This window comes from Mustela lutreola, chromosome 12 (genome assembly GCF_030435805.1).
Source record: "Mustela lutreola isolate mMusLut2 chromosome 12, mMusLut2.pri, whole genome shotgun sequence".
Classification (NCBI taxonomy): Eukaryota; Metazoa; Chordata; class Mammalia; order Carnivora; family Mustelidae; genus Mustela; species Mustela lutreola.
Genome location: NC_081301.1, coordinates 47,737,487 through 47,872,573, shown reverse-complemented (window position 1 = coordinate 47,872,573; position 135,087 = coordinate 47,737,487). Strand labels below are relative to the sequence as shown.

Here is a 135,087-nt window from a genome sequence, read left to right as displayed (position 1 = left end):
TGTATCTATTTGCGTCCTCTCTATGTATCTGTACTTTATACATAGAAAGAAAATAGTGCCAAACTTGACTCTCTCATCCAATGCAGGATTAAGATTGACAAAAATTTTAAGCTATAAGTAAATTTAAAAGTTATTAACATTTTATTTATCTTTATAACTAAGTTTTCAGAGCAAATTTTATTATACTTACATAAATAGTAATGTATTAAAATCCTATTCAAATTTAAAATTGTACCAATACAATACATAATAATGATGACTGCAATGATATACTTAAACATTTATTAGAAGTACTCAAAACAATTGAAAATTCACAGTATTTTCCTGACATGTATTTTTAGGTCTTAACTTCTAATTTTGCTTCATATCAGAAAATAATAATTTTTAATTTCACTGACTGCTTGATATTCATAAACAGACAATAATGGCAGCTACTAAGTAAGGGAAGGCCACCTCTCACCTCTCACAATACAGCTTTGAAATCAAGCAAATGATGGAGGAAGAGTCCTCTGGTGAGCCATCTATTTGATGTAAATTTTATTGCTCTAAACTTGCATTTTCTGTAGCTTTCATGAACTCAGTGTCAATACTTCACATAAGATACTCAAGAAAAACCAACAAGTTAAGAGATAGTGAGAAAATAAATAATAAGGAATAGAATTTTGTTGAACAGGTTTGATTTAAAGAGCAGCAATCATTGTAATACCTAAGATATGTTCACTCTCCAACAACTCATTTTTGCACCATTGGTAGTAAAAATCAGCAAGTAAAAGAACATAATCAATGTGAATCCTTTTTTAAAAGATTTTTAAAAAAGATTTGAAATTTTATTTATTTGACAAAGAGAGATCACAAGTAGGCAGAGAGGCAGGCAGAGGGGGAGGGGGAAGCAGGCTCCCTGCTGAGCAAAGAGCCTGATGTGGGGTTCAATCCCAGGACCCTGAGATCATGTCCTGAGCTGAAGGCAGAAGCTTTAACCCACTGAGCCACCCAGGCGCCCCTTCTTTTTAAAAAGATTTATTTAGTTATTTGAGAGAGAGAGAGCAGGAGGAGGGCAGAGAGAGAGAGGGACAGAATCTCAAGCAGACCCCCCCTTGGAGAATGTTGTCCAATGCAGAGCTCTATCTCACCACCCTGAGATCATGAGCTGAAACCAAAAGTGGGACATTTAATTGACTGAGCCACCCAGGCACCCCTGAATCTTTGTTTAGATTTTTGCATATAATTTCAAATTTCCCAAAGGACTTTTAGAGGAATAGATCAGTTGCAAACTGATCTATTAAAAAAAAAAAAAAGGAAAGTTTTTTGTCCTAAATTCAAAACCGTGTAAATATTGATTATTATCATGTGACAAACTTACTCTCACCTTCTATTCTGAACTCTTTTCATTTTGCATAGGAAGTTACCTTGCCTTACCCCTCTACATTCCTACTCTTTACCTAGAAGGTACCTAGCCATCTTTGACATACCAGCTCTTAGTCATGGACTCACTTGGCCCTCCTTGGCATGGGGCAAGTGCCCTGGCTCAATATGTCATGATAACTGCAGCATGCTCTCTGATCTCCTCATCCTACCAGGAGGCATTCATGAGTGACCAAACTGCTTTGCTTCATCATGGCCATGTTTGCTAGAACTATATGAGACCATGCCTGAAATATCCACTCTACTCTTCCTGGTGTCAACAACGTCTACTGGGATTATTGCTGAAACCACTGTGATTCTAGTTGCTTTCAGGTGCACAGGGCCCTGGGGTTTGGGTTGCAAGAGCACAATTTTCAGCTTTTGCCCAGCACTAGAGGAAGCCCCAAGGATGGTCTCATCTCAAATTTGCCTTAACTTGGTCATCACAGAAAAATAACTAGCCTGGTGTCCTACAGAGTGCCATACATCTAAACTCAAATTCTCCCCCATTCACACGGCCTACAGCAACCAGGCTATTTAACTATGAGTTGTGGTAGATCTTTCCTGAAGCATCACTGAATGACCTTTATTCTGAGGTGCTCTGGAGATAACTCAGAGACAATAATGAACAATCAATTGGATGCTCTTTTCTCCATCCATTTGAGAGGGAGACTAGGTAGGCTCCACTTCAGTTCGATTTCCACAGTTTGGCAGGTAAAAAGCAGAGTGTGACTTCAGGTCAAAAATGAAGATGTGGATTCTCAGTTCTTGGCCCCACTTGCTCTTTCTTGCTAATATACCTACTCACTCTTCTTTGGTACTAAGGATGGTTATATTGTCTCTTTTAGATGGCAGTCATGGAGCTTTTAATGAACTGCTAATGAATGTTCGGAAATTGTTGAAATCTTAACCCTGAAATGATGCTATCTGGTGGGGGCCCTTTGGAGGTGATGAGAGTACAAGGCCATATCCCTGATGAAATTGGGGCCCTTATAAGAGACACCCTGATATTGGATTTCCAACTTCTAGAACTGTGACTAATGAATTTCTGTTCTTTACAAGTTAACTAGGATATACTATTTTTTTTTTTTTTAAAGCACCCAAAGGGTCTGAGCCCTGCCCTGCCCTATTTTCTCCTTGGAATATCTCCCTCCAGGGGTCTGTAAAATACCTAAGGGGAGAGACTTCCTCTTACCCAACTTGTTTTTCTAGGCATCCAGTACCAGTCTCCATTGTTTCCAGTGCACCGTCAATATTCACGAGGAAAACAAGTATGGCAATTATAGGAGAAAGAATAATACGAGCAAATACTACAGAAGTATGCTTTATGTAATGTGGGAGTTCAACAGATCTGAAGATCCTTTATAAATTCCTCTTGGTTCTATAAGGAAAATTATAATGGAATAGCCAGTGGGCAATTTAAAAACAAAAGAAAACAAGACCAAAAAAAAATGTCTATGGGCAAGAAAATTTCCTTCAAGTTTGTATTTTCAGTATTTAGGGTAGCAGGATGAGAATCACAAGGTTGGTTATCAGTAAAAGACTCACTCTCCTCTTTTATTTCAGTGAGCCCCAAGGACCTGCAAGGAACCACCTCCTCTTGCCTTGCTCACCTACCTCACCTAATGAGGATATAACTTTGAATTTTACAGAGTGTTCTGAGATCTCATCTCTACCCTTCTGGTGTCAGGCTGTGCCTTAGGGAATCAACTTGAATCCTTCTTACAAAGGGTCAGTGATGCTATCAACTCTAAAGAGTGATAGCCATTAATCTTGCCCTGGTTTAAATTGTGTCTCAGACTTTAGGTCAGCTGTTTGGACTTTTCAAAGTGTGTGCTGCCAACTTATTGGTTATTTTTCCCCTTAAAAAAGCATTAGTACGAATAATTTAACAATGAAGCCTGCTCTTTTTCATTGAACTTGTTTCCTCTTTATGAGTCACCCCAGAAGTCTGCTTCTCAGTGGAAACTTCTTTACACTGAGACGACCCATGAGAATAAATTCGGGCCACACAAATGTTGATGAAGTGATATTGCCCTGCACTGGTACAGTCTGGGCCCCTGAAATCATCCTCTGTGATCCACCCCACGTTTCCCCTTTGCAAATGGTTGGAATAGACTCAAGTACTACAGACATATTTGGAGTCCTATGAGGAATATGGCAAAGTCATAGAAGAGAAGGTTGCAGTGTCCCTGAATCACTGTGGAGTCATCTGAGCAGAAACTCCTTTTATAGTTATATAATATATAACATATTACATAAGATATTATATAATATATATAATCTATATTATATTATATATAAAGGTATACAGTTATATAATTTCTGTTATAGTTTCCCATAGATCAGTTATAGTGGCTGGCATTCATTTAACTGACACATGTGTTCAATAAAATACTATCCTCAAGTACTTTTTCATAAAGGATTGGACTTTATATTTTGGAAATGCAAAATATACCCCCAAAATTAAACAGACTTAAAAAAATTACATCATAAAGTCACTTATTTAAGAAAGTAGATCATGTTCTCTCTGAAGATGTTTTCTGTAAATCCACTCTAGACAATACATTTTTTTTTTTAAGTTCATGATTTTGGTTCAGCTATTTCTCATCTGATGCTCAGGCACAGCGGCTGTGTTTCTTCTCCTTCAGATAGAGATGGATGTTTTGGAAGTCCTTTTGGACCACGATCCCCAGACACAGACAGGCAGGGTTGTCTTCTTCCCTAGGCTTCTGGTGTCCCAGGCAGCAATGAAGGCTAGAGAGGAGGTCATGGAGGGCGGTGTGGCTCCAGGTAGCCTGGCTGTGGTCTGTGCTAAAGGGGTTGAAGACTTGCAGGAGCATCTGGTGGTGGAAACAGGTGCTTTGTGTCTTCTGGATTTGGGTGACGGTCCATCTTTCCCAAGGAACTCTGAGGTAGGTTCTGTCCTTCAGGCATGTGTGAAAGGGGACACTTTTCAGCTGTCTAATAGTATGAGGATGTTGTGCACTCTGGGCTATGGTTCCAGGCAGGTGTTCAGTGAGGGAACAGGCAGGCAGGCAGGGGTGCAGTGGATCGGGGCTCTCGATACAAACTCTCCCCATTACTATAGCTTTGAAACAAATTATTCTAAAATGCATGATCCTAACTTGGAACACACCCCCCTGGATGGCTGGTGATGACTTGATGGTTGGTAGACATTTTCACTGCTATATCTGAGGCTTACAGGTTTCAGCTGGGATCTCAGCTGGCCCTGGGTGCAGGAGCACCTCACTCTAACTTCTCCTTGACGTCTGTTTTTTCTGACAGACTGGTGGACCCAGTACTGTTGCACTGTTTACATGGGGCCTGAGGGCTCAAAAAAATGAGGGGCCCAGTGACCAAGCTCTATCGTCTTTCATGATCTAACCCAGTGGTTCCCAGTGAGAATGATTTTGTCCCCCAGGGGGCTTTGGGCAATGTCCAGAGACATTTTTGGTTGTCGCAACTGATGAGGGCTGTTACTGGCATCTCGTGGATGTCAGCCACGCATACTGCTGAATGCCCCCCGTGCACGGGACAGGGCCCCACCACAGAGAACTGTCTGGCCTCACGTATCGGTAGTGTCAAGGATGATAAACTCTAACATAAACTTGGAAGTCATGCATCATTATTTCTAACAAATTCTTTTATAAGCAATTACCAAGCCCTCCCGTATTTAACGGGAGGTGAAGTAGATTCAATGTTTTGAGAAATGGCAAAGTTCTCAGGACACATGTAGGATGGAAGATACTGTCATAGCTATCTTTGGAGGGCAGTCTGTCATGGTGTCTCCCTGTGATTTCTTTTGCTCTTCAGTGATTTTGTCATTCTCACCCTGTTGGTTGTGTGTTTTATGCTCTTAGGAGCCAAGCCTATGAAACCTGCTTATCATCTTCCAGGTCTTCAGAATCAATGTTTCCAAGAGGGCACTTCTCGTTTCAAGGGACTTGGGTGCAGATACGATCACATTGCTGATTTTTTAACATTCAAATTACCTGCAAGATAGCTATGAGAAAGTAACAGACAAGATTTCTTGGTTATCGATTTCCCCCATCCTCATTTTTTTTTCCTTTTCACATTAGTCAAAGAAAGAGATTTGTTTTTCCTAAAATCTCTCAGATATTTAAAGAACAGTTTAAAACATTATTTCTGTGTATAAAATAAAAGGGGGCATCTGCCAGCCTCCCACTCCCTTTCCCCCCAAATTTAGCACCAAATGATCCTCTCTCTGACCACCGACAGTACAGATGGGGCTGAAGATTGTGCTTACTCTTTGGTTACTCTCACGCTCCTTCCTTTCCTGGAATGTAATGAAGCCCCACAGGTGTAGACTGACAGCAACAGATCTATAGTCAGACCAAGCCTTAACTTGCGCTTTCACCACATTCACCAGCATTCACCACAAAGAATCATGATAAAATTCAGTAGGAAGGGATAGAAAGGGGATTCTTCTAGGATTTGAATTTGGACTAATGATTCTAAGGAAATCAGGGAAAAGAATATCAGGCTCTGGACGAGAAAGCTTGAGCTGGTATGAGCTAGTATTTCTCCTGGAGGCCCCAGGAACACAGTGGAGCTGGGGTAGTCATTGGTAAGAAAGCAATCATCACTCAGAAGCTGAGAGGATTGTTCCGTGGGCCACGGGACTGCGGAGAATCCTGTTCCTGTTTCCCTGGAAACTATAATGGTAGAGGATGAAAACCTGTTACATGAAGATTTGTGTTTGGGTTGGAAATTGGATTTCTATTCTTTTGTGTCCAAGTGGCCACCTGGCTCAGAGTCTTCAAAATGAGGGTACACAGAAATGTGCAATCAGACAAACACACAAATCTATAATATGAGACAACAATGTTTCTCAGGACTATATCCTTGATATTAATAAAAGAAGGTTTTATAGATCAAATGCCCAATTTGGGTAAGGAGAATAGAATTATTGGGGCTGTGGAAGAGGTTAGGTCTGGGGCGTGAAGGCATTTCTAAGAGCTGGACAAGACTGTTAAGGAGTTAGACTATTGCCGAGCTTTTTTTTTTTTTTTTTCCTGTGCCCCTAGTCTCCTGAAAGCCAGCAGTGGGGGGGGGGGCGTCAAAAATAAGGTGGACTAGAGGAAAAACCCATCACTCTTTCTGTGCAGGCCTGGAGCTTAGGGGTTGCTTAGGTCCTGCACGTTTCTTGCGCCTGATACCACCATCTTTACTCATCTCCCTAACTGCATCCTGAACACATGTGCGATTAAGTATTCAAAAACAGCCGATTTCTTCATTTCTTTGACTAGAACAACTGGGTCCTGTGACGTCACTAAGGTTTAGTAACAACCCCAGGTAAATGCAATGGACCAGAATGATCAGTTGTTTTCATGATTTTTAAAGATAAAGCGTCCAGCTCGTGACTTGTTTATAGTTCAGGTCTGGTTCATGGCTGTGATAAGATGGCTAATTCTGTCATTCTCCTGAATAAAGCCCCCTCCCCACTCCTGACTCTGCGTAAGATCAAGGCTTCATCAGACTTTATTCTCAAAGTTACAACCCTGATTGCTACTGAGAACTTAATGGGGTTTCTCTTTTCTGCAACAGTAGATACTTCACGTCAGCAGGGTGTTGTACACTGGGAATGTGAACTAACTGGAAGTGTCCAGCAGGTGACTCCTCATCCATTTCTAGACATTGGGTCTGGGAGCTAAGTGGAGAGGGATCTTCTTGAGTTTGGTCTACACATAGAGGTTCCCTGAATGAGAGCCATGAACCTGTTGTGCATGGCTGAATTAGCTCCCAGATCAGTGATGAGGATGAATATAGAATATATTGAAACCCAAGAAGTGAATGAAGTGGACAGTGTCAATGGAATCCACAACCTACTCCTCTTGCAGAATAAAGTCAACATTTCAGGGCCTGGGTGAGCTCAGGAAGGGAGAGCAATCTTGAAGGTTAGAAAACTCTTTCCCCAGTCTTTGAGCTTAAGTGACATCTTCATGTGTGTCTGTATACATGATATACGGAAGGTTTTATGAAATCTGTGATTTTCTCATCTAGAGAAGGTTGAAGACATTAATAAAAAACTGTAGTAAAAATTTTTGCCTAGTATGAAGAAATAAATGTTATTACTGACTCTAGGATTCTATATTGAGTATGTTTTGGTTAATGATTACCATGAATTAGTTTTTTTTTTTTAAGATTTTTTTTTATTTGTTTGACACAGAGAGTGAGAGATCACAAGTAGACAGAGAGGCAGACAGAGGGGGAGGGGGAAACAGGTTCCCTGCTGAGCAGAGATCCCGATGTGGGGCTTGATCCCAGGACCCTGAGATCATGACCTGAGTTGAAGGCAGAGGCTTAACCCATTGAGCCACCCAGGCACTCCTAGAGTTTTTATGAATCACAAATTCCTGGATGGAAGAATATTTCCTTCACTTGCAAGTGATAAACTTTGTTTCCCAATTAGGAAAAAGTTGTTTGAGTCAGTAAAAATTAGACCTGCCCTTTGACTCATATCTAAACAGATGGTGCTGACAGGCAAAGGACGATAAGCCTCTACCTGTATAGTAACAGCTTTATGGAAGATGGACCAGTAAAGAACCGGAACACTCTGTGGACTTAGAATGGCGGTTGGGGCTCTACACAATGAAATACCTGACCTTGGCTGCTGTCATCAGCTTTATACTCCTCTTGTTCTAAGATTGCAGGAAATATAACCTTGCTCTTTCAGCTCTATCTAGAAAAGAAATATGGGACTATGTGTACTCTTGATAGCCTTCAGGAGGCATCAGGAAGAAGTCACCTGTTTTCAGTCATATCCATCCTGAGGAAAAGAATGCTTTATGTATGAGAATATTTTACTCTGAGACAGTATTTTGGAGAATTAGAAGTGGGTAGTTATGCCACTCTTACTGTTCCCATAGCTGAGAAATAGGCTTTCTTTGAGGCCATGGATGGTACTCTAAAGAATTTGCATCAGCTGGTTCAGAAGTTACTGTGTGGTTCTGTAAATATGTTGCTGTTGGGGCTGAGTGAAAGCCATGTGGCTGGAGCAGTGATCCAATCCTAGCATCCATATGGGCAAGCCAATATAAAAAGCCCTTTGAATATTTTAAGTTTGTCAGATTTATTTATACCTGGATATATTGCATATTATAGTCTTTGTTATTGCAAAATATTTACTCTGTAAGTGTCTTCATAATGAGGCTTTTTGCTAAAAACCATTTAAAAGAGATGGGGAATGTCTTCCCTGCCCACTGTCCCCCAAAGGAAGGCATGCAGTACTGGGTGTGGATGCTTAGATAAAATGTTGCAGACTTTTGGGGGTACCTGCCTGGCTCAGTGGGTTAAGCCTCCAGCTCTTGGTTTGGCTGAGGTCATGATCTCAGGGTCATGAGATCAAGCTCTTTGTGGGGCTCCAAGTCCAGAGTGGGAGTCTGCTTAGGATTCTCTCCCTCTCCCTTTCCCTTCCCCCTCTACTCCTCCTCCCATGTGCAATGCCTTGGCCCACGCTCTCTAAAATAAATAAATAAATAACATCCTTTAAAAATGTTATAGACTTTAGATAGTTGGTAATTTATATGGATTAATCAATTAAATAAAGGTCAAAGCAATTTAAAATGTATATTTTTATTTGATGCCAAAAAATATTTTCTTTGATTATCTGACCCACTATATCCACCAAGAGTTATCATAGGTTTTACATATTTATTAGGTAATTGGGTGTGTAAAGACTTGATGCTACAAAAATTTCTCATAGTTTTTGTCATTACTGGGGTTTCTGGGTTTTTTTTGCTGTTGTTTTTAAGGAGATACATTTTCTGGAATCCGTCTAAAATGAGGACTTTTAATTCCAACCAGTAGATGGCAGAATAATATCAGTCCCTAGAAAGTGGTTGTTCACAGACGGATACAAAGTAAATAGAGGAATAAATTTATTATTCATGCCTTTTGTTAAGAAACACTTTACCAGTTCTGCACTGTGAACAATCACCTTTGATGAACAAAAGCAAGAACATCTCTCTTTAACAAATAAATTAGAAAACTACAATCACCCCTATTGGGGTACCAGGTGGTGGGTATTATAGAGGGCATGGATTGCATGGAGCACTGGGTGTGGTGAAAAAATAATGAATACTGTTTTTCTGAAAATAAATAAATTGAAAAAAAAAGAAAAAAAAATTACCTACAAGACATGATGATATGTATCACTACTATAATTTTCCTGGAAGTATTAACCAATCTTTCAAATTATGATACAAATAATATAGAACAAGGTTTTTATACTATGCAAATAATATAATATGATTCTCTAAGGTGAAAACACAAGAGAATCCACCCAAAAATCTGTTACAAATCAATGAGACTAATGTTTCATCCAAAAACTTAAGAATCAATGACAGTAATGATGTCAAAAAAGCAACAAGCTAAAACCATGCATTTCCTATACTGCTGCAATAAAGTTTGGAATACAATGTGAAAACAAAATCATTCAAAACAGCAATCTATATACCAAAGACAACGTGAAGAAAAGATCATCGGAACTGAAGAAAGACCCTAAATGGCCCATATAAGATTTTATTATAATGATTTTAAAAAGCATAAAAATTCAGGGAGAAAGTAAAAATTATCCAGAAAGGGGTGATGGGAACAAATGGATAATAATTTGAAAACATACATTAGATTTTATGCTAGAAGTATAGTAAAAAGTGATATTCATACCAATAATATAAAATACTGGGATAATTATACCATATCACAGTGGGAAAAATATACACAAATAAATATTTTAAAATGACAAAGGAAAAAGTAATTTCACTACATTGCCAAAAATAACTTTGCATATTAAGACACATACTTAAGGAAATAAGATGGGAAAATGCTTACTGTAAATAGACTAATATATATTTTTTAAGATTTTTTATTTATTTCTTTGACAGAGAGCGAGCGAGCGAGAGCGAGCACAGGCAGACAGAGTGGAAGGCAGAGTCAGAGGGAGAAGCAGGCTCCCCACGGAGCAAGGAGCCCAATGTGGGACTCGATCCCAGGATGCTAAAATCATGACCGGAACCAAAGGGAGCTGCTTAACCAACTGAGCCACCCAGGTGTCCCTGTAAATAGACTAATAGTAATGTAAAAGGAATTTTTGAAAATTTATTTTAAAAATTCATGTTCATTTCAATAAGAAAGAAAAGCAATTTGAACAAGAGATAAGCAGTAAATGCTCCCTTAGCAAGTTAAGAATTAGAGCTGATAAAGCAATTGATAAGGATGAAAAATGTGACATCAGTACTATGGAAAAAACAGCAAAATTACCACCACAAGTTCAAAATGCAAAAAAGATGGACGTATTTGACTGCATTATATGGAATGGTGAAGGTGGTCAAAAGGTACAAACTTCCAGTTATAAGATAAATTAGGAAGTAAGGTACAGCATGCGACTACAGTTAATAATATTGCTGTATATCTGAAAGTTGCCGAGAGTAAATCTTATTTTTTTTTTTAAGATTTTATTTATTTATTTGACAGAGATCACAAGTAGGCAGAGAGGCAGGCAGAGAGAGAGAAAAAGGGAGGCAGGCTCCCTGCTAAGGTGAGAGCCCAATCCCAGTACCCTGAAACCATGAGCTCAAGGCAGAAGCTTGAACCCATGAGCCACCCAGGTACTACAACTGAGAGTAAATCTTAAAATGTTCTCATTCCAAGAAAAAAATTTGTACCTATGTGTGGTGATGAATATTAATTACACTGACTGTGGTGATTATCTATCTATCTATCTATCTATCTATCTATATCTATATCTCTCAAATCATTATATTGTGGACCTCAACCAATACATGTCCATAATATCTCAACTAAAAAGTTGAGTAGCCTTGCACCCATAAAAATGCCATAAATGGAAAAAAAAAAAAGTCTTTGCAGCAAATAAGAGGTTTAAAGTAAAAGACAGGAAAAATGATTCACAAGTGAAGAATACACATACTCAATAAACAAAAATTTCAATGTTGTAATAAAAAAAGAAGAAAAAACCCAAACAAGAAAGCTAGAACTGTAAAGATTTCCTTCCAAATAATCACTAAACACATTCTGCTGGAAATGGATATTGGTATACTCTTGGAATGTATTTTAAGAGCCTACACTATTTGACTCAGATTTTACTTCTTTAGAATTTATTACAGGGTCAGACATGGTCAAAATTTTATGTAGGAAATTTCAAATGAGGGTATATATTTAATAGATTAATTAATCTATTAATTTAATAGATACATTTAGGGTAGATATTTAAATATACTCATAGGGAAATGGAAAAAATATGAAGGTACATTCATGAGTGCAAAATTGTACAGATATTTAATACTTTCTAAGAAAAATAACCTATGAAAATCATTAAGATAAAACTAAAGTCAAACCACATAAATCAATGGAACAGAATACAGAGCCCAGAAATGGACCCTCAACTCTATGGTCAACTAATCTTCAACAAAGAGGAAAGAAGATCCAAAGGAGAAAAGATAGTCTCTTCCACAAATGGTGCTGGGAAAACTGGACAGCCACATGCAGAAGAATGAAACTGGACCATTTCCTTACACCACACACATAAAAATAGACTCAAAATGGATGAAAGACCTCAATGTGAGGCAGGAATCCAGCAAAATCCTTGAGAACACAGGCAGCGACCTCTTCAACCTCAGCCACAGCAACTTCTTCCTAGAAATGTGCCAAAGGGAAGGGAAGAAATGGCAACAATGAGCTACAGGGACTTCACCAAGATCAAAAGCTTTTGCACAGCAAAGTAAACAGTCAACAAAACCAAAAGACAATGAAAAGACAGAATGAAAGAAGATATTTGCGAAGGACAAATCAGATGACAAATCAGATAACCAGCTAGTGTCTAAAATCTATTTAAAAAAACTTACCAACTGGGACGCCTGGGTGGCTCAGTTGGTTAAGCAGCTGCCTTCGGCTCAGGTCATGATCCCGGCGTCCTGGGATCGAGTCCCACATCGGGCTCCTTGCTCCGCGGGGAGCCTGCTTCTCCCTCTGACTCTGCCTTCCATTCTGTCTGCCTGTGCTCGCTCTCACTCTCTCTCTCTCTTACAAATAAATAAATAAAATCTTAAAAAAAATAAAAAAAGTAAAAAAACTTACCAACTCAACACTCAAAGAACAAATAATCCAATCAAGAAATGGGTAGAAGACAACAACAGACATTTCTGCAAAGAAGACCTCCAATGCGGGTGCCTGGGTGGCTCAGTCATTAAGCCTCTGCCTTCAGCTCAGGTCATAATCCCAGGAGATGGAGCCCCGCATCAGGCTCCCTGCTTGGCAGGAAATCTGCTTCTCCCTCTCCCACTCTTCCTACTTGTATTCCCTCTCTCGCTGTGTCTCTCTGCCAAAGAAATTTAAAAAGAAGACGACGACGACAACATCCAAATGGTCAACAGACACATGAAAATGTGTTCAACATCACTCACCATCAGGGAAATACAAGTCAAAACCACAGTGGGATACCACCTCACACCAGTCAGAATGGCTAAAATTAACAAGACAGGAAATGACAGATGTTGGTGAAGATGTAGAGAAAGGGGAACCCTCCTACATTGCTGGTGGAAATGTAAGCTGGTGTAGTCACTCTGGAAAACAGTATGGAGGAGCCTCAAAAAGTTGAAAATAGGGCTACCACCCCAGCAATTGCACTACTGGGTATTTACCCTAAAGATACAAATGTAGTGATCTAAAGCGGCACATGCACCCAAATGTTTATAGCAACAACGTCCACAATAGCCAAACTATGGAATGAACCTGGATGTGCATCAACAGATGAATGGATAAAGATGTGGTATATATACACAATGGAATACTATGCAGCCATCAAAAAACCCCCTGAAATTTTGTCATTGCATCAACATGGATGGAACTAGATGGTATCATGCTAAGTGAAAAAAGTCAATCAGAGAAAGACAATTATCATATGATCTCTCTGGTAAGAGGAATTTGAGAGGTGGGGGTGGGGGGTCATGGGGGAAGGGAAGGAAAAAATGAAACAAGATGGGACTGTGGGGGCGCCTGGGTGGCTCAGTGGGTTAAAGCCTCTGCCTTCGGCTCAGGTCATGATCCCAGGGTCCTGGGATCGAGCCCCACATCAGGCTCTCTGCTCAGCAGGGAGCCTGCTTCCTCCTCTCTCTCTGCCTGCCTCTCTGCCTACTTGTGATCTCTGTCAAATAAATAAATAAAATCTTAAAAAAAAAAAAAAAAAGATGGGACTGCGGAGGGAGACAAACCATAAGAGACTCTTAATCTCAGGAAATAAACTGTGGGTTGCTGGAGGGTCAGGGGAGGAAGGGATGAGGTGGCTGGATGATGGACACTGGGGAGGGTATGTGCTATGGTGAGTGCTATGTACTGTACCTGTACCCCTAGGGCAAATAATACATTATATGTTTATTAAAAAAAAGTCAAAAATTATGATGTAAAGTGCCAACTTTATTAGTACCAACTATCCTTCACTAAATGCTTCCCAGTGCATGTCTTATGCCAATCACTTTGTAACATTCTCAACTTGTAATTCTGGTAAGATACCACAATTATTAATACCCACCATAATGCCATTGACAAAAGGGTAAACATTAGTTTTGAGAGCTTAGGGTCTTTCAGTTAATAACTGGTTGAGCTGTGGATAGGACTTTGGTTTTATTTCTCTTGATGGTGTGTTTTTGTAGTTTTGAATGAAATGTTCTGTAGGAGCATACTTTGTAATCAAAACCAGGTAATTTCAATTATGAACCAGAAAAATATGAACATGAATGAATGTGTTTGCTTTATGGGTAAACTACAGGAATTCTGCTGGCAAGGAGGGAAAAAAAGAAGTATGGATTTGAGTAAAAACAATGCATATTAATTTTTAATATATATTTTATAAAACCTGAAGAAAAAGTCATAATGATAGCAGTGTGTTTCAAAGTTGGATTTATTTCCTTTTATCATCAGATTTTAGGTTAGGGTCTGGCATATTTGAAAAATATTTGACTAATGTCTGTACCTATGTACATGTATAATATATAAATGTTAACAGAAGTTACCCTTGGCATGTGGAAATCATTGATCATTTACAGTTTCACTTTTATTTTCCTGTACTTTCTATAATACACATAAATTACTTCTATAATCAGAAAAATTAATGAACATTAATTTTGAAACTTAGAAAAGTAAGAAACATTAAAAATATCTAATGTGTTTACAGTTTTTCCTTTTTTTCAGTCTTAATTTCCCATAAAAAATTATTAGCTTATGAAAGTAAAATCTCTTTCTAATCATTTATTTTATTTTATTTTTTTTAAGATTTTATTTATTATTTATTTGACAGAGAGAGAGATCACAAGTAGATGGAGAGGCAGGCAGAGAGAGCGAGAGAGAGAGGGAAGCAGGCTCCCTGCTGAGCAGAGAGCCCGATGCGGGACTCGATCCCAGGACCCTGAGATCATGACCCGAGCCGAAGGCAGTGGCCCAACCCACTGAGCCACCCAGGCGCCCTCTTTCTAATCATTTTAAAGTCACTGAAAATTTCTTTATCTATAAGCAAAGAATTCCAGGTGTAATTAGTAGCATTAGCATACCATCAGTCACCTACTCTAGGACTGCCAAGACAGCTGTCCACTGCAGAAAATTCTAAAAGGGTGAGAGGTGGAGTGTGTGAGGCTGGAGGTAGGGGATATAGGTGGAATAGTTAGCTTATCTAGTTAAGCAATTCTTAGCTAGTTACAAAGCAACAGTTAACTGTAATAGAAGGCAAAAACCTTTTTTCAACAAGGTGGAAGAGAAAAGCTTGTGCAGAACAGAAGGCAAGCAGGGCAATACCACCTCAGCAGGTGAGAATTAGCACCAAGAGTAATACATCATTACTAACAAAACATAAAAAACAAAAAACAAAAAAACCAATAGCAGAATTATCCGTAAAGGTCAAAATGCAAAAAGATGGACAAATTTTATCTCTAAAATTAACTGAATGGCCCTGCCTTTGTAAAACTAATAGATTAAGAAAAAGAAATCAATGCAAACAAATGCCAGTTAAATTATATTTATTATATAAAGAGATCCTATAACTTGGTATGAAAAAAAAAAAGCAAGTCCAATAGGTATCACAAGAGGAAAGGACATGAACATTCAGAGGAAACAGAGCTACTCAAAAAACACAAATATTTAACTTCATTAATAAAGAAATGATTGGGATGCCATTTCTTGCTTATTTAATGCACAAAGTTAACATCAATTTCTACTTTTTCTATTTTCTACATGTACTCAACTGTGCTATTTTTAGTAATAAAAAATCAATCATTTAAAAAAACATAGAAAGTATGAAATTTTCTGCCAAGGCAGAAATCATAAAAAGCACTAAAATCAATCAACACTTGTATGGGCAGTAAGGTTCAGATCCCTGGAAGCCAATTCCTCTTGTCTGGGTTCCTGAGTTTTATTATGGGATTGTCAATGAAGAGATCATTCCTGATTTATACTGTGACAACTTCCTAAGTGTAAGGATATATTTATATGTATGTAAATGTGCCTATGTAAATTTTTCTTCAGGTAGGCAATTATTCCAGGAAAGTACCTCTCCAGAATCACTCACTACATACAAAAGTCTCCTATGACTCCCATTCGCTGAAAAGGTCTCATTAAGATCTCCCCATATGATTCTCAACCAGTAGGGATGCCCCTGGTATTTCAGAGGCTGAACATCTATTTTAGCACCTGTCTGAAAATCAGCAGACAGGCCTAGGCTTTCTGTAACTGGCTTCTTAGGGAATCTGAAGTTGGTCCTGTTCTTTAGACACAGACAAAGGGACATTTTTCTGATCTGAAACAGAACTGAGTCTATCTCCTGCTTGCTCAGATCACAGCCTTGAGGCAGACCCCACAAAGCTCAGGACATACACTGCCTAGAGCAACCACCACAAATCAAACGATCATGTTAGAATGACTAAGTTGGGAGACCGAACTTAAAATCCGACAGCTTTGTTCAGCATATTTCATTCTTAGCTTTCCTCATGTAAGTTTTACTGAACAAAAGGGCAGAATAGCAGAGCTCACTTAAACTTACTCAGCAAAACCAATTCTCAGAAGCCTGAACTCTGCTAAATAGCCTGTATAAAAGCAACTCTATAGAAAACAATACACAGCAGAAAAAGTAATATGATTTATCTGAAATAACAATTTAGCCAAATGACAGATTTGGTAGTCAACCTAATATGTTGTAGCCCTTATCTGTCTCAATTTAGTATGACTCTGTACTTATTTTCTGGTACTGAATTCCCACTTGAATAGAAACAGCTGCTAGGTAGAAGAAAAAAAAATTAATTTAAAAACAATTTCCCTATAGCTGAAATACCAATCAATTTAAAAATTAAATGTGTATGTGTATGGGTGTATGGATGTATATACACATGTATGTAATGTATGTACATACATACTTATATTCTCTCTCTCCCCTTCCCTCTCTCCAGAGAGAGATACAAAACCCTGACTTAGGGCTACACTGTTTACTTCTCCTATCTAAGAAACTTCACATATTCTCAATGCACTCAATCAGGTGAATTGGCAACGATGCCAAAAACTATACGAAAAAAGGGAGGTAGGTGATAATATTGGTGACCTTTTGTTTATTTTAGGTCAGGGCAGGCAGCCTCCCTTTGATGTTTTGAAGTCAAAGATGAAAACTTGCAGCTCTGAAGCATAATGAACATAATTATACATTTACTACAATCACCTACAATTTGACTTAACACAACAGCACAAACACATCTCAAACATTTTTCTACATATCTTTTTACATTTGTTAAAACAGCTGGCTATGTTGAATACATTTTCAGAATGCATTTGTTAACCATATGATAAACACAGAACCAAACAAGACAAATAACATCAATTACCATTTTATCTAATAACTGTACCAATCACTGTAAGATACAACTGAAGGGGAAGTGTGAGATCATCCATGATGTACTGCAAAGGTACTACATTTTAGTCCTAAGAATGATCCGAAGGTGCTGAAAGAGGTGATTCTCTAGAAGGTGATCCAGGGTTTTCCTCAGGTGGAAAAACTGTGAGAGTACAAGCCCGAATGCCACCAAGTGATTCTGGAAGGTCAAAAACTTTATGCCACTCATCCTTTTCTGGGTCATATTTCTGGACAATTTCTACCATACAACGATTATTCCAAGAATATCCACCTACAACATAGATTTTATTTTCAAAGACGGCAACTCCAACATCACTTTGACCTCTTAACATAGCAGCAATTGGTGTCCACTGGTCAAGGGTTGGCGAATAGTATTCACAGCTTAGAACATCATCATAATCACTTGTTCCTCTGAAGTGATTGCCACCAATGACATAGAGCTTGTCTCCAACTGTACACATGCAGTGCAGACCTCTGACTGTCGTCATTGGAGCCTTCTGTGTCCATTTGTCTGTATCTGGGTCAAAACACATGAGCTCATTCTGGAAGGTGTCATGAGTAATTCCTCCTGAAATATACATTAGGCCCCCATACACTGTTCCAGCATGGCCATAGTGGGGTTCACTCATTTTTGCAACATAGCTCCACTCATTCATCCTTGGGTTGTAACATTCTACTGTGGCCAGTTCACCAGCTGCACTTCGCCCACCAACAGCATATAAATGTCCTTTGAGGGCACTCAGGTGAAAGAATGTGCGCTTTTCATTTAGTGATGCAACCTGCATCCACCTATTATACCGAGGATCAAACCTGAAAACTGTATCAACAGCAGTTTTTCCTTTCGTATCATAATTGCTTTGACCACCAACTACATAAAGAAAGTTTCCAATGACAGCAATACCATGCTGGTATCGAGGAGCATCCATGGGGGCTAGAGATCTCCATTCTTGTGCCCTTTCATCATACATCCGCAATTCTTTACTGACAACCAGCTGCTGTCTCAAAACTCCTCCTAAGGTGACCAGGTGTGTTGAGTCAGATCGAATGGCAGTTCTATCTGACTGCATCACTGGCTGCATATACGGCATCATTTGGTAATTGCTAGCTTCTAAAAGCAAATTCACACAGGTATTGTCTGTTCTCATGAAATCTACTGTCTGCACGTAATTGATGAGATCCTGGGGTGTCATCAATGGAAATCGAATGTTCTTCATTAATTTTGCAGCATAATCCATCCGAGGGTCTTCCAATCTTAGCCAGCGACAGGCAGCCTTGAAGAGCTCAAGTTCAGAACAGTGCTTAAGACTATTACTAGAAAGCACGAAGGCAAGCCGTTCAAAGGGGAGCTTCAGAAACTCCCCAGTACTCAGTAAAGCAGGAAAATTCTTCAGGATGAAATTATTGACATATTTATCCACTTCGATAAGATTGTAGGTGTTAGCAATTCGTCCAACTTCAACACAGTTATCTAAAGAGACTCCTGAAATAAGAAATACTTTACAGAAGTCCAAGACAGGTAAAATTTGTAAAAAGCTGGCAGCTTCAAGTGTGTCCTGGAGATTGTCCATATTAAGGGAAAGTTTTGCAGTATAAATAAAATCAATTATTTTCTTCAGGCCAACCTTGTTCACTCCATGAAGCTTAATGCACATTAAATCCTGTTCTTTCATTCCACCTGTGAACATCGCCTTGAAATAATCACTGGCAGACGCCATCATAGCTCTGTGGACGGGGAAGATTTCATCTCCGTCACCGGGTACCAGGGTCACATCACAAAGCAAGCCTTCTATTCTAAGCTGATCGAAGCCTTGCAATACCACCGAGCTGTGAGTATTGCTGGTAAAAAACCGTGTGGTTCCTGCCTTGCAAGGCTGCAGATGGGCGGAGACGCCCATTTCACCGTTACCAAGAGACACTTTCATGGGAAAGCCTTCCTCCGGCACACAGATCGGTGCCCGAGCCCGCAGTGAGAACCCGAAAGCTTTCAAGGAAACGAGGCAGCCCGGGGAGCGGGAGAGCGCGCTTTCCTTTTCAGGGGCAAGCAGTCCCCGTGGCACCCCTCACAACACACCGGTCAGTCATCCACCGAAAACGGGTCCACAACAGGACCACAGAGGGCTGCGGACCTCAAATCTGATTATTATGCAGATGATTCACCAGAAGGCGGTTAAGGACCCGGTTCACCTGGTCAGGCCTGCGCTGCCGCTCCTCCAGCAGTTCCGCTCCGGGCCGAGGGCGAGGCGCCGCCACGGACTGCGACTCGCGAGGCGGCGAGGCCGGCCACCTCAGCGAGCGGCCCGCTGCGCCCTCCGAGGTCACCAGAGCGCCGCCTCGGCGACTGTATTGGGACGAGGGCCTGGAACACGGGCCTGGCTTGGGTCAGGGCCTGGAACACCAACCTAGCCGCGGACGCCGAGCCTGTCCTTCCGGAAAAGCCTCGTCCCAGGATCCCCCGGGCTAGGGGGCGGCCGAGGCGGCTACTGCGGCTGCGCAGCCGCCTGCTCGCGTCAGTGGGCGGGCGTATGGGGGATGGGGAGGAAGGGAGCGGGCGGCGCCGAGGGAGCTGTTGGTGAGCTGCGGCGCGGGATGCCCGCGAGCTGGCTGGCCACTCCGGGTTACTCCGTTTGGGGGATTGTGTCGGCCCCAACGGGTGCGCGTTTGTGATGCTGCCAGTTTGGTATAAACTTTGCACGGCAACGGAGCTCTCCGGCTAAATTCATACTTTCTCTTTAAGATTTACACTTCCTGGCTTCTGCCTTTTCAATGAATTGCGGCTTTTGTATAAATTGAAAAGAAACAGGGCAGAAGAGGGCCTACGGGCATGATGCTGAAAACTGTTCCTCAATAAAGCGCTTGAGTTAGGATTTTTATCCTGCACAATTTTAGTAACACCTCAATTATAATTTTGATTCATATTTTCATATTACTAATCAATTAAAATGCATATTATGTGTCTCTAAATACCAAGTTGTGACCATAGTATGTAAATAATATAGCTTGAATTTTTGCTGTGCAATACAATTCTAAATTGTTTTCCACTCATACATTTTTTTTTTTTAAAGATTTTTATTTATTTATTTGATAGAGATCACAAGTAGGCAGAGAGGCAGGCAGAGAGAGAGGGGGAAGCAGGCTCCCCGCTGAGCAGACAGCCTGATGTGGGGCTCGATCCCAGGACCCTGAGATCATAACCTGAGCTAAAGGCAGAGGCTTAAACCACTGAGCCACCCAGGTGCCCCGCCACTCATACATTTTTAAATGGCTACACAACTTCCCGGTGACTCTACAAAGTCTACAAAGGTGGTCTCCTTTGGCCATTATTTGTTCCTGAATATATACCTTCTTGTACTTCATTTTTTATAGTTTCTTAATAAACTAAAATCTAGGCACAAAGGTTTCCCGTGTACTTAGATAAACACTAAGGATTCAAGACATATAAAAATTTCTTTCTGAAATGTTGTCACCAGCAATGTTTGTGCATTTCCCCCATATTTATTTTTGCTTTATGGATATTTTGTTTAACTTGCATTTCTTCAGTAGTAAATGTCAATTTTGCCATATGAATAAATACATTTTGACACAATTTCTTCCAAGATTTCCCATGGTTTGAAGAGTTTAATGTCTTTTAAATCTAACTAGTTTATTTTGCATATGCAAACCAGTAAGGATATAACTGTATTTTAAAAGATAACAGCCCAAGGAAGAAGAGGGTAGTGGCAGGCAGAGGCAGAAGCAGGGAGCCCCACGTGGGACTGGATTCCAGGACCTTGGGTTCATGACCTGAGCCAAAGGCAAATGCCTAATGGACTGAGCCACCAAGGCATTCCTATATTTTTATTCTCTTTATTTAAAGTTTTACTGTCAAACCTTTTTGCATTTGTTCATTTTTAATAAACACAAAGACTTATTTTGTAGCTCAGCTGAAGGTACAGTTCATTCATCCATTAGATTCAATTTAAATACTTAAGTTGCTAAATCACAGGCACTTTCCTTGCCTTCAAGATAAAAAGCTGAATAAAGAAAACGAAGTGCCAGGGGCATGGGTGGCTCAGTTGATTAAGTAGCGGCTTTCCACCTCGGTCAAGATCCAGCAGTGTCCTGGGATTGGCTTCCAGGAATTGAGGCCTGCATCAGGCTTCCTGCTCCAGGGAGTCTACTTCTCCCTCCCCCTATTCTTGTGCTCTGCTTGCTCTCTCTCCCTCTCAAATAAATAAATAAAATCTTCAAAAAAAAAAAAAAAGTGTCAGCCCTCTTGGAACTTTTCCTTTTTGTTGGAAGGAAACATAAAAGCATTAGGCAATCAATTAATTAATTTCAACTGCACCATATACTACCATGGTCAGCAAAAGAAAACAAAATTATCATCTATTCCCAGGAACTGGAGGATGCAGAAACACTGAGCCTTGATACTTGATGCACATTTCTAGAATTTGCAGTGCTGTGGCAAAAATGTAAGCTTGGGAGCTGAAGTATACCTGCTCCCAAAAGGCCAAGGAATAAATGAGGTCTTGTAGAAATACAAAATAGGAAAACTACCAAAAACTGAACCGCAGAGATCTTCACAACTTCATGTAGGGAAAAGAAGAAGGAGCATGAAAAAGCATGCTGGAATAGAGGCAGCACAATAGGACAACCAGGAGACTGGTGATGAGAGAATGTTTAAGGGAAGAAATGTGTTTAAAAGGCGGTGTCGTGGGGCACCTCAGTGGTTCAGTCAGTTAAGCTTCTGACTCTTGATTTTGGCGCAGGTCCTGATCTCAGAGTCAAGAGATGAAGCCCTGTGTGGGAACTCTACCCTCAGCACACAGTTTCCTTGAGAGTCTCTCTCTCTCTCTCTCTCTCAAATAAATGAATAAATCTTAAAAAAAAAAAAAAAAGAAAAGAGAGAATAAAAAATGGTGATGTCTTGGGACACATGGGTGGACCAGTCAGTTAAGAGTCTGGCTTTGGCTTAGGTCATGATCCCAGGGTCCCGGGGGGGAGTTTTGCCTCAGGTTCCCTGCTTAGTGGGGAGTCTACTTCTCCCTCTGCCTACTGCTCCCCCTGTTTGTGCTCTCTTGATCTCTCTCTCTCTCTCTCTGACAAATAAATAAAATCTTTAAAAAAATAAATAAAAGGCTAGGATGTCAAGCATCATTGTTCAACCATGTTTAAGTACTAGTGGACTAGAACATTTTTTCATTTGTCTGCTAGTTTTAGTTCTCTTTATTTGGGTTTTATTTTATAACATTAACTAGTTTTGTATTGTCCTTATGCATTATATTTTTATATATTCTTAATTCTTAAAAGTAGGTATAAACCTCTCATGTAGACGGTGGCTACAGTCCTATGACGTACCTCTTTCTCCCATTTTCTTTGAGTTCCAGTATGTTGAACATGTAGAACCAATACTGTTCCATTCTCATTCTGCTATAGAGCTTATGAACTGTCAGTTCCTGTTTATGTTTTAAATCTTTCACATGTTTTTCTATATCTCATTAGGATTTTATTTTCATCTATGACTTGAGATGAGAATCTAAATTGATTTGAGTCTGGATCGCCAGGCATTTATTCCGTTACCACTTACTGAAAGTTCTTTCCTTCTGCATTAACATCTAAGATACCTTTAATTCCAAACTTAATTACTACGATAATACAACAATTTCTGGCATTATTTTCTTAATTATTCTGGCCACCTATGTTTCCTTACTGGCCCCATATTTATGCTGTTGCTGCATTACAATCCAGTTCATTTTCTGGTAAAGCTAGATCTGTAAAAAAATTTTCCTGTTCTATTCTTGGATATTTTTGCTTAGTGATCTTTCCTGATTAACTTTTAAACTGTCCTACAGAGTTTAGCATTGGCTTTATAAAAATCATGAGAATTTGTGGGCTCATATATAACCATACTGCAATGAATATTAAATTCTGAGAAACTTCTTCATCAGATAGAAAAAGTTGTATCAGAGAATTTCTCTTTCGCAAAAATCTAAGGTAAGGAACAAAAAATAGATGAAAATAATCAGAAAGTACAAATGTAGCTGCCAAAAGTTGAAGCCCAGGGTAAAGAAAGGAAGAAGTTAAAATAAAAAATTAAAAAACTAGAAATCCAGAGCACCTGGTGGCCAAGTCGGTTAAGCGACTGCCTTCGGCTCAGGTCATGATCCCAGGATCCTGAGATCAAGTTCTATGCTGGGCTCCCTGCTCAGCAGGAAGTCTGCTTCCTTCCCTCTCCCTCTACTGCTCCTCCTGCTTGTGCTCTCTCGAGCTCTCTCTCAAATAAATAAATGAAATCTTCATTCAATCAGTCACTCAATCAAACAGAAATCCGACCTAAAGAATCACCCATAACTCACTATGGGAGATTCTGCTTGCTGATTTTATGTGCCATTCCACATGGAACTCTGGTTTTGCTCAAAGTCTGCTCAACTTCCCAAGACTCAGTTTTCAGAAAATTTGACTACTTTTTTTTTTTTTAATTAAGATTCTATTTATCCATTTGACAGACAGAGATCACAAGCAGGCAGAGAGGCAGGCAGAGAGAGAGAGAGGAGGAAGCAGGCTCCCTGCTGAGCAAAGAGCTGGATGCGGGGCTCGATCTCAGGGCTCTGGGATCATGATCTGAGCCGAAGGCAGAGGCTTTAACCCACTGAGCCACCCAGGCGCCCCAAAATGGAGTACTTCTATCAGTTATATCAGTACTTATGAGAATGTACTTATATTAGTACATTTAAGATCCCTTAGGACATCCTCTTCCCCGGAGTCACCACTTAATAAGTGCTATTTTCTTCATTTTCTCCATTACATGTCTTCTATAAACTGGTTGGAAACTGTGCCATCTCGCTCTTGATCACTGCCTGACAGAAGTAAGCTGAATTCTAGCCATAAACCTGAAGAAAACGGGAATGCCTTCCATCAAAGCCATGTTTGATTTCTGTTCAGTCAGCATAGCGGCTGGCATCCGTATCTGAACCGGGGAGGAACCTCCTAGACTGGAATGGGAATGGGAAAGACATGCTGCTCTCTCCCGGATCTGTCCCTTCACTAGTTTTCTTCTTCTTCAGCCACCAGTTACCAGGGAGTTCCCCTCTCTCCTCCCTCCCTCCCTCTCCTTATGCTGTCCTTTCAGGACACCTGCTTGCTCCCTGTCCTGTTGTGGTTTCTGGCTAAAAGTTTTCCCAGGTTAACACAAATGAATAGTTGAATGAGATTTCCAGATTTTGTAAGAAACACGTGGAAGAGAAGTCTCCCTTTTTTAGGCTGAATACTTCTGACGCCTTAGGGCAGCAGGCAACATCGTTCCAAGGAAGCAGAAAGCAGGTGCAGTAACTGTGGGCTAATCACAGAGCCCAAGGTGGGCTAATGAAAGGTGACTAAGGTGATGGCGCTAGAGACCAAGTCTGTGGAAGGCAGGCTTCTGGTGTGTGTAGATGTGCTCCTTTGGGGGAATTTTCTTCCCGCACTGGTAAGGGGCTCCTTCCTAGCAGGAATGGGTCCTCATAATGGAATCAGCCTCATACTATAGTCTTCCATACAAAGAATGAGTCTTCATGTTTAGGTACCACATGGCACCTTTGGGCCTAGGGCAGCTATGGTGAGAGAAAAAGACCAAAATGTTTCCTTTCTCCAACTTGTTGTGCAAACTCATGGATCCTGATCAATGACTGGCTAGGAGGTGGATATAGCCTAACAATCTGAGGGTTAAAAACTGCAAAGATATTTTGAGCACAAACTCATATTTCATGGTGCATTACATTTCCCTGCTAATAGTAAATTCCCAGTTTCACAATTTCATTTTTTTATATCAGATCTCTTCATTTTTATAATTAGGAAAATAGGTTCATCCAAATTTTGCATCAGGATTGCAACATCCTTTCTAATGCCCACGCAGTAATAAAAGAGAGCAGTCTTGCTCCTCGTCTGTCTGGAAATTTCCCAATCACCCCTTGTGAAAAACCCAGCTAATTATCACATCTCCATTGAATGCTAATTCCTTGGCAGAGTTCTTAACAATGCTGAATGCCTAGAGCTGCCCTGTAGTTTTTTTTTTTTCTTTTTTTTTTTTTCAGCACTAATTACCTTATCTATGTTCCTGTTCTGTTCTGTTCTGTTCTGTTCCCAGAAGAGGAGAACTCCTGGAAGGAGAGGATGTCACCTGATTCATCACAGAATAGGTGTTAATGAAAGGTTCTAAGAGCTGTTGCCTGCTTTTCTTGAGGATAGCCCCTAATTAAAACACACTGAGACCTTCTGGTCATCCTTGCATTGCATTTGGGTTTGTTTGTTTTTCTTAGTAGATTTCCCCAATTAAAAGTACATTAATTTGAGTGAAACACGGAACCTTGTGATTAAGATAAAACACCCGGAAGGCATGCAGAGTCCAGTGGCTAAAGAATATACCAAGACCACGAAACAGTTATGGAAAGTGGGTTTCCAATCACACTGACGGCATCCGATGACTGGGTTATCTTTGTCGATGTAAATAAATAATATCTAAACACTCCTTGGAGTGAGTGTGGCCGACTGGCCAGAGAGTTCATCTATCACTCTCTCCTCCCATCAGAAATGTTAATTCTGCCAAAGTATGGAAACTGAGGAAAGTCCAGACACGCAGAGCCTTCCTGGTAAAGGGCTATGTGGCACACTGACCTGCCCCCGGTCTGCTTCCGGAAGCGCTCTGAACTTTCTGTCTCCTAAAGGGGATGTGCTCCTTTTTGAGGGTATCTTTCTGGAGCAGCTAAGCAACTCTGGGAGCACTCATTCTTTTCTGGGGCAGGGTGGGGTGCCTGGGGAAGACTGTGCTCTGTTATCTTTGGGATCCACTGGGTCATCACTCATTCTGACCTCTTTACCTCCAACCTTTCCCTACCTGCTGGGCCATTTTACCCCTCACTTTCCATTTTATCACCACCTCCAAATCCATTTTATCACTGGATCCCATAACATCCAAGGATCATGTTCCCCACCACTGACCTTTTACTTTCAACACACGGAGCATGCAGGTACTAGAACCTGCTCCCCCACGGCCAAGATTGCAGAGCCCCTTGGAAGAATCCCCCACACAGGTCAGAGAGAAGAGATTCAGTCCCCAAACTGGATTGCTCTTGCCCTGCTCCATCACCTGTGGCAAAGGAAATTCAGGTGGCTGTGAGAGGGGCCCCTCTAATTCTCCTCATAGGTTTGTAGAATTAGACCCTGAACCTCCATCAGCCTTAATGGGACCTCCAGCAAACAGAGTACACAGTATTCAGAAATGACCATCTGCATAGACCCAAACATAGCCCATTAGAAGAGAAACTCCACAGTCTTCTGACCTATATCTGAGGTCATTATGTTACTATGTTACTGTGCCCTTACTCTAATGATATAAATTAACTTTTCATCAAAGAAAGAGATTCATTTTTGACTCCAAGAAAATAGCTAATTCAAATGGTCCATCTAGAAAGAGTGAAAGGGCTAAAAAAAAAAAAAAAAAAGATATAATCCCTTAGCAGAACCGGGCAAACAGAGCTGTCTCATTGTTTTGAATGTCTTGGTAAGGCAAACTGGAATCAGGCTTCCCTCCTCTCCAGACAGAGATTCTTCTCACATGCCCCAGAGGGTCAGGACAATGTGGTATCCATTTATCCCTCCTTTCCTTTAAAACAACATTGTTTTTATATTTTTCTATTCAGTCAAGATTCAGAATGTGTTGTTATGTGTGAAAGATTATATTATACAATGTAGGTAAAGAGATCAAGAGTCACATCCTCACCATGGATTAGCTCCTAGTCTAATTGGAAGAAAGAAACGTGATCTGTTACATTTTTTTAAAGATTTTATTTATTTATCTGACAGACAGACATCACAAGTAGGCAGAGAAGCAGGCAGAGAGAGAGAGAGGAGGAGGAGGAGGAGGAGGAGGAGGAAGCAGGCTCCTTACTGAGCAGAGAGCCCGATGTGGGCCTCCATCCCAGGACCCTGAGATCATGACCTGAGCCAAAGGCAGAGCCTTTAACCCACTGAGCCACCCAGGCGCCCCGATCTGTTACATTTTAATGCCGTATGCCTCATGATAGGAGTTGTGCTCTGAGAGATTAGTAGACTCAGACTATCAGGGCTTTCCAGTGAAAGCAACAGTCTTAAATGAATCATGAAGAAAAAGAAAGAGAAAGTGGCACACATAAGAGCATATATACCTGTCTGGGAGAATATCATGTCAGCTTGGGTTTCCGGAGGCCCAAAATGGATGATCTCGTATATTGTGATGTTGGAGGTCAGACACACAAGCAGACCCTGAGATGAGAGATTATTACCTGCAAGGGGTTTATTGGGATGTGCACTGGCCAACAACTGGGGCAGAGAAATTGAGCTGCAGCGCAGTCCTCTCAGGGTGTTAGCTGATCCCAAGGGAGCTGTGAAGCTGAGATGACCCTTTAGAGGAAGAGTGTTGGGTGCCAGGCCTTTCTACCCCACCTGGACCAGTAATTGGATACAGGCTACCCCCAGGAGGGGGAAAGAACTTTGGGCTAACAAGAGGAGTTTCCAGAGAGGGCTTATGTAGGAGGGCTGTCAGCTCGCAGCCCTATCAGTAGCCAGACGGAGTAGGTCCTTAGGTCTTAAAGGGAGATTTGAATTGTTTATCAGATGTCTATTATAAATGCTAAAGTGTTGGATTGTACTCATAGGATTTTGGAAACAACTGAATCCTGGAAATAATATGACTAGAGTTGTATTTGTCAACTAAACATATTTGACGCCTGGTCAGCTTCCTTGAGAAGATGCTACAGCAGTTGGACAGGAGGGTTCCCGGTTCCCTAGAATGATCTGTAGTATTTCTCTATAGACGTCTTTCTGTCTCCAAATTTCTAAGTCATTTGCAAAAAAACAACACCATCTTTTCAAGTCTTATTACTCAGGTCCCTCTATGAACTGGAGAAAAAACTCAAGAAATATGACTGCATTAACATGGCCAACTGAGAAGCCAAATAAGTGAAGAGAATGTGTCGGGGGAGAAGAAAAATATCTTATCTTCCAATTACTGCCTTGTCACCACTTGCAGAAATTAGCTCTGCTCTCTCTAGATATTTGTTCTTTCTTCTTGGGTTGTTAAAAAATTGAAAAGCTTTATTATTCCTTTTTATAACATTTTTCTCTTCCATTTGCTTCTTTTGGATGGATTTGGTCTTACTTAAATTTTCAACTTGGTCTATAAGTTGCAAAAAGGCACAACAGGACTGTGCAGGACAACGTATATGATATTTATTAGAAGCAGTTTATGGATGTGACATTTGTTGTCTCTGACTGGGGGAATGACTGTTGCAAATGAAATCATGCAATTGGGCACCTCTGAAATAGTGTGAATGGGAAGCCATGGGTGAAAAGGAGTAGGATGCATCATCTGTTCTCACAGCCCTTCTAGATCTGCCCTCCGGCCATGACATCAGGATCAACAAGTTATATCATGCTACCAATGGCTGATAAAATCAGATAGGGTGAGCCAATCAGATAGCTGTTCTCAAGAATTTGTTTCAGGAAAGGCAGAACCTGAGACTTAGGGGCTAAGTTACCTTAGTAAGAGTGTTCTGAGTTTGTTAGAGTTTATGCAGTCCTTACCACTTCTCAGTCTATACTGCTTAACCTTTACTTGGATTTTATGAAATATCATGATATTGCTTACAGCACATTTTAAAAAAGATTTTATTTATTTGTCAGAGAAAGAGAGAGCACAAGCAGGGGAAGTGGCAGGCAGAGGAAGCAGGCTTGAGCCCAAGGTGGGACTCAATCCCAGGACCCTGGGATCATGACCTGAGCTGAAGGCAGTCACTTAATCGACTGAGCAACCCAGGTGCCCCAATAATAAAAATATAAAAATGTTTTATCATAGATTTACTTATCCATTTTAAAATTCCCACTACATATACATTATAATGTGCAGAGTATTTTATAACTGTAGTCTGTATTATAAATAAAAATAAACATTGGAGTTCTGTGCTCAGCATTTTTTCTGAGAAGGGTAGAAGGTGAATATCAAGTACCTGTATCTCCATAACCCTGGGTACTCCACCTTAAAGACAAGAGGAGTTTCCAGAGAGGGCTTATGTAGGAGGGCTGCCAGCTCGCAGGTGGACATTCTCTGGGATTCCACATATGTGTTAAAAGTTGACAATTGCTGTTTTGGTCACAGGAAACAGCACAAGAGTTATATACATACACTTTTTTGGACACGTTAAGTGTACTCGGGGGAGCTAAATTGTGAGAGACCGCGAACTCACAGCACTGAGTAAATGTCACAGTAAATGTCTCCCAAGGTGGCTGTGGGCTTTCAGGACAGGTCCAGTGCCCACGAGTCATCCCTTCTAGATCCTGGGCTCACAGAGAGCCCCTGCCCTGCTTCCCTTGTGCCTTGCTCCCCACCCCCACCTCAATTCTCATCTTCCTACATTATCTGCCTAGGTAGTTAGCAAATTTCCTATCACCAGCACAAGTGCAGTCAAGATCTAGGGCTCCCAGTGCAGTCTGTTAAGCGATCAACTCTTGGTCTCGGCTCAGGTCCTAATCATGGGATCGTGAGATTGAGCCCTGTGTAGGGCTCTGTGCTCAGTGCAGAGTCTGCTTGACATTCTCTCTCCCTCTGCCCCTCTGCCCCTCTGGCTCGTGCTGTAAAAAAATACATACGTACAACTAATTTTTTTTTTTTAAATACATACATCTTCTTACAAAAAAAATCTAGGGCTCCCTCCAGGAATCTGAGAGTTCAAGCAGCACCCACATATTCAGGACAGAGATGAGGCCAGTCTAGGGCTTCATAAAGGTTTAGCACCAAGCACGTGCAAAGGCGGTGAGCTGGCCCCACTGGAGAGAAGGGACTCTTTTTTTTTTTTTTTCTAAGGATTTTATTTATTTATTTGACAGAGGGAGAGAGATCACAAGTACGCAGAGAGGCAGGCAGAGAGAGAGGAGGAAGCAGGCTCCCTGCCGAGCAGAGAGCCCAATGTGGGGCTCGATCCCAGGACCCTGGGATCATGACCCGAGCCGAAGGCAGAGGCTCAACCCACTGAGCCACCCAGGCGCCCCGAGAGAAGGGACTCTTAAGTCACACAGCCCACCTGGCCTCAGCTATCTCCTGTCATCCGTGGAATGGAGAAGAAAATAGAGATTCCCGACCTGTCTTGTGTTCTAAAAGGACGCTGCTCCTTACCAATGGTAGCCTTTGGGCACGTCCCCTCCCTCCTTGAGCCCCATGCCTCTCCACAGCTTTCTTGAGTTGCAAGAAAGAGGATGTAACTCAAAGAATAGCATGAAACCATCTACCAGGTGCTATGTGGGGGCATGTGGTTCTTCAACCCCTCTGATGGGATTGCATTTGTGTGCTTCCCAAAGTGGAACCCAGAATTTTGAAGTCGTGAAAGTTCTGAGTTCAGAGGGTGAAGGGAAAACAAAACAAAACAAAACAACAAAACAAAAATGATGACTGTGATAGGGCACTGCGTACATCTGCACCCGAGATCCCACGCCCAAAGCTGGAAAGTTGGGCACGGTTGCTCATTTCTCAGCCTCGATGAAAATACACAGCCGATTCCCTCGTCTCCTCTCATCCCTGTCACGGGACATGCTCTGGACCAGGAGGGAACACAGGACTCATGGCTCTGATTCCGTAAGTGTTGGTGGCCGTGGAGCTCTGTCAGGTACTGTGGACCAGGGGTGGGCTGGGCTTGCTAAAGCAGGGTGGTTTTCCGTTGTGTCCTCTTGACAGGAGGTGGCTAAAGGAAGGGAGGCTGATGGAAGGGTTAGGAAAGCTGCGAGGGAAAGGAGAAAATACTGCCCGCAGCCTTGGGGAAGAAATGGCTGCATATCTTCCAGTAACACTCGTGTCACTCTCTAGCCACTGGAAGGGAACTGGATTCAAAGCAAGGAACATGAAAAGAGAGCCATGACCACTAGGCAGCCCCGTTCTGAAGGGGTTCAGAGACTGGAAAACCTTTCTTTAAAATTTGGCTTTTTCAGATGTTAGAGAGGCAGCTACGGTATAGGGGCCACAGAACTGGAAGAGTGGGGGTGGAGGCGGGCAGGGGGATTGGGGAGGAGGTATTGCTAAGCTAGGTCCTGACACAGATGAACTAAGGCCTGAGACTATGGTCAGTGCTACTTAGAGATGGGCAATATCTGTGACATCCACCTGTTTTGACATAAGCTTCGAACTCAGAATGAACTCTCCCTGCTGGCTGGTCACCCTGGGCAAGGAACCCCCCCCCCCCCTCACTGAGATGCTGCCTGTTCTGTAGCATCAATGCAGGGCAAAGAGGTCACCAAGTCTTCAGGGACGAGAATGTTCACACTGCAGACACACGGCACCTGTAGGAGAGTGAGGAGAGAGTGAGGAAAGGTCAGGCATTGAGTGAGTGAAAAGGAGAGAAACAGATGAAGAGGAACCGAAGGACCCCTGGATGGGAAGAACCGAGAATGTCCCCATCGTCACTAATCAGGCCTCTCCCACTGTTGCTCTTCCGCCCCACAACCTGACTCGGGCGTCACCTGCCGGCGACTGACTGGAACACTGAGAGGTGACGTGGCCCTGGTGCCATTTTGGCAAGAGTGTGTGTGTGTGTGTGTGTGTGTAGCAGGTTGGGGGAAAGGTGTCTTTTTCAAGCTTTTATTTATTTATTTTTGCAAGAGCAAGGGAGCAAGAGACAGAGCAGGGAGCCTGATGATGCAGGATTGATCCCAGGATCCTGGGATCATGACCTGAGCTGAAGGCAGATACTCAACTGACTGAACCACCCTAGCGCCCCAACAGCCAATCTTTATGACATCGTGCAGGATCTCGTACTCTAAGCCAACGGTTGGCCTATCAGGCCTGAGGAGTCCTCTGTGATTGTCATATACTCGGTAGGGTCATGGGCTATTTTCTTCAGGACACACACAGTGTCTGCACTACAGGTGGGTGGTTGTGACCAGGGTGCAGTTTTCCTGGGCTCACCTGGGACAACTATTAGCCCACTGAAGCCAATGTGGCCAAACAGGCTGAAGGATTCTCCATAGTCCTCTACCTCCATGTGATCAGGATCAAAGCCACGAAAGCGCTGAGTGGAGTGACTGCTGAAAAGAAGAGTCACAGAACAGCGGAGTCACTAAAAAGGAGGAGTTCCCATGAAATAGAGAGAAGAGCCACTGCAGCCACCTGTCGTGCCATTTCCACCTGGAGGAGAGAAGAGGGTGGGGTCAATGTCGCTCATCCAGGCTTGCCTCCAGTCTCTTCACCCATCTTGGCTCCCATATCCACATGGAGAAGCAACCCTTATCTCCTACAGGCAGGTATACCCTTACACAGCAATTCAAGTCTGGGAAGATGAATGTCTGCTTTTTGTTACATAATTAGTAATACTGGACTTAATTTAAAAAAAATTTGATTCTCTTTGGGTGCCAGGGTGGCTCATTCTGTTGAGCTTCTGACTCTTGATCTCGGCTCAGATCTTGATCTCAGGGTCATGAGTTCAAGCCCTGTGTTGGGCTCCAAGGTGTGGAGCCTACATAAAAAATGGATTCTCCTAAATTGAGTTTCTTTATTTTTTTTAATATTTTGTTTATTTATTTGTCAGAGAGAGAGGGAGAGCAATGGGCAGAGGGAGAAGCAGGCTCCTTAGAATTCAACGCAGGACTCGACCCCAAGACCCTGTGATCGTGACCTCAGCTGAAGGCAGATGCTTAACCCGCTGAGCCACCCAGGTGTCCCCTAAGTTGAGTTTCAGACAGGATGAGTAACCACATAGGTAGAAAATTCAGGGTTAAAGAACTCAGAGGAGGTGACCCTCAGGACAGTGACTCTCTTGCTCCCAAGGGCAAACACGACTCATCTGAAGAGAGGTAGTGGCTTCACATTCTGAGGGACTGGTGGTAGATCCCACAACAAGTCACATCTGGCTTCCAGATCTGTACTTTTCTCCAGATACACACATGGGATAGGGTAATCAGACAAGATGTGTACTCACAAAGGGCTACTAATAGATTTTCCAAAATTTGGGGGTGGGGCCACACCACAGGAAGGATCCCTTACACTAGCTCTGCTTCTATCTGTTTCCCCTTCTCCTTCCCTAACTCTTGCCCACACTGACTATCTGACAATTTCTTGGTTCTTAAGTTTCTTAAGTTGAGACAATGTCAATGTTAGCGTCACACAAGTGTCTTACACCCAAGTGGAAGTCTCTCTAAGGAAGGTGCCATGAAGTAAAATGTATCAGTTACAATACATACACATTGCAAATAGGTGTTGCCAATTGTTCTCAAAAAATGGCCACATTAATCTGTATTCAAGAGTGTCTAAATCCTTAGGTTCCCATACACTGACAAACACAAGATCTTATCTTTTTTTTTTCTTTTTCAGTTTTTGCCAATCTGATGGGTGACAAATAACATCTCCTAGTAACCATGAGTTGTCCTTTGTCCTTTTCCAAAGGTCCCGGTGGTAGCCGGGACCAGAGTGCAATCAGGAAAACAAAGCCCACTTCTAGCTTTCCAGTCCCTCTCCTGGAATTGAAGTGGAGTAATTTCAAAAGAAAAACAAATCTACTAGCAAAGCAGAAATACAGCAAAGGAGTGAGAGCCCCAGCATCAGAAAGCAGAGTTGAGATGAATATATTTGGAGCTAACTTTAACTTTAAGAGCAGTATGCTTCCATAGTCATTGGAAACTCATATTTCTTCTGGGTTTCCTACCCACAGACAATGCATTTGTTGCTTTTGCATTGTCTTTTTTCTGAATTATTTAAAGAAATTCATTATTCATTTTTCTTATACAAAGTTTTTAGACAACACACACTGTGGAGCAGACACACACGCGCGCATACACACACACACACACACACACACACACACACACACCTTTGGTTAGATCCCGGATGTGCTGCTCTGCCTTTCTGGCTGCCCATTCCGAGTTTCACTGGTGACATCTAAATTTGTGGTTTTCCTGTGTTCAGTGCCTAGAACTCTTTTGAGTTAAATTCATGAACTAGGTCCTGACTCCACCTAGTTTTCAGGGTTTGAAGCACAACCCGGTCGCTGAGGTATTCTGAAGTTCTGGAATCATGTACCCAACAGCCTACTTGGTAGTTGGTATCTAATAAGCATCTCAACTTTACGTTACTCAAAACGGAAATCTCCTTTAAAAACCTGGAAATAAAAGCAAACACAACTCACCCTCCTTTCTTACTGTCTACCATTCCGTTAATGACAACTCCATATTTTCAAGTGCTCAGGTTAAACACAAGAAACCATTCTCAACTCCTCTTCTTTGCCAATCATGTATTGAGTTTAATTGTCATCGAGGTTTTACACCACTGAGGGTTTTCATCCCTGAACTTGATAAAGCTCTGCCTTTTAAGCACAAGACTTCTAAAATCAACTGAATTATATTAATAGCTATGGTGCAAGCCTCCTTGAATTACTACATAAACTCTGCTTGATTATGATTTATGAATTATTAACATGGCTTCTGATTTTACTGATATTTTACTCATTATACATTGATAATTTTTTTTTTTAAATCTGAGTTTCTTATTTAATCTCTTAAAAAATACTTGAGGAGCATCTGGGTGGCGCAATCTGTTAAGTGTCTGCCTTCAGCTCAGGTCAGGATCCCAGGGTCCTGGGATCGGGTCCCACATCCGGCTCCCTGCTCAGTGGGGAGTCTGCTTCTCCATCTCCCTCTGCCTCTCCCCTCTGCCCATTCTCTCTCTTCCTCAAATAAATAAATAAAATCTTAAAGAAACACTGACCTCAAAGCTCCTACCAAAAGTTTATACATTTCATTTCATATATTTCTACTTTCATTATTCTAATAATTTCCTATGGTCCTGCACATCTTTAGGTCAAGGTCTTGTCTTTTACTCTTATCTCCCCTTCCCCCACATGGGTCCTCATAATTGAGAGTTACTGAAATGTTTGTGATTAATTGATGCCCCAGAGCCGAAGCACTTCTACATCTCTTACTCCTACCCAGTGTTCTGCACAATGTTAGGGATATTGTAGGTTCTAAGGGTGGTTAATAGAAGTGGCAAATGTAATAAGTTCAAAATAGTTGTGCCAGGGAGGGGCTCAGTCAGTTACGTCACCAACTCTTGATTTCCTATCGTCTTCGGTCACAATCTCACAGTGATGAGAGCAAGCCCCAGGAGGTCTCCAGCTGATTGCAGAGCTTCTTTAAGATTCTCTCCCTCTTCCCCACATCCTGCTCCCCCATTCTCTCTCTCTCTCTCTCTCTTAAAAAACCAAAAGTTGTGCCAGTAAAAGTGTGAAAACTTCTGTCCTATTCCATCTTTTCTGGTGAGTTACTTTGGTCTTCTCAGGTGACCTATACATTGCTAATGAGGCATTTCTGAATCTTTCCCTCAATTTGCTGCATGATTGGGGCAATTGTTTTCATTGTCCTATAGCATAAGTTTCTCAGCTTCGAAATAAGAATAATGGGAATACAATATTCCACTCAATATACCATGCCATGTTCTAGTCCCTAAATAGTGAGAATAAAACAACTCATGAAGGGCACCTGGGTGGCTCAGGGGGTTAAAGCCTCTGCTTTCAGCTCAGGTCATGATCCCAGGATTCTGGGATCCAGCCCCACATCGGGCTCTCTGCTCAGCAGGGAGCCTGCTTTCTTTCCTCTCTCTCTGCCTGCCTCTCTGCCTACTCGTGATCTCTGTCAAATAAAAAAAAATATATAAAAACAACTCATGAAGTTATCAAAATTGAGTAATTGCATAAAGCATCAGGGACATACTAAACACAACTATGATAGCTGTTACTGTGACAGGTTTATCCAAAGGTATAAAAGCCATTAGTTCCTGCCCTCACCCGCAAAGATGATTATGTCACAGTTGTGCCTTGCTTACCTCCTAATGCTATTATGCAAAAACTCTTCTTCACTTCTGAACGACGGCTTTGTGGCTAGAGTCTTCCTGGTTGGAAACTTTTTGCTTTCAGCAATTTTCATATAATGTGCCACTGCCTTCTGGTCTGCAAAGTTTCTGATGAAAAATACATACATTAAAAAAATTTTTTTTTGGCCACCTGAACATTGTAGTAGAAACTGACCTTTAAAATTGAAGGAAATCATTTGTATATAGACTCCACAATTTCCCTTTTCCTGAATTCACGTCTTTCTCCCCAGAAACAATAGTGGATCTGCAAACATAACCCACGCAGCACGCTCTCAGTTCAGGCCGTGCGTCCCGAGGAAACCATGACCCTGGTACGTCACTCCGACTAAAATACTACGCAACAAAGGAGAAGATCCACCGAGGGGCCGACCCAGAACAGGACCAGCTCTGTCTAAGGCAACGCGCAGCATCCCTCGATGGTCACGTTCGACAAGCGAGAGTTTGCTCTCCTGCTGCCTGCCAAGCTGCGGTTCTCCCACCGACGCAGCTCTGGGAAGCCAAGAGGTTCCCGTTGGTGGCTGGGGCCCGCTGGGCCATTTTGGTGAGTTCGGGCGCCGCCTGCTGGCCATTCGGTGCAGCGACGGAGCCTTGAGTGCAGGGTTTCGCGGTGGTCCAAGAGAAGCCTCGATTTCTGACTCCCCAGTTCTGCTGATGGCGGTGGTGATGCTCTGCTCCATTTCGCACACTTTATACCTCTTAGTATATGTCATCTTGTACTTCTCCAATCATTTCTCATATTCACCTAAATTTTTAACATCAGTAATTTTTTTTTTTTTTTAATCCATAAGAACCAGTAACTCAGTGTTCTCTACACTAGAGTCACTGAAATGTTTGTAATTCAGTCCCTCCCTGGTGCAGGGGCTGGAACTTCATGGGTCTTGTGTCCCAGATTCTCAAAAATTTATGGTTAGAATTAATGAAGCAATCTCAATGAGCCATCTGGGATATATTAAATACGGTTATTTTAAAATTATTAATAAAGTTATTACTTTTGCTGGTCACATTTTAGGCTCTCAGAAATAATTGTCAATTGATCATTTCATTTGGCTTATGCAAAATAATGAAATTACTTTGTCATTTGGTCTATGCATGAACACATTCAGAGGTTGAAGACGAATTAATGACGACACAGAGAATTTGTAATCAGTGAGGTAGGAGACAATAAAGGAACACCGATGTGTAAGAAGCCTAGGCTTTCGAGAAAATACATGCAATTCACTACATGCAGTTTGCACAGACATCTAATGCTGTGGGTGAGGAGATGGAGTTTGGAATCTGAGACAGCAGGTTTTTAAACCTGGATTTGGCATTGGCTTATTAGGTTGTTCTATTTTATCTAAACTCTTAGGAGGTGCTGTTTGGACACAATAGTATTCACAACTACATTGAAAGGATTGAATGGGTCCCTTACAAGGGCAAAGTATTTGTAGTTGCTATCATCAACAACATCAGTCTTGATAAAGTCTTTGATAAACTCTATGGAATTTGGTAGCTCCTTTAGGATCATCATCAAAGAGTAGCATGGTAACATATAATGAGTCAACAATTAGGATTAACATGCCATAAACAAATGAAGTAAGCCTCAAAAAATGCATTTTTCATCCCAAGTGAATGTGGAAACTAAAAAATGATTCTAATAAAACTTTGTCATACCCACGATATTTGGGGATCTTCTTATCAGGGTGTTCTGGATTGAATGTGTGTACCCAAAATTCATGTTGAAACCCTACTCCTCCGTGAAATGATACGAGGAGATGTAGTATTGGGGAGATAATTGGGATTAGGTGAGTGTATAGGGAGGAGGTCTCCTGAATGCAATCAATGCCTTTATGAGTCGCAAGATATTTTGCTTCCTCTTTCTGCTCTCTACCAGGTGAGGCTACAAAGAGAAGTTAACCATCTGCAACCCAGAGCTGAACAAGCTGACACCCCGATCTTAGACTGCCAGCCTCCAGGATCCTGACAAATACATTTTTGTTGTTTATAAGACAGAGTCTTTGGTAGTTAAGCAGCCTGCACTAAGACTGGGGGCATCACTCACTTAGCACTGCCAACATACTAGTTGAGATTGAGCCTACATATTTCTAGTTCCAATCATACTGACAGAGATGAAGCACTCATGTATAACTATTTAACTTTCATTTAAAAAAGACCTGATATCTGTGCTCACAGGGGAAAAGGTAGATGCTGAATCCAAGAAAGAAGGGGAATGATGGCCCAGTCTAAAAGGCTTGAGTAATAATGAGAATGGGAATAATGAGAAAGGAAACAGCAAAAAGTAGGCTGCCAGGAAGTCTGCTCAGGAACCAGAAGTTAATGCTGGATGCTGGTGTTTGGCTCCCCACCCCGCCCTAAGCAGATTGTCTCAAATACAACTTTAAAATAATTTTTATTCTTCAGGTTTTGAAAAAATGTTGGAGGCCATACCAGTTGTTCACTAACCATGGCCTGCTCTAAATATTTGCACCAACCATTCCTTTATTCACTAACCAGTAAGAAGGAGAGCAGTGAAATTAGCCACTTGCTGGATATCATGTGCCAGGGACCATCAATGACTTTCAGTATCTCCAGGGTCAAAAACCTTTGCCCTAATTCCTGAATTTTCCTGTCAACTTGCTAATGAAGAAAAACTGACTTGATTCCAGGGCCATTTTATTTATTTTCCTGCTCTTCTTGAAAGGGCAGCAGGAGGATATGATTTCTTTTCAATGTTATCTGCCTGTGGGAAAATATTCTCAAAGCAGTAGGCTATTTTGCATTGTTTCTTTCTTTCTTTTTTTCCTTTAAAGATTTATTTATTTATTTATTTATTTATTTATTTATTTGACAGAGATCACAAGTAGGCAGAGAGGCAAGCAGAGAGAGGGGAGGAAGCAGGCTCCCCGCTGAGCAGAGAACCCAATGCAGTGCTCGATCCCAGGAGCCTGGGATCATGACCTGAGCTGAAGGCAGAGGCTTTAACCCACTGAGCCACCCAGGCGCCCCTATTTTGCATGGTTTCTTAGTAAATCCACAGTGAATGTATCAGCTCAGAAAGAAAGGATTTACTGGTGAATCCAGACTCATTAAAAGTTTAAACGTTTTATGATTTTACACTTTATACTTTTTGATTTTTAGATGCTGATCTAAAGATCTATTTTTTAGCACAAGGTGTTTCTTTATGTTTACAATTATGATAAATGTTTATGCATATAAAGACTTACTTAACATGTCACTGTGATAGGTATCAAGGAAAAATATATCCTAATTTGCTGTCGGACTTTACTAATTCATGTGATAAATATGAACTCCTAGCCCCCAATTACACAAAAGTCCTCATTGACATGACTGGAAAAATTCTGTTTTCCCCATGCCAAACAGTTGTATTTTTAAAATATTCAGAAGATGATCCATTTCGGTACTTTTAAGAAGGGTTCAAAGTTTATTTAAACTGTGCATGCAGCCAATTTTTAACATCTTCAACACTGACGAAAGTGCTTCCATAAAGCTGATCTGCCTGAGAAACGGAAGTTCGGCCCGTGTGCATTCCTACTTCCTTACTCACATGTACACCTTCCATCTCTTTGTGAAAGAGCATCCCTCTTCCTCATCCCAGACCTCTGGTGCACTGCCCCCTGGTGCAAAACCTCTGACACCAAAGAGAGGGACCATTCCAGAAGACTTAGCTTTGGGGAGAGATTCCCTTGATGCATAAGTATAGAAGATTCTAGCAAGATGCTTAGGACTAATCAGGGACTGTCTCTCTTCAGTCTCACATTTTCTTATTCCCTTCGAAAGAACTGAACATCAAATGTGCTAAATTCTCAATCTTCTTTATCCTCAGTCCTACAACCACCATAGGCTTTATCTTGCTTCTGTCATTCTGTTCATAACCAAACGTTTTGACGTTCTCTGTCATGTCTGTTCTACTTAACATCAGGTCTTCCTGCATTCACCGGAATGTGGCTTCAGGCTCCCAGTTCTCCTGAAACTGCTCAGCCAAGGTTTCTAAGAAACTACACCTTAATGAGGTCAGAGATAGCTGTCAGTCCCCTTGGCTGATATTTCATAAACATCTGACCCTTCTGAGCACATTGTCCATGTCCAAGGCTGACCTCCAACTAGCTTCTGCTTTTCTGCTGCTCCTCCTCTCTTTCTTTTAGTGATACTCTTTCTCACATTGGGGGCATTTTGATGTTCCTCAAAATTCTTTACTAGGTGCCACACTCCTCTCTGCATATACAGATTCAACGTCCCAACTAGTTCAGAACTATTTAACCAGAAGTTAAATAAATATTGTTTAACATTGTCACGGAGACCCAAGCATTGTCAAAGATACAGATCATTCAACTGAAAAGAAGGAAAGAAGTAATCTTCAAGAGACCATCGAGTTCGTTTTCATCAATGGTAGAAAAGTCATATTCAATGATTGTTATTTTTTCACGATTTCTGTTGTTTGTGTGTGTGAGAGAGAGAGAGAGAGAGAGAGAGAAAGAGCACAAGCAGAGCACGAAGTGGCAGCGGGAGAGGGAGAAGCAGGCTCCCCACGGAGAAGGGAGCCCTATGTGGGGTTCCATCCCAGGACCTGAGCTGAAGGCAGACGCTCAACAGACAGTCACTGAGCTGTCCCTCAACTGTTGTTTCGATGTAAATAAAACAGACCTTCAATTCAGTTGAAGTAGTTGACTACACTACTATGAGCTTGAATATTTTCAATATGAGAAGTTTTGAGGTTTTATGTTTTACATTTTCACTTAATATCTGCTGTCTAATATGTCATGTGGACCACGTTGACTGGAACGCTGTTGGAGTCTTCAGGTTCCTCCTCTGCAGTCTGCAATCCTGTCCTGCCGGGTCCCCCACTGTCTCGCCAGCAAACTGGCCTCAGTGTGGGGTGGATACACAACTTCCTTTCAGCGACGATGCGCAGGAGGCTAGGCTGGCTGTGCGTGGCTCTGTCCACTGTGTCCTCCCTGCTGTCCAGGCGAGGCCTGTCATCCGGTCTCTCTTCGCCCTGTCACCACATCAACCCATTGGCCATCATCCCCTCAACTCCTCATTCTCCCATCGACCCTTATCGATGGGAGATGTCGCCCCATCCTCCTGGTATGGTGTTGCCTCATCACCCCATCGTCCCATCACCCCATTGTGTCATAGCCCCATTGTCCTGTCATTCTGTCAGCCAGTCCCCACAACGCCCCACTGTCTCAGATCCCCATCATCCTGCTGTCCCTTTCCCCGTGGACCCACCTTCCAGTTGCCTCATCATCAAGTCTCCTCATCACCTATGCCCTGGTGCCCCATCACTCCAATGTCCCATCATCCCATCATTCGTTGCTCCAGTGTCCCATTACCTGTCGCCCCATGCCCCCACCTCCCTGGGGTCCCATTTCCCACCCTGTATCTGATCCTCCCATTGTCCCTCCACATCCCCCAATCATGCCAGCTTCCCATCTTCCCACTGCCTATTGTCCTGTCCCTTCATTGCCCCGTTGACCTGCCATTGGTTGTCTGTGGATGTTGCTTATGTGTCACCTGGGCTTTAGGAGTTAAATGCAAATGGTTTCCATTTTATTATTTTTGGAGATAAAGTGACTCAGCCCATTATAATTATGTTAACTGCTGAAATGGAAAAAAAATGTTGACACTAGCTAGGTGAATGTCTAGCAGTTAGTGAAGTTTAAAACTATTTTCTGAGATGAAGCAAAATGGAAAGTTAAGATCTAAGTAGACATGTTAAGGAAATGATTTAAATTTCCAATTATTTTTAGCATTGTGAAAGATGTATAAGGATGTTCTTCCTTTACTATAATTGGTGTGTATTTGTATGAATTTTTAATTTGAATATTTTGAATGTGAAAGACTGCTCAGTAACCAGAAGTTTAATATCAATTATATTTTAGATTGTCATAGAGTGGCAAGAAATTGTCCAACCTGTAGTCCTGTCCACTGCAAACAAGTAAGGGAGAAATATGGAATGCATGATTGACTTAACTTTCATCAAATGTAGGAAAGAAAAGTTATTCTATTGTTGTTTTGGTGTAAATAAAATGTTTCGCTTCCATTTAAAAAAAGTGTCAAAAATATTCTGAGTTGGAATATTTTTAATATGAAAATATTTTAATATTTTGTCTAACATTTTAATGTAATACGTATTGTGAAATATTTCATGCTGATCAAGTGGACTGCAATGCTGTACTAGTGTTGATATTCTTCATTTGCAGGCTGCAGTCCTGTTCCCCTGGCTGCCCTACTGTCCCTCAGACAAGTCGGTCTACAAGTCAGGATAGCGCATTGTGGGCACATGACTTCCTTCCAGACGATGGTGGCAGGCGACTGGCTCTGTGGAATGTGTCCTCCCTGTGGTCCAGGTGCATCCTATCCTCCCACTGACCCAAGCTCCCATTGTCTCCATTGCCCTGTTGCCCTATTTCCCCATCGCCCAGAGGAGCCATCATTTTTTCTCCCCATCATCCCATCTTCCCACTGTCCCACCGTCCCATTGTCCCATCATCCTGTCACCCATTTGTGCCATATCCCATCACACATTGCCCCCTGTCCCTTTGCCCCATTGTTCCTTAGTCCCGTCACCCCAATCCAATCTTCCCAGAGCCCCATCATCCCATGGTCACATTGTCTCATCATCCCGTCGGCAGACTGCTCCATCCTCCCGTGGTGGCAATGCCCCATCCCCCCAGCGCTCATCATCCAGCCTTCTCCTCCACCATTCTCCCTCCACCATGACCATCGCCCATCATGCCATCGACCCGTCTCCCCTCTATCTTCTCATTTTCCTAGCTCCCATCCCATCATCCCCTCACCCCATCGTCCCATCCGGGCATCATCTCATTGCCCCATCATCCCACTGTCCTGTCTTCCCTTCCTCCAGTCGCCCCATTGTCCCATGTCCTGCCTCCCAACACTGCTTCCTTGCATGGGCCCAAAGTCCCAAAGCGTCCTGTGCTCTCGTCCCTTCGCCCCATCATCACATTGCCTAATGGCCCCATCATCTCATTATGCTGTCGTCTTGTTCCGCCATCACTCCCTCATCCCATCATATTGCCACCCAGCTACCTCAGGGCCCCATCACTCCAAAGCCCCATCAGCCATTCGCCCCCTTGCTGTCCTGTCATCTCAGCGTCCAACTGACCCATCCACCTGTCGACGTCGCCCTGTCATCAAGTGTCCCTGTCACACGGTTGCCCCTTCACCCCATAGTCCGTCCCATCACCCCTTGTGCCCTCTTCCCATCATCCTAACGTCACATCGTCCTGTCATCCTACTTTTCAAAGCCCCATCAACCCATTACCTTATCACCCCATCTCCCCCTCCCCTCATCGCCCCATCGCCCCATCCTCCCATTGGCCCATCTGCTCCCTCACCCACATCCTATGGCCATCATCGCCTAACAGAATCATCGTCCGGTCACACTGTCCTCCCTACACCATCGTTCCATTACCCCAATGTCCCATCGCCCCACCCTCCCATCATCCTGCCCTGTGTCCTGCCTCCCGTCCTGCTAGGAGCAGGTCGCGGCCACAGCGTCCGGCACACACACACCCCGAAGCTGCAAATGCCACTGAACACGCCCCCGTTCCGAGTCTCAAATCCTTTAGGAAACAGGTTTTTGGTGATCATGATCTGGCTGCAGTTTCTGCGCAGAAGCAGAGCCCAGGTCTCAGGGCTGCGCCCATTAACTGCAAGGTGCAGGACGCCCTCCTGGCTGAAAATGCCCGAAGCGAAAGCGCTCCACAGCCGCTCAGCCAGAAGGGCGGCGGAAAGGCCGGGTTTATGCGGACTATGAAAGCGGCAGGGAGCTGGTGTCTGACGGCTAAGTCAGCCCTGGGCCACCAACAGGGGCGGGAACTGACCCCGCGCACCTCCTCGTGGCCTCCTGGACAATCACCGAACTCCTCCATGGCCCACCTGTCTCGGCTAGTGGCAAGAGCCCAGCTCTGCTGCACCCCTGTCTGCTCCCCGACTGCGCATCCATAGCCCATAGCCCAGAGTGCACGACATCCTCATACTATGAGACAGCTGAAAAGTGTCCCCTCTCACACCTGCCTGAAGGACAGAACTTGCCTCAAAGTTCCTTGGGAAAGACGGACCATCACCCAAATCCAGAAGACACAAAGCACCTGTTTCCACCACCAGATGCTCCCACAGGTCTTCAACCTCTTCAGCGCAGACCACAACCAGGCTGCCTGGAGCCACGCCGCCCTCCATGACCTCCTCTCCAGCCTTCATCGCTGCCTGGGACACCGGAAGCCCAGGGAAGAAGACAACCCTGTCTGTCTGTGTCTGGGGATTGTGGTCCGGAAGGATTTCCAAAGAATCCATCTCTATCTGAAGGAGAAGAAACACAGCTGCTGTGCCGGGGAGGTTGTCAGAGCGGAAATGGAGAGGCCTTTTTCCTCCTTTCACAATCCACAAGTACAGGAGAAAGTGATAAGAGAAAGTTTGCTGAGCCCTCTAAAACACTTTGTGAAATAGAGCAGAAAAAATTTTTATATTTCGTTTTTTAGTTTTTCATTACATTTTCTGTAGAACGAGTATTATATCTGTTTCTTAGTGAAAGAGGAATCAATTTTGATGATCATCTGATGAAAAATGAATGGTACAGCTCACTCATTATTACATTATTCACATTTTAAGTAAAAAAAAAAAAAAAAAGACTATCTCCAAGCCACTGTACATATTGTGGTCAGAGCAGAGGGAGATATAACAAATCCAATCCTTTGCCTGTATTATTGAGTTCTGTAGAAAAACCAACTTCCAAACAATAATCTCATTTAATTAACATCAGTTATTTTAAATGGGGTAAGGATAAAAGGGAGGAAATGGAATCTCTCAGCGGACTCTGGAAAAACAAAAGCAGTAGGTATCTCCCACAGTTGACTGGTAGACATCTGATGCCAATATTCTTTAGAAAATATACTTAGAAAAAATATTCTTTAGAACATATATATATATTCCTTAGAATATATAAAATATATTGCTTGCCATTTGCAAGCAAGTCTATCAAATTAAAGCCCAGGATTGTAAGTGGTCACAAGGGAAGAGAGTATGGAATAGAAAAGAATTTAAAATTGATTCTCTTGGGGCACCTGCGTAGCTCAGTTGTTTTAGCATCTGCCTTTGGCTCAGCTCATGACCCCAGGGTTCTGGGATGGAGCCTGGGGTCTGACTCCTTCTCAGCATGGAGACTGTTTCTCCCTTTGCCACCCTCCCTTTTTGTGTCCTCTTTCTCTCTCCCTCTGTCCAGTAAGTAAACAAAATCTTAAAATAAATAGATTCTCTTGTGGTTTCTGTCTGATACTTTTACTCCCAAGTACAAAGCCACCAACTAAAACCAAGACTTGTGTGAAAGTTCTAGATTTTTTGAAAACTGTTCTAGAAGAGGCCTTGTTCTCTTCTTTTTCTTCTGGTGACTATTTCTGGATATGAGGGAATGTCCCTGATACAGTGATGTAACAGTGGCTATAGTTAAATCAAAATAGAAAACAGGAGTATTTTATTCTGTAGCCTGTCAAATTATTTGCAAAGGAAGAGTGTTACCTCCTACCCAAGATGGACTAAGACAGTGACCAAGTCTGGAGACCTGCTTGTGCTCTCTGCATATAACTATCCCTGGAAGGTCATTTTTCTCCAGAGGTGAAAAATAATCAAACAAAAATGCTCTAACAAGGAACTGACTCTGTTAGTGTAATAAGCCACTTCCACTAGCTTTTATATGTTTTTCAGAAAACATAATTTTTTTTAAAAAAAGATTTATTTTATTTTCTTAAACAAGTGGTTTTGTTTTTTAAAAGATTTTATTTATTTATTTATTTGAGAGGGAGAGAGTGCTAGAGACTGAGAGAGAGAGAGAGAGAGAGAGAACAAGAGCCTGGAGGACGGGTAGAGGGAGAGGGAGAAGCAGACTCCCCAGTGAGCAGGGAGCTGGATGTGGAACTCTATCCCAGGACCCTGGGATCATGACCCAAGCCGAAGGCAGACGTGTCATCAGCTGAGACACCCAGGTGCCCCAAATTGAGTTATTTTAGAGAGACAAAGAGAGTATGTGATATAGAGGAGAGGGGCAGAGGAAAGGAATTTTCAAGCTGACTCCCTACTGAGTGTGGAACCCCACTTGGGACTCCAGGCAGGGCTGGATCCTTTGACACAGAAGATCCTGACCTGAACCTAAACCCGGAGATGTAAGCTTCATCGACTGACCACCCAGGCATCCCTACAAGAGGGATATTTTCTAAAGAGCAGTTAGTTTCACAGCAAAACTGAGTATAAGATATCCAAACTTTTCGCAGGTTCCCTGGTTCTGTATTTGCATAGTGTTCCTTGAAATCAACATTCCCCCACCAGACAGAACAATTCTTCCAAGGGTGTAACAGATAGTTCTTAGGGCTGTGAACAAATCTTCAATATCACAGTGGTCTGTGGCTCTCAAAGCTCAAACTTGGAACAGTCTTACAAAACCTGCTTCCTTAGTATTTTTATCCTCTCATTGGGTTTTCTTGGGTATCACACAAGAAGCATGGACATGGAATTTGTGGAAGATACATGAAATGTCTGCAGAGAGTGCAACAGACCTGGGGCTAACATGTTGCTCTGACTGGAGGACTTTCTCTGGATCTCAAGGGCACCCCGGGACAGGTGGTCTTTGCTTACTCGTGAGCTGCCATTGGCTGTCTTGCGGATGTTTTTTTCTGTCTGAGCCTTGATGTGATGTGGTCTTTTGGAATTAAATACAAATAGATTACAATTTATTACTGAATTCTACAAAATGTATTCAGTACATCAGTAATTATAGATAGAGCTAAACAGAAAATATATTTTGAAAATACCTTGATAAGTAACTAGTAGCATGTGAAGTTATAATTTATTTTCTCAGCTGAGGGAACATTCAAATTCAGTACACTAAAAATGTGTAACTAAATAATTTAAGTTTTCAAATGTTGTTAGGAACTTGGAATGGTTTAAATATTTAAATATATGAATTAATTATTATGTCTTTGTAGAAATTGTTAACTTGCATGTGTGCTATGTAAATTACAAATTATATAAGTAAATATATTATAGGTCACTCATCAAATTTAATTATACTGTTAAACATCAATAGCCTTAAAATTTGACACTAAGCTTAAAATTATTAGTCATTCTTAACCCTGCATTGAATTAAGAATAAAAAGAGTAACTTGACACTTTCTTTTATATGTACAAAGCTCAGATATAAGTACTGTACATAACTGTATAAATATGTATCCATTAATACTGTACCCATTAATTAATACTGTATTATTAATTTCTCTAGAAGGTTCAATTAAAAAACATCAGAGGAGACTCTGGAGGCAAGGGAAATCATGAAAAATATGTACATAGAGTTAGGAAACAGTGCTCTAAGCCAGTAGAAGGTGAAGAAAGGATAGCCAAAAGAGAAGTAGAAAGTAAGGGAAATGTTCAGAAATTGAAAACTCCTGTGTCCCCTACTTAAGCCACCTGCACAAGAGAAGATGTTCAGAGAAGCTAGAACCACGGTTCCCAGACGTGCCCACCCCAGCCAGGCCAACAGCATCTGTAGGATCTCCCATGGCCCTGCCCTGCTCCTTCTTGGTAGCCCTGGTGGTGCTCAGCTGCCACTCCCTCGGCACTCTGGGATGTGACCTGCCTCGGGACCACAGCGTGCTGAACTGGAGGGCCTTGATGCTCCTGCGACAAATGAAGAGAATCTCCCTTATCTTTTGTGACAAGTACATAAATGACTTTGCCTTTCCCAAGAAGGTATTTCACAGCAAGCAGCTGCAGAAGGCTCAAGCCCTCTCTGTCGTCCATGTGACGAAGCAGAATATCTTCCACCTCTTCTGCACAGAGGCCTCACCTGCTCCTTGGAACACGACCCTCCTGGAGGAATTGTGCTCAGGAATTTATCAGCAGGTGAATGACCTACAAGCCTGTCTCATGCAGGAGGCAGGGGTGGAAGAGATGGCCCTGGTGAATGGGGACTCCATCCTGAGGAACTACTTCCAGAGAATCTCCCTCTATCTGCAAGAGAAGCAATACAGCCCTTGTGCCTGGGAGATAGTCCGAGCAGAGATCATGAAACCCTTGTATGCATCAATGATCTTGCAAGAAAGATTAAAGAGCAAGCAAGGAGACCCAGTTCAACATGGAAATGATTCCCTCTAACTAATAATATCAGACTTTCCACAGTTCTGCTGTCTGGAGTGTCAAAGTCACTCATTTCTGCTGTTGTCATGGCATGAGTGGAATCCATCTGTCACATGTTCTCAGCAGTACTAAGCAACATCACGTGAACGGTACAAGCTCCTGTGACTTTCAGATGATCATGCTGACCTGCCTATTTAACTATTTCACTATAAGATTCAAATTATTTTTCTCTGTATAATACAGGCACATTTTCACTTTGTGGCAATACAAATATACATGCTATACATCTATTAAATTTTTGTTCCTTAAATGTTTTTGTAGAAAATTTCTTTTATTTGTACTTGTTTCTTATTGAAAGAGAAGGGGAACCTGGGTGGTTCAATTGGTTAAGTGGCTGCCTTCTGCTCAGGTCACGATCTCACCAGCCTCAGATTAGATCTGCTCAGCCTCCTGGCTCAGTTCAGAGTCTGCTTCTCCCTCCCCCTTCTCTTGTGCTCTCACTTGGGTGCACTCTCTCCCCCTCTCATATAAATAAAGAAAATCATAAAAAAAGAAAGAGGAAACAAGTGTGATTACAATGTGAAGAAAAAACAGATGGTACAACTCAGTATTTCGTGATTCACATTAGAAATAATACCACACACTTCCTGGAAGTCAGTTTGTATGTTGTCCTCAGGATAAAGACAGATGTAACAAATCCAATCCCCGTCTGTGTCGTTTAGTTTTGTAGAAAAAACAACCTCCAAGCAGTAATCATAGTGAATTAATACCAGTTATACTAAAGGGTAGAAGGAGAAGAAAAGAATATGGGAATTCTGAAAGTAGAAAAGGAAGCAGACAGGTCAGGAAATAGAATCAAAAGCACTATCCACCTTCCACATCACGCTGGTAGCCATCCAAGTGCCAATATCCTTTACAAAATGAATCTTTGAATCTGCCATTTACAAACAATTCCATTCACTTAAAGCCCAGCAAGGGAAATGGTCGCCTGGGAAAAGAGTGTAAAATGAGAGAAGGATTTAAAAGTGATGCCTCAAACCACCACTGGTCAGGGTAGCAAAGAGCCACACTGCAAACAAAGGTGGAATGGTCCTAAGGCAGTAGGATAAGAGCGAATATTGGTTAAGAGTCTCTTTCAAAGCCAAGAAAGGCTTCAAGGAATTGCATCATTGCAAAGGGTGCATGGAGAGGGTCCATAAAGCCAGGAAGTAGACGGTTTGTGTCCCTGGGTATGAGCTGTTTTGACTGAATTACTCACCAGAAACCATACTGGAGGAGGAGGAAGGGTGAAGAACAGAAGAGAAGTTAGTGATTATAGAAACAAAATAGTTTTGAGAGATTTACCTTCTTTGGACAAATTTAAACTTGATAAAAAAATGAAAAAAATAATTGAAATGGGTGATGTCTTCTAAGCCATGTAAAGCATATAAAGAAAAGCAAACAAAAAAGAAAGGGGATGAAAAGTGTACAGGAACATTCTGTAAATCAAACTACCCTGTTCTATTGAAGACTCATGAATAGAAAGAACTGAAGATGAATTGGGGGCCAGGGCTCACCCCACTGTTTCTCCAGGGCACCAGAAGCCCTCAGGTGCAGCGCCCAGCCCCTCTGTGGGGATCCTGCTGGTTCCCCTTGGCAGCATCTCAGCTCTGGGCTATGAGCTGCCTCCTGGCCCCGGGCAGCTTCACAGGAAGACCTGCTGCTGCTGACACAAGAAGGAGCATCTGTTCCTTCCCTGACCCAGGGACAACTCCTCTGGGACATGGTGCATGGCCACCAGTTCCAGGAAACCGGGGCCACCTAAGTCCCCCATGAGATGCTCCAGCTGGCCTTCACCCTCTTCCTCACCAGGCGCCGTATTTGAAGCCTGAGCCCATCCCTGCTGGGGAAACTCCACGCAGGGCCTCAGAGGCAGCCAGAATCCAGACACCTGTGTGGTACCCGTGACAGGAGTGGGGGAGTCTCCCCTGGGTTTGAGGGGCCTGGCCTGGCATAGAAGATGTGCTTTCAGCAAGTCCACTTATATCTGAGAGAGAAGAAACAGAGTGACTGCCTGGGAAGGAGTCGGAGTCAAAATCAGGTGACCCATCTCTTCCTATTTAAATGAAGACATAAGGAAAGGGAAATGATAAAAAGGAAGAAAGCAGGAAAGGGACCTTGAAATGATATTCTTGACCTACAACACTAAGTCATATGCCCATGAGTTCCATCCTTCTGAGGACTCCTCTTTCTATTTTAGTCATACAATGTGTTGAGTTAAATTACTCAGCATTGTGGTTGGATTATCTCTAAGGGCCTCCATCCGCAGGACAGAGCTAGCCTGAAGTAGTTCATGTGTTCACGTATTGTAGGCTCCTCTGGATTCTGGATCAACACTGAACCAGCTGGAACAGTTTTCCTGACCTCACAGCTACAGCAACAAGAACAAAACCAACAACCCCCAAATGCAAGAAGACAGAAAACAACTCTTCTTAGATCCACTCACAGCTGAGGTCTGAGGGCCAGTCTCAGCGCTGCTACCAGGAAAAAAAGGAGCGCTCAGACAATCACACTGGCCAGGAGCCGGTATTGGTAGGAACTCGAACTATTACGGAAGCCTGGCTCGAGGCTCTGTGTGCTTCCACTGGGCAGTTACAATGTCTAGGCCTCCCTAGTCAGTGGAGCCCACAGGTTTGTGTGTTGTACTTTTGGAATCTCTGCTAGGCTGCCCCTGTGAAAAGCAGAGGGAAATCTGCTGGCTTTGCCAGCAGAGGGAGGGGGAAAGCAATCACTCTAGAATAGTCTGAGGCTACCTCTTCACAGTGCTAGAGGCCAAGAGGATCTGTGACCAGGAGCCTGAAGGAGGGAAGTCAGGAAGAGGGGACAGCAGACTTCCCACTGGAGATGCTGGGGTGAGTCTGGACTCTCCAACAATGCACGTCCTGGAGACATTAAATCGCAATGTGTCTTGCGTATTTTGAAATCGAGGCATGGTGCTGAACTTCCTTCCATCCCACGTGAGTGTGGAATGAGATGCCCTACAGCTTTAGAGAACCTTTAACTTTTATGGCCTAGAAGCAGAAGGGGAGCCTGTCAAGGGCACAGCGATGGGGCAGCCAGAGCAGGTGGGACGCCACCAGGGAAGAATGATCTCCAGGAAGTGTGGCAGAAGGGAAGATTCAGAATTTTCCAAGAGGAACCTCAGGCAGGAATTTATCCCATGGGCTACAGGACTGTGCCCTGCATCTGGAATTCTGCTTCCATCTCCTTGTTTGATCATGAGAACCTCACTTGAGCTCTCTGCAGCTCATTTTCCCCAGATGTAAAGTGAGGTGGAAATATTCCTAGAGCTGTTTTGATTATGAAGTGGCACATTTCATCTAGTATAGATGCTAGTATTTCATACTAGCATCTAGTATCTTCCACTGAGTGAGAGTTTAACAGATGGGGATTATATTCTTATGTTTTCCCCAAAAAAGTGATCTTCTCTTAGCCTTTTACATATGACTGACTGCAAAGGGCTGATCCTCCAAAATATCGTTGTGAAAAAAAAAATACCCATTCCAAACAGGTGTCCTATCCACTGAATGAAATTAGTTACACAGTAATGTTATATGTATATATATATACACTGTGCCTATGTCCGCATACTCCATATGTTCTGGTACAGCACATGTCCCCTTCCTCCACGCCCTCCGAGATCCCATCCTTTCACCCTCCAATCACAGAGTTTCCCTCTCCCCAGTGGAGAAACCTCCTGTGAGCTCCCCTCCCCCCTCCCTCCTCAGGAGCCTCTCCTGCCCATTCACACAGCTGCTTCCTTTTCCTTTGTGGCTTCTGTCTGGCCCTTTTACTTCCAATTACAAAGCCACAAAGAAGAACACAAGTTGTGTGAAACTTCCAGGTTTTTTCGAAACTCTCCTAGCAGAAGCCTTGTTGTTTTTTTTCTCCTGGTGACTATTGCTGACCTGAGGGAATGTCCCCACTGCAGTGATGTCACAGTGGCAGGAGCAGAGAGGAGATAGGAGCAGGAGGCTGCTGTTCTGTGGCCCGTCACAGTCTTTACAGGGGAGGCTGCCAGCGAGGGGGCAGGGTGGGCTAGACAGTGACCAGGTGTGCACACGGGCTCTTGTTGTATGTAGAAGTCTGTCCCCTGGTGGGGGATTTTTCTACAGAGCAAGCAAAGAAACACCAAACAAACACAAACAAAAACTTTCCTGGAATGAACAGACTCTGCTAGTGTTATAAGCCATGAACTTCAACAAAAATACCCTTAAAAAAAAATAGAGCAGATACATTCCCAGTAAAAGTGAGCAGAAAGTCCTGAGTTGTTTCAGGTTCGCCATGGTCGTGAGCTATTTCCTGTCCACCCTGCTCTGGAGCTGCCTGGTCTCTCCCACATAACGGCATCCCCCCACCAGAGGGAACACTGTCCAGTTGCTTCCCACAATGTAAGAAGTAGTTCTAGGGTTGGGAACAAGGCTTCAACATGCCATGGGTTGTCATGTGGACATTGCTGGTGTTTGAGCCTTGTTTTGATGTGGACTTTGGAAATGAAATACGAATAGATTCTACATAATCAATTAATTCTTCAAAACTATTCATTGTATCAGGAATATTATCTGGTACTAAATAGAAAAATATTTTGAGAATAACTTGATGAGTATCTAGCAGCAAGTGAAGTTAAAAATCATTTTCTCATTGGGGCCATACTAAAATACAGTACACAAAAAACAAACATCCAATAAATAATTGAATAATTCATTGGCTGTTAGCAATTTGGAATGATTCTCAGTATCTAGGGACACCGATATTATTATGTCTTTCTACAAATTCTTAATTAGCATTGTACTTATATACTTCCATTTAAGTAAGAAAAAACTGAGAAGTCATTCATCGTAATTAGATATCCAGTAAAGAATAAGTAGCTTAAACTATAGTTCTCAGTTGAAATTTTTGTCCATCTTAACACTGAATTAAATATACAGTAAAATGAACACTTTCTTTTCTAATCTATTAAGCAGAGCTATACATACATAACTATATAGACTGTAGATCCATGTTACCAAGATTTGTTGGAAGGTTCAAATACATAAATATTCAGAAGACTGTAACAGGAGGCGGCAATAGGAAAAAGAAACGGTTGAGAAACCCATGCTCTACAACCCAGGAGAAAGTGTAGAAAGAAAAGGAAAAAGAGAAGTAGAAAGTAAGGGAAACGTTCAGAAATCGAAAACTCCTGTGTCCCCTACTTAAGTCACACGCACAGGAGAAGATGTTCAGAGGAGCTAGAGCCACGGTTCCCAGACGTGCCCACCCCAGCCAGGACAACAGCATCTGTAGGATCCCCAATGGCCCTGTCCTGCTCCTTATTGGTGGCCCTGTTGGTGCTCAGCTGCCACTCTCTTGGCTCTCTGGGATGTGACCTGCCTCAGGACCACGGCCTGCTGCACTGGAGGGCCTTGATGCTCCTGCAACAAATGAGGAGACTGTCTGCTAGCTCCTGTGACAAATACACAAATGACTTTGGCTTCCCCCAGGAGGTGTTTGATGGCAAGCAGATGCAGAAGGCTCAAGCCCTCTCTGTCATCCATGTGACGAACCAGAAGACCTTCCACCTTTTCTGCACAGAGGCCTCACCTGCTCCCTGGAACACGACCCTCCTGGAGCAATTATGCTCGGGACTTTCTGAGCATCTGGGCCACCTGGCAGCCTGTCCCCTGCAGGAGGCAGGGGTGGGAGAGCTGCCCCTGGTGAATGGGGACTCCATCCTGAGGAACTACTTCCAGAGAATCTCCCTCTATTTGCAAGAGAAGCAATACAGCCATTGTGCCTGGGAGATGGTCCGAGCAGAGATCATGAAACCCTTGTATGCATCGACAGTCTTGCATAAGAGATTGTGGAGCAGGAAGTGACACCCCTTTCAAGATGGAAATGGTTCTCTCTGAAGAATACTATCACACTCCCATGTGTCCTGTAGTGTCAAAGACTCTCATTTCTGCTGTCATCATGACATGAACTGAATCAATTTGTCACATGTATTCAGGAGTATTAAACAACTTGAAGTCAACGTTACAAACACCTGTTGCCTTCAGATGACCATGCTGATCTGCCTATTTAGCTATTTATTTATTTCACTATTTATAAGATTTGTTATTTTTTATTGTATTATATTAGTTGCACCTACTCTTTGTGATTAAGAGAATTGTATATGTTTTACATATATTAAATTCTTTATTTTCTGTTCATTAAATGTTTCTATAGAAAAATTCTTGCGTTTGTTTCTTTTTGAAGCAGGAAACAAGTCTGATTACACCCTGATGAAAGAACGGATTGTCCTACTCTCTCACTCGTGATTTCATTTTCACATTAGACGTAATCGCATCGACTTCCTGGAAGTGCATGCTGTCGTCATGGGAAAGGCAGACTTCATGAGTCCAATGCTGTGTTGGTATCTTGGATTTTGTAGAAAAACTAACTTTAGAATAATAATTTTAGTGAACTAATATCAGTTATGTTAAAGAGAAGAGTGAGAAGAAGAGATAATATGAATTCTGTAAGTAGAAAAGGAAGCAGACCTGTGAGGAAAAAAATGAAAAGCACCGGATATGTTCTACATCATACTGGTAGACTCCCAAGTACGAATATTCTTTACAAAACGGATCGTTCAGGGGCACCCGTGGTTGAGTTGCTTAAGTGTCTGCCTTAGGCTTTAGTCATGATGCTGGGGCATGGGATCAAGCCCTGTGTCGAGCTCCCTGTTCAGCTGGGAGTCTGCTTCTCCCTCTCACACTCCCCCTGCTTGTGCTCCCTCTCTGTGTGTCATATAAATCAATTAAATCTTTAAAAAACACAAAACAAAACAAAACAAAACAAAAAACAAATGGATCCTTGATCCTGCCATTTACAAGCCATTCCATTCACATAAAGCCCAGGGAGGGAAGTGGTTGCCTGGGAAGAGAGCATAGAATGAGAAATGGTGCTTCAAGCCTCCCTAGTTAAGGGAGAAAAGAGCCACACTGCAAACAAAGGTGGAATGGCGCTAAGGCAGTAGTATAAGAGCGAATATTGGTTAAGAGTCTATTTCAAAGCGGAGAAACGCTTCAAGGAATTGCATCATAGCAAAGGGTGCATGGAAAGGGTCCATGAAGCTGGGAAGTAGAAGGGTTGTGACCACAGGGACCACCTGTTTTGACGGAATTACTCACCAGAAACCATACTGGCGGCAGAGGAAAGGCAAGGAACAGAACAGTGACTATAGATAGAATATAAATATAGATCTGGGAGATTTACCTTCTTTGGGCTAATTAAACTTCCATGAAAAAATAAACTAATAATTGAAATGGGCGATGTCTTCAAATGTCTTCTAAGTCATGTAAAGCATATATAAAAAAAGCAAAAAAAATGAAAAGGTATGAAAAGTGTACGAGAACATTCTGCAAATGAAAACTACCCTGTTCTATTGAAGACTCATGAATAGAAAGAACTGAAGATGAATGAGGGGCCAGGGCACCCCCCACTGGTCCAGCAGGCCACCAGAAGCCCTCAGGTGCAGCGCCCATCCCCTCTGCTGGGCTCCTCCTGGATCCCCGTGGCAGCATCTCAGCTCTGGGCTGTGAGCTGCCTCCTGGCCCCGGGCAGCTTCACAGGGGGACCTGCTGCTTCTGAACAGAGGAGGAGCATCAGTCCCTTCTTCTGAACCAGGGACACCTCCACTGGGACAAGGTGCATGGCTGCCATTCCAAGAGGTCCACACCAAGTCTGTCCTCCTTGAGATGCTTCAGCTGACCTTCACCCTCTTCCTCACTGGACCCCGCTGTTTGCTGCCTGAACCCGCCCCTGCTGGGGCAGCCAGAACCCTGGGAACCTGTATGGTACCTGCGATGGGAGTGGGGGAGCCGCCCCTGGGTTTGAGGGCCCTGCCCTAGCCTTGAAGTCATGCTTCCAGAGAATCCATCTCCATCAGAGACAGAAGAAACAGAGTTACTACCTGGGAAGGCGTCTGAGTCAAAATCCGGAGACCCATCTCTTCATATTCAAATGAAGACATAAGAACAGGGAAATGATAAAAAGGAAGAAAGCAAGAAAGGGACCTGCAAATGATATTCTTGACCTACAACACTAAGCCACATAGCCATGAGTTCCATCTTTCTAACGACTCCTCTTTCTGCTTCAGCCATACAATGTGTTGAGTTAAGTTACTCAGCATTGTGGTTAAGATGTGTCTGTGACAGGACTGTCCCTAAGGGTCTCCATCACAGGACAGAGCTAGCCTGAAGTTGTTCATATGTTCATGTATTGCAGGATCCTCTGGTTTTGGGATCAACACCGAACCATTTGGAACAGTTTTCCTGACCTCACAGCTGCAATACAAGAACAAAACCAACAACCCCCAAATGCAAGAAGGTGGAAAACAACAACTCTTCTTAGATCTACTCACAGCTGAGGTCCTAGGGCTAGTCTCAGCGCTGGTACCAGGAGAAAAAGGAGCACGCAGACAATCACACTCTCCAGGAGCAGGCAATGGTAGGAACTTGAGCTGTTACGGAAGCATGGTTCGAGGCTCTGTGTGTTTCCACTGGGTAGTTACAATGTCCAGTCCTCCCTAGTTGGTGCAACCCACTGGTACCAGGAGAAAAAGGAGCACGCAGACAATCACACTCGCCAGAAGCAGGATAGGAACTTGAGCTGGATAGGAAGTGATAGGAACTTGAGCTGTTATAGAAGCATGGTTCGAGGCTCTGTGGGTTTCCTCTGGCCTTTACAATGTCCAGTCCTCCCTAGTTGGTGCAACCCACTGGTTTGTGAGTTGTACCTTTGGAATCACCACTTGGCAGCCCCTGTGAAGAGCAGAGGGAAATCTGCTGGCTTTGCCAGCAGAGGGAGAGGGAAAGCAATCATTCTAGAGTAGTCTGAGGCTACCTCCTCACAGTGCTAGAGGCCAGGGGGATCTGTGACCAGGAGCCTGAAGGAGGAAAGTCAGGAAGAGGGGACAGTGGACTTCCCACTGGAGATGCAAGGGTGAGTCATGTCCTGGAGACATTAAATCGCAATTTCCTTTGCGTATTTGGAAATCGAGGCACTGTACTGAAAGTCCTTTTGTCTCACATGAGTGAAATGAGAAGATGCCCTAAAGCTTCAGAGAATCTTTAACATTTAAGGTTGAGAAGGAGAAGGGGAGCCTGTCAGGGGCACAGCGAAGGGGCAGCCAGTGCAGGTGGGATGCAACCAGGGAAGAATTTTCAGAATTTTCCAAGAACCACCTCAGGCAGGAATTTATGACATGGGCTACAGGACTGTGCCCTGCATCTGGATTCTGCTTCCAACTCGTTTGATCATGAAAACCTCACTTGGACACTCTATAGCTCAGATGTAAAGTGAGGTGGAAATATTCCTAGAGCTGTTGTCATAATCAAGTGGCACATTTCAAAGCATCTAGTATCTTCCACTGAGTGAAAGTCTCATCTTGACAGATGAGAACTATTATTTTATATTTTCCCTGAATATTGATCTTTTCATAGCCTTTCCCCTGTATCTGACTACAAAGAGCGGATCCTCCAAAATATCGTTGTGAAAAAAAAAAATACCCATTGGGAACGGGTGTCCTATCCATTGAATGTAATTGGTTACACAGTAATGTAATACGTATACATATATACTGTGCCTATGTCCGCATACTCCATATGTTCTGGTACAGCACATGTCCCCTTCCTCCACGCCCTCCGAGATCCCATCCTTTCACCCTCCAATCACAGAGTTTCCCTCTCCCCAGTGGAGAAACCTCCTGTGAGCTCCCCTCCCCCCTCCCTCCTCAGGAGCCTCTCCTGCCCATTCATACAGCTGCTGTTCTGTGGCCCATCACAGTCTTTACAGGGGAGGCTGCCAGCGAGGGGGCAAGGTGGGCTAGACAGTGACCAGATCTGCACATGGGCTCGTGTTGTATGTAGAAGTCTGTCCCATGGTGGGAGATTTTCTTCCAGAGCAAGCAAAGAAACACAAGCAAACACAAGTAAAATCTTTCCTGGAATGAACAGACTCTGATAGTGTTATAAGCCATGACCTTCAACAAAAATACCTTTTTTTTTCTTTTTCTTTCTATCTTTTTTTTTTTTTTTTTTTTTTAACAAAAATAGCATATAGATTCCTAGTAAACGTGAGCAGAAGGTCTAGAGATTTTCCCCATCCTTCCTGCTCTGGAGCTTCAAGGTCTCTCCCACATTTCAGCATCCCCCCTCAGAGAGAACACTTGTTCCAATGATTTCCAACAATGTAACAAGTGGTTCTAGGGTTTGGAACAAGGCTTCAACATACCATGGGCTATCTTGTCGAAGTTGCTGGTGTTTGAGCCTTGTTTTGATGCGGGCTTTGGAAATAAATATAGATTCTACATAATCATTTAATTATTCAAAATGTATTCATTGAATCGGGAATTCTATCTGGTTCTAAATAGAGAAAATATTTTTAGAATAAATTGTTGAGTATCTAGCATCAAGTGAAGTTAAAAATCATTTTCTCATTGAGGCCATACTAAAATACAGTACAGTAAAAACAAACATCCAATAAATGTTTGAAAAATTCATTGGCTATTAGCAATTTGGAATGATTCTCAGAATCTAGGGACACTGATAGTATTGTCTTTCTAGAAATACTTAATTTGCATTGTACTTTAATATTTCCATTTAAGTAAGAAAAATGTAGAAGTCACACATCATATTCAGATATCCAGTAAAGAGTAATTAGGTTTAAAATACAGCTTTCAGTTGAAAATTTTCGTCCATCTTAATTCTGAATTAAACAGACTAAAATGAACTCTGTCTTTTTTAATGTATAAAGCAGAGCTATAAATACATAACAATATAGACTTTAGATCTCTGTTACCACGTTTTTTTGGAAGGTTCAATCACAGATATATTTGAAAGACTGTGACAGGAGGTGGCAATAGGAAAAAGAAACAGTTGAGAAACCTATGCTCTAAACCCCAGAAGAAAGTGTAGAAAGGAAAGCAAAAAGAGAAGTAGAAAGGAAGGGAAACATTCAGAAATTGAAAACGCCTATGTCCCCTACTTAAGCCACATGCACAAGACAAGATGTTCAGAGAAGCTAGAGCCACGAGTCCCAGACGTGCCCACCCTAGCCAGGCCAACAGCACCTACAGGATCCCCAATGGCCCTGCCCTGCTCCTTCTTGGTGGCCCTGGTGGTGCTCAGCTGCCACTCCCTCGGCTCTCTGGGATGTGACCTGCCTCAGTATCACGGCGTGCTGCACTGGAGGACCCTGATGCTCCTGCAACAAATGAGGAGACTGTCTGCTAGCTCCTGTGACAAATACACAAATGATTTTGGCTTCCCCCAGGAGGTGTTTGATGGCAAGCAGCTGCAGAAGGCTCACGCCCTCTCTGTCATCCATGTGACGAACCAGAAGACCTTCCACCTCTTCTGCACAGAGGCCTCACCTGCTCCCTGGAACACGACCCTCCTGGAGCAATTGTGCTCGGGACTTTCTGAGCACCTGAGCCACCTGGCAGCCTGTCCCCTGCAGGAGGCGGGGGTGGGAGAGACGCCCCTGGTGAATGGGGACTCCATCCTGAGGAACTACTTCCAGAGAATCTCCCTCTATCTGCAAGAGAAGCAATACAGCCCTTGTGCCTGGGAGATGGTCCGAGCAGAGATCATGAAACCCTTGTATGCATCAACACCTTGCGTAAGAGACTAAGGAGTGGCAAGTGAGACCCGTTTCAACATGGAAATGATTCCCTCTGACTAATAACATAACACATTCTGGAGTCCTGCCATCTCAGAGACTCTCATTTCTGTGGTTGTGAAGACATGAACACAGTCTATTTGTCAAGAGTTTTCAGGACATGTCAACTCTACAAGCTGTAGTTGCTTACAGATGACCTTGCCTATGCCTATTTATCTATTTAAATATTTATTTATGTAAATATCCATAAGATTCAGTTTTTTCATATAATATTATGTACATCTTTACATAGTAGACTATACTAAAATATATTTTTAATATGTAATCAGTTTATCTTTTTTTTTCTTTATGGAATTTTAAGGACAAAAGTGTTTTCAAGGAGGCACATCAGGTCTCATTGTGTAACTCCATTGGAAATTGGACAGCAGAAATCATTTACTGTCATACTGCATTAACACTGGAAATAACAACTCACTTTCTCTAAGACAACTTGCACGTTGACTTTAGGCTATAGGACATAAAAAATACAGATCCTGATGTCTACATCTTTGGTTGTAGGGACATATAAATATGGTTGCTATAGGGATGGGATCTAAAAACCTCCACTTTAATGTTTTGACGATGAAGGATAGGAAGTGACTTCTCTCACCTGCTGCCTGAGCAGAGAGGTAGAAGCACACAGGAAGTGCACACAGAAAATCTGCGGGCCCCTCAAAAGGTGACTGGCAGACATGGAGACACGTATGTCTGGTGTCGGGGGCAGGTGAGCTGGCAGTTGACAAGAAACGCCACGGCGAGTTCCACATCTAGCAGGCAAAGACAGAAACAGAGGTGGTCACGCAGGGAGACGGTGTCATGTGAGAAACAGACATAAACTTGATTCTGAGGCTCTTCAACCATTGAAGGGACAGGAGAGAAGAGCCACAAAGGAGACGGTGGACTCTTGGCGATAGCACATGGTAAGGGAGGATGCTGGTGAGTTTTTTTATGGAAGTAAATGTGTTTCAAAGACCATCAGCAGATTCCTGGAAGATGTGGATTGAAACTGCCTGTGATGTCAGAAACACAGAAGCCTTTGCTGACCTTCCTGAGAGTCAGTTTGGTGGAATGCATAAGCAGAGACCACCCTGGAGCAAGTGGGAGCATGAATAAGAGAAGTCAGTTCATCTGTCTTGGAGAAGAATATTGCATGGGATCGGGGAATAATGGGGTTTGTTATTCTGTGCATAGTTTGCACTTTTATGTCATTTCTTTTTCCCTGAGTGGTTTCATGGATTCGATGTTCTGCACATCATGTTAATATGGTTAGTGTTGTATTTATTTTTCATCATGACTGAATTTCTGACCGTGATTTATCGTGTCTTGGTTCTTACTTCCTTGCACATCAGCGAGCTTCTAGGCTTTAAGAATTCACTTGGCAGGAATGGATAACCCATTCAATACTACATCTTACCACGGATAAGATCATGTTTCCTGGAATTATTTGGCATCATTAATTAGGTTCCTTAACCCCTCCTTGTGACCCTGTTTACTAAAGTGGCATGATATCCCATTGCTTTTTCTAAAGAGTTTGATGTGGTAAGAATTCTTCTCTGTTGCTTGCTGCTAGTATTTCCTCATGTTCGGATTAACACAATGTTTGGTGGATATCCACATCATGAGATTCTCTTGCACATAAAGACTGACAGACTTTCTTCAAAAATGAGGGTGGGAAGCTGGGTCAGGTATTCTCTCTCCTATTTACAGCAATGAGAAATCATTGGTCGAATAGGCTGAAAATACATGAATCATAGAAATCCATGGAGCAATAGTGAGCTGTGTATAATTCAGGAGTACAAACAGGTTTAACAATTAGGACAGAAGAGCATGAATATTCACTGAACTCATGCACTGAAAGGAACCTTCTGTAGGGAATGGCATAAATATGGTAGCAATCGTCTTATCTTAATTCTGGCAGCTATATATGGGAATATTGTTTGTCTCCTCTTCCAAAATTCGTGGGAACAGTGGTCCTAAACTTCAGTACCTGACTTGCCTCCCAAACTGGAATTCTGTTGTGACTTCTAGGAAAGGCTGACGCATTCATCCCCCATTGGCAACAAATGTTTTTATTTATCATCAGTGATGAGACGGTGGCTTCTATGAACATCTGAAAGTTGAGAATAAATATCTAGTTGGAAGTGCAGAAGAACATGCTATTTCCTTAACCTTCTGGCACACACACTGCCCTCTACCCTCCCCCAACCCTCATTCCAGAACACATTCCCCTGTCCTAACAGGATCCTTCCTCAACAAGGCAGAAGTCCCCAAGCCCCTTGGCATTCATTCTCTTGACCTCTCAGCCTGTTCACACAAGAGCTTTCTATTCTGCTGTCATCTAAGCTTAAAGCTTTTTCGAAGGAGCAGCAGAAGAAAGCAAGTAGACAACAAAAATGCATTGAAATCTCTAGGTTTTGCAGAAGCACCTGCTAGAGAGGCTTTGCTCGGATTTCCATCCAATATGATGGAACAGCAGCTGGGGCTGAAAGGAAACAGAAAGCAGGATCAGGTTGAAGGGTGGTCTAGTGAAGGTCCTCTCCGGGAAGACCGCCTCCTGGTGGCCACGTGCAACAAGGGTGGTGACCAAAATGGGACCTCTTCTGAGAATGTCCCTTCCAGCTACATAAAGCCTACTTGTGGACATCCAGAGGTTCTAATGCTGTCATAAACCCGTTTCCTTACTCTGTCTATAACAAAGCGTAAGTCTTGTCCTGATAATCCCTATAGCCATAGTCAGTTTTAATCCCAATGTTCTTGATTATTAAATACTGGAAAGTGTTGGAGAACCAAGCAGCAAAGGCCAAATGCAGGGGCCAGGGGAGTGAGTACCCTTGCCAACATTTTAAAAAAGATTTTACTTCTTTATTTGAGAGAGACAGAGAGGCAGAGCATGAGAGGGTGGAAGGTCAGATGGAGAAGCACACTCCCCACTGAGCAGGTAGCCTAATGTAGGACTCGATCCTAGGACCATGAGATGATGACCCGAGCTCAAGGCAGATGCTTGAAGGACTGAGCCAGCCAGGCGCCCTGACCCCCGCCAACTTTCCATTCCCAGGCATTGCTATTTAGCCTGCCAGGGGACATAGAGGAGGCAGGGCTCAGGGTTGGGTGCCCAGGGACAGGCTGGGAGACTCACCCTGCACTATTGGCCACAAGCAGCCAAGGTCTGGCAGTGACAGAAGCCAGAGTGTGCACTTGCCCTCCCTCCACCCTCCTGTCAGCTGATTGCTGTGCTGTGGAGCTCAAGGCCCCCAGAAATCTGGTCCCACACAGAAACATGGTAATTCCAGGGCTCCTGCGCAAAGAATCCCAGAGCTCAACTGTGTCTGTGTTGGAGCACTCACTAAGTTCTTGTTACACCAGGAGTAGGACATTCCTTTGCTCAGAAAACCACACTGACGTCTGGAAACATGTAAATGTTGAAAGTCAGCAGCAGTGTGGGAACCTGGAAGGAGAACAGAAATGGGAAAGTGTCCATGGATTAGTCACTTATCCTCAGGAGGTGGAACAGTTGGACAGTAGGGCATCATTGAGTCAACTATATCTCTGTGTCCTTCCTGAGACTGAGAAGGTTCAAGTGGACACTGGGAGCACAGAATTCTTCTAGGTGGATGTGGCGCATGGTAGTGTCCCCACCGTGGGTGACCCTGACATGACAACAGCCTGCAATGTGTTGGAAGGAGAAGGGTCAGTCTAGTGCAAGCTACAAACATCTATCTCATTGGCAGAAAAATCTAATGTCTCATGAGTACTCATTTAATTTTTAATTTTTATTTTTTTTATTAACATAATGTATTCTAGCCCCGGGGTACAGTTCTGTGAATCCCCAGGTTTACACACTTCACAGCACTCACTGTAGCACAGACCCTCCCCAATGTCCATAACCTCACCTCCATCTCCCTAACCCCCTTTCCCCCAGCAACCCTCAGTTTCTTTTGTGAGATTAAGAGTCTCTTTTTTTTTTTTTTTTTTAAAGGAGATTTTTTTTTTTTTAAAGATTTTATTTATTTATTTGACAGAGAGAGATCACAAGTAGGTAGAAAGGCAGGCAGAGAGAGAGAGGAGGAGGAAACAGGCTCCCTGCCGAGCAGAGAGCCCGATGTGGGACTCGATCCCAGGACCCTGAGATCATGACCTGAGCCGAAGGCAGCGGCTTAACCCACTGAGCCACCCAGGCGCCCTAGATTAAGAGTCTCTTAATGGTTTGTCTCCCTCCCTATTCCATCTTGTTTCATTTATTCTTTTCCTACTCCCAAACCACCCACGTTGCTTCTCAACTTCCTTAAATCAGGGAGATTATATGATAATTGTCTTTCTCTCATTGAATTCATTCAATAGGCATAACTTCTCTAATTCCATCCCATCGTTACAAATGGCAAGATTTCATTTCTTTTGATGACTGCATAGTATTCCATTATATATATATACACCACATCTTTATTCATTCATCTGTTGATGGACATCTAGGTTCTTTCCATAGATTGGCTCTTGTGGACACTGCTACTGTAAACATTCGGGTGCACGTGCCCCTTTGGATCACTACATTTATATCTTTAGGGTAAATACCCACGAGTCCAATTGCTGGGGTGTACAGCAGCTCTATTTTCTACTTTTTGAGCAATCTCCATGCTGTTTTCCAGCGTGGTTGCACCAGCTTGCATTCCCACCAACAGTGTAGGCAGGTTCCCCTTTCTCCCCATCCTACCCCGCATCTGTCATTTCCTGACTTGTTAATTTTAGCCATTCTGACTGGTGTGAGCTGGTATCTCATTATGGTTTTGATTTGTATTTCCCTGACGCTGAGTATGTGGAGCACTTTTTCATGTGTCTGTTGGCCATCTGGAAGTCTTCTTTGTGGAATTGCCTGTTCATGTCCTTTGCCCATTTCTTGATTCGATTACCTGTTCTTTGGGTGTTGGGTTTGCTAAGCTCTTTATAGATTTTGGATACTAGCCCTTTATCTGATATGTCGTTTGCAAATATCTTTTCCCATCCTGTCAGTTGTCTTTTGGATTTGTTAGCTGTTTCCTTTGCTGTGCTGAAGCTTTTGATCTTGATGATGTCCCAACAGTTCATTTTTTTGCCCTTGCTTCCCTTTCCTTTGGTGATGTTCCTAGGAAGTAGTTGCTGTGGCTAAGGTCAAAGAGGTAGCTGCCTGTGTTCTCCTCAAGGATTTTGATGGATTCCTTTCTCACATTGAGGTACTTCATCTATTTTCATGTGTGGTGTAAGGAAATGGTCCAGCTTCATTTCTCTGCTTGTGGCTGTACAATTTTCCCAACACCATTTGTGGAAGAGGCTGTCTTTTTTCCATTGGACATTCTTTCCTGCTTTGTTGAAGATTAGTTGACCATAAAGTCGAGGGTCTGTTTCTTGGCTCTCTATTCTGTTCCACTGATCTGTGTGTCTGTTTTTGGGCCAGTACCATACTGTCTTGATGATGACAGCTTTGCAATAGAGTTTGAGGTCTGGAATAGTGATGCCACCAATTTTGGCTTTCTTGTTCAGTATTCCTCTGGCTATTTGAGGTCTCTTCTGGTTCCATATAAATTGTAGGATTCTTTGTTTCATTTCTTTGAAAAAATGGATGGGCTTTTGACAGGGATTGCACCAAATGTGTAGATTGCTTTAGGTAGCGTAGACATTTTCACAATATTTGTTCATCCAATCCATTAGCTTGGAACATTTATCCATTTCTTTGTGTCTTCCTCAATTTCTTTCATGAGTACTTTATAGTTTTCTGAGTATGAATTCTTTGCCGCTCCGGTTAAGTTTCTTCCTAGGTATCTTAAGTATTTGGGTGCAGTTGCAAATGGAATTGATTCCTTGATTTCTCTTTCTTCTGTCTTGTTTTGGTGTGAAGAAATACAACTGTATTCTGTGCATTGATTTTATATCCTCATGCATTACTGCATTCCTATACAATTTCTAGCAGATTTGGACTGGTGTCTGTTGGGTTTTCCACATATAGTATCATATCACCTGCAAAGTGTGATAGTTTGACTTCTTCTTTGCTATTTGGATGCCTTTAATTTCTTTTTGTTGCCTGATTGCTGAGGCTAGGGCTTCTACTACTATGTTCAATAGCAGTAGTGGTAATAGACATCCCTGCCATGTTCCCTGACCTTAGTGGAAAAACTCTCAGTTTTTCTCCACTGAGAATGTTTGCAGTGGATTTTTCATGGTGGACTTTGATGATATTTAGGTATGTACCCTCTGTCCCTACACTTTGAAGAGTTTTGAACAGGAAAGGGTGCTGTACTTTGTCCAATGCTTTTTCAGCATCTATTGAGAGTCTCATATGTTTCTTGTTCTTTCTTTTAGTAATGTATTGTATCACATTGATTGATTTGCAGATATTGAACCAGCCCTGAAGCCCTGGAATAAATCCCACTTGTTCATGGTGAATCATCCTTTTAATGCACTGTTGCATCCTTTTGGATAGTATTTTGGTGAGAATTTTTGCATCTGCATTCATCAATTATATTGGTCTATAATTCTCTTTTCTGATAGGATCCTTGTCTGATTTTGTGATCAAGGTAATTCTGGCCCCATAAAATGAGTTTGGAAGTTTTCCCTCCATTTCTATTTTTTTGGAACAATTTCATGAGAATAGGAATTAATTCTTCTTTAACTGTTTGGTAGAATTCCCCTGGGAAGCCATCTGGTCCTGGGCTCTTGTTTCTTTGGAGAGTTTTTGATGACTGTTTCAATCTCCTTACTGGTTATGGGTCTGTTTAGGTTTTCTCTTTCTTCTTGGGTCAGTTGTGGTAGTTTATATGTCTCTAGAAATGCATCCATTTCTTCCTGATTGTCAAATTTACTGGCATATATTTGCTCATAATATGTTCTTATAATTGTTTGTATTTCTTTCATGTTGGTTGTGATCTCTCCTTTTTAATTCATGATTTTATTTATTTGGGTCCTTTTTGTTTTCTTTTTATAAGTGTGGCCAGAGGGTTATCAATCTTATTCATTCTTTGAAAGAACCAGCTCCTAGTTTCATTGGTTTGTTCTATTGATTTTTTGGTTTCTATTTCATTGATTTCTGCTCTGATCTTTATTACTCCTCTTCTCCTGCTGGGTTTAGGGTTTCCTTGTCGTTCCTTCTCCAGCTCCTTTACGTGTAGGGTTAAGTCGTGTATGTGAGACCTTTCTTGTTTCTTGAGAAAGGCTTGTATCACTATATATTTTCCTCTCAGGACTGCCTTTGCTCTGTCGCACAGATTTTGAACTGTTGTGTTTTTATTATCATTTGTTTCCATAAATTTTTTCAATTCTTCTTTAATTTCCGGTTGACCCATTCATTCTTTAGAAGGATGCTCTTTAGTCTCCAAGTATTTGTGTTCTTTCCAAATTTCATCTTGTGATGGAGTTCTAGCTTCAGAGCATTGTGGTTTGAATGTGTGCAGAGAAGGATCCCAATCCTTTCATACCGGTTGAGACCTCATTTACGACCCAGGATGTGATCTATTCCTGAGAATGTTTCAGGTGCATTGGAGAAGAACATGTATTCTGTTGCTTTGCAATGGAGTGTTCTGAATCTATCTGTTATGTCTCTCTGGTCCAGTGTGTCATTCAAGGCCTTTATTTCCTTGTTGATCTTTTGCTTGGATGATCTGTCCATTTCAGTGACGGGAGTGTTGAGTCCCTTACTATTATTGTACTTTTGTCGATGTGTTTGTTTGATTTTGTTATCAATTGATTTATGTAATTGGCTGCTCCCATGTTAGGGGCATAGATACTTAACACTTGTTAAATCTTCTTCTTGGACAGACACTTTGAGTATGATATAGTGTTCTTCCTTATCTCTGATTATAGTCTTTGGCTTGAAGTTGATCTGATATAAGGATTGCCACCCCAGCTTTCTTTTGATGTCCATTAGATGGTAAATTATTTTCCACCCCCTCACTTTAAATCTAGAGGTGTCCTTGGGTCTCAAATGAGTTTCTTGTTGACAGCATATTGATGGGTTTTGTTTTTTTATCCATTCTAATGCCCTGTGTATTTTGCTTGGGAGTATTTTGCCCATTTACATTCAGGGTAAGTATTGAGAGATATGAATTTAGTGCCACTGTATTGCCTGTAGAGTGATTCTTACTGTATATTGTCTCTGTTCCTTTCTAGTCTACTACTTTTGGGCTGTCTCATTGTTTCGAGCACCCCTTTCAATATTTCTTATAGAGCTGTTTTGGTGTTTACAAATTGTATTCATTTTTGTTTGTCCTGGAAGATTTTTATCTCTCCTTCTATTTTCAGTGATAGCCTAGCTGGATATAGTATTCTTGGCTGCATGTTATTCTCATTGAGTGCTCTGAATATGTCACACCAGTTCTTTCTGGCCTGCCAGGTCTCTGTGAATAAGTCTGTTGCCAATCTAATATTTTTACCATTGTATGTTACAGACTTCCTGTCCCTTGCTGCTTTCAGGATTTTCTCTTTGTTGCTAAGACTTGTAAATTTTAGTATTAGCTGATGGGGTGTGGACTTGTTCTTATTGATTTTGAGGGGGCTTTTCCATGCCGCCTGGATTTGGTGCTTGTACCCTTTGCCATATTAGGGAAATTCTCTCCAATAAGCCTTCTGCTCCCCTCTCTCTTTCTTCTCCTTCTGGAGTCCCAAGTATTCTAATGTTGTTTTGTCTTATGGTATCACTTATCTCTCGAATTCTCCCCTCGTGGTCCAGTCGTTGTTTGTCTCTCTTTTGCTCAGCTTCTTTCTTCTCTGTCATTTGGTTCTATATCACTAATTCTCTCTTCTGCCTCATTTATCCTACCAGTAGGAGCCTCTATTTTGATTGTACCTCATTAATAGCTTTTTAAATTTCAACTTGGTTAGATTTTAGTTCTTTTATTTCTCCAGAAAGGTCTTTTATTTCTCCAGACAGGGTTTCTCTAATATCTTCCATGCCTTTTTTGAGCCCAGTTGGCACCTTGACAATCATCATTCTGAACTCTAGAGCTGACATATTACCAACGTCTGTATTGATTAGGTCCCTAGGCTTTGGTACTGCCTCTTGTTTTTTTTTTTTTTTTTTTTTTTCAGTGAATTTTCCACCTTTCCTTTTATCCAGATAAGAATATAGGAAGGGGCAAATAAAATACTAAAAGGATGGCAAGGACCTTAGGAAAATGTGCTCTAACCAAATAAGAAGAGACCCACATCATGGGGGGAAGAAATAGGGTAAAAAAAGTTCAGAGAAAAAAATTAAATAAAGAAAAAATATTAAAAAATATATATATATTAGATTGGTGACTAGAATATAGTCACCTAGTTAATTCGGGAGTATTTTAGTCTCTTAAAAGAAACTATCTCCCAAAATTTTAAAGAATGAAAAAATACACACACACACACACAATAAGGGTAAACATAATGAAGTGATGGAATAGAATTATAAAGATAAAAAAATTTTTAAAAAATTTCTAAAAAAGGAGTTGATATGATAAGTAGAAAGAATTTGCTCTGGCTAGAGACTGGAACAAAGACCTGTGCTAGATTTAGGGTTTATTTTGAGCTATTAGAAGAAGTTCTACCCCAACATTTTTTAAAAGATAAAACCTTAAGTATATACAAACAATAAGGATAGATACAACGAAGGATAAAATATGAGTATAATGATAAAGTTTCCAAAAAGATTTTTAAAATGAAGGTATTGTTAAGATAAACTAGTTAAAAAGTTAAAAGAGGAGAGAGTAATGGTGACAAAAATTTTAGTTTAAAAAAAAATTAAAAAAACTTAATTAACTTTACAAGACTAAAGACTCATGGGGAGAAAGCCACGAATTCCTTGCTTTGCTTGCTCCTCTGGAATTCTGCTGTTCTCCTTGGTACTTGATCTTGGCTGAATTTCTTGCTGATCTTCTGGGGAGGGGCCTGTTGTAGTGATTCTCAAGTGTGTTTGCCCAAGGTGGAATTGCACCGCCCTTACCAGGGGCTGGGCTAAGTAATCCACTGAGGTTCCCCTTTGGAGTTTTTGTTCCCTGAATGCTTTCCATAGAGTTCTGGAGGATGGCTTGAAAATGATGGCCTCCCAATCTCTGGCCCAGAGGAGCCGAGAGCTTGGGACCCCACTCCTCAGTGCACCCTTGGAGAAAAGTCCTCAATCACTCCCATCTCCCTGGCCTCTAGCCTCACTTTGAGCCCCCTCCCCCCAGCCTGCGACCGAGCCTCTCTGGCACACAGCCCTGCCTGGAGTCTCCAAACCCAGCAGAACCCTGCGTTCTTCAGGGGGGTCTTCCAGGATCTTGTGGAGTCCCTGCTCACAGAGCAGGGTCCTATCTATGCCACATATCACAGCTTAAGGTAACTCTGAGTTGAGAGCTCATTCCTCAGCTCAGTCTCTGTTACTGGCTTCCTCGCTCTAATACCTGGGAGCTCTGTGACACTCAAACAACCTCGACCCTTCTGTGACCCCGCAGGACGTGAGACCACGCTATCCCCACATGGGCTTCACCCCAGCTTACCCTTTGGAGTGATGTCCCTTAGTGGAACAGCCTTTTAAAAGTTCTGATATTGTGCTCCATTGCTCCACTGCTTGCGGGGAGCCAGACCATCCCCCCGCGGTCTATCTTCCAGTCGCTTTGGATTCACTTCTCCACAGGTCCCACCTTTCAGAAAGTGGTCAATTTTCTGTTTCTAGAATTGTTGCTCTTCTTCTCTTCGATCTTCTGTTAGAGTGTAGCTGTTCGGAATGATTTCATAGACTATCTAGCTGATCTCCTGCTACCTAATGTCATCTCAGCCTGTTACTTCTCTGCAATCTTGACTCCTCCCCACTCTCATGAGTATTTAAAAGGGATCCTGACAACTTGTCTTAGGAACTTCAAGTCACTCATGAATTTGACTCCACCACACCCCCTGTTGCCATACACAACCACAGTCAACAAGTCTTTGGTATCTACAGTGCGATCTAGAATCCTTGATCCCTCTTCCTCTCCAACTGACTGAATTCACTCCATGGCCTCTCCTGCTTCTTGAACCCTCTGTCCATTTCTTTTCTTCACATCTTTTAACAGCTGCTTCCAGACCAGCCATTATCTCACAACTCCTTTGTGTTCTACCTTGGATATTGGTTCAATCTGAATAATTCTAACACCGGGTTTCTGTTTCTCTCCAAACAGCTGCAGAAATAAGCGGAATCCCAATGGGGTTAATGAGAAGACAGAGGTAATGGTTTCAAGGATCTTAGAAGGGCTAGAATGCAAGCAGCTTTAGTGTTGTGATTTAAAATATCCTCATCATTATTCTAATCCAGGTGCAGAGCAGAATCATGTAGGATCTTTCAGTTCCCCTCGTCTTCATATTGGATTTCTCAGACAACCTTTTCCAGGTCTGAGTGGTTTATCAGGTAGGTAGAGCTCTCAAGCAGGGCAAGGATACTGTCTCCTTCCAGAGAGGGTGAGCAGCTGAGTCCAGGTCACCAATCACTTCAGAGCTGTTTGATGTGACTCCTCTCATCTCTCCTCAGAGCCAAGTACATGTGGATTGAATGAAAGGAAAATGAGGTGGCTCCTCTTGTAGAGCTGAGGGCCTCATAGGGACCCAAGAGTTGGTCTTGTGGGATCCTCTGGCCGAGGCAGTCACTTTCCTGACTTGCAATAACTTAGTACAGCCTTCATTCTTCCTGTCTGCCAGAGCTGCTCATCCCCAGTGTTTCTGCATCAACTTTGCTGACATACACTCTGCCATTTTCTCAGTGGACAGGCCACTCTTTCACTTTTGTCACGTTCAGACAAAACAGGTGTCTTCTCCCCTCCCCCACACACAGCTGTCATGTTTTGCTTTCGAGGAAAGGTGACATGAGAAACAGAAAAACTGATGTTTTAAAAATGAAAGAGAAACCTGGGGCAGCCCCTTGGCCCTCCTCTTCATTCCCTCTGTGTGATCCTCATGATGACATAGAACATGATCAGGACCAGCAAGTGAGAGTATGTCCAGTAAAGCATGTGGAAATATTAAGTAAATCAAATTATCTTTGTTGTTGTTACTTAAGTTGAAAATGCAACACCGTGAATAAGGAAAGGCAACAAGGTGGTTTGTCCCTGACACCATAGCCTGGACCTCCTCCTCCCCCGCATTCTGAGCACCAGACAGATGGCCAGATGAAGCTGCCTACTGGAAACACACAGTCTGAATGAGCTAGTGAAAGTCTTCAGTTTCTGTGCTGGAAGATTCTCCTGAGAGACCCAGTGAGTGAAATCCCTGTGCTCAGCTCAGAAGTTTTGGACGTAACAAGTGTTCCCTAGTTTCAGGAAAATTTGAACGATGGGAGATCCTGGGTGGCTCAGTTGGTTGAGGATATGAATCTTACTCTAAGTTCAGGGCTTTATGTCAGACTTTGGGTTCAAGCCCCATGTTGATCTTACTTAAAAAAAAAAAAACATGTGGGTGGAGCTTACTTTAAAACAATGAAAAAAAAAGAAAATTAGGAGCTGTGATGGCACAATAAATATATTCCCTTATTCAAGGTGAAAGGATTATAATTGGTCTTTCCTCTACTTGGAGAAACTAAAGAGGACCCTCAGCATCTGGGTGCTGTTGACACCTTTGATACCTGGTCAGGAGAGGAGGAGGTGAGCACTGAGAGGGTCCCGGACACAAACACTCCAGGGGCAAGGGCAAGGGCAAGGATGTAGGGCCATTAAGTTTTTTGCTAACAAGGAAACCAGCCCCTGCACAATAGGGGAATCTAGAGTCCTCAGGTCATGGTGAGCCTGTCCTCAGGAGTGAGCCCAGGAGAGCCCCAGGTGGAGGACACTCAGTCACTGCAGATGAAAGAGCTTAATAGATATGATAACTACCTTGTCAGTGAGGTGTTACTGGAAAAATCCCGTCATCTGGAATTAGAACCTTGACACCTCCTCTTCCCAGACATGAACCAGGCTTCCTGCTGGGGGCACTTGCAATGCCTTGGAGCGCTCTAACAAAACCTTGGTATATATTGTCTTTCATTGGTTTTCTTGGATATTACATAAGAAGCAATGGCACAGAATTCTTGGAGGACACAAACTGTAAGGTCAGTGTGACAAACCTAGGAATAACAGGAATCCTTTAGGTTTGGAGGAGTTTCTCTCCATCGTTTCCTGGGTCTCAGAGTCTTACCTGGACAGGTGATCTTTCTTACCAGTGAGCTGCCAGTGGTGTCTTGTTGCCATTGCTGATGTCTGAGGCCTGTTGTGATGCAGGCTTTGGAAATGAAAACACAAATACATTAAATTTTATGATTTAGCTCTACAAAACTCATAGTTACTCAGTAACTATCTAGTGTTAAGCAGAAAAAATATTTTGACAATACCTCCCAGAGTACGTAGTAGCAGGTGAAGTTAAAGATGAATTTGTCTTGGTGCCTGGGGGGCTCAGTCAGTTGGGCAGCCGCTTTCAGCTCAGGTCATGATCCAGGGTGCTTTGATGGAGCCTTGCATCAGGCTCCCTGCTCGTTGGGAGCCTGCTTCTCCCTCACTGTCTGCCTGTTGCTCTGTCTACTTGTACTCTCTCTGTATCTTTCCCTCTGTCAAATTAAAAAATAAAATAAAATAAAATCTTAATAAATAAATAATAAATCTTAATCAAAAATAAATAAATAAAGATCTTGAAATAATAATTTTGTCATATGAGTCCTATGAGGCAACATTCAAATTCAGTGCACTAAAAAACACATGTTAAGTAATCATTCATATTTTCACTTGCATTTAGCAATCTGGATTGATTGTAAATGTTCAGGTACACCAAATTCATTATGTCCAATTTGAAATTGTTTATTTGCCTATGTACTCCATATACTTCACTGTATACATGTACAGAAATTATAAGTCACTCATCTAATTTACTTATATACATGAGCATCAATAGCTTTAAAATATAACTATTAGCTTAAAATTTTTAGTCATTCTGGACCCTGAATTGGAAAAACGTTACACTTTTTTTTTCTTAAAACACAGACAAAAATACAATATATAACGATACATACTGTGTCTCCCTGCTATTAAGTTTTCTTCATAGTTGCAATTAAGAAAAAAATCCAAAAAGATTCTGGAGGCAAAGATAATACTCAAAGAAAATAATACATGGTTGAGAAACTCATGCTCCAACCCAAGTAGAAAGTGTAGAAAGGAAATCAAAAAGAGAAGTAAAAAGTAAGGGAAACATACAGAAATTGAAAACTCCGATGTCCCCTACTTAAGCCTCACGCACAAGAGAAGATGTTCAGAGGAGCTAGAGCCAAGGGTCCCAGACGTGCCCACCCCAGCCAGGACAATAGCATTGGTAGGATCCCCGATGGCCCTGTTCTGCTCCTTCTTGCTGGCCCTGGTGGTGCTCAGCTGCCACTCCCTCGGCTCTCTGGGATGTGACCTGCCTCAGGACCACGACCTGCTGCACTGGAGGGCCTTGATGCTCCTGCAACAAATGAGGAGACTGTCTGCTAGCTCCTGTGACAGGTACACAAACAGCTTTGGCTTCCCCCAGGAGGCCTTCAACAACAAGCAGCTGCAGAAGGCTTACGCCCTCTCTGTCGTCCATGTGACGAACCAGAAGACCTTCCACCTCTTCTGCACAGAGGCCTCACCTGCTCCTTGGAATACGACCCTCCTGGAGGAATTGTGCTCAGGACTTTCTGAGCAGCTGGGCCACCTGGAAGCCTGTCCCCTGCAAGAGGTGGGGGTGGGAGAGCCACCCCTGGTGAATGGGGACTCCATCCTGAGGAACTACTTCCAGAGAATCTCCCTCTATCTGCAAGAGAAGCAATACAGCCCTTGTGCCTGGGAGATAGTCCGAGCAGAGATCATGAAACCCTTGTATGCATCAACAGCCTTGCAAAGGAGTCTAAGGAGCGGGAAGTGACACCCATTTCAACATCGAAATGGTTCTCTCTGAAGAATACTATCACACTCCCATGTGTCCTGTAGTGTCAAAGACTCTCATTTCTGCTGTCATCATGACATGAACTGAATCACTTTGTCACATGTGTTCAGGAGTATTAGGCAACAGGAAGTCAACATTACAAATACCTGTCACTTTCAGATGACCATGCGGATCTGCCTATTTAACTATTTATTTATTTATTTCACTATTTATAAGATTTAAGTTATTTTTTATTGTATTTTATTAGTTGTACCTTCCCTTTGTGGTTAAGAGAATTGTATAATGTTTTATGTGTATCAAATTATTTATTTTCTGATCATTAAATGTTTCTATAGAAAACTTCTTGCGTTTGTTTCTAATTGAAGCAGGGAACTAGTTGATTACAACCTGATGAAAGAATGGACTGTACCACTCTCTCACTCATTACTTTGTTTTCACATTAGAAGTAATCGCATTGACTTCCTGGAAGTCACTTTGCATGCTGTCGTCACGGGAAAGGCAGACTTCCCAAACCAATGCTGTGTCTTGGATTTTGTACAAAAACTAGCCTTGGGACAACAATTGTAGTGAAGTAATATCAGTTATGTTAAAGGGAAGAGTGAGAAGAAGGGTAAACATGAATTTTGTAAGTAGAAAAGGAAGCAGACATGTCAGGAAATAAAATGAAAAGCACCAGATACATTCCACATCACTCGGTCGACAGCCAAGTGCGAATATTCTTTAGCAAATGGATCGCCCAGGGTCACCCGAGTGGCTCAGTAGATTAAGTGTCTGCCTTAGGCTCAGGTCAGGATGCCAGGGTCCCGGATCAAGCCCTGCCTCAAACTCCGTGTTCAGCTGGGAGTCTGCTTCTCCCTCTCACACTGTCCCTGATTGTGTTCACTGTCTCTCTCTCTCTGTGTCAAATAGTTAAATAAAATCTTTAAACAAAACAAAATAAACAAATCAAAAGAAACAATATGGATCCTTGATCCTGCCATTACAAGCCACTCCATTCACAGAAAACCCAGGGAGGGAAGTGCTTGCCTGGGAAAAGAGCTTAGAATGAGAAATGGTGCCTCAAGGTACGGGTAGGAACTCGAACTATTACAGAAGCCTGGCTCGAGGCTCTGTGTGCTTCCACTGGACAGCTACAATGTCCAGGCCTCCCTAGTTGGTGGAGCCCACAGTTTTTTGAGTTGTACCTTCAGAATCACCACTAGTCTTTGAAGAGCAGAGGGACATCTGCTGGCTTTGTCAGTAGAGGGAGGGGGAAAGCAATCACTCTAGAATAGTCTGAGGCTACCTCTCCACAGTGCTAGAGGCCAAAGGGATCTGTGACCAGGAGACTGCAGGAGGAATGTCAGGAAGAGGGGATAGCACACTTCCCACTGGAGATGCAGGGGTGAGTCTGGACTCTCCAACAATGCACGTCCTGGAGACATTAAATCGCAATGTGTCTTCCATATTTGGAAATTGAGGCACGGTGCTGAAAGTCCTTCCGTCTGACATGAGAGTGGAATGAAAAGATGCCCTAAAGCTTCAGAGAATGTTTGACATTTAAGGCTGAGAAGGAGAAGGGGAGCCTGTCAAGGGCACAGCGATGGGGCAGCCAGTGCAGGTGGGACACCACCAGGGAAGGATGATCTCCAGGAAGTGTGGCAGAAGGGAAGATTCAGAATTTCCCAAGAGGAATCTCAGGCAGGAATTTATCCCATGGGCTATAGGACTGTGCCTTACATCTGGAATTCTGCTTCCATCTCCCTGTTTGATCATGAGAACCTCACAGGAGCTCTCTGCCCCTCAGTTTCCCCAGATGTAAAGTGAGGTGGAAATATTCCTAGAGCTGTTGTAATAATGATCATCCTCCAAAATATCATTCTGAAAAAAAATTAAAAACCCCTTAGAAACAGGTGACTATCCATTGACTGTAATTAGATACACAATAATGTATTATGTATACATATACACTGTACCTATGTCCGCATACTCGATGTGTTCTGGTACAGCACATGTCCCCTTCCTCCACGCCCTCCGAGATCCCATCCTTTCACCCTCCAATCACAGAGTTTCCCTCTCCCCAGTGGAGAAACCTCCTGTGAGCTCCCCTCCCCCCTCCCTCCTTAGGAGCCTCTCCTGCCCATTCACACAGCTGCTTCCTTTTCCTTTGTGGTTTCTGCCTGGCCCTTTTACTTCTTACCCACAAAGAAGAACACAAGTTGTGTGAAACTTCCAGGTTTTTCGAAACTCGCTTAGAAGAAGCCTTGTTGTTTATTTTTTCTCCTGGTGACTATTGTTGACTTGAGGGAATGTCCCCACTGCAGTGATGTCAGAGGGGCAGGAGCAGAGAGGAGATAGGAGCAGGAGGCTGCTGTTCTGTGGCCCATCACAGTCTATACAGGGGAGGCTGCCAGCGAGAGGGCAAGGTGGGCTAGACAGTGACCAGGTATGCACACGGGCTCTTGTTGTATGTAAAAGTCTGTCCCCTGGTGGGAGATTTTCTTCCAGAGGAAGCAAAGAAACACAAAGAAACACAAACAAAAACTTTCCTGGAATGAACAGACTCTGCTCTCTGCTAGTGTTATAAGCCATGACCTTCAACAAAAATACCTTTTCTTTTCCTTTTTTTTTTTTTTTTTTTTTTTACAAAAACAGCAGATAGATTCCTAGTAAAAGTGAGCAGAAGGTCCAGAGATTTTCCCCATCCTTCCTGCTCTGGAGCTTCAAGGTCTCTCCCACATTTCAGCATCCCCCCACCAGAGGGAACACTCGTCCAGTTGCTTCCAACAATGTAACAAGTAGTTTGAGGGTTGGGAATAAGGCTTCAACATGCCATGGGCTGTCTTGTGGACGTTGCTTGTCTTTGAGCCTTATTTTGATGTGGGTTTTGGAAATAAATACAAATAGATTATACATAATCATTTAATTATTCAAAACTTATTCATTGCATCAAGAATTCTATCTGGTATAAATAGAAAAACTATTTTGAGAATAACTTGATGAGTATCTAGCAGCAAGTAAAGTTAAAAATCATTTTCTTATTGAGGCCATACTAAAATATGGTACATGAAAAACAAACATCCAATAAATAATTGAATAATCCATTGGCTGTTAGCAATTTGGAATGATTCTCATTATCTAAGGACACCAATATTATTATGTCTTTCTACAAATTCTTAATTAGCATTGTACTTTTATATTTCCATTTAAGTAAGAAAAAATTAAGAAGTCATTCATCATATTAGATATCCAGTAAAGAATAAATAGCTTAAAATATAGCTCTCAGACTATGGACTCTGAAAAACAATCTGAGGGGTTTGAAGTGGTGGAGAGATGGGAGGTTGGGGTACCAGGTGGTGGGTATTACAGAGGGCACGGATTGCATGGAGCACTGGGTATGGTGAAAGAATAATGAATACTGTTTTTCTGAAAATAAATAAATAAATTTTAAAAATATATAGCTCTCAGTTGAAATTTTTGTCCATCTAAACACTGAATCAAATAAACGGAGTAAAATGAACACTTTCTTTTCTAATCTATTAAGCAGAGCTATACATACATAACTATATAGACTGTAGATCCATGTTACCAAGATTTGTTGGAAGGTTCAAATACATAAATATTCAGAAGACTGTAACAGGAGGCGGCAATAGGAAAAAGAAATGGTTGAGAAACCCACGCTCTACAACCCAGGAGAAAGTGTAGAAAGGAAAGCAAAAAGAGAAGTAGAAAGAAAGGGAAACGTTCAGAAATCGAAAACTCCTGTGTCCCCTACTTAAGTCACACGCACAGGAGAAGATGTTCAGAGGAGCTAGAGCCACGGTTCCCAGACGTGCCCACCCCAGCCAGGACAACAGCATCGGTAGGATCCCCGATGGCCCTGTTCTGCTCCTTCTTGGTGGCCCTGGTGGTGTTCAGCTGCCACTCTCTTGGCTCTCTGGGATGTGACCTGCCGCAGGACCACGGCCTGCTGCACTGGAGGGCCCTGATGCTCCTGCGACAAATGAGGAGACTGTCTGCTAGCTCCTGTGACAGGTACACAAACAGCTTTGGCTTCCCCCAGGAGGTGTTTGACCGCAAGGCGCTACAGAAGGCTCACGCCCTCTCTGTCGTCCATGTGACGAACCAGAAGACCTTCCACCTCTTCTGCACAGAGGCCACACCTGCTCCTTGGAACACGACCCTCCTGGAGGAATTGTGCTCGGGACTTTCTGAGCAGCTGGATCGCCTGGAAGCCTGTCCTCTGCTGGAGGTGGGGGTGGGAGAGCCACCCCTGGTGAATGGGGACTCCATCCTGAGGAACTACTTCCAGAGAATCTCCCTCTATCTGCAAGAGAAGCAATACAGCCCTTGTGCCTGGGAGATGGTCCGAGCAGAGATCATGAAACCCTTGTATGCATCAACAGCCTTACATAAGAGACTAAGGAGCGGGAAGTGACACCCCTTTCAACATGGAAATGATTCCTTCTGACTGATAACATCACATATTTTGGAGTTCTGCCGTGTCAGAGATTCTCATTTCTGCTGTAGTGAAGACATGAACACAATAATTTGTCACGTGTTTCCAGGACATGTCAACTCTACAGGCAGTAGTTGCTTACAGATGACCTTGCTCGTGTCTATTTATCTATTTAAATATTTATTTATTTAAATATTGATAAGATTCAGTTTTCATATAACATGATGTGCACCTTTATATAGCAGAATATAATAAAATATATTTATAATATATAATCAGTTTATCATTTTTTCTTTATAGAACTTTAAGGACAAAAGTGTTTTCAAAGAGTCACACCAGTCTGATTGTGTAACTCTGTTGGAAATTGGACGGGAGAATGCATTTACCGTCATACTGCATTAACGTTGGAAATGACAACTGACTTTCTCTAAGACAACTTGCATGTTGACCTTAGGCTACAGGACATAATAAATGCAGATCCTGATGTCTACCTCTTTGGTTGTAGGAATATATATATATGGTTGCTGTAGGGAAGGGATCTAAAAACATCCTCCTATTTAGTGTTTTAATGAAGAAGGAAAGGAAGTGACTTCTCTCACCTGCTGCCTGAGCAGAGAGGTTGAAGCACACAGGAAGTACACACAGAAAATCTGTGGACCCCTCAACAGGTCACTGGCAGACATGGAGACACGTATGTCCGGTGTCGGGGGCAGGTGAGCTGGCAGTTGACAAGAAACACCACGGCTGAGGTCCACATCTAGCAGGCAAAGCCAGAAACAGAGGTGGTCACGCAGGGAGACTGTGTCATGTGAGAAACAGACAAAACTTGATTCTGAGGCTCTTCAACCAGTGAAAGACGGGAGAGAAGAGCCACAAAGGAGACGGTGCACTCTTGGCCATACAGCACAGGGATAAGAGAGGATGCTGGAGAGTGTCTGTAAGGAAGTAAATGTGCTTCAAAGACCATCAGGGGATTCCTGGAAGATGTGGATTGAAACTACCTGCGATTCAGAAACACAGAAGCCTTTGCTGACCTTCCTGAGAGTCGGTTTGGTGGAATCCATAAGCAGAGACCACCCAGGAGTAGGTGGGAGCATGAATAAGAGAAGTCAGTGCGTCTGACTTGGAGAAGAATATTGAGGGGGATCTGGGAATAATGGGGTTCGTTATTCTGGGCATGGTTTGCCTTTTTATGTCATTTCTTTTTTCCTGAGTGATTTCATGGATTCGATGTTCTGCAAATCATGTTAATATGTTTAATGTTGTATTTATTTTTCATGACTGAACTACTGATGGTGGTTTATCCTGTCTTGGTTCTTACTTCCTTGCACATCAGTGAGCCTCTTGGCTTTAAGAATTCACTTGGCAGGAATAGATAACTCATTCAATCCTTCATCAAATTATCTATTACTACAGATAAAATCATGTTTCCCAGAATTATCAGCTTAATTATTAGGTTCCCTAAGTCCTCCTTGTGACACTGTTTCCTACAGCAGCATAATACCCCATTGCTGTTTTTTAGAGAGTTTGATGTGGTAAGAATTCTTCTCTGTTGCTCGCTGCTAGTATTTCCTCATTTTCGGAATACCACAATGGTTGGTGGATATCCACATCACAAGATTCTCATGCACATAAACAGTGACAGACTTTCTTCAAAAATAAAGGTGGGAAGCCTGGTTAAGCATTTTCTCTCCTAATGTTTAGAACAATGAGAAATCATTGGTCCAATCAGCTGAAAATACATGAATCATGGAAATCCGTGGAGCAATAGTGAGTTGTGCATAATTCAGGAGTAAAAGCAGGTTTAACAATTATGACAAAATAGCATGAATATTCCTGAACTCATGCACTGAAAGGCACCTAGCAGTGCATCTTCCGTACGGAATGGCATAAATATGGTAGCGCGAGTCTTATCTTAATTCTGACAGCTATATATGAGAATATTGTTTGTCTCCTCCTACAAAATTCTTGGGAACAGTGTGGCCTACACTGCAGTACCTGACTTGCAAAGGAGGCAGCCTCCCAAACTGGAATTCTGTTGTGAATTCTAGAAAAGGCTGACCCATTCATGCGCCATTGCCAAGAAGGGTTTTTATTTTTCACCAGTGCCTTCTGCAAACATCTGAGAGTTGAGAATAAATATGTAGTGGAAGTGCAGAAGAACATGCTATTTCCTTAACTTCTGGCACCCACCCTGCCCTCTACCCACCACCCCATTCTCATTCCAGAACACACTCCCCTGTCCTAACAGTTACCTTCCTTGCCAAGGCAGTAGTCCCCACAGCTCCCTTGGCATTCACTCTCTTGACCTCTCAGCCTGTTCACACAACAGCTTTCTGTTTTGCTGTCATGTCAGCTTAAAGGTTTTCCTAGGAGCAGCACAAGAAAGCAAGTAGAAAGCAAAAATGCATTGAAATCTCTAGGTTTTGCAGCAGCACCTGCTGGAGAGGCTTTGCTCCCATTTCCATCCAATGTGATGGAATAGCAGCTGTGGCTGAAAGGAAACAGAAAGCAGAACAGGTTGAAGGGTAGCCTAGTGCAGCTCCCTCTTCGGGAGGCCGCCCCCTGGTGGCCAAATGTGACAAGGGTGGTGACCAAAATGGGACCCCTTCCTGAGGATGTCCCTTCCAGCTCCAAAAAGCCTACTTGTGGACACCCAGAGATTCTAATGCTGTCATAAAACCGTTTCCTTACTCTGTCTATGACAAAGGATAAATCTTGTCCTGAAAACCCCTATCGCCATAGTTGGTTTCAATCCCAGTGTTATTGATTATTAAATACTGGAAAGTGTTGTGGAACGAAGCAGGCAGGGGCGAGGGGAATGAACATCCCTGCCAACATTTTTTTAAAGATTTTATTTCTTTATTTGAGAGAGACAGAGAGGCAGAGCCTGGGAGGGGGTTGGTCAGATGGAGCAGCACACTCCCCACTAAGCAAATAGCGTAATGTAGGACTCGATCATAGGACCATGAGATGATGACCTGAGCTCACAGCTGATGCTTAAAGGATTGATCCAGCCAGGCGCCCCAACCACAACCAACTTTCTACTCCCAGGCATTGCTATTCAGCCTGCCAGGGGAGGTAGAGGAGGCAGGGCTCAGCGTTGGTTGTCCGCGGTAAGGCTGGGAGACTCACCCTGCACTACTGGCCACACACAGCCAAGGTTTGGCAGCTTCAGGAACCAGAGTGCCCACTTGCCCTCCCTCACCCTCCCTGTCAGCTGATTCCTGTGCTGTGGAGCTCAAGGCCCCCAGATGTCTGGTCCCACACAGAAACATGCTAATTCCAGGGTCCCTCAGCAAAGAATCCCGGAGCTCAACTGTGCCTGTGTTGGAGCGCTGCCTAAGTTCTCGTTACACCAGGAATAGGACACTCCTTTGCTTAGAAAACCACAGCTGACTTTGGAAACATGAAAGTGTTGGAAGTCAGCAGCAGTGTGGGAACCTGGAAGGAGAGTGGAAATGGGGAAGTGTCCACTGGTTTAGTGACTTATCCTCAGGAGGTGGAACAGTAGGACAGTAGGGCAGCATCGAGTCAACTGTCTCTCTGGGTCCTTCCCCAAACTGAGATGCTTCAAGTGGACGCTGGGAGCACAGAGTTCTTCTAGGCAGATGTGGCCCATGGTAGTGTCCCCACCATGGGTGACCCTGACAGGACAGCTGCCTGCAATGTGTTCGAAGAAGGAGGGTCAGTCTAGTGCCAGCCGCAAACATAGATCTCATTGGCAGAAAAATCTAATGTCTTTTGAAGTCTGTAATTGGGATGCCACCCACTTTGGCTTTCTTTTTCAGTGTTCCTCTGGCTATTCAAGGTCTTTTCTGGTTCCATATAAATTGTAAGATTCTTTGTCCCATTTCTTTGAAAAAAATGGATGGGCTTTTGATAGGGATTGCATCAAATGTGTCGATTGCTTTAGGTAGTGTAGAAATTTTCACAATATTTGTTCTTCCAATCCATGAGCGTGGAACATTTCTCCATTTCCTTTTGTCTTCCTCAGTTTCTTTCATGAGTACTTTATAGTATTCAATATGAATTCTTTGCCTCTTTGAGTAAGTATATTCCTAGGTATCTTATGGTTTTGGGCACAATTGTAAACGGGATTGATTCCTTAATTTCTCTTTCTTCTGTCTTGTTTTGGTGTAAAGAAATGCAAGTGATTTCTGTGCATTGATTTTATATCCTGACACATTACTGAATTCCTATACAAATTCTAGCAGATTTGGACTGGTGTCTTTTGGGTTTTCCACATATAGTATCATCTCATCTGCAAAGAGTGATAGTTTGAGTTCTTCTTTGCCAGTTTGGATGCCTTTAATTTCTTTTTGTTGCCTGATTCTGAGGCTAGGACTTCTACTACTATGTTCAATAGCAGTGGTGGTAATGGACATCCCTGCTGTGTTCCCTCACCTTAGGGGAAATACTCTCAGTTTTTCTCCACTGCGAATGATATTTGGAGTGGGTTTTTCATAGATGGCTTTGATGATATTGAGGGATGTACCCTCTATCCCTACACTTTGAAGAATTTTGAACAGGAAAGGATGCTGTACTTTGTCCAATGCTTTTTCTATTGAGAGTATCCTATGGTTCCTGTTCTTTCTTTTAGTAATGTATTGTATCACATAATGTATTGTATCACATTGATTGATTTGCGGATGTTGAACCAACCCAGCAGCTCAGGATTAAATCCCACTTGGTCATGGTAAATCATTCTTTTAATGTACTGTTGGATCCTATTGGCTAGTGTTTTGGTGAGAATTTTCGCATCTGTATTCTTCAAGGATATTGGTCTATAATTCTTTTTGATGGGGTCCTTGTCTGGTTTTGGGATCAAGGTAATGCTGTCCTCATAAAATGAGTTTGGAAGTTTTCCTTCCATTTCTATTTTTTGGAGCAGTTTCAGGAGAATAGGAATGAGTACTTCTTTAAATGTTTGGTAGGATTCCCCTGGGAAGCCCTATGGCCCTGGGTTTTTGTTTCTTTGGAGATTTTTGATGACTGCTTCAATCTCCTTACTGGTTATGGGTCTGTTCAGGTTTTCTCCTTCTTTCTGGTGCAGTTGTGGTAGTTTATATGTCATTGGGAATGTATCCATTTCTTCCAGATTGTCAAAACTGGAAGATTGTCAAATTGTCAAATCTGCTGGTGTATATTTGCTCATAATATGTTCTTATAATTGTTTGTATTTCTTTCGTGTTGGTTGTGGTCTCTCCTTTTTCATTCATGATTTAATTTATTTGGTTCCTTTTTGTTTTCTTTTTGATCAGTCTGGCCCAGGGGTTTATCAATCTTATTCATTCTTTGAAAGAACCATCTCCTGGTTTCATCAATCTGTTCGATTTTTTTTTTTTTTTTTTGGTGTCTATTTCATTGATTTCTGCTCTGATCCTTATTACTTCTCTTCTCCTGCTGGGTTTAGGCTTCCCTTGTTGTTCTTTCTCCAGGTCCTTTATGGGTAGGGTTAGGTCGTGTATGTGAGACCTTTCTTGTTTCTTGAGAAAGGTTTGTATCACTATATATTTTCCTCTCAGGACTGCCTTTGCTGTGTCGCCCAGATTTCGAACCATTGTGTTTTCATCATCATTTGTTTCCATTAATTTTTTAATTCTTTTTTAATTTCCCAGTTGACACATTCATTCTTAAGACGGATGCACTTTAGTCTACATGTATTTGGGTTCTTTCAGAATTTCTTCTTGTGATGGAGTTCTAGTTTTAGAGCATTGTGGTGTGAAAGTAATCAGGAATGATCCCAATCTTTTGATACCAGTTGAGACCTGATTTAGGACCCAGGATGTGATGTATTCTGGAGAATGTTCCATGTGCACTGGAGGAGAATGTGTTTTCTTTTGCTTTGAGATGGAATGTTCTGAATATATCTGTTATGTCCCTCTGGTTTAGTGTGTCACTTAAGGCCTTTATTTCCTTGTTGATCTTTTGCTTGGATGATCTGTCCATTTCAGTGAGGGGGAGTGTTAAGATCGCTACTATTATTGTATTCTTGTCGCTGTGTTTCTTTGATTTTATTATTAATTGATTTATAAAATTGGTTGCTCCCATGTTAGGGGCATAGATACATCCAATTATTAGATCTTTGAGTATGATATAGTGTCCTTCCTCATCTCTTATTAGAGTCTTTGTCTTGAAATCTAATTGATCTGATATAAGGATTGCCACCCCAGTTTTCTTTTGATGTCTATTAACATAGTAAATTATTTCCCACCCCCTCACTTTAAATCTGGAGGTGTCTTGGGTCTCAAATGAGTTTCTTGTAGGCAACATATTGATGGTTTTTTTTTTTTTTATCCATTCTGATACCCTGTGTCTTTTGCTTGGGGCATTTAGCTCATTTACATTCAGGGTAACTATTGAGAGATATGAATTTAGTGCCACTGTATTGTCTATAGGATGACTCTTACTGTATATTGTCTCTGTTCCTTTCTGGTCTACTACTCTTGGGTTCTCTCTTTGCTTGGAGGACCCCCTTCAATATTTCCTGTAGAACTGTTTTGGTGTTTACAAATTGTTTTTGTTTTTGTTCTTCCTGGAAGTTTTTTTTTTATCTCTCCTTCGATTTTCAATGATAGCCTAGCTGGATATAGTATTCTTGGCTGCATGTTCTTCTCCTTGAGTGCTCAGAATATATCACACCAGTTCTTTCTGGCCTGCCAGGTCTCTGTGGATAAGTCTGTTGCCAATCTAATATTTTTACCATTGTATGTTACAGACTTCCTGTCCCTTGCTGCTTTCAGGATTTTCTCTTTGTCACTAAGACTTGTAAATTTTACTATTAGCTGATGTTGTGTGGACCTGTTCTTATTGATTTTGAGGGAAGTTCTCTGTGCCTCTGGGATTTTGATGCTTGTTCCCTTTGCCATATTAGGGAAATTCTCTACAATATTTCTCTCCAATATACCTTCTGCTCCCCTCTCTCTTTCTTCTTCTTCTGGAATCCCAATTATTCTAATGTTGTTTCATCTTACGGTGTCACTTATCTCCCGAATTCTCCCCTCATGGTCTAGTCATTGTTTGTTGTCTCTCTTTTGCTCAGCTTCTTTCTTCTCTGTCATCTGGTCTTCTATATAACTAATTCTCTCCTCTGCCTCATTTATTCTAGCAGTAAGAGCCTCTAGTTTTTATTGTACCTCATTAATAGCTTTTTTAAAATTTCAAATTGGTTAGATTTAAGTTCTTTTATTTCTCAGAAAGGGCCTTTATTTCTGCAGATAGGGTTTATCTAATATCTTCCATGTCTTTTTTCAGGCCAGCTGGCACCTTGACAATCATCATTCTGAACTCTAGATCTGACATATTATGAAAGTCCATATTGATTAGGTCCCTAGCCTTCAGTACTGCCTCTTGTTTGTTTGTTTTGTTTTGTTTTGTTTTTGCAGTGCATTTTCCCACTTTATCCTTTTATCCGGATAAGAATATATGAAGGAGTGAATAAAATACTAAAAGGGTGACAAGGACCCCAGGAAAATGTGCTCTAACTAAATCAGAATAGACCCAAATCATGGGGGGAAGAAATGGGGTACAAAGAGTTCAGATAAAAAAAAATTAAATAAAGAAAAATATATGTATATATATATTAGATTGGTGACTAGAACAGAGTCATCCACTTAATGTTGGAAGTATTTTAGTCTCTTAAAAGACACTATCTCCCAAAATTTTAAAGAATGAATAAAACACACACACACACACACACACACACACACACACACACTCTGAGAGTAAACATGATGTAGGTATGGAATATGACTATAAAGATAAAACTTTTAAAAAAGAATTTGTAAAAAAGGACTTGATAAGATAAGTGAAGAGACTTTGCTCAGGCTGGAGAGTAGAACAAAGACCTGTGCTAGATTTAGGGTATATTTTGAGCTATTAGAAGAAGTTGTAACCCAAAATTTTTTAAAAGAAAAATCCGTATGTGTATACAAACAATAAAGGTAATACAATGAAGGATAAAATATGACTATAATAATGAAGGTTCAAAAAAGTTTTTTTTTTTAAATGTAAGGTATTGTTGAGATAAACTGGTTTAAAAGTTAAAAGAGAAAAGAGTAAAGGTTAAAAAAGATTTAGCTTAAGAAAAAAATAAAATTCAAAAGAATTAATTAACTGTACAAGACTAAGAATCATGGGGAGAAAGCCATGAATTCCATGCTTTGCTTGCTCCTTCTCTGGAATTATGCTGTTCTTCTTCATAGTGAACTCAGTCTTGGCTGAATTTCTTGCTGATCTTCTAGGGGAGGGGCCCATTGTAGTGATTCTCAAGTGTGTTTGCCCAAGGTGGAATTGCACTGCCCTTACCAGGAGCCGGGCTAAGTAATCCATTGGGGTTCCCCTGTGGAGCTTTTGTTCCCTGAACACTTTTCATAGAGTTATGGAGGATGGCATGAAAATGGTGGCCTCCGAATCTCTGGCCCAGAGGAGCTGAGGGTTCGGAGCACTACTCCTCAGTGCACCCTTGGAGAAAAGTGCTTAATCATTTGCATCTGCCTGGCCTATAGCCCCGCTTTGAGCTCCCCCAGCCTGTGACCAAGCCACTCTGGCACACAGCCCCGCCTGAAGTCTCCAAACCCAGGAGATCCCTGCGCTCTTCTGAGGATCTCCCAGGACCTTGTGGGGTCCGTGCTCACAGAGAAGGGGTCTGCCTATGCCACGGATCACAGCTTAAGGTAACTCCGAGTTCAGAACTCATTTCTCAGCTCAGTCTCTGTAACCGGCTTCCTGGCTCTAATACCTGGGAGCTCTGTGACACTCAAACAACCCCAACCCTTCTTGAACACCGAAGGATGTGGGATCATGCTATTCCCACCTGGGCTTCACCCTGGCTTACCATCTGGAGTGATGTCCCTCAGTGGAACAGATTTTTAGAAGTTCTGATTTTGTGCTCCATTGATCCACTGCTTGCAGGGAGCCAGATCATCCCCCTGCAGTCTATTTTTCCATCACTTTAAATTCACTTATCCACAGGTCCCACCTTTCAGAAAGTGGTTGATTCTCTGTTTCTAGAATTGCTGTTCTTCTTCGATCTTCTGTTAGAGTGTAGCTGTTTGGAATGGTTGGATACACTATCTAGCTGATCTCCTGCTACCTGATGTCATCTCAGCCTGTTACTTCTGTGCCATCTTGACTCCCCCCCCCCCCCACTATCATGAGTGTTTAATAGGGATCCTGACAACTTGTCTTAGGAACTTCAAGTCAGTCCTGCATCCTCCCACACCCCCTGTTGCCACACACAACCACAGTCAACAAGCCTTTGGCATCTACAGTACAATCTAGAGTCCTTGATCCCTCACCCTCTCCACCTGACTGACTTCATGCCATGGACTCTCCTGGTTCTGGAGTCCTCTGTCCATTTCTATTCCTCACATGTTTTAACAGCTGCTTCCAGACCAGCCATTATCTCACAACTCCTTTGTGTTCCACCTTGGATATTGGTTTGATCTGAAACATTCTAAATCCAGGTTTCTTTTTCTCTCCAAACAGCTGCAGAAATAAGCGGGATCCAAATGGGGTTAATGAGAAGACAGAGGTAATGGTTTCAAGGATCTCAGAAGGGTTAGACTGCAGTTAGTTTTAGTGGTGTCATTTGAAAGATCCTCATCATTATTCTAATCCAGGTGCAGAGCAGAATCATGTAGGATCTTTCAGTTCCCCTCGTCTTCATATTGGATTTCTCAGGCAACCTTTTCCAGGCCTGAATGGATTTAACAGGTAGGTAGAGCTCCCAGGCAGGGCGAGGATCCTGTCTCCTTCCAGAGAGGGTCATCAGCTGAGTCCTGGTCGCCAATCTCTTGTGAGCTGGTTGGTGTGACTCCTCTCATCTCTCCTCAGAGCCAAGTTGTGATTCAGGCTTTGGAAATGAAAACACAAATCCATTAAATTTTATGATTTAGCTCTATAAAACTCATTCAACACCTCAGCAGTTATCTAGTGTTAAACAGAAAAAACATTTTGACAATAACTTCCAGAGTACATAGTAGCAGGTGAAGTTAAAGATGAGGTTGTCGTGGTGCCTGGGGGGTTCAGTCAGTTGGACGGCTGCTTTCAACTCAGGTCATGATCCCAGGGTACTGGGTTGGAGCCTCCCATCAGGCTCCCTGCTCGTTGGGAGCCTGCTTCTCCCTCACTGTCTGCCCATTGTTCTGTCTACTTGTACTCTCTCTGTATCTTTCTGTCTGTCAAATAAATAAACATCTTAAAAAAATGATTTTGTCATATGAGGCAACATTCAAATTCAGTGCACTAAAAAACACATGTTAAGTAAATAATTCCAGTTTTTACTTGCATTTAGCAATCTGGATTGATTGTAAATGTTCAGGTACACCGACGTTATTATGTCCAATTTGAAATTGTTAATTTGCATATGTACTCCATATACTTCACTGTATACATGTAAAGAAATTATAAGTCACTCATCAAGTTTACTTATATACATAAGCATCAATAGCTTTAAAATGTAACTATTAGCTTAAAATTTTTAGTAATTCTGGACCCCAATTTCAATAAACGTTATACTTTTTTTTTTTAATCTTGAAGCACAGACAAAAATACATTAAATAATGATATATACTGTGTCTCCCTACTATTAAGTTTTCTTGGAAATTTCCATTAAAAAACATCCAAAAAGATTCTGGAGGCAAGGATAATAATTAAAGAAAATAATACATAGTTGAAAAACCCATGCTCCAAACCCAAGTAGAAAATGTAGAAAGGAAAGCAAAAAGAGAAGTAGAAGGTAAGGGAAACGTTCAGAAATTGAAAACTTCTATATCCCCTTCTTAAGCCTCACACACAAGAGAAGATGTTCAGAGAAGCTAGAGCCATGGGTCCCAGACGTACCCACCCCAGCCAGGACAACAGCACCTGCAGGATCCCCAATGGCCCTGCTCTGCTCCTTCTTGGTGGCCCTGGTGGTGCTCAGCTGCCACTCCCTCGGCTCTCTGGGATGTTACCTGCCTCAGGACCACATCCTGCTGAACTGGAGGGCCCTGATGCTCCTGCGACAAATGAGGAGACTATCTGCTAGCTCCTGTGACAACTACACAAACGACGTCGGCTTTCCCCAGGAGGTGTTTGACGGCAAGCAGCTACAGAAGGCTCAAGCCCTGTCAGTCGTCCATGTGATGAACCAGAAGACCTTCCACCTCTTCTGCACAGAGGCCTCACCTGCTCCCTGGAACACGACCCTCCTGGAGGAATTGTGCTCGGGACTTTCTGAGCAGCTGGGCCACCTGGAAGCCTGTCCCCTGCAGGAGGCGGGGGTGGGAGAGCTGCCCCTGGTGAATGGGGACTCCATCCTGAGGAACTATTTCCAGAGAATCTCCCTCTATCTGCAAGAGAAGCAATACAGCCCTTGTGCCTGGGAAATGGTCCGAGCAGAGATCATGAAACCCTTGTAAGCATCGACAGTCTTGCATAAGAGATTGTGGAGCAGGAAGTGACACCCCTTTCAAGACAGGAATGATTCTCTCTGAAGAATACTATCACACTCCCATGTGTCCTGAAGTGTCAAAGACTCTCATTTCTGCTGTCATCATGACATGAACTGAATTAATTTGTCACATGTATTCAGGAGTATTAAGCAACTTGAAGTCAACGTTACTATACACCTGTCACCTTCAGATGACCATGCTGATCTGCCTATTTAGCTATTTATTTTTTTCACTATTTATAAGATTTTTTATTTTTTTATTGTATTATATTAGTTGTACCTACCCTTTGTGATTAAGAGAATTCTATATGTTTTACGTATATTAAATTCTTTATTTTCTGTTCATTAAATGTTTCTATAGAAAACTTCTTGCGTTTGTTTATTGAAGCAGGAAACATGTCTGATTACACCCTGATGAAAGAACAGATTGTACCACTCTCTCACTCGTTATTTCATTTTCACATTAGAAGTAATCGCATCGACTTCCTGGAAGTCACTTTGCATGCTGTCGTCACGGGAAAGGCTTACTTCCCAAGTCCAATGCTGTGTCTGTATCTTGGATTTTGTACAAAAACTAACCTTGGGACAACAACTGTTGTGAAGTAATATCATTTATGTTAAAGAGAAGAGTGACAAGAAGGGATAATATGTATACTGTAAGTAGAAAAGGAAGCAGACCTGTGAGGAAAAAAATGAAAAGCACCGGATATGTTCTACATCACACTGGTAGACACCCAAGTACGAATATTCTTTACAATTGGACTGTTCAGGGGCACCCGTGGTTGAGTTGGTTAAGTATCTGCCTTAGGCTTCAGTCATGATGCTGGGGCATGGGATCAAGCCCTGTGTCGAGCTCCCTGTTCAGCTGGGAGTCTGCTTCTCCCTCTCACACTCCCCCTGCTTGTGCTCCCTGTCTCTCTGTGTGTCATATAAATCAATAATATCTTTAAAAAACACAAAAACACAAAACAAAACAAAACAAAACAAACAAGTGGATCCTTGATCCTGCCATTTACAAGTCATTCCATTCACATAAAGCCCAGGGAAGGAAGTGGTTGCCTGGGAAGAGAGCGTAGAATGAGAAATGGTGCCTCAAGCCTCCCCTGGTTAAGGGAGAAAAGAGCTACACTGCAAACAAAAGTGGAATGGCCCTAAGGCAGTAGCATAAGAGCGAATATTGGTTAAGAGTCTATTTCAAAGCGGAGAAACGCTTCAAGGAATTGCATCATAGCAAAGGGTGCATGGAAAGGGTCCATGAAGCTGGGAAGTAGAAGGGTTGTGACCATGGGGACCACCTGTTTTGACGGAATTACTCACCAGAAACCATACTGGCGGCAGAGGAAAGGCGAGAAACAGAACAGAAGCTAGTGACTATAGATAGAATATAGATCTGGGAGATTTACCTTCCTTGGGCTAATTAAATTTCCATGAAAAAATGAACTAATAATTGAATTGGGCGATGTCTTCAAATGTCTTCTAAGTCATGTAAAGCATATATAAAGAAAAGCAAACAAAATGAAAAGGCATGAAAAGTGTACGGGAACATTCTGCAAATGAAAATTACCCTATTCTATTGAAGACTCATGAATAGAAAGAACTGGAGATGAATGAGCGGCCAGGGAACCCCGCACTGGTCTGCCAGGCCACCAGAAGCTCTCAGGTGCAGCGCCCATCCCCTCTGCTGGGCTCCTCCTGGATCCCTGTGGCAGTATCTCAGCTCTGGGCTGTGAGCTGCCTCCTGGCCCCGGGCAGCTTCACAGGTGGACCTGCTGCTTCTGAACAGAGGAGGAACATCAGTTCCTTCTCCTGAACCAGGGACACGTCCACTGGGACAAGGTGCATGGCTGCCACTTCCATGAGGTCCACACCAAGTCTGTCCTCCTTGAGATGCTTCAGCTGACCTTCACCCTCTTCCTCACTGGGCCCCGCCGTTTGCTGCCTGAACCAGTCCCTGCTGGGGCAGCCAGAACCCTGGGAACCTGTGTGGTACCTGCGATGGGAGTGGGGGAGCCGCCCCTGGGTTTGAGGGCCCTGCCCTAGCCTTGAAGTCATGCTTCCAGAGAATCCATCTCCATCTGAGACAGAAGAAACAGAGTGACTACCTGGGAAGGAGTCTGAGTCAAAATCCAGCGACCCATCTCTTCATATTCAAATGAAGACATAAGGACAGGGAAATGATAAAAAGGAAGAAAGCAAGAAAGGGACCTGCAAATGATATTCTTGACCTACAACACTAAGTCACGTAGCCATGAGTTCCATCTTTCTAACGTCTCCTCTTTCTGCTTCAGCCATACAATGTGTTGAGTTAAGTTACTCAGCATTGTGGGTAAAATGTGTCTGTGACAGGACTGTCCCTAAGGGTCTCCATCACAGGACAGAGCTAGCCTGAAGTTGTTCATGTGTTCACATATTGCAGGATCCTCTCGTTTTTGGATCAACACAGAACCATTTGGAACAGTTTTCCTGACCTCACAGCTGCAGCAACAAGAACAAAACGAACAACTCCCAAATGCAAGAAGATGGAAAACAACAACTCTTCTTAGATCCACTCACAGCTGAGGTCCCAGGGCTAGTCTCAGCGCTGGTACCAGGAGAAAAAGGAGCACGCAGACAATCACACTCGCCAGAAGCAGGATAGGAACTTGAGCTGGATAGGAAGTGATAGGAACTTGAGCTGTTATAGAAGCATGGTTCGAGGCTCTGTGGGTTTCCTCTGGCCTTTACAATGTCCAGTCCTCCCTAGTTGGTGCAACCCACTGGTTTGTGAGTTGTACCTTTGGAATCACCACTTGGCAGCCCCTGTGAAGAGCAGAGGGAAATCTGCTGGCTTTGCCAGCAGAGGGAGAGGGAAAGCAATCATTCTAGAGTAGTCTGAGGCTACCTCTTCACAGTACTAGAGGCCAAGGGGATCTGTGACCAGGAGCCTGAATGAGGAAAGGCAGGAAGAGGGGACAGCGGACTTCCCACTGGAGATGCAAGGGTGAGTCTTGACTCTCCAACAATGCACGTCCTGGAGACATTAAATCGCAATTTCCTTTTCGTATTTGGAAATCGAGGCACTGTACCGAAAGTCCATCTGTCTGACATGAGTGAAATGAGAAGATGCCCTAACGCTTCAGAGAATCTGGAACATTTAAGGTTGAGAAGGAGAAGGGGGCCTGTCAGGGGCACAGTGATGGAGCAGCCAGAGCAGGTGGGATGCAACCAGGGAAGGATGATCTCCAGGAAGTTTTGAAGAAGGGAAGTTTCAGAGTTTTCCAAGAAGAACCTCAGGCAGGAATTTATGACCTTGGCTACAGGACTGTGCCCTGCATCTGGATTCTGCTTCCACCTCGTTGTTTGATCATGAAAACCTCACTTGAACACTTTATAGCTCAGTTTCCCCGGATGTAAAGTGAGGTGGAAATATTCCTAGAGCTGTTGTGATTATGAAGTGGCACATTTCAAAGCATCTAGTATGTTCCACTGAGAGTGTAATAGATGGGGACTATTAGTTTATGTTTTCCCTAATATTGATCTTCTCGTAGGCTTTCCCCTGTATCTGACTACAAAGGGCAGATCCTCCAAAATACTGTTGTGGAAAAAAATAAAATACTCATTGGGACCGGGTGTCCTATCCACTGAATGTAATTGGTTACACAGTAATGTAATACGTATACATATATACTGTGCCTATGTCCGCATACTCCATATGTTCTGGTACAGCACATGTCCCCTTCCTCCACGCCCTCCGAGATCCCATCCTTTCACCCTCCAATCACAGAGTTTCCCTCTCCCCAGTGGAGAAACCTCCTGTGAGCTCCCCTCCCCACTCCCTCCTTAGGAGCCTCTCCTGCCCATTCACACAGCTGCTTCCTTTTCCTTTGTGGTTTCTGTCTGGCCCTTTTACTTCCAATTACAAAGCCACAAAGAAGAACACAAGTTGTGTGAAACTTCCAGGTGTTTTCGAAACTCTCCTAGCAGAAGCCTTGTTGTTTTTTTTCTCCTGGTGACTATTGCTGACCTGAGGGAATGTCCCCACTGCAGTGATGTCACAGGGGCAGGAGCAGAGAGGAGATAGGAGCAGGAGGCTGCTGTTCTGTGGCCCGTCACTGTCTTTACAGGGGAGGCTGCCGCGAGGGCGCAGGGTGGGCTAGACAGTGACCAGGTGTGCACATGGGTTTGTGTTGTATGTAGAAGTCTGTCCCCTGGTGGGAGATTTTCTTCCAGAGTAAGCAAAGAAACACAAACAAACAACTAAAAACTTTCCTGGAATTAAGGACTCTGCTAGTGTTAAAGCCATGAACTTCAACAAAAATACCTTTTATTCTTATTTTTTATTTTTTTTTCAAAAACTGCAGATCGGTTTCTAGTAAAAGTGAGCAAAAGGTCCAGAGTTTTTCCCCACCCTTCTTGCTCTGGAGCTTCAAGGTCACTCCCACATTTCAGCATCCCCCCACTAGAGGGAACACTTGTTCCAATTGCTTCCAACAATGTAACAAGTAGTTCTAGGGCTGGGAACAAGGCTTCAACATGCCATGGGCTGTCTTGTGGATGTTGCTGGTGTTTGAGCCTTGTTTTGATGCGGGCTTTGGAAATCAAATACAAATAGATTCTACATAATCATTTAATTCTTCAAAATGCATTCATCAAATCAGGAATTCTATCTGGTACTAAAAAGAGAAAATATTTTTAGACTAACTTGTTGAGTATCTAGCATCAAGTGAAGTTAAAAATCATTTTCTCATTGAGGCCATACTAAAATACACTACAGTAAAAACAAACATCCAATAAATGTTTGAAAAATTCATTGGCTGTTAGCAATTTGGAATGATTCTCGTGTATCTAGTGACACCGATAGTATTGTCTTTCTAGAAATACTTAATTTGCATTGTACTTTCATATTTCCATTTAAGTAAGAAAAATGTAGAAGTCATTCATCATATTCAGATATCCAGGAAAGAGTAATTAGCTTTAAAATATAGCTTTCAGTTGAAATTTTTCGTCCATCTTAATTCTGAATTAAACAGAGTAAAATGAACTCTGTCTCTTTAATCTATAAAGCAGAGCTATAAATACATAACAATATAGACTATAGATCTGTGTTACCAAGTTTTGTTGGAAGGTTCAATTACACAAGTATTCGAAAGACTGTGAGAGGAGGCGGCAATAGGCAAAAGAAACAGTTGAGAAACCCATGCTCTAAACTCCAGAAGAAAGTGTAGAAAGGAAAGCAAAAAGAGAAGTAGAAAGGAAAGGAAACATTCAGAAATTAAAAACGCCTACTTAAGTCACATGCACAAGAGAACATGTTCAGAGAAGCTAGAGCCACGGGTCCCAGACGTGCCCACCCCAACCAGGCCAACAGCACCTGCAGGATCCCCAGTGGCTCTTCCCTGTTCCTTCTTGGTGGCCCTGGTGGTGCTCAGCTGCCAGTCCCTCGGCTCTCTGGGATGTGACCTGCCTCAGGACCACAGCCTGCAGATCTGGAGGGCCCTTATGCTCCTGCGACAAATGAGGAGACTATCTGCTAGCTCCTGTGACAACTACACAAACAACTTTGGCTTCCCCTAGGAGGTGTTTGATGGCAAGGCACTGCAGAAGGCTCAAGCCCTCTCTGTCTCCATGTGACGAACCAGAAGACCTTCCACCTCTTCTGCACAGAGGCCTCACCTGCTCCCTGGAACACGACCCTCCTGGAGGAATTGTGCTCAGGACTTTCTGAGCAGCTGGGCCACCTGGAAGCCTGTCCCCTGCAGGAAGCAGGGGTGGGAGTGCTGCCCCTGGTGAATGGGGACTCCATCCTGAGGAGCTACTTCCAGAGAATCTCCCTCTATCTGCAAAAGAAGCATACAGCCCTTGTGCCTAGGAGATGGTCCGAGCAGGGATCATGAAACCCTTGTATGCATCAACAGCCTTGCGAAAGAGACTAAGGAGTGAAAGTGAGACTCATTTCAACATGGAAATGATTCCCTCTGACTAATAACATCACATATTCTGGAGTCCTGCCATCTCAGAGACTCTCATTTCTGTGGTTGCGAAGACATGAACACATGAGCTGTGTGTAATTCAGGAGTACAAACAGGTTTAACAATTAGGACATAAGAGCATGAATATTCACTGAACTCATGCACTGAAACGAACCTAGCTGTGCATGTTCTGTAGGGAACAGCATAAATATTTGTAGCAATCATCTTATCTTAATTCTGACAGCTATATATGGGAATATTGTTTGTCTCCTTCTCCAAAATTCGTGGGAACAGTGGTCCTACACTTCAGTATCTGACTTGCAAAGGAGGCTGCCTCCCAAACTGGAATTCTGGGAAAGGCTGATCCATTCTTCCTCCATTGGCAAGAAACATTTTATTTATCATCAGTGATGAGACGGTGGCTTCTATGAACATCTGAAAGTTGAGAATAAATATCTAGTTGGAAGTGCAGAAGAACATGCTATTTCCTTAACCTTCTGGCACACACGCTGCCCTCTACCCTCCCCCAACCCTCATTCCAGAACACATTCCCCTGTCCTAACAGGATCCTTCCTCAACAAGGCAGAAGTCCCCAAGCCCCTTGGCATTCATTCTCTTGATCTCTCAGCCTGTTCACACAAGAGCTTTCTATTCTGCTGTCATCTAAGCTTAAAGCTTTTTCGAAGGAGCAGCAGAAGAAAGCAAGTAGACAACAAAAATGCATTGAAATCTCTAGGTTTTGCAGAAGCACCTGCTAGAGAGGCTTTGCTCGGATTTCCATCCAATATGATGGAACAGCAGCTGGGGCTGAAAGGAAACAGAAAGCAGGATCAGGTTGAAGGGTGGTCTAGTGAAGGTCCTCTCCGGGAAGACCGCCTCCTGGTGGCCACGTGCAACAAGGGTGGTGACCAAAATGGGACCTCTTCTGAGAATGTCCCTTCCAGCTACATAAAGCCTACTTGTGGACATCCAGAGGTTCTAATGCTGTCATAAACCCGTTTCCTTACTCTGTCTATAACAAAGCGTAAGTCTTGTCCTGATAATCCCTATAGCCATAGTCAGTTTTAATCCCAATGTTCTTGATTATTAAATACTGGAAAGTGTTGGAGAACCAAGCAGCAAAGGCCAAATGCAGGGGCCAGGGGAGTGAGTACCCTTGCCAACATTTTAAAAAAGATTTTACTTCTTTATTTGAGAGAGACAGAGAGGCAGAGCATGAGAGGGTGGAAGGTCAGATGGAGAAGCACACTCCCCACTGAGCAGGTAGCCTAATGTAGGACTCGATCCTAGGACCATGAGATGATGACCCGAGCTCAAGGCAGATGCTTGAAGGACTGAGCCAGCCAGGCGCCCTGACCCCCGCCAACTTTCCATTCCCAGGCATTGCTATTTAGCCTGCCAGGGGACATAGAGGAGGCAGGGCTCAGGGTTGGGTGCCCAGGGACAGGCTGGGAGACTCACCCTGCACTATTGGCCACAAGCAGCCAAGGTCTGGCAGTGACAGAAGCCAGAGTGTGCACTTGCCCTCCCTCCACCCTCCTGTCAGCTGATTGCTGTGCTGTGGAGTTCAAGGCCCCCAGAAATCCGGTCCCACACAGAAACACACTAATTCCAGGGCTCCTGTGCAAAGAATCCCGGAGCTCAACTGTGCCTGTGTTGGAGCACTCCCTAAGTTCTTGTTACACCAGGAGTAGGACATTCCTTTGCTCAGAAAACCACACTGACGTCTGGAAACATGTAAGTGTTGAAAGTCAGCAGCAGTGTGGAACCTGGAAGGAGAACAGAAATGGGAAAGTGTCCACTGGATTAGTGACTTATCCTCAGGAGGTGGAACAGTTGGACAGTAGGGCAGCATTGAGTCAACTATATCTCTGTGTCCTTCCCGAGACTGAGAAGGTTCAAGTGGACACTGGGAGCACAGAATTCTTCTAGGCGGATGTGGCCTATGATAGTGTCCCCACCGTGGGTCACCCTGACAGGACAACAGCCTGCAATGAGTTGGAAGGAGAAGGGTTAGTCTAGTGCCAGCTGCAAACATCTATCTCATTGGCAGAAAAATCTAATGTCTCATGAGTACTCATTTAATTTTTTAATTTTTATTTTTTTTTATTAACACAATGTATTCTAGCCCCAGGGGTACAGGTCTGTATTTACACACTTCACAGCTCTCACTGTAGCACATACCCTCCCCAATGTCCATAACCTCACCTCCGTCTCCCTAACCCTCTTTCCCCTGGCTACCCTCAGTTTCTTTTGTGAGATTAAGAGTCTCTTAATGGTTTGTCTCCCTCCCTATCCCATCTTGTTTCATTTATTCTTTTCCTACTCCCAAACTGCCCATGTTGCTTCTCAACTTCCTCATATCAGAGAGATTATATGATAATTGTCTTTCTCTTATTGAATTCATTCAATGGGCATAACCTCTCTAATTCCATCCCATCATTGCAAATGGCAAGATTTCATTTCTTTTGATGACTGCATGGTATTCTATTTTATATATATACACCACATTTGCTTTATTCATTCATCTGTTGATGACATCTAGGTTCTTTCCGTAATTTGGCTCTTGTGGACACTGCTACTGTAAACATTCGGGTGCACGTGCCCCTTCGTATCACTGTATTTGTATCTTTAGGGTAAATACCCAGGAGTCCAATTGCTGGTGTGAACGGTAGCTCTATTTTCAACTTTCTTAGGAACCTCCATGCTGTTTTCCAGCATGGTCGCACCAGCTTGCATTCCCACCAACAGTGTAGGCAGGTTCCCCTTTCTTCCCTCCCTCCCCGCATCTGTCATTTCCTGACTTGTTAATTTTAGCCATTTTGACTGGTGTGAGCTGGTATCTCATGGTGGTTTTGATTTGTATTTCCCTGACACCGAGCACTTTTTCATGTGTCTGTTGGCCATCTGGATGTCTTCTTTGTGGATATGCCTGTTCATGTCCTTTGTCCATTTCTTGATTCGATTACCTGTTCTTTGGGTGTTGGGTTTGCTAAGCTCTTTATAGATTTTGATACTAGCCCTTTATCTGATATGTCGTTTGCAAATATCTTTTCCAATCCTGTCAGTTGTCTTTTGGATTTTTTAGCTGTTTCCTTTGCTCTGCTGAGCTTTTGATCTTGATGAAGTCCCAACAGTTCATTTTTTTGCCCTTGCTTCCCTTTCCTTTGGTGATGTTCCTAGGAAGTAATTGCTGCAGCTAAGGTCAAAGAGGTTGCTGCCTGTGTTCTCCTCAAAGATTTTGATGGATTCCTTTCTCACATTGAGGTCCTTCATCCATTTGGTCTGTTTTCATGTGTGGTGTAAGGAAATGGTCCAGCTTCATTTCTCTGCATGTGGTTGTCCAATTTTCCCAACACAATTTGTCGAAGAGACTGTCTTTTTTCCGTTGGACATTCTTTCCTGCTTTGTCAAGAATATTTGACCATAAAGTCAAGGGTCTGTTTCTGGGCTCTCTATTCTGTTCCACTGATCTGTGTGTCTGTTTTTGGGCCAGTACCATACTGTCTTGATGATGACAGCTTTGCAATAGAGTTTGAGGTCTGGAATTGTGATGCCACCGATTTTGACTTTCTTGTTCAGTATTCCTCTGGCTATTTGAGGTCTCTTCTGGTTCCATATAAATTATAGGATTCTTTGTTTCATTTCTTTGAAAAAATGGATGGACTTTTGATAGGGATTGCATTAAATGTGTAGATTGCTTTAGTAGCGTAGACATTTTCACAATATTTGTTCTTCCAATCCATGAGCGTGGAACATTTTTCCATTTCTTTGTGTCTTCCTCAATTTTTTTCATGAATACTTTATAGTTTTCTGACTATGAATTCTTTGCCACTTTGGTTAGGTTTCTTCCTAGGTATCTTATGGTTTTGGGTGCAGTTGTAAATGGAATTGATTCCTTAAGTTCTCTTTCTTTTGTCTTGTTTTGGTGTAAAGAAATGCAACTGTATTCTGTGCATTGATTTTATATCCTCACACTTTACTGCATTCCTATACAAATTCTAGTAGATTTGGACTGGTGTCTATTTGATTTTCAACATATAATATCATATCATCTGCAAAGAGTGAATATTTGACTTCTTCTTTGCTATTTGGATGCCTTTAATTTCTTTTTGTTGCCTGATTGCTGAGGCTAGGACTTCTACTACTATGTTCAATAGCAGTGGTGGTAAAGGACATCCCTGTCGTGTTCCCTCACCTTAGGGGAAAAACTCTCAGTTTTTCTCCACTGCGAATGATATTTGGAGTGGGTTTTTCATAGATGGCTTTGATGATATTGAGGTATGTATCCTCTATCCTTACACTTTGAAGAATTTTGAACAGGAAAGGGTGCTGTACTTCGTCCAATGCTTTTTCAGCATCTATTGAGAGTATCATATGGTTCTTGTTCTTTCTTTTAGTAATGTATTGTATCACATAATGTATTGTATCACACTGATTTATTTGTGGATGTTGAACCAACCCAGCAGCTCAGGAATAAATCCCACTTGGTCATGGTAAATCATCCTTTTAATGTACTGTTGGATCCTATTGGCTTGTATTTTGGTGAGAACTTTTGCATCTGTGTTCATCAATGATATTGGTCTGTAATTCTCTTTTTTGGTGGGATCTTTGTCTGGTTTGGGATCAAGGTAATGCTGGCCTCATAAAATGAGTTTGGAAGTTTTCCCTCCATTTCTATTTTTTGTAACAATTTCAGGGGAATAGATATTAATTCTTCTTTAAATGTTTCTAGAATCCCCCTGGGAAGCCGTCTGGCCCTGGGCTCTTGTTTGTTTGGAGAGTTTTTGATGACTGCTTCAATCTCCTTACTGGTTATGGGTCTGTTCAGGTTTTCTCTTTTTTCCTGGTCCAGTTGTGGTAGTTAATATATCTCTAGGAATGCTTCCATTTCTTCCAGATTGTCAAATTTGCTGGCAGATATTTGCTCATAATATGTACTTATAATTGTTTGTATTTCTTTGGTGTTGGTTGTGATCTCTCCTCTTTTCATTCATTCTTTTATTTATTTGGGTCCTTTCTCTTTTCTTTTTGATAAGTCTTGCCCCGGGGTTTATCAATCTTATTCATTCTTTCAAAGAACCATCTCCTAGTTTCATTGATTTGTTCTATTGTTTTTTTGGTTTCTATTTAATTGATTTCTGCTCTGATCTTTCTCCTGCTGGGTTTAGGCTTTCCTTGTTGTTCTTTTTCCAGGTCCTTTATGTGTAGAGTAAGGTCGTGTATGTGAGACCTTTCTTGTTTCTTGAGAAAGGCTTGTATTGCTATATATTTTCCTCTCAGGACTGCCTTTGCTGTGTCCCCCAGATTTTGAACCATTGTGTTTTCATCATCATTTGTTTCCATTAATTTTTTCAATTCTTTTTTAATTTCCCAGTTGACACATTCATTCTTAAGACGGATGCACTTTAGTCTACATGTATTTGGGTTCTTTCAGAATTTCTTCTTGTGATGGAGTTCTAGCTTCAGAGCATTGTGGTTTTAAAGTGTGCAGGGAATGATCCCAATCTTTTAATGCCAGTTGAGACCTGATTTAGGACCCAGGGTGTGATGTATTCTGGAGAATGTTCCAGTTGCACTGGAGAAGAACGTGTTTTTTGTTGCTTTGAGATGGAGGGTTCTGAATATATCTGTTATGTCCCTCTGGTTCAGTGTGTCACTTAAGGCTTTTACTTCCTTGTTGATCTTTTGCTTGGATGATCTGTCCATTTCAGTGAGGGGAGTGTTAAGATCGCTACTATTATTGTATTCTTGTCGCTGTGTTTCTTTGATTTTATTATTAATTGATTTATAAAATTGGTTGCTCCCTTGTTAGGGGCATAGATACATCCAATTGTTAAATCTTCTTGTTAGACAAACCCTTTGAGTATGATATAGTGTCATCTCTTTGTAGAGTCTTTGTCTTGAAATCTAATTGATCTGATATAAGGATTGCCACCCCAGCTTTCTTTTGATGTCCATTAGCATGGTAAAGTTTTTCCACCCCCTTTATATCTGGAGGTGTCTTCGGGTCTAAAATTAGTTTCTTGTAGGCAGCATATTGATGTTTTTTTTTTTTAATCGATTCTGATACCCTGTGTCTTTTGCTTGGGGTTTTCACCCCATGTGCATTCAGGGTAACTATTGATAAATATGAATTTAGTGCCATAGTATTGCCTGTAAGGTGACTCTTACTGTATATTGTCTCTGTTCCTTTCTGGTCTACTACTTTTGGGCTCTCTCTTTGCTTAGAGGACCCCTTTCAATATTTCCTGTAGAGCTGGTTTGGTGTTTACAAATTGTTTTTGTTTTTGTTTGTCCTGGAAGCTTTTTATCTCTCCTTCTATTTTCAATGATAGCCTAGCTGGATATAGTATTCTTGGCTACATATTTCTCTCTCTTAGTGCTCTGAATATATCACACCAGTTCTTTCTGGCCTGCCAGGTCTCTGTGGAATGTCTGTTGCCAATCTAATATTTTTACCATTGTATGTTACAGACTTCCTGTCCCTTGCTGCTTTCAGGATTTTCTCTTTGTCACTAAGACTTGTAAATTTTACTATTAACTGATGGGTTGTGGACCTATTCTTACTGATTTTGAGGGGGTTTCTCTGTGCCTCCTGGATTTTGATGCTTGTTCCCTTTGCAATATTAGAGAGATTCTCTATAATAATTCTCTCCAATATACCTGCTGCTCCCCAATCTCTCTCTTCTTCTTCTGGAATCCCAATTACTCTAATGTTGTTTTGTCTTATGGTATCACTTATCTCTTGAATTCTCCCCTCAAGGTCCAGTAGTTGTGTGCCTCTCTTTTGCTCAGCTTCTTTATTCTGTGTCATCTGGTCTTCTAGATCACTAATTCTCTCTTCTGCCTCATTTATCCTAGCATTTATCCTAGCCTCTAGTTTTGATTGTACCTCATTAATAGCTTTTTTAACTTCAACTTGGTTAGATTTTAGTTCTTTTATTTCTCCAGAAAGGGCTTTTATTTCTCCACACAGGATTTCTCTAATATCTTTCATGCCTTATTTTTGAGCCCAGCTAGCAACTTGAGGAACATCATTTTGAACTCTAGACTGAGATATTATGAAAGTCCATATTGATTAGGTCCCTAGCCTTTGGTACTGCCTCTTGTTCTTCTTCTTTTTTTTTTTTTTTTTTTTGAGTGCATTTTTCCACCTTCTCATTTTATCCAGATAAGAATATATGAAGGAGTGAATAAAATACTAAAAGTGTGGTTAGGATGCCAGGAAAATGTGCTCTAACCAAGTCAGAAGAGACCCCAAATCATGGGGGGAAGATATGGGGAAAATAGGAGTTCAGAAAAAAAAATTAAAAAAAGAAAAATATATAAAAATGAAAATATGTATATTGGATTGGTGACAAGAACAGTCACACACATAATTTTGGGTGTATTTTGGTCTCTTAAAATAAACTCTCTCCCAAAATTTAAAAGAATGAAAAATACACACACACACACATACACACACACACACACACACACACACATACTAAGGGTATGTTTACTAAGGGTAAACGATGAAGGGATGGAATATGACTATAAAGTTGGATGTTTTAAAAAACAATTTCTAAAAAAGGAGTTGATAAGATTAGTGGAGAGAATTTTCTCAGGCTGGAGACTAGAATAAAGACCTGTGTAGATTTAGGGTATATTTTGACCTATTAGAAGAAGTTGTATTCCAAATTGTTTGGAAGAAAAAACCCTATGTGTATACAAGTAAAGTTAGATACACCGAAGGATAATATATGAGTATAATAATGAAGGTTCAAAAAAGATTTTTTTAAAATAAAAGGTATTGTTAAGATAAGCTAGTTAAAAAATGTTAAATGAGGAAAGAGCAAAAGTCAAAAAAATTTTAGCTTAAGAATAAAATAAAATTAAAAAAAAATTAATTAATTTTGCCAGACTAAAGAACATGGGGTGAAAGTCATGAAATTCATGCTTTGCTTGCTCCTCCTCTGGAATTCCACTGTTCTCCTTGGAAGTGAACTTGGTCTTGGCTGAATTTCTTGCTGATCTTCTGGGGGAGATGCCTGTTGTAGTGATTCTCAAGTGTACTTGCTTGAAGCAGAATTGCATGGCCCTTACCAGAGGCCGGGTTAAGGAATTCACTCGGGTTCACTGTCGGGAGCTTTTGTTCCCTGAAGGGTTTCCATAGAGTTCTGTAGGATGGAATGAAAATGGAATGAAAACGGTGGCCTCCCAATCTCTGGCCTGGAGGAGCCGAGAGCTCTGGGCCCCTCTCCAGAGCATGCCTTTGGAGAAATGTGCTCAATCACTCCCACCTCCCAGGCCTCTGGCCGCACTCCAAGCTCCCATAGCCCATGACCAAGTGTTGCTGGCACACAGCCCCACCTGGAGTCTCCAAACCCAGCAGATCCCTGCTCTCTTCTGAGGGGGTCTTCCAGGATCTTGTGGGATCCCTGCTCACAGAGCAGTGGTCTGCCTAAGCCATGGATCACAGTTTAAGGTAGGCCCAACTTGAGAGCTCACTTCTGGACTCCCCGCTCTTATACCTGGGAGCTCCGCAACGCTCAAACACCCCCGAACCTCCTGTGTCCCCACAGGAAATAATAACACACTATCTGTGCGTGGGCTTCACCCCGGCTTAGTCTCTGGAGTGATGTCCCTCAGTGGAACAGACTTCTAAAAGTTCTGATTTTTTGCTCCATTGCTTCACCACTTGCCGGGAGCTGGACCCTCCCCATGAGGTCTATCTTCCCATTGCTTTGGATTCACTTCTCCGCAGGTCCCACCTTTCAGAAAGTGGTCAATATTCTGTTTCTAGAATTGCTGTTCTTCAATCTCCTGTTGGATTGGTAGGTGTTTGGATTGGTTTGATAAACTACCTAGCTGATCTCCTGCTACCTGATGTAAAGTCAGCCCACTCCTTCTCCACCATCTTGACTCCTCCCCACTCTCATGAGTATTTGAAAGGGATCCTGAGAACTTGTCTTTGGAACTTAAAGTTCCAAAGTCATGTAGGTGACTCCTCCCACACCTCCTGTCGCCATACACAGCCACAGTCAACAAGCCTTTGGCATCTACAGCGTGATCTAGAATCCTTGATCACTCACCTCCTCCACGTGACTGAATTCATGCCATGGCCTCTCCTGGGTCTCAAAACCTCTGTCCATCTCTATTCTTCACATCGTTTAACAGCTGCTTCCAGACAAGCAGTTATCTCACAACTCCTTTGTGTTCCACCTTGGATATTGGTTCGATCTGAATATTCTCCCTCTGGGTTTCTGTTTTTCTCCAAACAGCTGGATAAATAAGTAGAATCCAAATGGGGTTACTGAGAAAACAGACGTAATGGTTTCAAGGATCTCAGAAGGGTTAGACTGCTTTCACCTTTAGTGTTATCATCTTAAAAGATCCTCATCATTATTCTAATCCAGGTCCAGAGCACAATCATTTGGATCCTTCAGTTCCCCTCATCTTCCTATCGGGAATTCTCAGGCAAACTTTTCCGGGCGTGAGTGGACTTATCAGGTAGGTAGAGCTCTCAGGCAGGGTGAGGATCCTGTCTCCTTCCAGAGGAGGTAAACAGATGAGTCCTGGGTGCCAGTCTCTTGTGAGCTGGTTTGTGTGACTCCTCTCATCTCTCCTCAGAGCCGAATACCTGTGGATTGAACGAAAGGAAAATGAGGTGGCTCCTCTTGTAGAGCTGAGGGCCTCATGGGGACCCAAGAGTTGGTCTTGTGGGATCCTCTGGCCAAGGCAGACACTTTCCTGACTTGCAATTACCCAGTACAGCCTTCATTTCCCCCGTCTGCCGGAGCTGCTCGTCCCCAGTATTGCTACACCAAATTTGGCTGAGGCACACTCTGCCATTTTCTCAGGGGACAGGCCACTCTTTCACTTTTGTCACATTCAGACAGAACAGTTGTCTCCCCCCCCCACACACACACACACACACAGCTGTCATGTTTTGCTTTCGAGGAAAGTTGACATGAGAAACAGAAAAAGTGATGTCTTCAAAATGAAAGAGAAACCCGGGGCAGCCCCTTGGCCCTCTCCTTCCTTCCCTCTGTGTGATCCTCATGATGACGTAAAACATGATCAGGACCAGCAAGTCAGAGTATGTCCAGTAAAGCATGTGGAAATATTAAGTTATTCACATTCTCTTTGTTGTTGTTACTTAAGTTGAAGATGCAACACCATGAATAAGGAAAGGTAACAAGGAAGCGTGTCCCTGACACCATAGCCTGGGCCTCACCCCCTGCATTCTGAGCACCAGACAGATGGCCAGACGAAGCTGCCTACTGGAAACACAGAGTCTGAATGAGCTAGTGAAAGTCATTACTTTCTTTGATGGAAGTTTCTGGTGAGACATCCGGCGAATTCCCCCTGTGCTCTGCTGAGAAATTTGAACCTAACAATTGTTCTCTAGTTTCAGGAAAATTTGAACCATGGGGTATCCTGGGTGGCTCAATTGGCTGAGGATATGATTCTTACTCTAACTTCAGGTCTTGATGTCAGACTGTGAGTTCAATCCCCATGTCAGGGTCCACCCTGTGTGTGGAGCTTACTTTAAAAAATGAAAAATGTTAAAATTCAGAGCTGTGATGGCACAATAAATGTATTTCGTTATTCAAGGTGAAAAGATGATAATCATTCTTTCCTCTACTTGGAGAAAACAAACATTTGCCCTCAGCATCTGAGAAGTTGACACCTTCTTCTGGTCAGGAGAGAAGGAGGTCAGCACTGAGAGGGTCCCCAGTACAAAGACTCCAGGGGCAAGGGCAAGGATCTAGGGGCAGGAAGTGCTTTGCTAACAAGGAAACCAGCCCCTGCACAGCAGCGGAATCTAGAATCCTCCACACATTGTGAGCCTGTCCTCAGGAGTGAGCCACGAGAGCCTGGATGGAGGACACTCAGTCACTGCAGAGGAATGAGGTTAGTAGAGGTGACAACTACCTTGTCAGTGAGGTACTGCTGGGAAAATCCAGTCATCTGGATTTAGAACCTTGACACCTCCTCTTTCCAGACATGAACCAGGCTTCCTGCTGGGGGCACTTGCAATGCCTTAGAGGGTTCTAACAAAACCTTGGTATTTATTGTCGTTCATTGGGGTTTTTTTTTTTTTGGATATTACATAAGAAGCAATGGCATAGAATTCTTGGAGGACACAAACTGTCTGTAAGGTCAGTGTGACAGATCTAGGAATAACAGGAATCCCTAGGATTGGAGGAGTTTCTCTCCATCATTTCCTGGGTCTCAGAGTCTTACCTGGACAGGTGATCTTTCTTACTGGTGAGCTGCCAGTGGTGTCTTGTGGCCATTGCTGAAATCTGAGGCCTGTTGTGATGCAGGCTTTAGAAATGAAAACACAAATACATTAAATTTTATGATTTAGCTCTACAAAACTCATTCAACACCTCAGTAATTATCTAGTGTTAAACAGAAAAAAACATTTTGACAATACCTTCCAGAGTACGTAGTAGCACGTGAAGTTAAAGATGAGGTTGTCGTGATGCCTGGGGGGCACAGTCAGTTGGGCGGCCACTTTCAACTCAGGTCATGATCCCAGGGTGCTGGGATGGAGCCTCGCATCAGGCTCCCTATTCGTTGGGAGCCTGCTTCTCCCTCACTGTCTGCCCGTTGCTCTGTCTACATGTACTCTCTCTGTATCTATCTCTCTGTCAAATAAATAAATAAAAATCTTAAAAAAATGATTTTGTCATATGAGGCAACATTCAAATTCAGTGCACTAAAAAACACACGTTAAGTAATCATCCCAGTTTTCACTTGCATTTAGCAATCTGGATTGATTGTAAGTGTTCAGGTACACCGAATTCATTATGTCCTTTTAGAAATTGTTAATTTGTATATGTACTCCATATACTTCACTGTATATATGTAAAGGAATTATAACTCACTCATCAATTTAATATACATAAGCATCAATAGCTTTAAAATATAACTATTAGCTTAAAATTTTTGGTTTCTTGACCATGATTTGTATAAACGTCACTCCTTTTTAATTTTTTTTTAAGATTTTATTTATTAATTTGACAGAGCGAGATCATAAGTAGGCAGAGAGGTAGGCAGAGAGAGAAGAGGAGGAAGCAGGCTCCCTGCCGAGCAGAGAGCCTTATGTGGGACTCGATCCCAGGACCCTGAGATCATGAACGGAGACGAAGGCAGAGGCTTACCCCACTGAGCCACCCAGGCGCCCTTTTTTTTTTTTTTGGTCAACCTTTTTTTAAATTAAAGCACAGACAAAAATACGCTATATAACGATATATACTGTGTCTCCCTGCTATTAAGTTTTCTTCAAAGTTGCAATTAAAAAAAACATCCAAAATGATTCTGGAGGCAAGGATAATACTTAAGGAAAATAATACATGGTTGAGAAACCCATGCTCCAACCCAAGTAGAAAGTGTAGAAAGGAAAGGAAAAAGAGAAGTAGAAGTAAGGGAAACGTTCAGAAATCGAAAACTCCTGTGTCCCCTACTTAAACCACACGCACAAGACAAGATGTTCAGAGAACCTAGAGCCACGGTTCCCCAACTTGCCCACCCCAGCCAGGCCAACAGCATCTGCAGGATACCCCATGGCCCTGCCCTGCTCCTTCTTGGTGGCCCTGGTGGTGCTCAGCTGCCACTCCCTCGGCTCTCTGGGATGTGACCTGCCTCAGGACCACGGCCTGCTGCACTGGAGGGCCCTGATGCTCCTGCAACAAATGAGGAGACTGTCTGCTAGCTCCTGTGACAACTACACAAACCACTTTGGCTTCCCCCAGGAGGCCTTCGACAGCAAGCAGCTGCAGAAGGCTCAAGCCCTCTCTGTCATCCATGTGACGAACCAGAAGACCTTCCACCTCTTCTGCACAGAGGCCTCGCCTGCTCCCTGGAACACGACCCTCCTGGAGGAATTGTGCTCGGGACTTTCTGAGCAGCTGGGCCACCTGGAAGCCTGTCCCCTGCTGGAGGCAGTGGTGGGAGAGCTGCCCCTGGTGAATGGGGACTCCATCCTGAGGAACTACTTCCAGAGAATCTCCCTCTATCTGCAAGAGAAGCAATACAGCCCTTGTGCCTGGGAGATGGTCCGAGCAGAGATCATGAAACCCTTGTATGCATCAACAGCCTTGCAAAGGAGACTAAGGAGCAGGAAGTGACACCCATTTCAACATCGAAATGGTTCTCTCTGAAGAATACTATCACAATCCCATGTGTCCTGTAGTGTCAAAGACTCTCATTTCTGCTGTCATCATGACATGAACTGAATCACTTTGTCACATGTGTTCCGGAGTATTAGGCAACATGAAGTCAACGTTACAAACACCTCTTGCTTTGAGATGACCATGCTGATCTGCCTATTTAACTATTTATTTCTTTATTTCACTATTTATAAGATTTAAGTTATTTTTTATTGTATTATATTAGTTGTATTCCCTTTGTGGTTAAGAGAATTGTATATGTCTTATGGATATTAAATTCTTTATTTTCTGTTCATTAAATGTTTCTATAGAAAACTTCTTGCGTTTGTTTCTAATTGAAGCAGGGAACTAGTCTGATTACAACCTGATGAAAGAATGGACTGTACCACTCTCTCACTCATTACTTTGTTTTCACATTAGACGTGATCGCATCGACTTCCTGGAAGTCACTTTGCATGCTGTCGTCATGGGAAAGGCAGACTTCCCAAACCAATGCTGTGTCTGTGTCTTGGATTTTGTACAAAAACTAACCTGGGGACAAGAATTGTAGTGAAGTAATGTCAGTAATGTTAAAGGGAAGAGTGAGAAGAAGGGAAAACATGAATTTTGTAAGTAGAAAAGGAAGCAGACATGTCAGGATATAAAATGAAATGCACCAGATACATTCCACATCACTCGATAGACACCCAAGTGCGAATATTCTTAGCAAATGGATCGTTCAGGGTCACCCGAGTGGCTCAGTAGATTAAGTGTCTGCCTTAGGCTCAGGTCAGGATGACGGGGTCCCGGATCAAGACCTGCCTCAAACTCCAGGTTCAGCTGGGAGTCTGCTTCTCCCTCTCACACTGTCCCTGATTGTGTTCACTGTCTCTCTCTCTCTGTGTCATATAAATAAATAAAATCTTTAAACAAAACAAAATAAACAAATCAAAAGAAACAACATGGACCCTTGATCCTGCCATTTACAAGCCATTCCATTCACAGAAAACCCAGGGAGGGAAGCGGTTGCCTGGGAAGAGAGCGTAGAATGAGAAATGGTGCCTCAAGCCTCCTCTGGTTAAGGGAGAAAAGAGTCACACTGCAAACAAAGGTGGAATGTCCCTCAGGCAGTAGTATAAGAGCAAATATTGGATAAGAGTTTATTTTAAAGCTGAGAAAGGCTTCAAGGAATTGCATCATAGCAAAGGGTACATGGAAAGGGTCCATGAAGCCGGGAAGTAGAAGGGTTGTGACCAAGGGGACCGGCTGTTTTGACTGAATTACTCACCAGGAAACCATACTGGTGACAGAGGAAAGGTGAGGAACAGAACAGAAGCTAGTGACTATAGATAGAGTATACATCTGAGAGATTTATGTTCTTTGGGCTAATTAAACTTCCATAAAAAAACAAAAAAGTAATTGAAATGGGTGATGCCTTCTAATGTCTTCTAAGCCATGTAAAGCATATATAAAGAAAAGCAAACAAAAATGAAAAGACCTGAAAAGTGTATCGGAACATTCTGCAAATGAAAACACACTGTCCTATTGAAGACTCATGTATAGAAAGAACTGAAGATGAATGAGGGGACAGGGCACCGCACACTGTTCCCCCAGGCCATCAGAAGCCCTCAGGTGCAGTACCCAGCCTCTCGGAGGAGATCCTACTGGTTCCCTGTGGCAGCATCTCAGCTCTGGGCTGTGAGCTGCCTCCTGTCCCCGGGCAGATTCACAGGGGGACCCACTGCTTCTGAACAGAGGAGGAGCATCAGTCCCTTCTCCAGAACCAGGGACACCTCCACTGGGACAAGGTGGGTGGTTGCCAGTTCCAGGAGGTCCATGCCAAGTCTGTCCTCCACGAGATGCTGCTGCTGAGCTTCACACTCTTCCTCACCTGAACCCATCCCTGCTGGGGCAGCCAGAACACTGGAAACCTGCGTGGTACCTGCGATGGGAGTAGGGGAGCCTCCCATGGATTTGAGGGCCCTGCCTTGGCCTTGAAGATGTGCTACCAGAAAATCCATCTCCATCTGAGACAGAAGAAACAAAGTGACCTCCTCAGAAGGAGTCTGGGTCAAAATCAGGTGACCCAACTCTTCTTCTTCAAATGAGGACATAAGGAAAGGGAAATGATAAAAAGGAAGAGAGTGGGAAAGGGACCTAGAAATTATATTCTTGACCTACAACACTAAGCCACATAGCCATGAGTTCCATCTTTCTAAATCCCCCTCCTTCTTCTTCAGCCATACAATGTGTTGAGTAAACTTACTCAGCATGTGGGTATAATATCTCTGTGGCAGGACTGTCCCTAAGGGCCTCTGTCCGCAGAACAGAGCTAGCTCAAGTTTTCACGTGTTCACATATTGCAGGATCCTCTGGTTTCTGGATCAACACAGAACCTGTTGGAACGTTGTTCCTGATGTCACAGCTGCAGCAACAAGAACAAACCAACAACCCCCAAATGCAAGAAGACAGAAAACAACAACTCTTCTTAGATCCACTCAAAGCTGAGGTCCCAGGGCCAGTCTCATCTGCAGTACCAGGAGAAAAGGAGCTCTCAGACAATCACACTGGCCAGGAGAAGGCACTGTTAGGAACTAGAACTATTACAGAAGCCTGGCTCGAGGCTCTGTGTGCTTCCACTGGACAGCTACAGTGTCCAGGCCTCCCTAGTTGGTGGAGCCCACAGTTTTTTTGAGTTGTACCTTCGGAATCTCCACTAGTCACCCTCTGTGAAGAGAAGAGGGACATCTACTGGCTTTGCCAGCAGAGGGAGGGGGAAAGCAATCACTCTAGAATAGTCTGAGGCTACCTCTCCACAGTGCTAGAGGCCAAAGGGATCTGTGACCAGAGGACTGCAGGAGGACTGTCAGGAACAGGGGACAGCACACTTCCTACTGGAGATGCAGGGGTGAGTCTGGACTCTCCAACAATGCATGTCCTGGAGACACCAAATCGCAATGTGTCTTCCATATTTGGAAATCGAGGCACGGTGCTGAAACTCCTTCCATCTGACATGAGAGTGGAATGAAAAGATGCCCTAAAGCTTCAGAGAATCTTTGACATTTAAGGCTGAGGAGGAGAAGGGGAGCCTGTCAAGGGCACAGCGATGGGGCAGCCAGTGCAGGTGGGACGCCACCAGGGAAGGATGATCTCCAGGAAGCGTGGCAGAAGGGAAGATTCAGAATTTCCCAAGAGGAACCTCAGGCAGGAATTTATCCCATGGGCTATAGGACTGTGCCCTGCATCTGGAATTCTGCTTCCATCTCCTTGTCTGATCATGAGAACCTCACTGGAGCTCTCTGCAGCTCAGTTTCCCCAGATGTACAGTGAGGTGGAAATATTCCTAGAGCTGTTGTGATAATGAAGTGGCACATTTCAAAGCATCTGGTATCTTCCACTGAGTGAGAGTTTAACAGATGGGGATTATATTCTTATGTTTTCCCCAAAAAAGTGATCTTCTCTTAGCTTTTTACCTATGACTGACTGCAAAGGGCTGATCCTCCAAAATATCGTTGTGAATAAAAAATACCCATTTGCAACAGGTGTCCTATCCATTGAATGAAATTAGTTACACAGTAATGTTATATGTATATATATATACACTGTGCCTATGTCCGCATACTCCATATGTTCTGGTACAGCACATGTCCCCTTCCTCCACGCCCTCCGAGATCCCATCCTTTCACCCTCCAATCACAGAGTTTCCCTCTCCCCAGTGGAGAAACCTCCTGTGAGCTCCCCTCCCCCTCCCTCCTCAGGAGCCTCTCCTGCCCATTCACACAGCTGCTTCCTTTTCCTTTGTGGTTTCTGTCTGGCCCTTTTACTTCCAATTACAAAGCCACAAAGAAGAACACAAGTTGTTTGAAATTTCCAGGTTTTTTCGAAACTCTCCTAGCAGAAGCCTGTTGTTTTTTTTCTCCTGGTGACTATTGCTGACCTGAGGGAATGTCCCCACTGCAGTGATGTCACAGGGGCAGGAGCAGAGAGGAGATAGGAGCAGGAGGCTGCTGTTCTGTGGCCCGTCACAGTCTTTACAGGGGAGGCTGCCAGCGAGGGGGCAAGGTGGGCTAGACAGTGACCAGGTGTGCACACAGGCTCGTGTTGTATGTAGAAGTCTGTCCCTGTTGGGAGATTTTCCTCCAGAGCAAGCAAAGAAACACAAGCAAACACAAACAAAAACTTTCCTGGAATGAACGGACTCTGCTTGTGTTGTAAGCCATGAACTTCAACAAAAATACTCCCTTCCTTTATTTTTTAAAAGGAGCAGATACGTTCCTAGTAAAAGTGAGCAGAAAGGTATTCCCCATCTGAGGTATTCCCCACCTGCCTTGCTCTGGAGCTTCAAGGTCTCTCCCGCATTTCAACACCCCGCACCAGAGGGAACACTTGTCCAGTTGCTTCCCACAATGTAACAAGTAGTTCTAGGGTTGGGAACAAGGCTTCAATGAGCCATGGGTTGTTTTGTGGATGTTGCTGGTGTTTGAACTTGTTTTGATGTGGGCTTTGGAAATGAAATACAAATAGATTCTACATAATCATTTAATTATTCAAAACTTATTCATTGCATCAAGAATTCTATCTGGTATAAATAGAAAAAATATTTTGAGAATAACTAGATGAGTTATTCTCAAAATATTTCTCAATAATTCTCAAAGAATTATTATTATATTAATTATATTCATATAATATGATATAATATTATATTATATGTAATTATATTATTATAATATTAATATATTATATATATTATGTATTATATAATTATATAATTATATTAATTATTTCTCAAAATAATTCTCAATATTATGAGAATAACTTGATGCGTATCTAGCGCAAGAGAAGTTAATTGAGGCCATACTAAAATACAGTACACAAAAAACAAACATCCAATAAATAATTGAATAATTCATTGGCTTTTTGCAATTTGGAATGATTATCAATATCTATTATTATGTCTTTCTACAAATTCTTAATTAGCATTGTGCTTTTATATTTCCATTTAAGTAAGAAAAAATTTAGAGGTTATTCATCATAATTAGATATCCAGTAAAGAATAAGTAGCTTAAACTATAGCTCTCAGTTGAAATTTTTGTCCATCTTAACACTGAATTAATTAAACAGAGTAAAATGAACATTTTCTTTTCTAATCTATTAAGCCGAGCTATACATACATAACTATATAGACTGCAGATCCATGTTACCAAGTTTTGTTGGAAGGTTCAAATACATAAATATTCAAAAGACTGTGACAGGACGCAGCAATAGGAAAAAGAAACGGTTGAGAAACCCACGCTCTACAACCCAGGAGAAAGTGTAGAAAGGAAAGCAAAAAGAGAAGTAGAAAGGAAGGGAAACGTTCAGAAATCGAAAACTCCTGTGTCCCCTACTTAAACCACACGCACAAGACAAGATGTTCAGAGAACCTAGAGCCACGGTTCCCCAACTTGCCCACCCCAGCCAGGCCAACAGCATCTGCAGGATACCCCATGGCCCTGCCCTGCTCCTTCTTGGTGGCCCTGGTGGTGCTCAGCTGCCACTCCCTCGGCTCTCTGGGATGTGACCTGCCTCAGGACCACGGCCTGCTGCACTGGAGGGCCCTGATGCTCCTGCAACAAATGAGGAGACTGTCTGCTAGCTCCTGTGACAACTATACAAACGACTTTGGCTTCCCCCAGGAGGCCTTCGACAGCAAGCAGCTGCAGAAGGCTCAAGCCCTCTCTGTCCTCCATGTGACGAACCAGAAGACCTTCCACCTCTTCTGCACAGAGGCCTCACCTGCTCCCTGGAACACGACCCTCCTGGAGGAATTGTGCTCGGGACTTTCTGAGCAGCTGGGCCACCTGGAAGCCTGTCCCCTGCTGGAGGCAGTGGTGGGAGTGCTGCCCCTGGTGAATGGGGACTCCATCCTGAGGAACTACTTCCAGAGAATCTCCCTCTATCTGCAAGAGAAGCAATACAGCCCTTGTGCCTGGGAGATGGTCCGAGCAGAGATCATGAAACCCTTGTATGCATCAACAGCCTTGCGAAAGGAATTAAGGAGCAAGAAGTGAGACCTGTTTCAACATTGAAGTGATTTGCACTAACTAATAATGTCACTCTTTTCGGAGTTCTGCCATGTCAGAGTCTCTCATTTCTGCTGTCGCGAACACAATTTGTCACGTGTTTTCAGAATATGTCAAGTGTACAAGCAGTAGTCGCTTACAGATGACCTTGCTCATGTCTATTTATCTATTTAAATATTTATTTATGTAGATATATGTAAGATTCAATTTTTTTCATATTCTATGATGTGTACCTTTACATTGCAGGATATAATAAAATAAACTTTTATCTTTTATTGGATTTTACTACTGGCATTCTTTTAAAAGAGTAACACTATGGATGCCTGAATGGCTCAGTGGGTTACACCTCTGCATTTGGCTCAGGTCATGATCTCAGGGTCCTGGGATCAAGCCCTGTGTCCAGTTCTCTGCTCAGCAGGAAGATTGCTTCACCCTCTCTCTGCCTACTTGTGATCTCTCTCTCTGTCAAAAAAAAAAAAAAAAGAGTAACATTAACTCTAAATGTGCAGCTTCACTGAAGAATGGATGGCAGAATTCATTTACCCTTGATATTATTTTAACATCAGAAGTAACAACAGACTTCTTCTAAGATAAATTTCACGTTTCCCTTAGGCTATAGGACATAAACACAGATCCTGATGTCTGTATCTTTAGTTGCCATGGGATGGAATCTAAAAACAATTCTCTTACCTAGTGTTCTAATGAAGAAAGAAAGGGCGTGACTTCTCTCACCTGCTGCTAGAACAGAGACGGTGAAGCACACAGGAAGTGCACACAGAAAAGCTGTGGACCCCTCGACAGGTCACTGGCAGACACAGAGGCACATATGTCCAGTGTTGGGGGGAGGTGAGCTCTCATTTGACAAGAAACACCATGGCTGAGGTCCATATCTAGCAGGCAAGCCAGAAACAGAGGTGGTCACACAGGGAGAAGGTGTCATGTGAGAAACAGACATAAACTTGATTCTGAGACTCTTCAACCATTGAAGGGAGGGGAGAGAAGAGCCACAAAGAAGACGGTGGACTCTTGGCCATACAGCACAGGGTAAGAGAGGATGCTGGTGAGTGTCTTTTAGCAAGTAAATGCGCTTCGAAGACCATCAGCGGATTCCTGGAAGATGTGGATTGAAACTGCCTGTAATGTCAGAAACACAGATGCCTTTGCTGACCTTCCCGAGAGTCTGTTTGGTGGAATGCATAAGCAGAGACCACGCTGGAGTGGGTGGGAACATGAATAAGAGAAGTCAGTGCATCTGACTTGGAGAAGAATATAGCATGTAATCTGGGAACAATGTGGGTTAGTTCTTCTGTGCATAGTTTGTCTTGTTATGCCATTTTTTTTCCTGAGTGATTTTATGGAATTGATGTTCTCTCAAATCATGTTAATGTGTTAAATATTACATTTATTTTGAACCATCACTTAATTACTGATAATGTTATCCTGTCTTGGTTATTATAACCTTGTATAGGTTAGGAATAGATAACTCATTCAATCCTTCATCAAATTGTCTATTGCTACTGATAAAATAATGCTTTCTGGCATTATTGGTTTTATTAATTAAGCTACTTAACTTTCATTATTGTGACAATAGTTTATTACAGCAGCTATATACTGCATTTCTTTTTCTTTTTTTTTCTTTTTTTTTTTTTTAAAGATTTTATTTATTTATTTGAGAGAGAGACAGTGAGAGCGAACATGAGCAAGGAGAAGGTCAGAGGGAGAAGCAGACTCCCCGTGGAGCTGGAAGCCCGATACGGGAATCGATCCCGGGACTCCAGGATCATGACCTGAGCCGAAGGCAGTCGTCCAACCAACTAAGCCACCCAGGCGCCCCTGCATTTCTTTTTCTAGGGGAGTTTGCTATGATAAGAATTCTTTTATGTTGATTGCCAGGAATTCTCCCTAATTTTACGAGTATCACAAACTTCCATGAATTCCGAAATAATAAAATTATCATGGACAGAAAGACTGACAGGCTGTTTTCACACTTTGAGTGGGTAGCTGGGTCAAGAAATCTCTTAATATTTAAGGCGAAGAGAAAATTGGTTACCATTAGCTGAAAATACGAATCATGGAAGAAATCATGGAAATCCATGGAGTAAGCAAGTTGTGTATATTTCAGGAGTAAAACCTGATTTAATAATTATAACAGAATATCGTGAATATTAACCCAACTTTAAATGCAACTAAGATCACATGTTCCCTAGAGTAACTCATTTGGGAAACAAAGGAAAAGGAAAGTTACATTTCCTTTCTACCTACAGCCCGTGGACACTCCAGACATGTAGAGCGACATTCCTCTAAGAACTCAGCTGACTCCATGATAAAACTTTGCTAAGGGCAAAAGGCAATCTTAGCCCAACCCCCAGCATTCTGTAAGTCTATTTTAAGAGATAAAAATTCCTTTGGAAACTTCCTTTATCTCCAGCCCCCAAGATACACTTTGGAAATCATCCCCCTAACCATATGACCCCCCAATAAACATATGAATGGTTTCATGATGAAGGTTTTATAAACAGTAATAAATGATCTTTTCCCACAACAGCCAGGACCCCTCAAGGTCCTGGAAGCCTTGTTTCCAATATTCCTTAGAGGCTTATGCTATCCATAACCTCCTCCCAACTTGAAAGTATATAATCAGCCACTCCTCATGACCCCAGTGCAGCTCTCTCTGCTCATGAGTCCTGTCCCCTTGTTTTAATAAAACCACTTTTTTGCACCAAGGATATCTCAAGAATTCTCTCTTGGCCATTGGCTTTGAATCCCAACATCTTTGCTATATCAAAACCACTTAAAATATGGTAGGTGTTCTCTTATTTTTCTTCAGACAGCTATCTATGAGAATATTGTTTGTCTCTTTCTACAAAATTCTTGGGACTTGGTGTCTTACACTTCAGAAACTAGCTTCCAAAGGAGGCAACCTCTAAAATCAGAATTCTGTCGTGGATTCTAGAGAAACGCAACCAATTCATTCCCCATTGCCAAGAAGGGTTTTTATTTATCACCAGTGATGAGATGGTGGCTTCTAGGAACATCTGAGAGTGGAGAATAAATATCTAGGTGGAGTGCAGAAGAACATGCTATTTCCTTAACCTTCTGACACCCACCCTGCCCTCCCCACCTCATTCCAGAACACATTCCCCTGTCCTAACAGTTACCTTCCTCTCCAAAGCAGAAGTCCCCAGATCACCCTTGGCATTTACACTTGTGACCTCTCAGTCTGTTCACACAACAGCTTTCTGTTCTGTTGTGGCCTCAGCTTAGAGGTTTCCTAAACAACAGCACAAGAAAGCAAGTAGAAGGCAAAAATGAAATGAAATCTCTAGGTTTTGCAGAGCCACCTGCTAGAGAGGTTTTGCTCAGATTTCCATCCAATGTGATGGAACAGCAGCTGTGGCTGAAAGGAAACAGGAAGCAGGATCAGGTTGAAGGGTGGCCTAGTGAAGCTCCTCTCCGGGAAGACCGCCTCCTGGTGGCCAATTGCGACAAGGGTGACGACCAAGATTGAAGGACAGGCTTGGGAACTACGCAGAAATCAGATCTCTTCCTGAGGATGTCCTTTGAGCTACACACACACACACACACACACACACACACACACACACAAAACAAAACAAACAAGAACAAAAACAAAAACAAAAAGAAAAACTACGTGTTGAAATCCAGAGATTCTAATGCTGTCATTAACCTGCTTCCTTGTTCTATGACAAAGAGTAAGTCTTGTCCTGAAAATCCCTAGAGCCACAGGTTGGATTCAATCCCAGTGTTATTGATTAAATACTGGAAAGGGTTGGAGAGCTGAGCAGCAGGGTCAGAGACAGGGGAGACAGGAGTGACAGGTGTGAGCATCCCTGCCAACTTTCCTTTCCCCAGTGCTTCTGGTCAACCTGCCAGGTGAGCTGGCGATGGAAGGGCTTGGTGATTGGGTGCCTACCGATGGGCTGCGAGAGATCACCCTGCAGTACCAGCCACAAGCAGCTAAGGTTTGGCAGCTTCAGGAGCCAGAGTGCGTACTTGCCCTCCCTCCACCCTCTCTGTCGCCTGATTTCTGTGTGTGGAGCTCAAGGCCCCCAGATGTCTAGTCCCGCACAGAAACATGCTAAATACAGGGAGCTCAGTGTGCACGTCTAACCTAAAACAATCACAGATGCTCATCTCTGCCAGTCTTTGGGCGTACCTATTGATGTGGGGAACAAAGACAAAAAGGAAATGTAGATAAAATTAAATTTCCTATAACCTCCAGCCCATTGACAAACACTGCCCCCAGGAAACTCCCAAATGCCTTAATGTTGGTGTCTTGCTAGAGGGGAAAACAACCTTAAGTTGACAATCCCAGGCTTCCAGGATTCTATGGGTCTTCCTTGGCATATGAACACCCTTTTGGAAACTTCCCTTTATCTTTACCTATCAGCTATTCCTTATAATCCCAGTGCAGCTCTTTTTGACCAAAGGTCCTGTCTCCATGTATTTATAAAACCATTTTTTTTTTTTTTGCACCAAAGTTGTCTCAAGAATTCTTTTTTGGCTGTTGGCTCTGAACCTGAACCTTCCCTACATCACTACGTTTTGATTAACAAGGGCATAGGATGCTCATTTGCTCAAAAGACCCACAGCTGCCCATCTGCAAACATGAAGGTGTTAAAGGTCAGCAGCAGTGTGGGAACCTGCAAGGAGAATAGAAATGGGAAAGTGTCCACTGGATTAGCGACTTATCGTCAGGAGGTGGAACAGTAGGACAGTAGGGCAGCATCAAGTCAACTGTATCTCTGAGTATTTTCCAAGACTCAGAAGATTCAACTGGATGGTGGGAGCACAGAGTTTTCCTAGCAAGATATGGTCCATAGCAGTGTCCCCATCATGGGTGACAGTGACACGACAGCAGCCTGCAGGGTATTGGAAGGAGGAGGGTTACCCAGTGTCAGCTGCAAACATCAATTTCAATTGGGAGAAAAATCTACTCTCTTGTGACTCTTTGAAATAGACTTTCTCGACCTTTACTTAGAACCCGTAGTCAGTTCATGGTACTAGAGAGTATTATGTTAAGAAAAATAAGTCAGAGAAAGAAAAATACCCTACGATTTCATTCACCCATGCATGGAATTTCAGAAACAAAACAGGTGAACACATTTAAAAAAAAGAGAGAGAGAAAGCTGTGACCTGGAAAGTAGACTTCTAACTATAGAGAACAAACTGAAGGAGACTGGAGGGTAGGTGGCCAGGAGGATCAGTTATAGGGATGAGGGTTACAGAGGGCACTTACAGTGATGAGCACTGGGTATTGTATGTGATGAATCATTAAGTTCTACAGAAATGAATCTTGTGCTGTATGTTAGCTCATGTAAGAAAGATGTTGCGGTCCAGAGCCTAGCACCCAGAGAGAATTCTTGAGATGTCTTCTGTGCAAAACCATGGTTTTATTAAAGCATAGGGACAGGACCTGTGGACAGAATACACTGGGGTCATAAAGAGTGACAATTATATACTTTAGAGTGATGAAAGAGTTAGGGATACCACAAGCCTCCCTGCTATTGGAAACAAAGTTTCCAGGATGTTGAGGGGGCTATCTCTTGTTAGTAAAAGGTCATTTAGGTCAGTAGAAACTCAGTCATGAGACCCTTCAGATGTATATCGGTGAGTCATACAATTTGGGAATGATGGACAACATACATCTTGGGGGGTGGAGATAAAAGAATTTGCCAAAGCCATTTTATCTGTTAAAATAGACTTATAGGATGCTGGGGGTTGGGCTAAGATTGCCTTTTTCCCTTAGCAAAGTATTAACAGGAAGGCAGCTGAGTCCCTAGAAGAATGTCACTTGGCCTGTTTGGAGGACTTGTCAATGGGCCACAGGTAGTAAGGAAATTTCATTTTTCTTTTGCCTTTGTTTCCCACATCATAGACTAACTGGAATTTAAATAAAAACTTGAAGAAAAAAAAAAGAAAAGATACACATCCTTTAAAAAGACCAAAGAACTTCAATTCAGCTCAGTTGACTTAAACCACACCCTTAGTTGTCATACTACAACAGACAACAACCCTGTGGCATCTGAAGCGGAATCTGGAATCCTTGATCCCTCACCTTCCCCTCCTGACTGATTTCATGCTATGGGGCCTCTCCTGCTTCTTAATCCTCTGTCCATTTCTAGCCTCCTTTTAACAGGTGCTTCCAGACAATCCATTATCTCACAATTCCTTAATGTTTGACCCTGGATCTTTAGTACCATAAGAATAATTCATCCCTTCTGGTTTCTATTTCTCTCTAAACAGCCGCATAAATAAGCATAATCCAAATGGGGATATTGACAGGATTGATTTAATGATTTCAATGATCTCAGAATAGTTGGCTTATAATCGACTTTGGTGTTACCATCATAAAACACCATCATCTTTGTTCTTATTCAGGTGAAGACTAGAATCTTTTAGGATTGTCCGATTCCCTTTGTTTTAATATTGGATTTCTCAAGGCCATCTTTTCCTGGCTGAGTGGATTTCTAGACTACATGGAGCACTCACAGGATCCTCTTTCCTTCCAGAGAGGGTGAGCAGCTGGGGTCCTGGTCGCCAGTCTCTTGTGAGCTGGTTGGTGCGACTCCTCTCATCTCTCCTCAGAACTGAGCACATGTGGATTGAACAAAAGAAAAATCAGGTGGCTGGTCTTGCAAAGCTGAGAGCTGCATGGGGACCCAGGAGTTGGTCTTGTGTGAGCCTCTGGCTGAGGTGGCCACATTCCTGACTTGTGCTAACTCAGTACAGCCTTCACTCTCACCCTCTGTCAGAGCTGCTCATCCCCAGTGCTGCTGCACTGAATTTTTTTAACTTATGCTCTGTCGTTAAAAAAAATTAATACATAATGTTTTATTTGTTTCAGGGTACAGGTCTGTGATTCATCAGTCGTATACGACACCCAGCACTCACTACAACACATCCCTTCCCCAATGTCCATCACCTTGTCACTCCTTCCTCCCACCTCCCCTCCCCCCAGCAACTCTCAGTTTTTTCCCCTAAGACTAAGAGTCTCTTATGGTTTCTCTCCCTCTCTGGTTTTGTCTTCTTTCAATTTTTTTTTCTCTCTTCCCTTATGATCTGCTTCCTTGTTTCTTAAATTCTGCATATCAGTGAGATCATATGATAATCGCCTTTCTCAGATTGACATATTTAGGTTAGCTTAATACCCTCTAGTTCCACCCATTTCCTTGCCAATGGCATGATTTCATTTTTTGATAGCTGCATAATGTTCATACACACACACACACACACACAACGCACACACATATATATCATATCTTCTTTATCCATTCATCTATCAATGGACATCTGGGCTCTTTCCATAGTCTGGCTGTTGCAGACATTGCTGTTATAAACATTGGGGTGCATGTGCCCTTTTGGATCACTACATTTGTATCTTTAGGGTAAATACTTAGTAGTGCAATTGCTGGGTCATAGGGTAGCTCTATTTTCAACTGTTTCAGGAACCTCCATGCTGTTTTCCAGAGTGGCTGCACCAGCTTGCATTCCCACCAACAGGGTAGGAGGGTTTCCCTTTCTCTGTATCTTCACCAACACCTGTTGTTTACTGACTTCTTAATTTTAGCCATTCTGACTGGTGTGAGGTGGTATCTCACTGTACCTTTGATTTGTATTTCCCTGATGCCAAGTGATGTTGAGCATTTTTTTCATGTGTCTATTGCCCATTTGGATGTTTTCCTGGCAGAAATATCTGTTCATGTCTTCTGCCCATTTCTTGACTGGGTTATTTATTCTTTGGGTGTTGAGTGTGATAATTTTTTTATAGATTTTGGATACTAACCCTTTATCTGATATGTCATTTGCAAATATCTTTTCCCATTCTGTCACTTATCTTTTGGTTTAGTTGACTGTTTCTTTTGCTGGGCAAAACCTTTTTATCTTGATGAAGGCCAAAGAGTTCATTTTTGCCCTTGCTTCCCTTGCCTTTGGCAATGTTTCTTTTGCTTTTTTTTTTTTTTTAAGTTTTATTTATTTGACACAAAGAGATAGAGTACAGGTAGGCAGAGCAACAGGCAGAGGGAGAGGGAGAAGCAGGCTGTCTGCTGAGCAGGGAGCCTGATGTGGGCCTCTATGTGGGGCTTGATGTGGGGCTCAATCCCAGGATCTGGGATTATGATCAGAGCTGAACCCACTTGCCTTTGGCAATGTTTCTAGGAAGAAGTTGCTGCAGCTGAGGTTGAAGAGGTTGCTGCCTGTGTTCTCCTCAAGGGTTTTGATGATTCCTGTCTCACATTGAGGTCTTTCATCCATTTTGAGTCTATTTTTGTGTGTGATGTAAGGAAATGGTCCATTTTCACTCTTCTGCTTGTGGCTGCCCATATTTCCAACACCATTTGTTGAAGAGAGTCTTTTTTCCATTGGATATTCTTTGCTCTTTGTTGAAGATTAGTTGACCATACAGGTAAGGGCCCATTTCTGAGTGCTCTATTCCATTCCATTGATCTATATGTCTGTTTTTGTGCCAGAACCATACTGTATTGGTGATTACTGCCTGTAATAGAGCTTGAAGTCCAGAATTGTGATGCTACCAGCTTTGTTTTTTTTTTTTTTTTTTTTTTTTTATTTTTTCCCCCAACATTCCTCAGGCTACCTGGGGTATTTTCTGGTTCCATACAAATTTTAGGATTATTTGTTCTGGTTCTGTGAAAAAGGTTGATGGAATTTTGATAGGGTTTGCATGGAATGTGTAAATTGCTCTAGGTAGCATAGACATTTTCACAATATTTTTTTTTCTTTCAGTCTATGAACATGGAATGATTTTCCATTTCTTTGTGTCTTCCTCAATTTCTTTCATGAGTGTTCTATAGTTTTCTGCACAAAGATTCTTTGCCTCTTTGGTTAAATTTATTCCCAGGTATCTTATGATTTTGGGTGCAATGTAAATGGGATCAATTCTGTAATTTCTCTTTCTTTTTTCTTATTTTTATTGTATGGAAATGCAACTGATTTCCATGAATTGATTTTATATCCTGCCATTTTACTGAATTCCTGTATGAATTCCACAAATTTTGGGGTGGAGTCTATTGGTTTTTCCACATACAGTATCACATCATCTGCAAACAGTGAGAGTTTGACTTCTATGCTAATTTGGGTGCCTTTTTTTTTTTTTTTCCTGTCCAGTTGCTGAGGCTTGGACTTCTAGTACTATGTTGGAACAGCAATGGTGATAATGGACATCCCTGACATGTTCGTGACATTCTCATTTTTTTCTCCATTAAGAAGAGATTCACTGTGGTTTTCTCATAAATGGCTTTTATGATATTGAAGTATGTATACTCTGTCCCTCCACTGTGAAGAGTTTTAATCAAGAAAGGATGCTGTACCTTGCAAATGCTTTTTCAGCATCTATTCAGAGTATCATATAGTTCTGGTTCTTCCTTTTTTTAATGTAGTGTATCACATTTGTTTATCTGTGGATGTTGAACCAACCTTGCAGACCAGGAATAAATCCTACTTGGTCGTGGTGAAGCATCCTTTTAATGTACTGTTGGATCCTATTGGCTTGTATTTTGGTGAGAATTTTTGTATCCATGTTCATCAGCGATATTGGTCTCTAATTCTTCTTTTTGGTGGGTTCTTCATCTAGTTTTGAGATCAAGGTAATGCTGGCTTCATAAAATGAGTTTGGAGGTTTTTCTTCCATTTTGATTTTTGGAAACAGCTTCCGAAGAATATGTAGCAATCCTTCTTTAAATGTTTGGAAGAATTCCCCTTGGAAACTATCTGGCCATGGGCTCTTGCTTTTTGGGAGATTTTTTGATGACTGTTTCAATTTCCTTGTTAGTTATGGGTCTGTTCAAGTTTTCTATTTCTTCCTGTTTTAGTTATGGTAGTGTATATGTCTCTAGTAATGCATCCATTTCTTCCAGATTGTTTAATTTGTTGGCATATAGTTAGTTGCTCCTAAAATGTTCTTATAATTGTTCATATTTCCTTGGTGTTGGTTATGATCTCTCCTCTTTCATTCATGATTTTATTAATTTGGGTTCTTTCTCTTTTCTTTTCGATAAGTCTGGCCAGGGGTATATCAATCTTATTAATTTTTTAAAGGATCAGCTCCTAGTTTTGTTTACCTGTTCTACTGTTCCTTTGGTTTCTACTTAACTGATTTCTGCTTTAATGTTTATTATTTCTCTTCTCTTGTTGGGTTTAAGCTCTATTTGCTGTTCTTCCTCCTGCTCCTTTAGGTATAGGGATGGTTGTGTATTTGAGACCTTTCTTGTTTCTAGAGAAAGGTTTGTATTGCTTTATACTTCTCTCTTAGGACTGCCTTTGCTGCATCCCAAAGATTTTGAACAGTTATGTTTTCATTTCCATTTGTTTCTATATATTGTTTATTCTTCTTTAATTTCCTGGTTGACTCATTCATTCTTTAGTAGGATGCTCTTTAGCCTCCATGTGTTTGAATTCTTTCCACCTTTCCTCTCATGGTTGAGTTCCAGTTTCAAAGCATTGCAGTGTGAAAATATGCAGGGAATGATCTCAGTCTTTTGGTACTTTTTGAGACCTGATCTGTGACCCAGGATATGATCTGTTTTGGAGAATGTTCCATGTGCACTAGAGAAGAATGTGTATTCTGTTGTTTGTGGATGGAATGTTCTGAATATATCTGTGAAGTCTATCTGGTCCAATGTGTCATTTAAAGCCCTTATTTTCTTGTGGATCTTTTCTTAGATAATCTGTCCACTTCTTTGAGGGGGTGTTAAAATCCCCTGCTATTATTGTATTATTGTTGATGTGTTTCTTTGATTTTATTATTAATTGGCATATATAATTAGCTACTCCCATGTTAGGGGCATAAATATTTACAATTGTTAGATTTTGTTGGACAGATCCTTTAAGTCTGATATAGTGTCCTTCATCATCTCTTATTATAGTCTTTGGTTTAAAATCTAATTTTCTGATATGAGGACTGCCACCCAGCATTCTTTTGATGTCCATTTACATGATAAATGGTATTCCACCTCCTCAATTTCAATTTGGAGGTGTCTGGGTCTAAAATGAGTCTCTTGCAGACAGCATATCAATGGGTCTTGCCTTTTTGTCCAATCTAATACCCTGTGTATTTTGATTGGGGGCATTTAGCCCATTTACATTCAGGGTAATTATTGGAAGATACAGATTTATTGCCATTGAATTGCATTAAGGTGACTATTACTGTCTATTGTCTCTGTTCCTTTCTGGTCTATGTTACTTTTGGGCTCTCTCTTTGCTTTGAGGACTGCTTTCAATATTTCTTGTAAGGTTGGTTTGGTGTTTGCAAATTCTTTTAGTTTCTGCTTTCCTGGAAGCTTTGTATCACTTTGCTTTTCAATGACAGCCTCACTGGATATTGTATTCTTGGCTGTATATTTTTCTTGTTTAATATCTTAAATATATCATGCTGGTCCTTTCTGGCCTGCCAGGTCTCTGTGGATAGGGGTCTGCTGTCAATCTATTGTTTCTACTGTGGTAGTTTACAGACCTCTTGTAGTGAGCTGCTTTCTGAGTTTTCTCTTTGTCTCTGAGATTTGTAAGCCTTATTAATAGATGTTGGGGTGCTGACCTATTTTATTGATTTTGAGGGGGTTTCTCTGTGCTTCCTTGCTTTTGATGCCTGTTTCCTTCCCCAAATTAGGGAAGTTTTCTATTACAATTTACTTTACCTTATGCCTCCCCCCCTTTTTTCTTCTTCTGGGATCCCAATTATTCTAATATTTTTCACTTTATGGTATCACTTATCTCTTAAATTCTCCACTAGACCTCCATGATCCACTCCCCACCCTGTGATCCAGTAGTTTTTTATCTCTTTTTTTCTCAGCTTCTTTATTCTTTATCATTTGGTCTTCTATATCACTAATTCTCTCTGCCTTATTTATCCTAGCAGTTAGAGTCTCCATTTTTGATTGCACCTCATTAACAGCCTTTTTTATTTCAATTTGGTTACATTTTACTTCTCCACAATGGGATTCTTAGTGTCTTCCATGCTTTTTTCAAACACAGTATCTTTATAATCATTATTCTGAACTTCAGTTCCAACATATTACTAATGTCCATAGTGATTAGGTCTCTGTCAGTTGGTGCTGCCTCTTGTTCTTTTTCTTGAGGTGAGTTTTTCTTCTTTGTCATTTTTGACCAGAGAAGAATAGATGAATGAGAGAACAAAATACTAAAATGATAACAATGACCCCAGAAAAAATATACACTAAGCAAATCAGAAGAAACCTGAAACCTGAGGGAAAAGAAAAAAAAAGAATATGATCAGGTTGTTGAATAGAACAGAGCCATACACTAGATTTTTGGGTGTGTTTGGTCTGTTAGAAGAAATTGCCACCCCAAATTTTAAAGAAAGAAAAACATATATATACAAAAAATACTGTTAAATACAATTAAGGGATAAAATATGACTGTAAAAATGAATACTTAAAAAGAGTTTTAAAAAGGAACTAATAAAAAGTTGGTTGAAAAAGGAAAGAAGAAAAATTTAAAAAAGAAAAGAAAAAATAAAAAAGAAAATTAAAAATATTAAAGTGGAAAGACTAAAGAATCACGGGGAAAAGCTATGAATTCTATGTGCTATATTCCCTAGGGCTGGATTTTTGCAGTTCTCATTGATCTATAAATTGGTCTTGGCTGGATGTTCTTGCTGATCTTCTGGTGGAGGGGCCTGTTGAATTTATTATCAAATATCTTTGCTCCAGTTGGAGTGGAACTGTCTTTGCTAGGCGCCAAGCTAAGTAGTCTGCTTGGGTTTGCTATCCATAGCTTTTGTTTCCTGAAGTCTTTCTGTGCAGCTTTAGAGGATGAGAATGAAAATAGAATGAAAATGGTGGCCTCCCATCTCTGGTCTGGGGAGATCCAAGAGCTCAGGGCTCCACTCTTCAGTGTGCTTTCAGAGAAGAGCAGTCAATCACTCCTGTATGCCTGGTTTCTCTCTGCACTCCTCAGCCAGTGACCAAGTGTTTCTATCTTGGGCACACCATCCCATTTGGAGAATCCAAACCCAGCAGATTCCTGAGGCCCGCTCCTGTGTCACTCCTCCCAAGGGAGGAAGTGGAGTCTCCCTGGATCTGCTGCTTTTGGGGTCCTAGCACATAGAACTCTAACTGGTTGTGTCTCAGATAATGGTTTATGGTAACCCTGAGCTGAAAGCCCACATCTGGGCTTACTCTTTGCAACTGGCTTTTCTGCTCTAATACCTGGGAACTCTATTGCACTCAGACACCCCCAGTTTTTCTGTGACCCTAAGGGTCCTGAGACCACTATCCCTCAGCAAGCGTTCCCCCCTCTCAGCTTAGACACCAGAGAGTGCCCTTCACTAGAACAGACTTCTAAAAGTTTCAATTTTGTTCTTATTTTTGTTTTTTTCTTAAATTTTAATTTTATTTACTTGAGAGAAAGGGTATGTGTGTGTGTGTGAGAGAGAGAGAGAGAGCACAAGCAGGGGGATCTATAGAGGGAGAGGGAGATGCAGGTTCCCCACCAAGCAGGGAGCCCAATGTGGAGCTTGATCCCAGGATCCTGAGACCATGACCCTGGCGAAAGGCAGACGCTTCACCAAGTGAACCACCCAGGTGCCCCAAATCTTCCAATTTTGTGTTCCTCTGCTCTACCACTTGTGGTAGTGGACTGATGGAGGCTCCCTCCCCTGCAGTCTGTCTTCCCATATATTGCCTCAGATTCACTTCTGCATACATCCTATCTTCCAAGAAGTGGCAGCTTTTCTGTTCACAGAGTTTTTGCTATTCCTATCTTCTCTCTCCAGTTGAGGTTTAGGTGTTCAGAATGGTTTGATAGCTATCTAGCTGAATTCCTGGGACCGGATGAAATTTAGGTCTCGTACACCTCCACCATCTTGGACCTAGCCTCCTATGTGAAATTCCTTACTGCATCTGGAAATGAGCACAAGGGAGTGGATGTGGTCTCTTCTATGTAGAGGAGACAATGAGAAGAAGACCTAAATGGGGTTATGCAGAGCCTCAACATTTAAAGGTTAAGCATAAGAGAGTTTGTGGCAGAGTGGCTGGTGCAGTGGAAAGAACACAGGAACAATGACACATTGGGGGACAGATGTGGTGTTTGCAGGACAGGTGCAGACGATCTGACCTACTAAATGTCCTTGATGCTTGTGCACAACAATTTTCTTGCTAACAATATTGTCAAGATGAGGTCATAGGAAAGATATTTCAATTCCCAAAAGTTAAAAGAACATAATCAAGATAGTCATGGAGACCCAAGAAATTGTCAAACATACAGATCTTTCAGTGAAAAGCAGATTGTTGAGTTTGTTTCCATCAATGGTAGAAAAGACAATTTATAGTCCATTGTTTTGATGTAAATAAAAGAAAGCTTCAACCCCATTGAAAAAATTGTCTCAATATTATGAGCTTGAATATATTTTTTAAAGATTTTTATTTATTTATTTGACAGAGATTACAAGTAGACAGGGAGGCAGGCAGAGAGAGTAAGGGAAGCGGGCTTCCTGCTGAGCAGAGAGCCTGACATGGGCTTGATCCCAGGACCCTGGGATCATGACCTGAGCTGAAGGCAGAGGTTTTAACCCACTGAGCCACCCAGGTGCCCCAAGCTTGAATATTTTTAAAATGAGAAATTTTGATACTTTATGTTCAACACTTTCATTTAATATGTGCTTTCAAATATGTCACATGGACAAAGTTGACTGGGATGCTGTCAGAGTCTCCAGGTTCCTTCTTTGAAGTCTGCAATCTTGTTGCACTGGTTGCCCCACTATCCCACCAGCAAATTGGCCTTGAAGTCAAGGGAGGGCCATGTGGATGCATGACTTCTAGCGATGACATACAGGAGACTGGATGGTGGCTGGCTCTGTCCACTGTGTCTTCACTGCAGTCCAGGCTGAGTCCTGCTAACTGGTCTCTCATTGCCCTGTTACCACATCATGCTGTCGACCATCATCACCTCATCTCTCATTGCCCCACGGCCCTGTCCCCGTGTGCTTTCTCCCTGTAGCCCCATCCTCCGTTATGTTGTCACTACATTACCCCATTATCCCACCACCCCATCATGTCATTGATCCCATTGTCTCAACATCTCGTCACCCAGTCCCCAAAACACCCCATTGTTCCAAATTCCCATTATCTTTGTCCATTCACCCCCCTCGACCTGTCACCCCATCTACCCATCTTCCAGATGCCCCATCCTCAAGTCTCCTCATCATCCCTGGCGCTATCACCTTGTCACCCCAATGTCCCATCGTCCCATCATCCTATCTTCCCCAAGCCCCACTGCCCCATCACCACATCTGCTATCACCTCATCATCCCTTTATTCCATCACCCTGCACCCCCATTGTTCCATCTTCCCTCCCTCCCAGCTTTCCATTGTGTGCCCTCCTCCCTACACTGAGCCGATTGAGCCCATGGCATCAGGCGCACACACGACCTCAAAGCTGGAAAGGCCAATGAACACGCTTTCAGTCCAAGTCTCAAGTCCCTTCAGGAAACTGATTCTTGCTGACAATGGTCTGGCTGCAGTTTCTGCGTGAAAGCAAGTCTCAGGACCATGCCCAGCAACTGCAAGGTGCAGGACGCACCCCTGGCTGAAAATGTCCCCAGTGAAAGTGCCCCACAGACGCTGATCAGTGAGGAAGGTGGTGGAAAGGCTGGGTTTGTGTGGACTATGAAAGCCGCAGCAAAGTGGTGCCTGCCAGGCAAGTCAGCCCTGGATAACTAACAGCTGAGGAAAATGACACCCATGTGCTTCCTAGAGAATCACTGACCTCTTTCATGGCCAACCTCTCTCGGCTAGTCGCAGGAGCCCAGCTCTGCTGCACCCCTGCCTGCTCCATTGCTGGGCTTCCATAGCCCAGCATAGAGTGCACAACATCCTCATACTATGAGATAGCTTAAAATTGTCCCCTCTCACACGTGCCTGAAGGACAGAACTTACCTCAGAGTTCCTTGGGAAAGATGGACCATCACCCAAATCCAGAAGACACAAAGCACCTCTTTCCACCACTAGATTCTCCCGCAGGTCTTCAACCTCTTCAGCGCAGACCATAGCCAAGCTGCCTGGAGCCACGCCGCCCTCCAAGACCTCCTCTCCAGCCTTCATCGCTGCCTGGGACACAGGAAGCCCAGGGAAGAAGACAACCCTGTCTGTCTGTGTTTGGGGATTGTGGTCCAGAAGGATTTCCAAAGCATTCATCTCTATTTGAAGGAGAAGAAATGGAGCGGAAATGGAGAGGCCTTTTTCCTCCTTTCACAATTCACAAGTACAGGAGAAAGTGATAATCAGGCCTCTCCCTAATCAGTGATATTGTTTGCTGAGCCCCCTAAACACTTTGTGATTAGCATGAAAAAAAACCCTATATTCCTTTTTTTTTTTTTTTTAAGTTTTTCATTCATTTTTCCATAGAACAACTATTGTATCTGTTTCTGAGTAAGAGGTATCAATTCTGATTATCATCAGATGAAAAATGAATTATATAACTCACTCATTATTACATTGTTCACATTTTAAGTAAAAATAGACTTTCTCCAATCCAATGTACATGTTGTGGTCCAGAAGAAGGGAATATAACAAGTCCAATCCTTGGTCTGAATTGTTGAGTTTTGTAGAAAAACCAAACTCCTTGGTGGCTCAGCTGATTAAGGCTCTGCCTTTGATGTGGATCATGATCCCAGAGTGCTGGGATTGAGTCCTGCATCCAACCCCTTGCTCGGCAGGGAGTCCACCTCTCCCTTTGCCTGCTGGTCCCCCTGCTTGTGCTCCCTCTTTCAAATAAATAATAAAGTCTTTAAAAAAAAACTCTAAGCAATAATCCCATTTACTTAATATGTTATGTTAAATGGTGTAATCAGAAAAGGCAAAAATGGAAATCTCTCAGCGGACTCTGGAAGCAGAATGTACAGAAATAAAAACAAAGCATTAGATAACTCCTACAATTGACTGGTAGACATCTGAGTGCAAACAGATATTTGAGTCCGCCATTTATATGCAGTTCCATCAAATTAAAGCCCAGGATTGAAAGTGGTCACAAGGAAATAGAGTATAGAATAGAAAAGAATTAATTCTCTTATGGTTTCTGTCTGATACTTTTACTTCCAAGTACAAAAACAGAAACTGAAATCAACTTTGTGTGAAAGTTCTAGACCTTTTGGGAACACTCCTAGAAGAGGCCTTGTTCTCTTCTTTTCCTCGTGGTGACTATTTCTGGTTATGAGGGAATTTCCCTGTTACAATGATGCAACAGTTGCTATACTTAAATCGAAATAGAAAGCAGGATAATTTCATTCTGTGGCCTGTCAAATTACTTACTGAGGAAGAGTGCCACCTCCTGTCCAGGTGGACTAAGACTGTGATAAAGTCTGGAGATCTGGCTTGTGTTCTCTGCCTCAGGCTGTCCCTGCAGATTTTTCTCCAGAATGGGGGGAATAAAAACCCAATTTTACCTGGAAAGAACTAACCCTGTTAATGCAGTAAGTTTTTATATATTTTTGGAAAACATACGTTTTTTTTAAAAAAAGATGTATTTATTTTGGGGAGATCGAGAAGGGCATAGTCTTGGGGAGAGTGGCAGACAGAGAGAATCCTCAAGCAGGCTCCCTGCTGAGTGTGGAGCTCTAGGCGGGCTTGAGCCCACGACCTGGGAGATCATGACCTGAGCCCAAACCAAGAGAGTTATAAACTTAACCAACTGAGCCACCCAGGTGTCCCTGGAAAAACATACTTTTTAAATGAGCAGTGAGTTTCACAGCAAAACTGAGTATAAGATATCAACACTTTTCACAGGTTCCCTGGTTCTGTATTTGCATAGTGTTCCCTTAAATCAACATTCCCCCACCAGACGGAAGAGTTCTTACAATGCTTCCAAGGGTGTAACAGGTAGTTCTTAGGGCTGTGAACCAGTCTTCAATATCATAATGGTCTGTGGCTCTCCAAGCTCAATCTTGGAGCAGTCTAACAAAACCTTCTTCCTTAGTATTTTTATTCTCTCACTGGGATTTCTTGGGTATCACACAAGAAGCATAGACAAGGAATTTGTGGAAGGAACATGAAATGTCTGCAGAGAGTGCAACAGAGATAGGGATGACACGTTGCTGTGATTGGAGGACTTTCTCTCCACCTCTCCTGAATCTCAAGGGCATGCTTGGATGGGTGGTCTTTGCTTACTCTTGAGCTGCCATTGGCTGTCTTCTGAGCTTCATGTGGTGCATGTTTTAGACTGAAACATAAATAGGTTACGATTATGATATAATTCTATAAACCATAATGAACACATCAGTAATTATATCTAGCGCTAAACAGGAAAAAATATTTTAACAATAACTTGATGCCTATCTAGTCACAGATGGGGTTAAAGATTATTTTCTTACGTAGGTCAACATTACAACTCAGTACACTAAACATAATTGCCTACTAAAAAATTTTACGTATCAATTGCTGTTAATAATTGGAATGATTTTAAATATTCAAATACATTGAATTCATTATTACATGTTTGTAGAAATTGTTCATTTGCATATGTGTATTATATATATGACAAATTATGTAAGTGAATTTAAATTGCGGGTCTCATCAAATTTAGTTAAACCGTTACACATCAATGTTTTAAAATTTGACTTTTAGCTTAAAATTGTTAGTCATTCTTAACCCTGCATAGGTAAGAATAAAAAGAGTAAACTTCACACTTTCTTTTGTATGTACAAGCTCAGATACAAGTACAAAACGTAACTGTATACATACTGTATCCATGCTATTAGCTTTCCTGGAAGTTCAATTAAAAACATCAAAGGAGTCTCTGGGGGCAAGGGCAATCATGAAAAACATGTATACGGAGTTGGGAAACCGTTCGCAAACCCAAGGAGAAAGTGCAGAAAGGAAATCAAAAAGAGAAGCAGAAAGAAAGGGAAACGTTCAGAAATCAAAAATGCGTATGTCCCTACTTAAGCCACATGCACAAGAGAAGATATTCAGAGAACATATAGCCACAGGTCCCAGACGTGCCCACCCCAGCCAGGCCAACAGCACCTGCAGGATCCCCGATGGCCCTGCTCTGCTCCTTCTTGGTGGCCCTGGTAGTGCTCAGCTGCCACTCCCTCGGCTCTCTGGGATGTGACCTGCCTCAGGACC

At 42.4% G+C, this 135,087-nt stretch overlaps 9 protein-coding genes and 2 pseudogenes across 9 annotated transcripts in view; 10 read left to right on the top strand and 1 right to left on the bottom strand.

The window, feature by feature from the left end:
• Positions 1 to 15,429: 15,429 nt before the first annotated feature.
• KLHL9 (kelch like family member 9) lies at positions 15,430 to 19,779 on the bottom strand. The gene has a single exon (XM_059142265.1). The coding sequence runs from the start codon at positions 19,243 to 19,245 to the stop codon at positions 17,392 to 17,394; it is 1,854 nt and encodes a 617-aa protein (XP_058998248.1). The 5' UTR covers positions 19,246 to 19,779; the 3' UTR covers positions 15,430 to 17,391.
• A 16,663-nt stretch (positions 19,780 to 36,442) lies between these two features.
• Positions 36,443 to 48,651, top strand: LOC131812466 (interferon alpha-1/2-like). The gene is made up of 3 exons (XM_059142053.1): positions 36,443 to 36,753; positions 42,416 to 42,562; positions 47,684 to 48,651. The coding sequence occupies exons 1-3, from the start codon at positions 36,629 to 36,631 to the stop codon at positions 48,372 to 48,374; spliced, it is 963 nt and encodes a 320-aa protein (XP_058998036.1). The 5' UTR covers positions 36,443 to 36,628; the 3' UTR covers positions 48,375 to 48,651.
• A 4,994-nt stretch (positions 48,652 to 53,645) lies between these two features.
• On the top strand, positions 53,646 to 54,250 carry LOC131812531 (interferon alpha-1/2-like). The gene has a single exon (XM_059142202.1). The coding sequence runs from the start codon at positions 53,687 to 53,689 to the stop codon at positions 54,248 to 54,250; it is 564 nt and encodes a 187-aa protein (XP_058998185.1). The 5' UTR covers positions 53,646 to 53,686.
• Positions 54,251 to 59,498: 5,248 nt separating this feature from the next.
• Positions 59,499 to 60,061, top strand: LOC131812557 (interferon alpha-1/2-like; annotated as a pseudogene).
• Positions 60,062 to 74,339: 14,278 nt separating this feature from the next.
• LOC131812581 (interferon alpha-1/2-like) lies at positions 74,340 to 74,912 on the top strand. Its single transcript, XM_059142296.1, has one exon. It carries the CDS (start codon positions 74,349 to 74,351, stop codon positions 74,910 to 74,912), a length of 564 nt encoding a protein of 187 aa, XP_058998279.1. The 5' UTR covers positions 74,340 to 74,348.
• A 3,874-nt stretch (positions 74,913 to 78,786) lies between these two features.
• Positions 78,787 to 79,350, top strand: LOC131812658 (interferon alpha-1/2-like). Its single transcript, XM_059142464.1, has one exon. It carries the CDS (start codon positions 78,787 to 78,789, stop codon positions 79,348 to 79,350), a length of 564 nt encoding a protein of 187 aa, XP_058998447.1.
• A 10,907-nt stretch (positions 79,351 to 90,257) lies between these two features.
• LOC131812554 (interferon alpha-3-like) lies at positions 90,258 to 90,779 on the top strand. Its single transcript, XM_059142251.1, has one exon. It carries the CDS (start codon positions 90,258 to 90,260, stop codon positions 90,777 to 90,779), a length of 522 nt encoding a protein of 173 aa, XP_058998234.1.
• Positions 90,780 to 96,085: 5,306 nt separating this feature from the next.
• LOC131812131 (interferon alpha-1/2-like) lies at positions 96,086 to 96,773 on the top strand (annotated as a pseudogene).
• Positions 96,774 to 109,322: 12,549 nt separating this feature from the next.
• LOC131812613 (interferon alpha-1/2-like) lies at positions 109,323 to 109,886 on the top strand. Its single transcript, XM_059142378.1, has one exon. It carries the CDS (start codon positions 109,323 to 109,325, stop codon positions 109,884 to 109,886), a length of 564 nt encoding a protein of 187 aa, XP_058998361.1.
• Positions 109,887 to 115,385: 5,499 nt separating this feature from the next.
• Positions 115,386 to 115,957, top strand: LOC131812595 (interferon alpha-1/2-like). Its single transcript, XM_059142319.1, has one exon. It carries the CDS (start codon positions 115,394 to 115,396, stop codon positions 115,955 to 115,957), a length of 564 nt encoding a protein of 187 aa, XP_058998302.1. The 5' UTR covers positions 115,386 to 115,393.
• An 18,579-nt stretch (positions 115,958 to 134,536) lies between these two features.
• LOC131812572 (interferon alpha-1/2-like) overlaps positions 134,537 to 135,087 on the top strand; it is a 1,027-nt gene continuing 476 nt past the window's right edge. The window contains exon 1 of the mRNA XM_059142289.1: positions 134,537 to 135,087. This exon is cut by the window's right edge and continues 476 nt beyond it. Coding sequence (XP_058998272.1) covers positions 135,000 to 135,087 — 88 coding nt within the window. The 5' untranslated portion in view covers positions 134,537 to 134,999.

What these genes read in the sequence shown, in the direction of transcription:
- LOC131812595 (XM_059142319.1), top strand. Translation starts at nt 115,394, where the DNA reads ATGGCCCTGCCCTGCTCCTTCTTGGTGGCCCTGGTGGTGCTCAGCTGC.
- LOC131812466 (XM_059142053.1), top strand. Translation starts at nt 36,629, where the DNA reads ATGGTCACGTTCGACAAGCGAGAGTTTGCTCTCCTGCTGCCTGCCAAG. An exon ending in GGGCCCGCTGGGCCATTTTG is followed by an intron (nt 36,754 to 42,415) that starts GTGAGTTCGGGC and finishes CTTCATTTGCAG; the next exon opens with GCTGCAGTCCTGTTCCCCTG. An exon ending in GTGTCCTCCCTGTGGTCCAG is followed by an intron (nt 42,563 to 47,683) that starts GTGCATCCTATC and finishes CCCCTACTTAAG; the next exon opens with CCACCTGCACAAGAGAAGAT.
- LOC131812531 (XM_059142202.1), top strand. Translation starts at nt 53,687, where the DNA reads ATGGCCCTGTCCTGCTCCTTATTGGTGGCCCTGTTGGTGCTCAGCTGC.
- LOC131812581 (XM_059142296.1), top strand. Translation starts at nt 74,349, where the DNA reads ATGGCCCTGTTCTGCTCCTTCTTGCTGGCCCTGGTGGTGCTCAGCTGC.
- LOC131812554 (XM_059142251.1), top strand. Translation starts at nt 90,258, where the DNA reads ATGGCCCTGCTCTGCTCCTTCTTGGTGGCCCTGGTGGTGCTCAGCTGC.
- LOC131812613 (XM_059142378.1), top strand. Translation starts at nt 109,323, where the DNA reads ATGGCCCTGCCCTGCTCCTTCTTGGTGGCCCTGGTGGTGCTCAGCTGC.
- KLHL9 (XM_059142265.1), bottom strand. Translation starts at nt 19,245, where the DNA reads ATGAAAGTGTCTCTTGGTAACGGTGAAATGGGCGTCTCCGCCCATCTG.
- LOC131812658 (XM_059142464.1), top strand. Translation starts at nt 78,787, where the DNA reads ATGGCCCTGTTCTGCTCCTTCTTGGTGGCCCTGGTGGTGTTCAGCTGC.